At 44.0% G+C, this 144,179-nt stretch overlaps 1 long non-coding RNA gene across 1 annotated transcript; it reads right to left on the bottom strand.

The window, feature by feature from the left end:
- Nucleotides 1-2,113: 2,113 nt before the first annotated feature.
- LOC134911801 (uncharacterized) lies at nucleotides 2,114-87,884 on the bottom strand. The gene is made up of 3 exons (XR_010176851.1): nucleotides 87,716-87,884; nucleotides 2,511-2,633; nucleotides 2,114-2,200 (listed from the first exon to the last, which is right to left on the bottom strand). It is a non-coding gene; the product is annotated as an uncharacterized LOC134911801 (long non-coding RNA).
- Between the last annotated feature and the right edge of the window lie 56,295 nt (nucleotides 87,885-144,179).

Here is a 144,179-nt window from a genome sequence, read left to right on the forward strand (position 1 = left end):
CCTATTCTCCCGTTTTTTATGGAATTCTGGCAGGGGTATTTACCTCATATATAGCCCCTGGGGCCATATATTGAGGTATTTTAGCCAGCCAAGGTGTTTTTATTGCTGCCTCAGGGCGCCCCCCCCAGCGCCCTGCACCCTCAGTGACCGGAGTGTGAAGTGTGTGAGAGGAGCAATGGCGCACAGCTGCAGTGCTGTGCGCTACCTTGGTGAAGACAGAGTCTTCATGCCGCCGATTTTCCGGACCATCTTCTTGCTTCTGGCTCTGTAAGGGGGACGGCGGCGCGGCTCCGGGACCGAACATCAAGGCTGGGCCTGCGGTCGATCCCTCTGGAGCTAATGGTGTCCAGTAGCCTAAGAAGCCCAATCCGGCTGCAAGCAGGCGAGTTCGCTTCTTCTCCCCTTAGTCCCTCGCTGCAGTGAGCCTGTTGCCAGCAGGTCTCACTGAAAATAGCAAATTCTAAGACTATAACTTTCTAAGAGCTCAGGAGAGCCCCTAGTGTGCATCCAACCTCGGCCGGGCACGAAATCTAACTGAGGCTTGGAGGAGGGTCATGGTGGGAGGAGCCAGTGCACACCAGGTAGTCTAAGATCTTTCTAGAGTGCCCAGCCTCCTTCGGAGCCCGCTATTCCCCATGGTCCTTACGGAGTTCCCAGCATCCACTAGGACGTTAGAGAAAAAATAAAATAAAAAAAAGCTCTACTCATTTCACAAACTAATTAACGATGAATTAACTTTCTGTGAATGTTGTAATGAGCATTTTAGAATTTGAAAAAAAAGTGCAGTGTTGTTAGCCCTGTGTGATCTGTATTATCTTCCTAAAATGATGCTTTGCGTTTTCAGATCTTCTTTTACTACACAAGTTTAAACAGTTTTAAAGAGATCCCCTCAACTGCTTAAGTGTCTGGCCTGTTCGTGGTGGGTGGTAAGTCTGTTGTTAGGGGCAGATTTCATTTGCCTGGTAAACATCTGGATCATTTTGCGATGCATTTTTTTATTTTTTTTACAGGCAACTCGCATTTACAGCTCTGTGTACCAAGGGGGCTCGGGGAGGCAGTTATGGGGGGGGGGGGGGAGGGGGTAGACAGATCCGCAAGGAGTGATGGGGGGGAAAAGCGGATACTAATCACATGGGCCAGCCTTGACTTTTGGACCCAGCAAGGGCCAGGTCCGCTGACCAACACCTTTCTCCCCCCCCCTTCCCCCTCTTACCTCTCTACCCAGCCAAACACACACTGCTCTATGATGGGCTGCAGTGTGGCCAAGGGTCTCTCATTGATTGCTCCACCATTGGATTTGCCCCAGGCTGGAGGGGACACTGAAATACTTTTTTTCTGATTTTTCCTCATGGGCTGTGGCCACGATTAAGAAGTACCCAGGCCTTTACCAGCTCTCTACAGCCCTAGGTGTAGATACTAATATATGTTTGTAGGGATAGGACTTGCAGGTACTGTACACCCTGGTTACAGTTGACAGCTGCTGCTGATGATGATAAGGGCCACAGGCATCTACATCTTAGACACACCCATTAATGCATGTGAAGTTAAACTACAGACACTGTGCTTAAAAAGCTTAATTACACTGTACTGAATACACATTTTTTGAAAATAAAATATGTTCCCTACTCTGTTTATTTAAGATAACAGGGAGATAACAGGGAATCTATACAGACTTCAACATAAGCAAAACTACTCCTGTTTGCAGGCATGCCTTTTCTTTTCAGCTGACATTTTCTTCCTTAGCCTGTATTTATACTGCGTGTCGGCTGTACACAGAAACACAGTTCCTCATGTTCGTGAAAACTGGTGGCTCCTCTCACCCTAAATTTGATACCATCAAGTGGCTCTAAATTCGCTTACCAAAAAATTTAGCTTGGGTCGGCCCTGTGTGTATGTCATAAAATACATTCCCACCGTCTGGTGGGATATCTCACCACTGGAAGAAAGAAGTCCTAGTAGATATTTACCAGTGCAGATTGCACTAAATATATTATATTAAATAAGTGCAAGCATAGCAAGCAATGGGAAATGACAAATATAATATCACATCTTTCGATAATTTGGTTGTATAAGAATTGTCTTTTCTGTAGTTTTTCCTTAAACTTACCCCAGGTAGAACTGATGTAATGCCATTGTACTTCCTTTTTTTTTTTTTGCTGTATAGGTTTGCTCATTTATCTGGTACCTGCGAGGAACAAATCTGAAATAATTTGTTAATTGCAGCATCAAAGCAATACCCGCAACGTAAATCTCCGGTGGATTAAAATTCCCACTGACCCTGGGATGTGCTGAAGCCACAAGCCTACAATTCAGTGATTACCCGCTGACATATTGATAGATACTAAAGATTCTCTATTGAGCACTTTCATGTCATTAGAATGCAGAACATATCACTGGTATAATATATACAGCTCAATTCATATTGTGCAAGGACCTAAATAGGAATAAAAGCAGAATGGGTCACTTTACAATTATGGAAACATTAATACAATGGTTTAGCAATGACATACCTGCAACCTGTCTGGAGCGACCTACTGTAAGTTATTGGTTTGTCAATGGACTGGAGTCTTGTTTAGGTTACAACTGCATTGGACAGCTGAGTATGAAATACAGCAATCTTTATGGTGATGAACCTGTAAAGATAAGAGTCAGTTGCATATTACAGCTACAGTACATGATGATATACGACAATGCACTCTGTCGTACGCCGGACTGGCATGCCCCATTACTGTAACCGGCGCTTTATGGCGCAACTATCCCCCAGGCTGTCAGTATGTGTCCCATGAGGTATTGTTGACAAAGACTGTTTGCTTTCCACATGTGGAGCCAGCACCGCCGGAACATGGGCGTCACCTTCTTGCCTGCAATCTCTGAGCTGATGGCCTGTACATGACTCCTGTGACCTATCAGTAGCAATAAACAAGTTCCATCTCACCTATGAGGAGAAACCTCATTAAACCTCCATGTTTTTAACATGGCTTCCAGCCATATACAAACCTTGGGTCCTGCTTCGAGTCCAGAAAACTCACAGATCCTGACACATTCGTGATTAACTATCCAGAGGCTGCCTTGGAACTTGCAATGGGAGAGATAGTCCAACCATATGGCATAGAGTGTGTTACCAACAGAGGCTACAGAGGTTGCGCTACCATCACTAGACCACCCTCCAACCACCTATGTCTCTATGCACAAACCAGAAAACATGCTCTGCATCCACTTACAGACCAGGAATTGGCATCTTAAATGCATCCTTTTCACCTGTTAAATATCATTTTAATATAATTTTTTGCCCATGGACTTAAAATGATGTGAATGACTGTGCTCAGCTTACTGTACATTTAAAATATAACAAGTGATCTACCCAGTTCCACCCATTAGATCAACATAATTATATAATTATTAGAGATGAGCGGGTTTGGTTCTCCATGAACCGAACCCCCCTGAACTCCATGTGGTTTACACGGGTCCGAGGCAGGCTCAGTTGTTCCCGTCTGACTCAGAAAACCCGAACGAGGGAAAATATCATCCCGCTGTCGGATTCTCGCGAGATTCGCATTCCATATAAAGAGCCGCGTGTCGCCGCCATTTCCACTTGTGCATTGTAGAGAGAGCGGAGAGGACGTGGCTACGTTCTCTCAGTGGAAATCTCAATATCAGTGCTCAGTATCAGTGCTTACTTATTGCTGCTCAGTAATACTAGTAGTGTGTCTCTCCTGCTCAGTGTCAGTTCTCAGTTAGTATCCTCATCAGTGTTCAGGATCACTGCTCATTGGCTTGTGCTGCATTGTGGTGCTCAGTATACTACAGTACATTACTAATAGTCCAGTGCTGCATCTTGCTGTTCAGTGTCAGTTCTAGTATACTCATCAGTGCTCAGTATCACTGCTCATTGTCTTGTGCTGCATTGTGGTGCTCAGTATACTACAGTACATTACTAATAGTCCAGTGCTGCATCTTGCTGCTCAGTGTCAGTTCTAGTATCCTCATCAGTGCTCAGTATCACTGCTCATTGTCTTGTGCTGCATTGTTGTGCTCAGTATACTACAGAACATTACTAATAGTCCAGTGCTGCATCTTGCTGCTCAGTGTCAGTTCTAGTATACTCATCAGTGCTCAGTATCACTGCTCATTGTCTTGTGCTGCATTGTGGTGCTCAGTATACTACAGTACATTACTAATAGTCCAGTGCTGCATCTTGCTGCTCAGTGTCAGTTCTAGTATCCTCATCAGTGCTCAGTATCACTGCTCATTGTCTTGTGCTGCATTGTGGTGCTCAGTATACTACAGTACATTACTAATAGTCCAGTGCTGCATCTTGCTGCTCAGTGTCAGTTCTTCTCAGTATTATCCTCATCAGTGCTCAGTATCACTGCTCATTTTCTTGAGCTGCATTGTGGTGCTCAGTATACTACAGTACATTACTAATAGTCCAGTGCTGCATCTTGCTGCTCAGTGTCAGTTCTTCTCAGTATTATCCTCATCAGTGCTCAGTATCACTGCTCATTGTCTTGTGCTGCATTGTGGTGCTCAGTATACTACAGTACATTACTAATACAGGTTGAGTATCCCATATCCATATATTCCGAAATACGGAATATTCCGAAATACGGACTTTTTTGAGTGAGAGTGAGATAGTGAAACCATTGTTTTTTGATGGCTCAATGTACACAAACTCTGTTTAATACACAAAGTTATTAATAATATTGTATTAAATGACCTTCAGGCTGTGTATATAAGGTGTCTATGAAACATAAATGAATTGTGTGTATGTACACACACTTTGTTTAATGCACAAACTTATAAAAAATATTGGCTAAAATTACCTTCAGGCTGTGTGTATAAGGTGTATATGAAACATAAATGCATTCTGTGCTTAGATTTAGGTCCCATCACCATGATATCTCATTATGGCATCTAATTATTCCAAAATACGGAAAAATCCGATATCCAAAATACCTCTGGTCCCAAGCATTTTGGATAAGGGATACTCAACCTGTAGTCCAGTGCTGCATCTTGCTGCTCAGTGTCAGTTCTTCTCAGTATTATCCTCATCAGTGCTCAGTATCACTGCTCATTGTCTTGTGCTGCATTGTGGTGCTCAGTATACTACAGTACATTACTAATAGTCCAGTGCTGCATCTTGCTGCTGTAGGGTGCTGTGGTAGTGTCCTATCACTGTGCATAGGTCATCATTATTCCAGTCACAGTGGTATCTGGTATCTATCTAGTGGTATCTAATTCCAGACATTACCGCCGTCTAATTCCAGATATACTACTGGCATATAATTCAACACATTAGAAAAATGGAGAGCAAAAATGTGGAGGGTAAAATAGGGAAAGATCAAGCTCCACTTCCACCTAGTGCTGAAGCTGCTGCCACTAGTCATGGCAGAGATGATTCAATGCCATCAACGTCATCTGCCAAGGCCGATGCCCAATGTCATAGTAGAGAGCATGTAAAATCCAAAACGCAAAAGTTCAGAAAATTGACGCAAAAATCTAAATTAAAATCGTCTGAGGAGAAGCATAAACTTACCAATATGCCATTTACGACATGGAGTGGCAAGGAATGGCTGAGGCCCTGGCCTATGTTCATGGCTAGTGGTTCAGCTTCACATGAGGATGGAAGCACTCATCCTCCCGCTAGAAAAATGAAAAGAGTTAAGCTGGCAAAAGCACAGCAAAGAATTGTGTGTTCTAAATCACAAATCCCCAAGGAGAGTCCAAATGTGTCGGCGGGTGCGATGCCTGACCTTCCCAACACTGGATGGGAAGAGGTGGCGCCTTCCACCATTTGCACGCCCCCTGCAAGTGCTGGAAGGAGCACCCACAGTCCAGTTCCTGATATTCAAATTGAAGATGTCACCGTTGAAGTACACCAGGATGAGGATATGGGTGTAGCTGGCGCTGCGGAGGAAATTGACAAGGAGGATTCTGATGGTGAGGTGGTTTGTTTAAGTCAGGCACCCGGGGAGACACCTGTTGTCCATGGGATGAATGAGGCCATTGACATGCCTGGTCAAAATACAAAAAAAATCACCTCTTCGGAATAATTTCAACAGAAATGCGGACAATTGGTGTCAAGCCATGTGTTCTCTTTGTCAAGCCGTAATAAGTAGGGGTAAGGACGTTAACCACCTAGGAACATCATCCCTTATACGAAACCTGGAGCGCATTCATCAGAAGTCATTGACAAGTTCAAAAACTTTGGGTGACAGCGGAAGCAGTCCACTGACAACTAAATCCCTTCTTCCTCTTGTACTCAAGCTCCTGCAAACCACACCACCAACTCCCTCAATGTCAATTTCCTCCTTAGACAGGAACGCCAATAGTCCTGCAGGACACGTCATTGGCAAGTCTGACGAGTCCTCTCCTAACTGGGATTCCTCCGATGGATCCTTGAGTGGAACGCCTACTGCTGCTGGCGCTGCTGTTGTTGCTGCTGGGAGTCGATCGTCATCCCAGAGGGGAAGTCGGAAGACCACTTGTACTACTTCCAGTAAGCAATTGACGGTCCAACAGTCCTTTGCAAAGAAGATGAAATATCACAGCAGTCATCCTGTTGCAAAGCGGATAACTCAGGCCTTGACAACTATGTTGGTGTTAGACGTACGTTCGGTATCCGCCGTTAGTTCACAGGGACTTAGAGAATTGCTTGAGGTAGTGTGTCCCCGGTACCAAATCCCATCTAGGTTCCACTTCTCTAGGCAGGCGATACCGAGAATGTACACAGACATCAGAAAAAGAGTCACCAGTGTCCTAAAAAATGCAGTTGTAGCCACTGTCCACCAACCACGGACATGTGGCCAAGTGGAGCAGGGCAGACTAAGGACTATATGACTGTGACAGCCCACTGGGTAGATGTAGTGCCTCCCGCAGCAACAACAACGGTGGCACCAGTAGCAGCATCTCGCAAACAGCAAATCGTTCCTAGGCAGGCTACGCTTTGTATCACCGCTTTCCATAAGAGGCACACAGCTGACAACCTCTTACGGAAACTGAGGAACATCATCGCAGATTGGCTTACCCCAATTGGACTCTCCTGGGGATTTGTGATATCGGACACCGCCACCAATATTGTGCGTGCATTACACATGGGCAAATTCCAGCACGTCCCATGTTTACAATTAATTAGGTGGTGCAGAATTTTTTTAAAAATGACAGGGGCTTGCAGGAGATGCTGTCGATGGTCCGAAGAATTGCGGGACACTTTTGGAATTCAGCCACCGCATGCCGAAGACTGGAGCGCCAGCAAACACTCATGAACATGCCCTGCCATCAGCTGAAGGAAGAGGTGGTAACGAGGTGGAATTCAACCCTCTATTTGCTTCAGAGGATGGAGGAGCAGCAAAAGGCCATTCAAGCCTATACATCTGCCAACGATATAGGCAAAGGAGGGGGAATGCACCTGACTCATGCGCAGTGGAGAATGATTTCCATGTTGTGCTGAAAAAGTCGGCTTATACTCGAGTATATACCGTATTAAGATATTTCAGTTTTGAAATAACTAGGCCACCTATGTTTTCAATCTTCACTCCCCCTAATCTCAAAAACTGTCTATGGTCCTGCTCCTAAGTCCTGAGGTCAGAGGATGGCCCTTGAAAAAGAGCTGACACTTGCCCTCTGCTGCCCAGGTTAAGCTTTCACCAGGCAAGTTCACAAGGCCCTGCCAAGCAGCGAAGCTGTGCCCTGGAAGCCTTCTATGCCTGCCAAGATAAGCTGACACAGTGAGACACCTGTCTTGCTGGGATGCGGTCATGTGACCGGCGCCCGCTTACCAGCCCAACAGTCGGCATGTCTAAAAATAATAATGGGGGTAATTCCAAGTTGATTGCAGCCGGAATTTTTTTTGCAGTTGGGCAAAACCATGTACACTGCAGGGGAGGCAGATATAACATGTGCAGAGAGAGTTAGATTTGGGTGTGGTGTGTTTAATCTGCAATCTGAATTGCAGTGTAAAAATAAAGCAGCCAGTATTTACCCTGCACAGAAACAAAATAACCCACCCAAATCTAACTCTCTCTGCACATGTTATATCTGCCTCCCCTGCAGTGCACATGGTTTTGCCCAACTGCTAAAAATGTTCCTGCTGCGATCAACTTGGAATTACCCCCATTGTGAGGTGTGAGGTGTTCAGAATAGACTGGAAATGAGTGGAAATTATTATTATTGAGGTTAATAATACTATAGGATCAAAATTACCCCTAAATTCTATGATTTAAGCTGTTTTTGAGGGTTTTTTGAAAAAAAAAACCACCTGAATCCAAAACGCATCTGAATCCGACAAAAATTCGAAAGGGTGGTTTTGCCAAAATGCGTCAGAATCCAAAACACGACCGCGGAACCGAATCCAAAAACAAAACACAAAACCCGAAAAAATGCCCGCTGCACATCTCTAATAATGATATAAATTATGTTGCAAACATATTAATCATCCTGAAAGAAATAAAAGTGCAACCTACAAAAGCATTAAGCTCCAGGGTCGCAAATGCTCGAACATCTTCAGCTGCTGTGTGTACTGTATGGCGGTCACTGACTTCTGGCTGTGCTATTTTATACTGCTTCTGAGGTAGGTGCGTGTGTTTGTGTTTGTGTGTGTGTGTGTGTGTGTGTAATTTTGAGGGACATTATTGTTTTTTTGTAATGCAAATAATGTACCGTATATACTCGAGTATAAATCGACCCGAATATAAGCCGAGGCACCTAATTTTACCACAAAAACCTGGGAAAACTTATTGACTCGAGTATAAGCCTAGGGTGGGAAATGCAGCTCTATCCGTACACAGCCCTCAGTGCCAGATATGCCCTCATACTGCCATATATGCCCCACAGTGCCAGATATGCTCTCATACTGCCAGATATGCCCCACAGTGCCTGATGTGCCAGATATGCCCTCATGCTGCCAGATATGCCCCACAGTGCCAGATGTGCCAGATATGCCCTCATGCTGCCAGATATGCCCCATAGTGCCAGATATGCCCTCATACTGCCAGATATGCCCCACAGTGCCTGATGTACCAGATATGCCCTCATGTTGCCAGATATGCCCCACAGTGCCAGATGTGCCAGATATGCCCCCACAGTGCCAGATATGCCCCACAGTGCCTGATGTGCCAGATATGCCCTCATGCTGCCAAATATGCCCCACAGTGCCAGATGTGCCAGATATGCCCTCATGCTGCCAGATATGCCCCCTCATAGTGCCAGATATACCCCCTCATAGTGCCAGATAAGTCCCCTCAGTGACACATATGTCGCCCCCCCCAAGTGCCAAATATGCTCCCCCAGTGCCTGTTACTTACCCTCCGTCGCTCCCGCGCTGTCTTGTGAAGGAGGGACACGGAGCGCACAGCGCGCGCCTCTCCTGTGTCCCTCCTGCATCTCCAGCGGCCGCGGCGGGTCTATTAAAGGAAGTGCCGGTTCGTGAGCCAATCAGAGCTCACAAACGGGTACTTCCTTTAACAGACCCGCCGCTGCCGCCGGAGATGCAGGAGGGACACAGGAGAGGCACGTGCTGTGCGCTCCGTGTCCCTCCTTCACACTGCTCTCCCTGTCACACTGCTCTCCCTGCACTGACTCGAGTATAAGCCGAGGGGGCTTTTTTAACACAAAAAAAGTGCTGAAAAAGTCGGCTTATACTCGAGTATATACCGTATTTAGATATTTCAGTTTTGAAATAACTAGGCCACCTATGTTTTCAATCTTCACTCCCCCTAATCTCAAAAACTGTCTATGGTCCTGCTCCTAAGTCCTGAGGTCAGAGGATGGCCCTTGAAAAAGAGCTGACACTTGCCCTCTGCTGCCCAGGTTAAGCTTTCACCAGGCAAGTTCACAAGGCCCTGCCAAGCAGCGAAGCTGTGCCCTGGAAGCCTTCTATGCCTGCCAAGATAAGCTGACACAGTGAGACACCTGTCTTGCTGGGATGCGGTCATGTGACCGGCGCCCGCTTACCAGCCCAACAGTCGGCATGTCGACTGGCAGGGACTATTCACACTCGTGGTTGTCCACGACACCCATAGAGTGGGACTAGAACCTGTGGCAAGCGCAGAAAGCCCGCAAGGGGCTTTGTTGAGCTCGCCCCCCTACCTTCTTCACGCTGGCATTCTGCTGCCGGGATACCGGGGTCTGTATGCTGATCACCGGGATCCCTAGCGCCGGCCTCCCAGTCCCAACCCGTCTTGCTGGCTGCATTGTTTTCACCAAGACATGACAACTGCACAGGTTTTTTTTACTTTGCCCCCTATTAGCTGCCATGATTCTAGACCAGTATTTTATATCTATACATCATGTTATAGATGAGGGTGTCCTAAATCCAGTCTTAAATATGTAGCTAAGACAGAAAAAGAAAAGAAGACTGGTATCTTGATACAGTGTAAGTGATCAAACATCTAAGAGCTAACCTTTATTACTATATAAGAACTACTATTGCTTATTCTGTTACTGCAAGGAACCAATCTTGTATTTTTATTTCTTTCCTATTTTTTTCTATATAAAATCAGCCAAATAAAATTAAGAAAAAAGAAAGTAAAGTGTTTTTTTTTTATAAAAGAAAATTATTTGATTATTGATTTGCATTATTAATGTTTTATTATACAGTGCAAACTTTTCGTCTTATGCTTACATTCACCTCCTTTTCTGTAGGTCTCACTATTGATCCAGTGGAAGTATATCAGATCCTACAGCTAGATGGAATAGCAATTGGTTTCGTGGTAGCTTCTGCCATACTGTATCTCAGTGATTACGAATGAATCTAGTCCTAGGGGTATATTTACTAAAGTGCAGGTTTTTTAAAAGTGATGTTGACCATAGCAACCAATCAGATTCCAGTTATTATCTTCTAGAAGGTGCTAGATAAATATGTAGAACCTGATTGTTATGGGCAACAACACTTCTAAAAACCCGCACTTTAATAACTATACCCCTTATAATCTGATACACTTGTGATCACTTTGGTCCTCAACATGGCCTATGCATGACCCTCAAAAATGATAAGAAATCATGTTATAAGGAGAGAACCTAAAACATTCTAGTCCCTTAACTGATAACATGTCTTATGCGATAATGTTGTATTTATTTATATACAGGCTTGGACTTGCCCACAGGGGTACAGGGGAAACCACCGGTGGGCCCCACTGCCAGGGGGCCTACCTCCTGCTCTAAGGATCAGGTTCTAGATTGTGCACTTGAATTATATAGTACATATGTTACCTTATACTGGACTATGGTGTATTTTCTACAGTGCATTGCTGATATTAATCTGGTACATTATCATGCATGCAGCAGCTGAATTTTCTGTATATATTTATGAAGGGGCCCAGACGTTGCACTCTCTAATGGTTAGTCAAACCAGTGAGGTGGCAGGCCACACCCCCTCAGCAGACTGGCCACACCCCTAAACATGGGCCCCTACCATTACATCCCCCCAGTAGGCCCTATATGCCCCAGTCCGATACTGTTTATATACAATAGTATATGGTTTCAAGGTACAACTAATATTCTACTAAATGTAGCCATTTATATCCTCTATTAAACACGTGCTGTGCATATGTCTTTAGAACAAGAGATTTTCTGTGCAATGGTTAACAGCAGAACTTTTAATTTGCACAGAACACTGGATAAGTGAACGTGGAAACAATTAAACTTGCAATTTTGTCCCCTAAAGAAATATGATGTAAGAGTTGTGCGAATCGTGCACCAAATTTGTTACAGTTCCTGATTGATTCATTTTATTGGCTTGACTTCCATTGTGTAATGTATTTATTTATTTTGCAATCCAGTATAATTTGTAGAAAAATGTTTTTTTCCAGATCAATAAGCAAGGGGCAGACACAGGTCAGTATGCATTTTAACCCAGTAATAACTGTAGATAATAAAACAAGTACAAATTATTATACTTATTATTGTATTTAGTGGTGAATACGGGGTTGGTGCAAGTTGTTACTTTAATGAAAGATTATTTAAAAATCTTGTTTTTCTTGTTTGTCTTTCCTTGTGATATCTCAGTGGCCTCTATATTGGGAGAACTGGGATGGTAAAGTAGGTAGGTACCCCAGTTCTTGATCACCAACCCGATCAACCACGGAGTTTGCAAAATATCCGGTGCTTTTCTGGGCAGAGCAGGCAGTGTTTGATTTTGTGTTACCCCCGAAACTAAAAACTCCTACTCTTACCAACTTATGACTGATTATCTCTATGGCAGTGGGCACCATGCTAGTAGTCCCCTCCCCCTATTATATTGGAAGCCATCACAGGTGGTCTAGCAGTTGTGTTGGCTGTGAATATTGGGAGGGGACAGTATGTCATCTTTATTTATTATTTATAGTGTCATTTTTATAACCATTATAAAGTACCTGTCCTGTCAGCTATTGGGGTTTCCTACAAATATATTGTCCAATTTTATTTCTGTAACTAATATTGTAATATGTAGATTGTAGAAATACTGTAGAGTGGTAGATCGTCGCTGTCGGTAGGGCATGCATGCAGGATCTGGACTGTCGTCCATGACCTGCATGCAGGGCTGATGGAGGCGTGATGTCACTGAGCGATATGAGCAATCATATCGCTCAGTGTGTACAGTCGGACGCCGACCGGCCGGCCCGGGAGGGGAAACATTAGATGACGTCGCTCTAATGTGTACGGACCTTTACAAGGTATACGATTAGTAGAAATTAAGTCACACAGTATATTTAGACAATGTCTATAGATAGAACACAGGGCTTACAAAAAAGAAAAGGAAGACGTATTTCAACTGAAGATACAGTACCAGTCAAAAATTACACAGGTGGCGCCAGACAGGGATAAAACTTAGCACTTAACATACAAAATATGCACAGAAAAAAGAAAGAATTGGTCTTATAGTGGCACCACTATAAGACCAATTCTTTCTTTCTCTTTTCTGTGCATATTCAAGTATATTGGCAACAATAGTATATATAATAATAATAATAATAATAATAATAATAGTAGTTGTGGCAGCACCCCCAGAGGTTGATTTAATTTAAGTTACTGTCATATGGTTTTTTTTTAAATAATATACAGTACTAACACTAGTGCAGTAGTTTTCCCAATTCCTTTTTCCCTATACATTTCTAACAAAAGCCTTTGCATATTTGTGTCATCAATAAAATTATATATTTAAGATTTCTTTGGATGTTTTTTTATAGTGTTTTCTTATGAAAAAAAGTGGCGGTACTCAGGGACGCGCAGTGCGGTAAATGGCTGGGGAGGCACTGGCTAGTATCAGAGCCAGATTTACACACACATATATGAAATTATGAATCTGAGGGTTCATGTAGGCATTATGCAAAGGTACAGCAGTATATACAGTATTATTACCAGTTATTTATATAGCGCACACATATTCCGCAAAAAAAAATTCACCCTAGTGTGAATGTGTGTGCGTGTACATGTGGTAGGGAAAATAGATTGTAAGCTCCACTGGGGCAGGGACTGATGTGAATGGCCAAATATTCTCTGTAAAGCATTGCGGAATATATGTGTGCTATATAAATAACTGTGTGTATATATACAATATTTATATATATATATATATATATATATATATATATATTATCTTCTTTGTATTTTTCATATACTTTTTATAGTCAAAACTCTGGAGTGTACTGGTCTATGACAGGTGAGACAAAGCCTCACCTGACCGCACATAACTGGTACTCAGAAAAGAGAGGCATTGCTCATCTAAATTTATAAATTAATCCAAGAATTCATGATTTATAGTAGTGCAAATACTTATTGTATTCATTTCTGAAATAATTTAATTGCACACACTGAGAACCACCACAGAAAACAGCATAATATAGTATACTGTATACAGATATATAGATACAAGAAGTGTGCAATAAGTTTCTGAATATGCAGTGCATAGGCAGACACAATCTAGTTGTGAACTGTAATCTCTGACTAAAGGTCTTGTGAAATGTCAGAGCACAGGACTGTATATAAGCAGCACTGCACACTGAAGAAGTTAGCATCTTCACTTCCTTCACAAACTCATTATGGAGCTCAACAGAGGCCACTGGAGAGCCATGATCTTCTATGTCTACAAGAGTGGTCTGTGACAGCAGGAGTGTTTTGACCGACTGCCAGCTGCTTTTGGGGAGGAAGCACCCTCCTAAACCACTGTGTTTGAGTGGTTAGCAGAATTTCGGCACGAGACAGTACCAGGAAGACAAGGAGCACTGTGGCCGACCTGTGTCTGCCATCACCAAGGACAACGTTGCTGCCATGAGGACTATAGTTGAGGTAGACGCAGGGTTGACCATGGCCAAGATATAGAAGGAGACAGGGATTTAATCAGGATCCATTGATACTCCATGGAAACCTTGACCTGAGCAATGTTTCTGCACATTGGGTCCCCTATCAGTTGACTCAAGAGCAGAAGGAGGCTCTGATGATTTAGTGATGCAACATGCCGGCCAGGTTTGATGGCGGTCGCTCAAACTCTGTCAGTTCTAGAATCCTAGATGTACAGTTTTGACTCAAAGACCAAACAACAGTTCACCCAGTGGATTTCAGTTGATGGTACGCCACCACAGAAGTTCCAACGTGAGTGCAGCTTGGCAAAGCAGATGGTGGCTGTTTTGTGGCCAGGACTGGTCATTTAACTACCACACCACTTGTGCAGCAGCACACCATCACTGGCACGCCAACCAATGCCTGTCAAAAGTTCTGGAAGCCATTTCCAGGTGCCATCCAAGAACTCCTGCTTGTGGTGCCCTTCTCTATCATGACAATGCACCTGCCCACAAGTCATGGAAAGTGGTGGATTTTCTTGCCTATAAACGCATCCAGGAGCATGGCTATCCACTGTACAGTCCTGACCTAGCCTTCTGCAAATTCTTCAGGTTCCCATAAATCCAGCAAAAGATACTTGGGATTCATTTCGAGTCACTGGAAGCTGCAGTGGAGACCTTCATCCAGCATGCGAAAGACATACCTGCTTCGGACTGGTCCAGCTGCTTCACCAAGTGGTTAGAGTGGTTCAGCTTTGCATAGACTACTCTGCTGAATACTTCAAAAATAATGTAATGTTCACTTTGGAAATATAATACTTTTTGTGCATTTTATACTGAATGCTACGTCTAGCTCTGTTGCAATTTAAGTTTAACATTTTGTGTACTTGCAAAGCTATAAATTAACAGAGCAAGTTGTAATAGAACAGAGTTATTTTATTGGTGAGTAAAATGAAAACTGTACGAAGGCAGCAGAAAGAGTTACTAGTGAAACACGGGTTGAAATCATGGGAACTCCTATAGCAGGATTGCATTACCCTGTGCCATGATCAGATTCCTCCCTTTACTGTTTGTTGTAACCCTGCTAATTGAGATCAACCAAAATGTTACCATGAGCTCAAGTCAATCTCAATTAAAAACCTCATTTATATTCTATGCGAAAACACATGAGCTTCAAAAGGGTTTGCCTTTCATGGGACCTTTCTCATCTGTTTGTCATTTAAAGTTCAGGCCATTTTCCATATTTCTATCAAATGTTGCCTCACATGAAAGTCTGGCAGACGGCTTTGCAAAATAGGTTTTTGCAGTTATAAATAAGCTAATACTTGCCTCACGGTGACCTCACTGTACCGTAATACCCATTAAACACTGAATGAGAGTAATGCACAGTACTACATTTGTGCCGTAGAATCAAATTACACCGGACGTCTCAAGCAGCGAAAATTTCTTATACTGCATAATAGTAATTTACATATCTAGCGAGAATGCAAAATACACTCAAACTGATTTGTTTTATATCACCAATTATAACATATTGGCCCCAACAAAGCTTTTTAAAAAACCTAATAAAAGCCAAAAACTTAGAAGTGCCTTTGAGACCCCAACCTATGAGTACCAGTTGGACTGAAGCTTCACATAACTACTTTGGAGTGTTGTTGTTAACATTTACATACTCAGATGGACTATATATTGGCTACATGCTGGCCAAGCTTTTCCCACTCTCAGCCAAGTTGGAATACAGAAACTACTGTTAAAGGACCATTAGTGAAGCTGTTATTAATTAGATATGCCCGGACATATAGCAAACAGAGCTGTGGTGAGCTGGCTCATTGAAAATAGTGCTTGTTTTCTCTGGCAGGGTGAGCCAGCTGCGAAACTTTCTAATAGAGCTCTGCTGAGCAAACTTTAGTCTTCCAGCTTCAAGAGCTGTAGCATGAGCCAGCTATCGGAGTCTGATAACTTGGAGGGATGGTTCATTAACACAAAGAATGACATAAATGTCTATATCTAACACTGTAACGCTTCCATGTCTATCCACATATCTGCTAAGCCTTGGTCAAGGGTAGTGCCCTCTCCTGCGAGAATGGATTCAGGTTACCAAAGAACATCTCTACATATGCTGATTCTGGTCTAACCAGGTGACCTGAGTGGCAACGGTAGGCATGTGGAATTTATTGTGAGACCACCACCTCTGAACAAGCACTGAGTTTGGTCATGTCTGCAGATACTCAGATTAGCAGCCTTGGCACTGTATACAGTACAAATAATTTACTACAGAGTTTATGTTATGCTTCAGCTCTCAAAAAGTACAGATGCAGGGTCTGGTTCTGAGTTGGAAACAAAGCAAAAATGAGCAAGTAACTGTGAACTTTGGCAAAACCATTCTACACTGCAGGTGGGGCAGATGTAACACATACAGAGAGATTTAGATTTGGGAGGGGAGTGTTCAAACTCAAATCTAAATTGTAGTGTAAAAATACAACTGTCCAGCATTTGTGGGCAACATGCAAAAAAGAAATGTATTTGCACCGCTTGCATTCCAGACACAGGGCCTAATTCAGAGTTGATCGCAGCAGCAAACTTGTTAGCAGTTGGGCAAAACCACGTGCACTGCAGGGGGGGGCAGATATAATATGTGCAGAGAGAGTTAGATTTGGGTGGGGTGTGTTCAAACTGAAATCTAAATTGCAGTGTAAAAATAAAGCAGCAAAATAACCCACCCAAATCTAAAGGTGGGTACACACTAATAGATATATCTGCAGATCAATTGATCTGCAGATATATCTATGGATGGATCGGGCAGTGTGTTGAGCATACACACTGCCCGATCCATCGGGGACTGACGTCATGAACTGGGCGGGCGTGTACACACGCCCACCCAGTTCAGCTGTCAATCACCACCGGCCGTAGCAGCATGTGTACGGGCGGTCGGCCGACCGCCCCGTACACACACAGCGACGCGCCAATGTATCGGTAGATATATTGGCCATCGGCTGTGCTGCAGGGCCAATGCGATACATCTGTGAACGATGGAGTTCACAGGCATATCGGCCGTACACACTGGCCGACGGTCCCGCGATATATCGGCCATTCAATTGGTACGTCTAGCAAAGTTTGAGGATCCGGCAGCTGAGATTTGCCCGAGGAGGTAGCAGGCTGTGAATGAACCAGATGAGGGGGCTGGATATAGTTCCTTCGCATGGGACACGGAGCAATGAAGAATGTAGGTGGGGTTTGAGAGTCGATGGAAAGTATTTATTATGTACAGGGCTGAGGTAGAGAACCGAGGCTGGAGCACGATGGTTAAAGACGTGGCAGGGGGCGATGAACTGTTGACTGTGATTTGAAAGACGAGACTGTAAATGATGAACTGTGGATGGTGGTTGAAGACGTGGCTGGAAACAAGGACTGTGGACTGTGGTTTGTTAAACGAGGCTGAAGATAATAATCTGCAGGCTGTGGTCGGTGGTACAAAGGCGTGGCTGGTGAAGGAGATCTGTGGAGTGTGGCTTGAAAGACGAGGCAGAAGACCCGTGGCCGACTGTGCCCAAAGAGTCTTACTGTACCAGGTTTTCCAGGAGCGCTTCCACAGGCAGTAACAGGCTAGAAACGGCGGGCCTGCAGCAGCAACAGAGAACCGACCAAGCAGGATCAGGAGCAACCAGAATACAGCAGGAATCCTGGGAGCACAGGCTAAAGCACCTACAACAGGGTTGTAACTTGAAGCACTGGTGTCCCTGTCCTAAACCAGCCCCCTTTTATAGGGAGAGCTTCCCCTGGATTGGCTGGAAGAAACAGGAAACAGGAACTATGCTCAAAACTTGGTCTCCAACATGGCGGCGCTCAGTAATGCAGACCTTTTTGCAAAGCCACATTGCTCACTGCCCCTGGTCTCCAAGCAACGGCTCAGCAAGAGCGACCTGCTGTAGCGGCGTCCCGCCGACACGAGCGGATCGAGCGGTCCCCCTCACCGCCGCTACTGATACCCGCACATCGTCAAGGAAGCCAGCCCCGCTGCCCCAGCGTACCAGTAAGACTCCGGACGCTGACATCAATAGAACGGCCGATATATCGACCAGTGTGTACGGGCCTTAACTCTCTCTGCAAATGTTATATCTGCCACACGTGCACATGGTTTTGCCCAACTGCTAACAAATTTGCTGCTGCGATCAACTCTGAATTACCCCCACAAAGCTACTGTAATTGCTTATTTTTGCTTTGCTCTCAACCCAGAATTAGCCCCACTATTGGAAACCTAATAGGTAACTTCACAGATACTGTAAAGTACAAAAAAGGTGTTATAGCTACTGGACATACCCTCCAACATTTTCCACATAAAAATTGGTACACATTAGAAAAGGGGGTGTGACTACTGGCAAAAGGGGCATCCATTTCCTATACTTTCAATGGAAGTTTGGAGAGTCAAAAATCGGTACAGACCATAAAAAAAAGGTACTGTACCTGTCAAAAAGGTACTGTTGGAGGGTATGACTAGATAACAAGCTGAAAGTAATTAGAAGGGCGGACATTGATGATCGCCAATTCGTCAGGAAATCAAGAAAAAAATCCCTGATCCTAATAATTTTTTGGTCGGAATCAGTGAATCGAGTGATTTCCCTGATTCCCCAACCCAAGCATTGGAACAACAAGGATTGCCCCAATGCTCCACTGATGTATGGGCCCCATTAGTTACATACAGCAAGCAGTAAGCAAGAAAAAACCTCATGAACAAGGAAACGTTGCGACGCCAGGTGAGGAAGATGACACACACACAGGAATGTTTAGCTTAATTTACAGGCTGCTGTCCCCATTGGACATCTCTATTTCGGCTTCATCTGAAGATTAATAGATGAGGTATAAGTCATGTAACCAAATCAATTCACAGAACTAAAATCAATCTTTCAGTAATAGATATACTATAGGCTGAATATGGCACCTTTGCTGGAATACAGCACAATTGTAATGAATACATTACAGCAACACCTGTTAACAGATGCTGCTAACTTTTGGATTGCTGGTTAATAACCTGTATTTTGAAGTCTGATTTGGGCATTATAGAAGGGGGTGGTATATTATGTCGACATTTAACACTGATATAATATCAACACTGCCAGAATGTCAACATTGTGTAAGTCAACCGTTATAATGTTGACTGTGTTTTGCAATGTAATAAACTCCCTGGGCGGGATGTACTAAGGAAAAAATGCGGTAAAACCCTAGTTTTCGGGGTTTTTGCCATATTTTCAAATGTAATTCCCAGTCGCCCATATATCGGTGCGGGGGCTATCGCCATCTGTTTATGGGCTTCTTTCCACAACCCGCCACACTCGCCGCTCAGGGTACCGCCGTACTCCATGCTGCAGGAGGTCGGGGGGCGGTGGGCGCTGAGCTGCAGGGCTTCCCCGGTGCGGGCCACTAGGGAGTCCGCCTCCAGCGAGCCCACGGTGACCGACTGCTCCAGCAGCAGGAAGCTCTTCCTGTGGCAAAGCATGGCTGGCAGTCGTCCTCCCCCGCATCACAAACCCTATCTTCGGGAATATCACTGATCGCAGGGAACCCCTGGCCTCGCATTGCAATACTAATAGCATATGTTAGTACATATCTGATTAGCATCGTTGCGATGACCCGCCCCCTATCAGTTACCTTCTTCACTTACTGTTACTCTTAAATATTTGTTTTAACCAAAACATATATAATACATGAAGACACAGGGGGTGATTCAGACCTGATCGATGCTGTGCGTTTTCCACAGCGGGCGATCAGCAATAGACTACGCATGAGAGTGCCCCGCAATGCGAACGCACATCGGCCAACAACAACAGGCATCGCCAGTCAGTGACAAGATGGGGCGAAAATTCCAATTACACTGGCATTCGCATGGTGAATGATAGGAAGAGGCTGTTTGTGGGTGGTAAATGACCGTTTACTGGGAGTGTCAGAGAAAACACAGGTGTTCCCAAGCGTTTTCAGGGAGGATTCCTGACGTCAGCTCCGGCCCCGATCAGCCTGATGTGATTGCACTGGAGGAGTAAGTCCTGGGCTGCGCAGACACTGCACACAGTAGATTTTTGCAGCTAGGTGTACACATGCGATCGTACACTTGCACAATGAATTTACACTCCCCCTGGAGCGGCGACTATCTGAACGCAGGACAGCAAAGTTAGCAGCCCAGCGATCAGCTCAAAATCATCCCCACAGAGTTGTCTTTTAAAATTAAAAATCAAATTTATTTTGACAACTAAATAAAAATTCATATGTATTCATTAATATTATAGATTGCTGTTTAAAGTTAAGGCCCATACACACTAGAAGATATTGTCAACAATATCAGGGGCAAACGCAGGATTTTTTGAGGGGGGTTTCCTTATTTTAAATATATATATATATATATATATATATATATTGTGCAAAAAGATAGTATAGCGCCACTTGTGAGGTGAAAATCTCAGTAAAACTGTATAAACAGATTGTAAAATTTCAATTAAAAAGCAATAACAAAAGGTAAAAGCCCACGTAACCTTGTAAAAATGGTGTCAGCCCAACCCTAAAAATACAACACTGATACTGTATTGTTAAAGGTATAAGAAATGGGGGGATAGGGGTAAAAATACAAGGAACAATTTTCTCATATAAAATGAACGTGAGAAAAAAGGATAAGAATTCAGACTTAACTTTAAGAACAGTGGGTGGTCAGTACAGGCCCACTGTATTTTAAAAAATGTATTATTATTATACTATATTTTTTTGAAACAGTTTTTACTCTCGTATATATTAAAAACTTACTTTTATAAATTTTATAACATTTTTTTGGCCTTTCTTAAAGCATATAAAAACATTGTTTTTAGCCACACTTGTCGCCGGTACCCCTATCCCCCCATTTCTTATATATATATATATATATATATATATATATATATATATATATATATATATATAACGAAGGTAACAGGCGGCACTCCAAGGACTTCAAGATGTAGAAGACTTAATATCAACGTTTCGATTTTATTCAAATCGTCATCAGGATATACAAAGAAATAAAACAGACAGACATATATAGCTCACCATCACCAAGGACGCCAAACTCACTTCCTCCCGCCCTTCCGCACACAAGGCGCCGGCGGCTAACAATGACATCACACGCTACAACGTACGTCTGATGCGTGTTACCGTCATACAGCATCCTGTTGCTTGGTAACGGAGGAAGCGCGAGAACATATAATAAGGACTTTTATAAACAAAACAAAAACAGGGCAATGTGACTACTAAGTCAGTTCTAGCATTATCCATAAAGAATAAGAATAATATGCAGACACAGAAATACCGGGATCATAAACGTAAACCGGGGTGCTATAAGTGCACTGGTTGCACTACATGTAGTTTTTTAGAGACAGGGGATTCGTTTGCTCATCCCCACACAGGTAAACGTATCGCCATACGGCAGGTACTTACCTGTACTACCACCCATGTGGTTTACTTTATACGTTGTCCTTGTGGTCTTTTCTATATAGGAAAGACCACAAGGCAATTTAAAGAGCGCATGAATATGCACAGATCCTCCATTAGAAAAGCTGTGGAGGGTACAGTAGTGTCCCAAGAACAACCGGTAGCTCGTCATTTGAGAGAATACAACCATGGACTAGCTACCCTTAGGTACAAAATTATTGAACATGTTGAGAAGAAAATACGTGGAGGTGATAGGGATAGAATCCTTCTTCAGAAAGAGGCTAGATGGATACATCGCCTCAACACAGTTTCTCCATATGGTCTTAATGAAAATCTGGGGTTGAATTGTTTTTTATAAGATTCTAGGGGGTTATATGTAGTGTGATGTGATTAACAGCTCGTTATGTTATTTATATTGCACTATGATCCCGATCAACAGCTTATCATGTTATTTATATTGTACTATGATCCCGGTATTTCTGTGTCTGCATATTATTCTTATAATGCGGCTTTCTCTTTGACATAAAATCCTCTGTGCCGGGATGCTGGGCAGAGCAGAATCTCCCTCTCTCCTATTCCTTCTGGGAGAGCTGCGTACGTTTGCAGCACACTGCTTGTTCAGCAGTGAGCGCTTTTGTGGACTGATGCAGAAGCGCTGACAGCTAATCAGGCGGGCAGTGGCCGGGATCGCTGATCGCGGGTGTCCCGCGGGTGTTGCTGAGACGGAGATAAGGGTGTCTCCGTCTCTGTAAAAAAAAATTGTCAGTCAGGGGGGTTTCTGGGTACTCAGAAACCCCCCCTGCGTGCGCCACTGAATATCGTTAATTTTGGGCTTCATGAGCTATATCATTCACAATATTGTCCAGTATGTATGCACTGAACGATGAACGATGCGTGACCCCGCCCATCGTCAACGATGGTTTTTATCTTCTGAACATGCAGCTCAATTTTGCCTATATCTTTCATGTAAAAGTGTATCTCGTTCAGTGTGTACGCGGTGAACTATGAATGACGGACGAGATGAATGATATTCATCATAATAGTCACCCGCTTATTGCAATCCAACCTGAATTAGGCCTGGCCCTTTATACTGTATCATGTCAGGTTGCAGTGTTTGATGGGGAGGCCTGGAGCTGCAGCTCCATCTGCCCAATTATTAATCTGGCCTTGTACCTATTCCTACCAAAGGATCTGGTTAGCATACTGGCATTGTGGATGCCGGTAGTCAGAATACCGATGCTGGAATCCTGACACTGGTCACAAGACCGTCATCGGGATACCGACATCGATGACAATGATGGTGAAGGAATCCTGACTGCCAGCATCCCGATCGTAACAATGATGGGGAGGGTAAGGTTAGGCTGCGGGGGGGGCTTAGGTTTAGCAGAGGGGGGTTAGGGTTAGGCACGAAAAAGGAAGGGTTAGGATTAGGCATTAATGGGAGGGGTTAATCTGTGGAGAGGGAGGGTTAGAGTTTGGTACTAAGCAGGGAGAGGGCGAGGCTTAGAATACTTACCAGGTGTCGCTATTCTGTCTACTGGCATCTCAAGCGCCGGGATTCCGATACCATCCAGCTACCAGGGACAGAACAGGGCTCTATGCCTTCTTATACCGACCAAGCCCCCTAAACCTGCGATGTCAGGATATCCCACCTAGGAAGCGTGGCCTCAGGCTGTAGGCAGAGCATCCTAAGAATGCTCCAGGCAGCTCCACAGAGTGCAAGGTGCCTGCCCAGAGTGTTCCTTGGATGCTCCAGGCAGCTAGCAGCAGTGCTAGAAGGTACCCTGCAAGCCATATGCAGGTGCCATGGGGTACCGATGTTGCCATCCACAGGGCCATGCACCCTGTGCAAAGGCAACACTCGTACACTAATAGTTATGAACCTAGGGGGTAATTCAGACTGCGATCGCTGCAGCGGCAGCGTTCGCAGTCTGAATTACTTTGTGGAGTGTGCACACGCAGCGGCCATACTGCGCCTGCGCATCCCGGGAGCCCAGTGAGATGTTATCAGCATCAGACAGACAGAGGCAGTCGCGGGGCGGGAGGGGGCGTGCCAACGGCATTAGAACGCCGCTGATGGTGCGCTTTCCGGACAACAGAGGCATGTCTGGATCATTGGGGGGCGGTCTGTGGCAGCTGCTTGATGTCGCGTGCAGATGCTGGGGGCCCCCGGGACGTGGCGGGTAGCTCCCTGCCAGAGCGCATAAGCTGCACAGGTAGGGAGCTACTCGCCAGGGTACAAAAGGCCACCGTGCGATGCTTTTGTACCAGTGCAGGGGAGGGGTTTTGGGCCAGACATACGGGGAGGGCTAGCCCTGTGCTGGGCATCCCCCGCATGTTTGTGAAAGTAATCGTAGATGTGCTAAATTTAGCACATCTACGATCAGCTCTGAATTAGGCCCATAATTCCTACACAGGGTAAAATGTACTAAGCCTTGGAGAGAGATAAAGTACCCGCAAATCAGCTCATAGTTGCCATGTTACAGGCTCTGTTTGGAAAAAGACAGAAGCTGATTGGCTGGTGCATTATCTCTCTCCGCTTTCTCTCTCTCTCCGTGGCTTAGTACATCTTACCCTTGATTTGATACCTGTAATCAGTGCAGACTTGCAGCAGCCAGCAGGGCCGGCTCGAGGCATGTTCGACTCGAGCGGCCGCGCAGGGCGCCACCCTTAATGGGCGCCGTGCGCTGGCGCCGCCATGTCGGAGCCTGGAGCCAGCCCTGATCTCCCCTGCTGTCCAGGCTGACACTGCTGTGTGCGCCGCCGCTGTATGCGCTATGCGGCGCCGGCGTCTGATGTCAGACACCGGCGCCGCTCAGCGCGCGCAGACAGCACAGACAGCGGGCGCGCACAGCAGCACTCCCCCTCCCTCGGCACAGCAGGTACTGGGGGCATATGTGGCACTGTGGGGGGCATTTATCTGGCACTGTGGGTGGCATTTATCTGGCACTGTGGGGGCATTTATCTGGCACTGTGGGGGGCATTTATCTGGCACTGTGGGTGGCATTTATCTGGCACTGTGGGGGCATTTATCTGGCACTGTGGGGGGCATTCATTTATCTGGCACTGTGGGGGGCATTCATTTATCTGGCACTGTGGGGGGCATTCATTTATCTGGCACTGCGGGGGGACGGGACATTTATCTGTGCACTGTGAGGGGGCATTAATGTATCTGGCACTGGGGGCATTTCTGGCACTGTGGGGGCATATCTGCGCTGTGGGGGCATTTATGTATCTGCACTGTGGGGGCATGTATGTATCTGGCACTGTGGGGGTATATCTGCACTGTGGGGGCACTTATTTATCTGGCACTGGGGGCATTTATTTATCTGGCACTGTGGGGGCATTTATTTATCTGGCACTGTGGGGGGCATTTATTTATCTGGCACTGTGGGGGGCATTTATTTATCTGGCACTGAGGGGGCATATCTGGCACTGGGGGCATTAATGTATCTGGCACTGTGGGGGCATTAATGTATCTGACACTGTGGGGGGCAATAATGCATCTGGCACTGTGTGGGCACTTATGCATCTGGCACTGGGGGCATTTATGCATCTGGCAATGTGTGGGCATTTATGTATCTGGCACTGGGGGCATTTATGTATCTGGCCCTGTGGGGGCATTCTTATATATGGCACTGTGGGGACATATCTGGCACTGTGTGGGCATTTTTATATCTGGCACTGTGGGGGCACTTATGTATCTGGCACTGTGTGGGCACTTATGTATCTGGCACTGTGGGGGGCATATCTGCACTGTGGAGGCATTTATGTATCTGGCACTTTGGGGGCATTTATGTATCTGAACTGTGGGTGCATATCTGGCACTGTGTGGCCATTTATGTAGCTGGCACTGCTGGGGGGGGCATGTCACGTGTAGCTGGCACTGCTGGGGGGGGCATGTCGCGTGTAGCTGGCACTGCTGGGGAGCATGTCGTGTGTAGCTGGCACTGCTGGGGGGCATGTCGCGTGTAGCTGGCACTGCTGGGGGGCATGCTGCGTGTAGCTGGCACTGCTGGGGGGCATGTCACGTGTAGCTGGCACTGCTGGGGGGCATGTCACGTGTAGCTGGCACTGCTGGGGGGCATGTCACGTGTAGCTGGCACTGCTGGGGAGCATGTTATGTAGTGTTCCCGCTAGGCGTCTGTGGCTAGGCAATGTGTCTCAGTTATCTCCCTGGTGCAATGTGTCTCAGTGCTGTGCCTGGCGCAAAGTGTATAGGAGGTTCTACCTGGTGCAGTGTGTATTAGCTGCACTACTGTGTGGTGTAATGCAAATTGCCACTATTATGTGGCCACGTACCTTCCCCACGAAGTAACTCCCCTTAATTTTTGCTGCGCGCCTTCGGCGCGCACTGTCCATGCTTTGACGTATAGGTATGGGAACAACAAGCATTATGTACATCATTTTGCCCTCCTAACTTAAAAATGTGCCCTCCCTGTGATCAGCACCATGCCCTAAAAAGTGAACACTATCATGTGTAGCTGGCACTGCTGGGGGGCATGTCATGTGTAGCTGGCACTGCTGCGGGGCATGTCATGTGTAGCTGGCACTGCTGCGGGGCATGTCATGTGTAGCTGGCACTGCTGCGGGGCATGTCATGTGTAGATGGCACTGCTGCGGGGCATGTCATGTGTAGCTGGCACTGCACATTATGTGTATCTGGCACTATACTGGAGACATTGTGTGTAAGGAACACTACTGTGGCTATGTGTAAGGCTGCTAATTGTGTGAAAATATGTTTATAGTTTGATGATATGAAGTTACGAGGCCACGCCCACTTTTCCAGAGGCCACACCCACTTTTCCGGGAGCGCATGGGGGGGAGGGCGCTTTTACATTTTCTCGCTCAGGGTGCTAGTAGGCCTGGAGCCGGCCCTGGCAGCCAGCAAATGTAATGCCTGAAAACAGGCGTATTTACACTAAACATCATAAGGCTGATGGATAACTCTGTGCATTCGATAAACCCTTAACTCTTAACTCTAAAATAAAGACTCGAAGGCTTAGATTTGGCAGAAATTGTTAGCTGATTTATTCAATAACTTATAACTAAAAATTTCTGAATGAAGATTAACTAGTGGTGGCCAAGAAAGAACGGCTATCTTCTACCCCCAACCCATATGACTGTACATAACTCAAAAACTCAGCCTAAAACAACAAACGGTATCCACTTCACCTTATACCTTGACTACCCACCCGTCCGGGTGGTGTCGCTATCCCGGTTGATCCAGCAGATGTCTATAGTCAACGAAAGTGAGCGCACCAACCAAACCTGCAATAATCATTAAAAACATCTAGATAATCCCAAAAACAATGAAGCTGACGTTCTTTCCAGCCAATCAGCCACCGCAACTATCCATCCCCAACTACCACAAAAAGTGGAGGGAGGCCGGGAAACACCAGAAAAAGAGGAAACTCGTCCTCTTCCCCAGCAATATGAACCAGCTAGATCCTGTCAGCCTGCATCCCTATTGGATGTCTAATCACATGTCCCGAGAGAGTCATCCTCAGCCCATGGATGTTTAACCCTCTCCATTCCTATTTCAGTCATTCCGTTCTTCTTACGTCCAATGCTGCAATTGTATCAACATACCCACACTTAGCTTTGCCCCAGTAGGAATGCCCCCTTACAGCACAGTGACTCCTTCTCAGTTGCAAGTGCAGATGTTGCCCATACTTCTGTGCGCTCAGTTCTAGACTATGCGGAGTGTGATGGCACATAAGATATGCTCTGCGCATAGTAAGGGGTTGAATTTACTATTCTTGCATGATCACCACCCATGTACTGTACTTATCTGTAGCTAATCACACACTAAAACCAACTCATACTACTTTAATATTTACTCCAGATCAATTTTGAGTAGAGATGTGCACCGGACATTTTTCGGCTTTTGTGTTTTAGTTTTGGATTCGGTTCCGTGGCCGTGTTTTGGATTCGGACGCGTTTTGGCAAAACCTCCCTTAAGAATTTTTGTCGGATTCGGGTGTTTTTTTTTTTAAAAACCCTCAAAAACAGCTTAGATCATAGAATTTGGGGGTAATTTTGATGCTATAACAGAGGTTCCCAAACACGGTCCTCAAGGCACCCCAACAGTCCAGGATTTAGGTATGTCCATGGCTCAGCACAAATGGTTAAATATAATTGACTGAGGTGCTAATTAAGTCACCTGTGGCCAAGCATGGATACATTTTAAACCTGGACCGTTGGGGTGCCTTGAGGACCGCGTTTGGGAACCTCTGTCCTATAGTATTATTAACCTCAATAACCATAATTTCCACTCATTCCAGTCTATTCTGAACACCTCACAATATTATTTTAAGTCCTAAAATTTGCACCAAGGCCACCGGAAGACTAAGCTAAGCGATCCAAGTGGCCGGCACAAACACCTGGCCCATCTAGGAGTGGCACTGCAGTGTCAGACAGGATGGCACTTAAAAAAATTGACCCCAAACATCACATGATGCAAAGATAAATAATAAAAAAAAAGAGGTGCAAGATGGAATTGTCCTTGGTTCCTGTGTACTTTCTGGAGGCAATTGCTTGTAAATGTCTCCGCGGAGGAATTGATTATAATTCATTTTGATGAACATCATCTCTTCCACATTTTCTGGAAGTAACCTCCTACACCGATCACTGACAAGGTGACCGGCTGCACTAAACACTCTTTCGGAGTACAACTTAGGTAAAATAAAGCCAGTTTGTGCAAGGGCCTCCAAATTGCCTCTTTTTCCTGCCAGTATACGTACGGACTGTCTGACATGCCTACAGTGATGCTGTCACTCATATAATCCTCCACCATTCTTTCAATAATGACAGAATCATATGCAATGACAGTAGACGACATGTCAGTAATCGTTGGCAGGTCCTTCAGTCCGGACCAGATGTCAGCTATCGCTCCAGACTGCCCTGCATCACCGCCAGCGGGTGGTTTTGGAAATGTTATCCTTTTCCTCGCAGCTCCAGTGGCACGAGAAAATGAAGGAGGAGCTGTTGGCGGGTCACGTTCCGCTTGACTTGACAACTGTCTCACCAGCAGGTCTTTGAACATCTGCAGACTTGTGTCTGCCGGAAAGAGAGATACAACGTAGGCTTTAAATCTAGGATCGAGCACGGTGGCCAAAATGTAGTGCTCTGATTTCAACAGATTGACCACCCGTGAATCCTCGTTAAACGAATGAAGGGCTCCATCCACAAGTCCCACATGCCTAGCGGAATCGCTCCGTTTTAGCTCCTTCAATCTCTCCAGCTGCTTCAGCAAAAGCCTGATGAGGGGAATGACCTGACTTAGGCTGGCAGTGTCTGAACTGACTTCAAGTGTGGCAAGTTCAAAGGGTTGCAGAACCTTGCACAACGTTGAAATCATTCTCCACTGCGCTTGAGTCAGGTGCATTCCCCCTCCTTTGCCTATATCATAGGCAGATGTATAGGCGTGAATGGCCTTTTGCTGCTCCTCCATCCTCTGAAGCATACAGAGGGTTGAATTCCACCTCGTTACCACCTCTTGCTTCAGCTGATGGCAGGGCATGTTCATGAGTGTTTGCTGGTGCTCCAGTTTTCGGCACGTGGTGGCTGAATGCCGAAAGTGGCCCGCAATTCTTCGGGCCACCGACAGCATCTCTTGCACCACTCTGTCATTTTTAGAAAAAAACTGCACCACCAAATTCATTGTATGTGCAAAACATGGGACGTGCTGGAATTTGCCCACATGTAATGCACGCACAATATTGGTGGCGTTGTCCGATGTCACAAATCCCCAGGAGAGTCCAATTGGTGTAAGCTAATCTGCGATGATGTTCCTCAGTTTCCGTAAGAGGTTGTCAGCTGTGTGCCTTTTATGGAAAGCGGTGATACAAAGTGTAGCCTGCCTAGGAACGAGTTGCCGTTTGCGAGATGCTGCTACTGGTGCCGCCGCTGCTGTTGTTGCTGCGGGAGGCAATACATCTACCCAATGGGCTGTCACAGTCATATAGTCCTTAGTCTGCCCTGCTCCACTTGTCCACATGTCCGTGGTTAAGTGGACATTGGGTACAACTGTATTTTTTAGGACACTGGTGACTCTTTTTCTGACGTCTGTGTACATTCTCGGTATCGCCTGCCTAGGGAAGTGGAACCTAGATGGTATTTGGTACCGGGGACACATTACCTCAAGAAATTCTCTAAGTCCCTGTGAACTAACGGCGGATACCGGACGTACCTCTAACACCAACATAGTTGTCAAGGCCTGAGTTATCCGCTTTGCAACAGGATGACTGCTGTGATATTTCATTTTCCTTGCAATGGACTGTTGGACAGTCAATTGCTTACTGGAAGTAGTACAAGTGGTCTTCTGACTTCCCCTCTGGGATGACGATCGACTCCCAGCAGCAAGAACAGTAGCGCCAGCAGCAGTAGGCATTACACTCAAGGATCCATCGGAAGAATCCCAGTTAGGAGAGGACTCATCAGACTTGCCAGTGACATGGCCTGCAGGACTATTGGCGTTCCTGTCTAAGGAGGAAATTGACACTGAGGTGGTGTGGTTTGCAGGAGCTTGGGTACAAGAGGAAGAAGGGATTTAGTTGTCAGTGGACTGCTTCCGCTGTCACCCAAAGTTTTTGAACTTGTCAATCACTTCTGATGAATGCGCTCCAGGTGACGTATAAGGGAAGATGTTCCTAGGTGGTTAACGTCCTTACCCCTACTTATTAAAGCTTGACAAAGGCAACACACGGCTTGACACCAGTTGTCCGCATTTCTGTTGAAAGAATTCCACACTGAAGAGGTGATTTTTTTTGTATTTTGACCAGGCATGTCAATGGCCATATTCATCCCACGGACAACAGGTGTCTCCCCGAGTGCCTGACTTAAACAAACCACCTCTCCATCAGAATCCTCCTTGTCAATTTCCTCCTCAGTGCCAGAAACACCCATATCCTCATCCTGGTGTACTTCAACAGTGACATCTTCAATTTGAATATCAGGAACTGGACTGTGGGTGTTCCTTCCAGCACTTGCAGGGGGCATGCAAATGGTGGAAGGAGCCACCTCTTCCCGTCCAGTGTTGGGAAGGTCAGGCATCGCAACTGACACAATTGGACTCTCCTTGGGGATTTGTGATTTAGAAGAACAGTTCTTTGCTGGGCTTTTGCCAGCTTAACTCTTTTAATTTTTCTAGCGGGAGGATGAGTGCTTCCATCCTCATGTGAAGCTGAACCACTAGCCATGAACATATGCCAGGGCCTCAGCCGTTCCTTGCCACTCCGTGTCGTAAATGGCATATTGGCAAGTTTACGCTTCTCTTTAGACGCTTTTAATTTAGATTTTTGGGTCATTTTACTGAACATATGTTTTTATTTTATTTTACATGCTCTCTACTATAACATTGGGCATCGGCCTTGGCAGACAACGTTAATGGCATTTCATCATCTCTGCCATGACTAGTGGCAACAGCTTCAGCACTAGGTGGTAGTGGATCTTGATCTTTCCCTATTTTACCCTCCATATTTTTGTTCTCCATTTTTTAATGTGTGGAATTATATGCCAGTAATATATCTGGAATTAGACGGTAGTAATTTCTGGAATTAAATACCACTAGATAGATACCAGATACCACTGTGACTGGAATGATGATGACCTATGCACAGTGACAGGACACTACCACAGCACCCTACAGTAGCAAGATGCAGCACAAGACACTGGACTTTTAGTCATCACAATGCAGCACTGATACTGAGCACAGATATTGAGCATTCTTCAGGATAATAGAACTGACACTGGGCAGCAAAATACAGCAATGGACTACTGTACTGTACTACTACTGTATATACTGATTAGTGGTCACCACAATGCAGCAATGATAATAATGAGCACAGATACTGAGCACTATTCAGGATAATAGAACTGACACTGGGCAGCAAAATACAGCAATTGACTACTGTACTGTACTACTATATACTGGTAAATCTATTTCTCGTAGTCCGTAGTGGATGCTGGGACTCCGTAAGGACCATGGGGAATAGCGGCTCAGCAGGAGACTGGGCACAACTAAAGAAAGCTTTAGGACTACCTGGTGTGCACTGGCTCCTCCCACTATGACCCTCCTCCAGACCTCAGTTAGGATACTGTGCCCGGAAGAGCTGACACAATAAGGAAGGATTTTGAATCCCGGGTAAGACTCATACCAGCCACACCAATCACACAGTATAACTCGTGATACTATACCCAGTTAACTGTATGAAATATAACTGAGCCTCTCAACAGATGGCTCAACAATAACCCTTTAGTTAAACAATAACTATATACAAGTATTGCAGACAATCCGCACTTGGGATGGGCGCCCAGCATCCACTACGGACTACGAGAAATAGATTTACCGGTGAGTAAAATCTTATTTTCTCTGACGTCCTAAGTGGATGCTGGGTCTCCGTAAGGACCATGGGGTTTATACCAAAGCTCCCAAACGGGCGGGAGAGTGCGGATGACTCTGCAGCACCGAATGAGCAAACTCTAGGTCCTCCTCAGCCAGGGTATCAAACTTGTAGACTCTTGCAAATGTGTTTGAACCCGACCAAGTAACAGCTCGGCAAAGTTGTAAAGCCGAGACCCCTCGGGCAGCCGCCCAAGAAGAGACCACTTTCCTCGTGGAATGGGCTTTTACAGATTTAGGGTGCGGCAGTCCAGCCGCAGAATGTGCAAGTTGAATCGTGCTACAGATCCAGCGAGCAATAGTCTGCTTAGAAGCAGGAGCACCCAGCTTGTTGGGTGCATACAGGATAAATAGCGAGTCAGTTTTCCTGACTCCAGCCGTCCTGGAAACATATATTTTCAGGGCCCTGACTACGTCCAGTAACTTGGAGTCCTCCAAGTCCCAAGTAGCCGCAGGCACCACAATAGGTTGGTTCACATGAAAAGCTGATACCACCTTAGGAAGGAATTGGGAACGAGTCCTCAATTTCGCCCTATCCATATAAAAAATCAGATAAGGGCTTTTGCATGACAAAGCCGCCAATTCTGATACACGCCTGGCCGACGCCAAGGCCAACAGCATGACCACTTTCCACGTAAGGTATTTTAGCTCCACGGATTTAAGTAGCTCAACCCAATGCGACTTCAGGAAATCCAACACCACGTTGAGATCCCACGGTGCCACTGGAGGCACAAACGGGGGCTGAATATGCAGCACTCCCTTAACAAAAGTCTGAACTTCAGGCAGTGAAGCCAGTTCTTTTTTGGAAGAAATTGTACAGAGCCGAAATCTGGACCTTAATGGAACCCAATTTTAGGCCCATAGTCACTCCTGACTGTAGGAAGTGCAGAAATCGACCCAGTTGAAATTCCTCCGTTGGGGCCGTCCTGGCCTCACACCAAGCAACATATTTTCGCCATATGCGGTGATAATGTTTTGCGATCACATCTTTCCTAGCCTTAATCAGCGTAGGAATGACTTCCTCCGGAATGCCTTTTTCCTTTAGGATCCGGTGTTCAACCGCCATGCCGTCAAACGCAGCCGCGGTAAGTCTTGGAACAGACAGGGCCCCTGCTGCAGCAGGTCCTGTCTGAGCGGCAGAGGCCATGGGTCCTCTGAGATCATTTCTTGAAGTTCTGGGTACCAGGCTCTTCTTGGCCAATCCGGAACCACGAGTATAGTTCGTACTCCTCTCCTTATTATTCTCAGTACCTTGGGTATGAGAGGCAGAGGAGGGAACACATACACCGACTGGTACACCCACGGTGTTACCAGAGCGTCCACAGCTATCGCCTGAGGGTAGCTTGACCTGGCGCAATATCTTTGTAGCTTTTTGTTGAGGCGGGACGCCGACATGTCCACCTGTGGCCTTTCCCAATGGTGTACAATCATTTGGAAGACTTCTGGATGAAGTCCCCACTCTCCCGGGTGGAGGTCGTGCCTGCTGAGAAAGTCTGTTTCCCAGTTGTCCACTCCGGGAATGAACACTGCTGACAGTGCTAACACATGATTTTCCGCCCATCGGAAAATCCTTGTGGCTTCTGCCATCGCCATCCTGCTTCTTGTGCCGCCCTGTTGGTTTACATGGGCGACCGCCGTGATGTTGTCTGACTGGATCAGCACCGGCTGGTGTTGAAGCAGGGTCTAGCCTGACTTAGGGCATTGTAAATGGCCCTTAGTTCCCGAATATTTATGTGTAGGGAAGTCTCCTGACTCGACCATAGTCCTTGGAAGTTTCTTCCCTGTGTGACTGCCCCCCAGCCTCGAAGGCTGGCATCCGTGGTCACCAGGACCCAGTCCTGTATGCCGAATCTGCGGCCCTCTAGAAGATGAGCACTGTGCAGCCACCACAACAGCGACACCCTGGCCCTTGGAGACAGGGTTATCAGCCGATGCATCTGAAGATGCGACCCGGACCACTTGTCCAACAGATCCCACTGGAAGATCCTTGCATGGAACCTGCCGAATGGATTTTCTTCGTAAGAAGCTACCATCTTTCCCAGGACTCGCGTGCATTGATGCACCGACACCTGTATTTGTTTTAGGAGGTCTCTGACTAGAGATGACAACTCCTTGGCCTTCTCCTCCGGGAGAAACACTTTTTCCTGTTCTGTGTCCAGAACCATACCCAGGAACAGTAGACGCGTCGTAGGAACCAGCTGCGACTTTGGAATATTCAGAATCCAGCCGTGCTGTTGTAGCACTTCCCGAGATAGTGCTACTCCGACCAACAACTGCTCCCTGGACCTCGCCTTTATAAGGAGATCGTCCAAGTACGGGATAATTATTTCGGCCATTACCTTGGTAAATACCCTTGGTGCCGGGGACAGACCAACGGCAATGTCTGGAATTGGTAATGACAATCCTGTACCACAATTTTGAGGTACTCCTGGTGAGGAGGGTAAATAGGGACATGCAGGTAAGCATCCTTGATGTCCAGTGATACCATGAAATTCCCTTCGTCCAGGCTTGCAATAATCGCCCTGAGCGATTCCATTTTGAACTTGAACCTTCGTATATAAGTGTTCAAGGATTTCAATTTTAGAATGGGTCTCACCGAACCGTCTGGTTTCGGTACCACAAACATTTTGGAATAGTAACCCCGGCCTTGTTGAAGGAGGGGTACCTTGATTTCACCTGCTGGAAGTACAGCTTGTGAATTGCCGCCAGTACTACCTCCCTTTCTCCGAGGGCAGCAGGCAAGGCTGATGTGAGGTAACGGCGAGGGGGAGTCGCCTCGAACTCCAGCTTGTATCCTTGTGATACTACTTGCAGAACCTAGGGATCCACCTGTGGGCAAGCCCACTGGTCCCTGAAGTTCCCGAGACGCGCCCCCACCGCACCTGTCTCCACCTGTGGAGCCCCAGCGTCATGCGGTGGACTCAGAGGAAGCGGGGGGAAGATTTTTGATCCTGGGAACTGGCTGTCTGGTGCAGCTTTTTCCTTCTTCCCTTGTCTCTGTGCAGAAAGGAAGCGCCTTTGACCCGCTTGCTTTTCTGAAGCCGAAAGGACTGTACCTGAAAAAATTACGGTGCTTTCTTAGGCTGTGAGGAAACCTGAGGTAAATTTTTTTCTTCCCAGCTGTTGCTGTGGATACGAGGTCCCAGAGACCATCCCCAAACAATTCCTCACCCTTATAAGGCAGAATCTCCATGTGCCTTTTAAAGTCAGCATCACCTGTCCACTGCCGGGTCTCTAATACCCTCCTGGCAGAATGGACATTGCATTAATTCTGGATGCCAGCCGGCAAATATCCCTCTGTGCATCCCTCATATATAAGACGACGTCTTTAATATGCTCTATGTTAGCAAAATATTATCCCTGTCTAGGGTATTAATATTATCTGACAGGGTATCAGACCACGCTGCAGCAGCACTATTCATGCTGAGGCAATTGCAGGTCTCAGTATAGTACCTGAGTGTGTATATACAGACTTCAGGATAGCCTCCTGCTTTTTATCAGCAGGCTCCTTCAAAGTGGCCGTATCCTAAGACGGCAGTGCCACCTTTTTTGACAAACGTGTGAGCGCCTTATCCACCCTAGGGGATATCTCCCAACGTGACCTATCCTCTGGCGGGAAAGGGTACGCCATCAGTAACTTTTTAGAAATTACCAGTTTCTTATCGGGGGAACCCACGCTTCTTTACACACTTCATTCACTCATCTGATGGGGGATCAAAACACTGGCTGCTTTTTCTCCCCAAACATAAAACCCCTTTTATGTGGTACTTGGGTTAATGTCAGAAATGTGTAACACATTTTTCATTGCCGAGATCATGCAACGGATGTTCCTAGTGGATTGTGTATATGTCTCAACCTCGTCGACACTGGAGTCAGACTCCGTGTCGACATCTGTGTCTGCCATCTGAGGTAACGGGCGTTTTTTGAGCCCCTGATGGCCTTTGAGACGCCTGGGCAGGCGCGGGCTGAGAAGCCGGCTGTCCCACAGCTGTTACGTCATCCAGCCTTTTATGTAAGGAGTTGACATTGTCGGTTAATACCTTCCACCTATCCATCCACTCTGGTGTCGGCCCCACAGGGGGCGACATCCCATTTATCGGCCTCTGCTCCGCCTCCACGTAACCTTCCTCATCCAACATGTCGACACAGCCGTACCGACACACCGCACACACACAGGGAATGCTCTGACTGAGGACAGGACCCCACAAAGTCCTTTGGGGAGATAGAGAGAGAGTATGCCAGCACACACCAGAGCGCTATATAATGCAGGGATTAACACTATAACTGAGTGATTTTCCCCCCAATAGCTGCTTGTATACACATATTGCGCCTAAATTTAGTGCCCCCCCCCCTCTTTTTAACCCTTTGAGCCTGAAAACTACAGGGGAGAGCCTGGGGAGCTGTCTTCCAGCTGCACTGTGAAGAAAAAATGGCGCCAGTGTGCTGAGGAAGATAGCCCCGCCCCTTTTTCGGCTGACTTTTCTCCCGCTTTTTTCATGGATTCTGGCAGGGGTAATTTATCACATATATAGCCCTGGGACTATATATTGTGATGATTTGCCAGCCAAGGTGTTTATATTGCTGCTCAGAGCGCCCCCCCCCAGCGCCCTGCACCCATCAGTGACCGGAGTGTGAGGTGTGCATGAGGAGCAATGGCGCACAGCTGCAGTGCTGTGCGCTACCTTGTTGAAGACCGAGGTCTTCTGCCGCCGATTTTCTGGACCACTTCTTACTTCTGGCTCTGTAAGGGGGACGGCGGCGCGGCTCCGGGACCGAACGATCGAGGTCGGGTCCTGTGTTCGATCCCTCTGGAGCTAATGGTGTCCAGTAGCCTAAGAAGCCCAAACTACCACCAGTTAGGTAGGTTCGCTTCTTCTCCCCTTAGTCCCTCGCTGCAGTGAGTCTGTTGCCAGCAGATCTCACTGTAAAATAAAAAACCTAAAATATACTTTCTTTCTAGGAGCTCAGGAGAGCCCCTAGTGTGCATCCAGCTCAGCCGGGCACAAGATTCTAACTGAGGTCTGGAGGAGGGTCATAGTGGGAGGAGCCAGTGCACACCAGGTAGTCCTAAAGCTTTCTTTAGTTGTGCCCAGTCTCCTGCGGAGCCGCTATTCCCCATGGTCCTTACGGAGTCCCAGCATCCACTTAGGACGTCAGAGAAATACAGCAATGGACTACTGTACTGTACTACTATATATATACTGGTCACCACAATGCAGCACTGATACTGAGCACAGATATTGAGCTGAGATTTAGCTGATATTGGGCTATTCAGGCAGAGAACGTAGCCATGTCCTCTCGCTATCTCGACAATGCACGAGTGAAAATGGCGGCGACGCGCGGCTCTTTATATGGAATCCGAATCTCGCGAGAATCCGACAGCGGGATGATGACGTTTTCCCCCATTCGGGTTTTGCGTGTAAGGCGGGAAGAACCGAGGCTGCCTCGGACCCGTGTAAACAAAGTAAAGTTCGGGGGGGTTCGGATCTCGACGAACAGAACCCGCTCATCTCTAATTTTGAGTATATATGTTTATTAAATGACATACAACTGTATTAGTAATGTAAACCTTACATTCCAAATATTGAGCAATAAACAGAAAAAGGCATCTGCAAAATTCACAGGAAAACCCATTAGGCTCTTTACCCTGAGTTCACTGTATTCATTGTCATTTTATACTTCTCACGGACCATACATGCAGGGCCATAACTGGTGCCAGGGGCCACCCGCGGCCTCACACTCTAGTGCCCAGTGTACCGAAACTGGTGCCAATGGCGACCGGCGGCTCCACACTCTAGTGCCCAGTGTGTCGAAACTGGTTCCAGGGTCGACCAGCGGCCACTCAATCTAGTGCCCAGTGTGCCAAAACTGGTGCCATTGGCGACCAGCGTCCCCACACTCTACTGCCCAGTGTGCCAAAACTGGTGCCGGGGTGACAGGCGGCCCCACACTCTAGTGCTCAATGTGCCCAAAACTGGTGTTAGGGGTGACCGGCGGCCCTACACTCTAGTACTTTACGGAGAAAACGACACCAAAAAACATAAATAACTCATGTCGACTTTTTCCCATGTCGACCTTGTTCAAGTCAAACTAATGGCTGTGTCGACCCATTTCCTGTGTCGACCTAGTCACTGTCGACTAATAGGTGTCCAGCTAATGTGTGTTGTCCTAGACACTGTCGACCTTGAGTCCCATACCCAACTAAAGAAGTATTCCTGAAACCTTCTACAATGAACTGGAGAGCCCATATTCAGGTAAGTACAGTGTAAGGTATCTGTTCATTTCTTTTAGGTATATTATTTACCTCATAAATAAAAGTATTTGACATATGAATGCAAAATAGTGACTTATTTTATAATCATTGATCACCATTTACTGTGTTATTTCTACCGTCTGCTATAAGCTCCAATTTCTTCATTGCATGTTTGAGTATTGCTGCAATATTTTATTTTCAAAGCCTATTCAGCAAAACTAAGTCTGTGTATACAGATTTTCAGTCATATTTGTTCATTTTATACTCCACATTTTAAAAAAAAATGAACAGATCTGTCTGTAGAGAGTTTTATATTGTTAGCAACTTATTAGCAGTCATATTTCAAATTGTCTCAACAAATCATTCAAAGAATATATTTGTCTGCAATATGAATACAGACAGGAGATTTCAATCTGCTTTATGTACATTTTTACAGTGTAAATTACAAGTGCAAGATTTAGTGAAATGTCAAGTTTGATTATTAAATCCAAGCCATGAGTGCGCACCAAGCTCTCAGGCACCAAGCAATACAAGTACAGCTCCTAGAAATGTTGTAGGTTTCATTTTTGTAATGCGAAATGGTGCACAATTCTGTAACCAGCAAATGCTACTGCTTTTCCATTTTTTCCCCTCTTTATTTTTTTATTGCAACCTTCGTATGTTATATAATGAAGTTGTATATGTAATAGCGCTTCAGATAGAGGTACATGTGGCAGTGGTACATTAAGGTAACTATAGTGGGTATATGGGGTACCATTGCTATGGGACCCAGAGGCTTAGGAGAGCATGGACCCAGGTTATGAAGTTGCATACCAATTTCCCAGATTTGCCTGGTAAGCAATTGGGTCTGACCCACTGCCCAGCCTGAGTTGCATGACATTACATTTTCAGTGTGAGGAGTGTGTAGGTGATGTTATAATGGTATGGCGGCACTGTAATATGGTATAATTTGAATGGTAGGGCACTGTAATGTGGCACAATATGAACTGGAGGGCACTGTAATGTGTCATAATCTGATCTGCTTATTGTTATGTGGAGGGCACTATTATGTTACATAGGAAGAACTGGTGCACTTTAATGTGGCACAATATGAAATTAAGGCACTATGGTGTGGCATAATGTGAATGGGGCACTGTAACATGAGATAATTTTAACTGGAGGGCAATCTAATGTGGCACAGTATGAACAGAGGGCGCTGTAAAGAGACATAATATGAATTGGGGACACTATGTTGTAATGTGAATTGGGGATACTGGGCCTAATTCAGCAGCAGTTGCAAAACTCATAAAATCGCAGACAGATGCTTTTCAGCCGTCTGCGCATGTGTGAAGTCCGTAGCGTGTGTGCGCTGGCTTTCACTTTGTGATCACATCCTTCAAGGAGTGAGTGACAGGAGGGCGTTCGGGGGTGGCGACACGGCATTGCGGGGGTGGGAAGCAGGAAACGCAGGCGTGTCATGGGCATTTTCGGGGCAGCACGATGACATCTCCTGTGTTTCCTGCGATTGGAAACATAGCGGTGGTGCGCCTGCGTATGCAGCCTGGCTGCATGTGTATGGGGCTTCCACTAAGGGCCGATTTCTGTGATGCAGTCGCAATTGGATTGCGATTGCATCACTGCGTGGCCTTGCCCTGTGCAGGGCGGCCCCCAGCATATGATTGTAAACAGTAGCAGTTTTGCTATTTTAGCAGTAGTAACAGTTTTGCTATTTTGGCCCTGGCAGCATTATTTGGCCGGACATCCTGAGCTACCTGAGGGTTACTCAGATGTCTGATGCAATACTGCAGGTCAGAGAAGCCTTTTTACTTAAGAAAACATGCCCTGTGCTGCATACAAAGCGTCCACCTCTGAATCCGCCCCATAGCAATATATGCAAACAGTTATTTGTGCTGCTGTTCTGATTATGGGGTCTATTCATGAAGCAGTGAAAAGAGTGGAGAAGTGAGACAGTGGAGAAGTTGCCTATGGCAACCAATCAATGTTAAGGTAACATTTATAAAGTACATTCTATAAAATTATATGTAGAAGCTGATTGGTTGTCATAGGCAACTTCTCCACTGACTCACTTTTACGCTCTTTTCATTGCTTCATGAATAGACCACTATGTCATTAACTATAGGTTGGGTAGAAAACCAAAAAGACAAACTACTCCAAACAATATATACCAGCAGTTGGAGTAAACGCTTGTGAAACTCAATTTTTCTGTAACCCTAACTGTATACTACACCTCTTCCATCTGCACACCCTGTCAGCAGCAATATACTTAGTGCGCCTCAGATAGTTGCTCCATGGGCAGGATGTACTATTTGTTGATCTATTCATATGGAGAATATCATATTACACACGTGTGGCTTATCTCCCACAGTGTAACCTTCATAGTGCATCCAACATGGCTGCCTCACCTGTCACGCTCATGAATGGGATGAAAAATACATGGCTCTGATGGTTATGTTAAGACTCTACTATGAGCATTAGGACTCTGCAGTCACCACATTTTGTATAATCTAAGCGCAACCTAGTCCATGTACGGTAATCCTATGTAGTGTGCCCAAGATGGCTGCCTCGCTTTGTACCTTTCATGGGTGGAATAAATAATGTAATCGTGGCTAATATTATCGCACTTACAGTATCTACCAAAAATCAGTTTATAGCAGCCTGCGCGCTCCCGTTTATCTCACCTATCCTATTGCAAAACGGCGATAATGGGATTTGCGTGATAATTCTAGGATAAGTATAGGAGAAAGTGGGGGAATCTGCTTGTACCTCCCAAAAAGCCAAACTAACATAGGAAAACATTATAGAAGTCTATTAGTGACCATAATAAAACTATTTGGTGTCATTAAATTGGGTCAAATGGCTGTTATACTGTATGCAGTATTTTCAAAATGTGGAAAAATAATAGAAAACATTTTTTTTCAGCAAAATAAGTGCTCTCATTAAATTTGGTATACATGAAAATGGTATATATTTGGGTCATTTTAGGGGTCTTTAAAAAAAGACACTCATAAAGCACCCCCATACCTTGTACCCCAGTTTCCATCAGTTTGCATTTTTGTCCCCAAAAATGACATCATTGTTGGCTAATTAAAATTAATTAAAAACTTTTAAGTGCTGGCTTTTTTACCTTAAAATAGGTATTTTGCACTACTTATCACCAGCTCAAAGACGGTGAAGAGAAATCCACAATAAACCCTATGGAGACTTATCTCCGATAACTTATCGCCACCAATATGATACCGAACTATCTCATTTGCGAAAAATTATAGCAAAACTGCCATGCTGTGGCTAATTAAATACCCCTGTTTCAATTATACTACTGTATGTAACAAAATTTGTGTCCTTATTTGCTTACTGTAGCCCAAATCTATTAAGCCTTAACAAGAGAAAATGTGGAGACAGATGAAGAAGAGTGATAAATGACCAGCCAAACAGCTCTTAAATTTCATTTTTCAAACACAGCCTGGTAAATGGTAGTTAGGAGGTGATTGGCTGGTAATTTATGACTCTTTGGGGGGGGGGGAATTAAAATTTTTGAAAAGTTGGTTGGGTGTCTGTTTTTTCCTGTCTATTAGATAGGAAAAAACAGACACCCAACTGACTTTTCAAACAATTGAATATCCCCCTTTGTCCGTCTCCACTTTATCACTTATTAATGCTTAATACATTTGGGCCAGGGCCGGCGCCACCACTAGGCAGCTTTAAGCAGCTGCCTATGAGAATCAGCACTTGAAGGGCGGTCCTGAGTGGAACGGCATGAGGGATGTGAAGCACCCACTCCATGCTCACCCTCTCACCCGCTATCGGATTTGCCTGGGGCTTGAGCTGCATGTCCAGTGCCTGTTACCGTCTACCCCTCCTGTGTCACTCACTTCCTCTCCGCCTGCTGCAAGTGCCGATATTACTGGTACCGGCATCGCAGCGTGGAGGAGATTAATGCGGGGCTATCAGATCTGGATCTTAGCCAGGAGGAATTGATAAGGGGACATGTGCTAAGCAGTGATAAAAGTGGAGAAGTGATCCAGTGGAGAAGATGCCCATGGCAACCAATCAGCATTGATGTAACATTTATAATTTGCATATTATAAACATATACAGAGCAGCTGATTGGTTGTCGTGGGCAACTTCTCCACTTTTATCACTGCTTAGTACTAGAGATGAGCGGGTTCGGTTCCCTGAGAACCGAACCCCCAACGAACTTTACTACCCAAGCCCGCATCCGAGTCAGGCTCGGGTTTTCCGGCCTGACTCGGACACCAGAACGAGGCAAAACGTCTTCATCCCGCTGTCGGATTCTCGCGGGGTTTGGGTTCCATATAAGGAGCCGTGCGTCACCGCTATTTTCACTCCGGCATTGGAGAGTGTAGCGAGAGGACGTGTCTCCGTCCTCAGTGTCCTTCAGTGTCCTGCATCAGTACAGTGGTAGTGTCTTGTGCTGCATTAGTCCAGTCACAGTTATGGTGTCCTCTGCTGCCATATGTCCAGTGCTGCTGTATAAGTCCAATCCAGTGGTGCTTTGTTGTGCTACCTCAGTACAGTGGTAGTGTCTTGTGCTGCATCAGTCCAGTCACAGTGGTGGTGTCCTCTGCTGCCATATGTCCAGTGCTGCTCTATAAGTCCAGTCCATTGCAGTGGTGCTGTGTTGACCTGCATCAGTACAGTGGTAGTGTCTTGTGCTGCATCAGTGTAGTCACAATGGTGGTGTCCTCTGCTGCCATATGTCCAATGCTGCTGTATAAGTCCAGTCCATTGCAGTGGTGCTGTGTTGTCCTGCATCAGTCCAGTGGTGGTGTCCCTGTGCTGCTGTATATCTCCAGTGGTACTGCCAGATATGTCCAGTGATACTGCCAGATATGTCCAGTGATACTGCCATATATGTCCATCGGTCCTGCTGTATAAATCCAGGGATACTGCCGTATATGTCCAGTGGTACTGCCATATAATTCCAGTGATACTGCCGTATATGTCCAGTGGTACTACCGTATAAATCCAGGGATACTGCCGTATATGTCCAGTGGTACTGCCATATAAATCCAGTGATACTGCCGTATAATTCCAGTGATACTGCCGTATAAGTCCACTCCACTGGTGCTGCCATATAAGTTCAGTGGTGCTGTCCTGTGCTGTATATTATTTACTCCAAATAAAAGGGTTATATACATCACTTACATTATTTATCCAAATAATTTTTACAGGGTTTGCCCTGTGTGGTGTAGGGGTACGCTCACCTGTGCTGCATATTATTATAATAGCTCCAAATAAAAGGGTTATTATTATCCAAATTAATTTTACAGGCTTTGCCGTGTGTGTGTGTGTGTGTGTGTGTGTGTGGTTTAGGGGTACGCTCTCCTGTGCCACCAATATTGTGCGTATATTACATCTGGACAAATTACAGCATGTCCCATATTGTTTGTGCCGCACACTTGTGTCACTTAGCTTAGTCATACAGCTACCTCATTGCACCTCTTTTTCTTCTTTGCATGATGTGCTGTTTGGGGCCTAATTTTTTAAGTGCCATCCTGTCTGCAACTGCAGTGCCACTCCTAGATGGGCCAGGTGTTTGTGCCGCACGCCTGTGTCGCTTAGCTTAGTCATACAGCTACCTCATTGCACCTCTTTTACTTCTTTGCATGATGTGCTGTTTGGGGCCTATTTTTTAAATCTGCCATCCTGTCTGCCACTGCAGTGCCACTCCTAGATGGGCCAGGTGTTTGTGCCGCATACATGTGTCGCTTAGCTTAGTCATACAGTCACCTTGGTGCAACCTTTTGGCCTAAAAACAATATTGTGAGGTGTGAGGTGTAGAATAGACTGGAAATGAGTGAAAAAGAATCTTATTGAGGTTAATAATACCGTACGGTCAAATTACCCCCAAATTCTGTGATTTTAGCTGTTTTTATGGTTTTTTTTTTTCAAAAATCACCCAGATCCAAAACCAAAACACGAAAGGATGGTTTTGGCAAAACCAATCCAGATCCAAAACACGAGCATGGAACCAGAACCAAAACACATAAAGTGCCCTCCGCACATCACTACTTAGTACATGTCCCCCATAGTCCTGTTCCCTATGCCCTCCCCCCCCTTCCGCCTAGCTCCTCAACTTGTGCTGCATGATGATAATGATCTCTGTAGAGACAAACCCAGTCTCTGCCCTGCCAAGCACCCGAGGCTGGTGCCTCCCCCAAGATCAGCCAAAAATAAGCAGCATCTATTCTCACAGACCCGCCCCTCCTCCTCAACCTTCTTCCTCCTATCCATGGCCGTAGCGTCAACCCCAAAATATCACCAACCCCGAGATGGAAAATGAGGATAATCTGATGCTGGTCCTAACAGTGCCGCGGGTCACCTGTTCACTGGCCTCATTCAGGTTAGTGATATGGCTGCGCTACTCCTCTCATACTGTCATCAGGACAAGGTTGAAGCCCACTTGCTGCAGCCTGACCCAGGAAGCAGATTAGTAATATAATAGTGCTAGTGGGCGAGTGGGCTTCTCTCCTTCCTCACACTGTCCTGCATTGACATTCTCACTGCATTTCTCCCCCCTCCAAGTGCATTCTAGCACATGAATTTCTGAGGGTAACGTTGGTGCAGGATTGTAACTCCCTCTCCAGCACTGGAACTGGAGGGGGGCTGGAAGGGGAAGGGGGGAGAGACATAAGGGAGTTGATGTTATGAAGGGAGATGAATGGGGCAGTATGTCGAGCTGTGAGATTGACATTATTTGTGTATCTCTCCCCCATGTCTCTCTCTCTATTTCTTTCCGCCATGTCTCTCTTTCCCTCATGTCTCTATCTCTCCCTCCCCATGTCACTCTTGGCTCTGACACCTACAGCACCATTTTTTTTATTTGCTCTGAGCGCCATCAACCCTAGTTACGCCTCTGCCGGCATTCACTGCCCTGTACATGAGTACATCTTTAAGGGCAACATCAGCCAGCTGTCCTCTGGCTATCTATCTATATTTATAGCAGGCTATCTCCCTCATAACCCCTTAACCCAAACTGATAAACCAACCCTACTATCCTATCCCTAATACCCTATCCTCATCCCCCACACTAAACTTAATACCCTAACCCAAAGCACTAAAACAAAACTAATACCCTATCCCTAATATCCTAACCCAATCTAGTAAACTAACTCTAATGCCCTAACCTGACCCTAATACTCTAACCCAAAACCCTAAAGGGCAGACTGGATGGGCCAAGCTGTTCTTATCTGCCGTTAAATTCTATGTGAAGAAAATATTCTCTGGTGCAGTACAACCTCACAATTGTAAGACAGTGGCTGTTGAACTTATAAGATGTGCCTTTGCATTTTGTCACCTGAATGGCTGGGTATTGTGAGGAGGGGGGCTGAAGATTTGCCTAGGGTGCTGTGAAACCTTGCACTGGCCCTGATTTGGGCTATGGAAGTTATTCAGGTTTGTTAGCAAACTATAAAAGTTAGCTATTGGGCAAAACCATGTTGCACTGCAGATGGGGCAGAATGTAAAATGTGAAGAGAGATTTAGATTTCGGTGGATTATATTGTTTCTGTGGAGGGTAAATACTGGCTGAGTAATTTCTACACTCCAATTTAGATTTCAGTTTGAACACACCCCACCCAAATCTAACTCTCTGTGCACATGATACATCTGCCCCACCTGCAGTGCAACATGGTTTTTGCCCATTTGCTAACTTTTCTGGTTTGCTAACACCTCTGAATAAACCCCTCTGTCTTAAAAGTACAGAAAATGGTATATATTCCCCTCAAACTTTGCTTTTGTCACTAGATTATTTTGTAATTTGAAATTAACCTATTTCAGATGAGAAAAGGGCACATTTTTATTCACAATACCACAACCTAAAAAGTGAATCTACACACTATTTTATACTTATCATACACTTGGTAATTAAGGTTTGGTACACATTATTACTCTTTCCAGTTTTCAGTTGCTTTCACTCAGCATTTAACCCATTTTAGGATTTGATGGTATCCTCTAGCTTTTTCAACCAGTGTGCCGTGGCACACTAGTGTGCCGCGACCAGTTGCAAGGTGTGCCACGGAGCCAGAGCAGCTTCCTGTACCTTCAGAGTGAACTGTTGGCTTGGGCTCATCTTAGAGGATCAGTCATGCTCCGGCTGTGACCTATGCCTTGATGACGCGGCAGTGTGATATCATAGGTCACGGCCGCTGCCTCTCACCACCCAGCCAGCCCATCCGCCTGTATACACATTTTCCAGTTCCCGCCTGCATCCACAGCTTTCCCTGCCCACCCACATCCACACCTGCCCGCTGCTCAGTATTCGCAGCACTCCACTATGAACAACCCCTGCCACTGAGGGACAGCTAACCAGTAGGGGCTAATATTTGTTATGTTACTTCTCCTGTGGGGAGCAATAGGATTTATGGATTTATGGGGGGAACAATGAGAATAATTCATGTGGGGAGCAATATAATTTATGTGGGAAGAAATGTGATTGATTTATGTGTGAGCAACATGATTTATGTGGAGGAGCAATGTAATTGTTTTTCCTGTGTAGGCCAATGTATGTGTGGATTCTTTTTTACTGTGAGGGCCAATGTGTGTTTTGTTTTTTGTTTTCTGTGGGAAACTGATGGTGTGCCTTGGCAATTTTAAAATATTGTTCGGTGTGCCGCGAGTAAAAAAAAGGTTGAAAATCACTGCTCTAGACAAACGTATAACATAACATTTCTAAAAAATGACAATGTGTTCTCAAACTAAGCGAAAATAATGCTACATTTTTCATTAAAGAGTTACACATTTCCACATTCTCCCTATTAGATAAAAATGTCAGCTTCCTAGCTAAATACTTTTTACGGGATTGTGAATGACTGGATTAAATCACGTTGCTGTAAAAATGATAAAGTATTTTAATCAAATGAATGAAATCTGAAATGTATGAAGTCATTTTACCACACTCATAAGCTCATGTTGAAACGGAATACACCAAATTCTCCATTCAGGTCTATCAATTCCCTCATCAGTAGCATATAAATGTGTTCTGGGTCATATTAAATGTCTTCTTTTTCGGGAGCGTCTTACGTATCTCAGTTGACCCCTTCACTGATGGAGAAAATTAGTAAACCCAACTATTTTCATTAGTATCACTTTTGTCTAAATCAGAACAACCTGACCTGTCAAGCACACTAAATATACAAATTACTTATTTTGTGTCCTAAGAAGAAACATCTGTTTTTTTTTTCTCTACCTTCCTTTAATGCAGTTTCGGCCTGGGGCACAGATTGTGAAATATGCATGCACAGAATGGGTTTGCCTGGCCTGAAATTCTGCCAATTGCACTAGCAGTAAATATTCAGCAAACTAAACAACTACCAGCATCTAAAACCACAGCAATATCTCTGCATAGCAGCAATCTCTATTGGGTCATGTACAAACAAAGGCCCTCATTCCGAGTTGTTCGCTCGGTATTTTTCATCGCATCGCAATGAAAATCCGCTTAGTACGCATGCGCAATGTTCGCACTGCGACTGCGCCAAGTAACTTTGCTATGTAGAAAGTAATTTTACTCACGGCTTTTTCATCGCTCCGGCGATCGTAATGTGATTGACAGGAAATGGGTGTTACTGGGCGGAAACACGGCGTTTCAGGGGCGTGTGGCTGAAAACGCTACCGTTTCCGGAAAAAACGCAGGAGTGGCCGGAGAAACGGTGGGAGTGCCTGGGCGAACGCTGGGTGTGTTTGTGACGTCAAACAGGAACGACAAGCACTGAACTGATCGCACAGGCAGAGTAAGTCTGGAGCTACTCTGAAACTGCTAAGTAGTTAGTAATCGCATTATTGCGAATACATCGTTCGCAATTTTAAGAAGCTAAGATTCACTCCCAGTAGGCGGCGGCTTAGCGTGTGTAACTCTGCTAAACTCGCCTTGCGACCGATCAACTCGGAATGAGGGCCAAAGAGTAATGTCCTATGTTTACTAAAAGCCAGTAAAAAAACAACAATGTGACAATGTGCTTCCAATTTTTGTGTATTAAATATTTTTTATTTATTTATTAATTACAACATAAAAACATATTTTACATTTTAATTATTTTTAAGCCCACTATCTGGTATGCCAACTTCCCATTTGCAGCCTATAGATGGAAAACGTGCTAGCAGGATGCTCTCACCTTTTTCTCTGTTTGTTAATAACTAGTCATATTTTATTACTGTCTGTGGTAAATTGTAATTTGCAGTAGAATATGCTGCAGCTGTTTAAATAAATGTGAATAATAATAATCTGATGATTTACTAGGTCAAATGTTATGCAAGTTAGTCGGTTATTCATTTTCAAGCACAAACATATTTTTTAGATAACTATTTACTTTTATGTTACTATTTTTGTATTTGTAGCTTTGTTACCAAATGTGTCTTTGCATTGCTGACAGGTAAGAGATTTCGAAGGGCTCGAGTCTGCAAGGCCCCTCCCCCCCCCCTTTCGGAATCTCTTACCTGTTGGCAACGGCGTCTCCTACTTTTGTATAGTAGAAGGGCTGCCACTACCCCCGTACCAGGGAGAGGAATTAGCCAGCCGCCAGCACCAGGTCCCTACACCTGTGCAATTGATCCGGGACTGGTGCATGTGGTGCGCAACAGTGTGACTGTGCATGCGCGAATCCCCATCTTCTACGGACTGCATCGACTGCAGCCCATAGAAGCAGGATTGGGCTCACTAAAGGCAGGTAGTGGCTTCCAGGTTATCACAGCTCGGTCTGGCAGTCCCAGAAGGAGGAAACACCTCCCAATGGAAAAGCCTTATGTATCTGTGACTGATAGGTAGGACTTCCAATGCAAAGTCACTGCCAGTCACAGTGAAGCCAGTGCAGTCACGGACTGCATCTGGCTCACTGACACTGAGCTGAGTGGCAGATTTTAACTGGGGGGCTGCAGCCCATAGGTAAAATTCGCCACCACCTGTCAGCAATGCAAAGACATTTTCTTTGGGCACAAAGCTACAAAGTTCCCCGGTCAGTAAGTAGTTAACCTAAAAAAATATATTTAAACTGTTTGCAAATAACGGTAAATTTTCTGTCTGATATACTAAAGAGGTATGAGTGATGGAGAATACCTATTATCAGATGAAAAATTATGTGAAAAAATATTTTCTATTCATCAGTTATCCCACTGGAACTCACACTGAGGATGAATGATTTTCCAGGAGTTTAGTTTGTTAAACTGTTTTGGCGGCTCCATGAACATGGATTTCAGACAACCATTTGTCTGACTAAATAGAGCCTATAGCACTTGTAACCTTCTTAAACTTGGGCTAAACATATAAAACAATTTCTGAATTTGCTGCAAGGGACAGAAAAGAAGCATTCCCAGTTGACATACTGTAGTTCATCCCGCATATGCAAGAAAGTGACGACGTTTCCTGTTGAAACAACAGTTACTTAGTGCTCTCTGGACTGAATAACTTCTATGTCATTGCTTCACATCAGTGCTCCTATGTCAGACATTCATAATAAAGCAACTTCTGCTAAACAAAATATATCTATATATTATATACTACACTAAACTAAAAGAGATATAGGGCGGGATTCAATTCTTTTCACCCCTTTCCACACCCGTTCTGTTTCTGCCCTCAGGGATGTTGTATCATTATTTCAGCTCGCTACCCCCGAAGTAGCGAGGCACCCAACCCTTTACACACCTAAACCTGATTACTATGGGCGCAATATGCGTGATAATGGAGATCATTTTAGAAAGGAAATTGGGCGTGATATATCATTTGAATCTCACCTATAGAGGTAGAGGCGTTTCTAGAAAGGAGGAGACCTGTGTGCACGCTCTGTCTGGGCCCCCTCCTCTCTATCCAGCGGCAGCGCTTAGTTCTGGGCACTAGGATCCCTAGCAATGTCCGAGAGTCTACAGCGCATGCGAAGATCTCCGGGAAAATGGCGCAGCAACCATTTTCCCAGTGATATTTCTACTGCACATGCACGAAACACCAGGAAAATGGCGCTGCACCATTTTCCCAGTGATTTCGGCAGCGCAGCTGCAGCATCACGGGATTCCGAAGGGTAAGTATGAAAAATAATGGATGCAGGGTGTGCACCCATTGCTCCCATTATAAATACGCCAGTGTATAGAGGCCATCTCTTCTGACATGGAGTATTGAAGTACCTTCTCTGTTTTCTGGTAACTTCTCTCACCTTCCTCTCTCCTTGCAAGAGGACGCTCCTTGACAGTACCTCTTCTGGAATTACTGGATTCAAAGTTTGTAACAACCAGGGCCGGTGTTATGGTGTTTAGTGCCCCCATGTAAACAATAAATTTGCACCCTCCCAATTGTATAAAAGGGACAGCGTGCGTTGAAGGTTTATGCTGCATAATATAGTGTTATCTTACAAGGGAGGGACATGGCCACACAATAGTACCCCAAATTCAAGTTATGCCACACATAGTAATGCCCCTTATTCAAATTACATCACACAGTAGTGCTCCTTAATCACATTATATCACACAGTAGTTCCACTTATACACGTTATGCTACACAGTAGTACTTCTTATACATAATGCCCACAGTAGTGCCCCTTACACATAATGATCAAGTAGTAGTGACACACATAATGCCCATTGTAGTAGTGCCACTTACACATAATGATCAAGTAGTAGTGACACACATAATGCCCATTGTAGTAGTGCCACTTACACATAATGATCAAGTAGTAGTGACACACATAATGCCCACAGTAGTGCCCCTTACACATAATGATCAAGTAGTAGTGACACACATAATGCCCACAGTAGTGCCCCTTACACATAATGAGCAAGTAGTAGTGACACACATAATGCCCATTGTAGTAGTGCCACTTACACATAATGCCTACAGTAGTAGTGTCACACATAATCCCACAGCAGTAGTGCCCCTTAAACATAATGCCCACAGTAATAGTGCCACACATATTGCCCACAGTAGTAGTGCCCCTTAAACATAATGCCCACAGTAGTAGTGCCCCTTACACATACAGTAACACATCCACAGGAGGGGAAGGGGGAGTGTGGTACTTACACAGCAAAAGCTGCCGCTTCAAGCAGCCGGCCCCACTTCCACAGGTGCAGCTGGGAGGAATGGGGAGGAAAGAGGGAGCTGGAGGGACCTGACGCAGGGAGCCGCGCTACACACTGCAAGCACCGCTGCCTGTCATCCAGTTTGACAGCAGCAACAACAGGGTAGCAGAGTGGGGAGAGCGCCTCTTCAGTCCGCCACTTCCCTGCTGTGCATACCCATGCTGAGTGGGTAGCGACGGCTGTTTGTAACCTCTGCTCACTAGTAATCCAGCTGGGGAAAATTTTCCATTAATTGATTTATTTTTGCAGTTCCTAAATTCTATCCCCATGCCTTGTCCCAGGTCTCACTTTGGGCCAGATGTATCAAGCCTTCTAAAGAGGACAGATGGAGAAGTTGCCCACAACTACTAATAAACTTCTAGCTATCAATTTATAAAATGTACAGTACTAAATAAGGAATGTAGTTAAAAGGTTGCTTATAATAATGTTGGCATTCATAATGTCAACACCACAATGTTGACAGTTTTGATGTCGACACTGTTAAAATGTCTAAAAGAAGGGTGTGATTCCGCACAGTGTTTGTCTAAGTATACTGGATAGATTTTGTATGAGAGAATATGCTAAGACCAATGTGTTTTAAATTGAAACCTTATATAACATGTGAGTGTAATCAGTTTGGTGGTACTCCCTAGAGTCAAAGATACAGTATCAAACTTACAAGAACAAAGAGGGACTGTTGGGACACACTTAGAAAAAAATATAGATTTGTATATGTTTTAAACATATTTGCTTTATTGGTATATATTAAAATCGGGTAATTACAATCACAGGAAAACTAGTACATTACAGTACATATATGTAATGTATGCAAACAAAATTGGTAGAAATACAAAAACATTGAGTAAAGAAACAGTGTAACAGAAAAATAAGAGAAAAATAAAGATTTGTCACAGCCAAACATTTTGTGGTTGCAATGGTACTGGCTAAGGCTGTTTTAATAAAAATGAACATTATAATTTAAAAGACAAAAAAGTCATATATGTGATGATCACACTTGGTGATATATAGGAAGATAGGTGACCTGGTGACCCATTGTATGTGGAGATTTTTTTTTAATGATTGAAATAGTCACTGTTTTCAAATGTTGACATGCAACACTTTGATATTCTCAGAATGTGAAATGTCATCATTGTCAGGCATAAGGTTTAGTCTGTGATCGGGAGGGTTAGTGTTAGGGTGGGGGTGGGGGGGGTAGTGTTAGCCTGTAGGTGGGGGGTTAGTGTTAGATTGTGGCTGGAGGGCTGGCTGGCATTAGTCTGTGGGTGGGGGGTTAGAGTTATTCTGCGTATGGGAGGGTTAGGCTGGGAGGGTTAAGACTGTCAACATATTCAAAATATTATTCCCAACCCTAGATAAATGCTAGCTAGAAGCTGACTGGTTGCAAATTCTCCATTTGACCACTTTAGCTGGTTTAATACCCCCTCCCTCATTGGAAGGATGATCTTGACAATGCCTGCATATTTTTTATTTTTAGTTTAGGAAAGTATGCCACGTCCTCTTTCCTTGAGACCATGCCACCTTTTGGCTTTTCACCACAGTGAAGCCTCTGCATGCGCAGGATCTGTACTACGCATGTGCAGATCTGTGTCTGCAATGACAGTCGCAGTGACCCCTCAGAAGCAGCATGATTGACATACTGTGTATATTTGGGGGCGGGGAATGGATGGCAATGGCCAGTGTTCCAGAAGACGGGGGCATGTCAGCCCTTTTTCTGAGGCCAGTGGATGCGTCCTTGGATGCAGGATCACTGGTTTCAGCAGTATGAAAACCGTAACTGGATGGTTACTCAGATAACTGGTGTTCATTCAGATGATATAATCGATGCTGCATCTTCGGATGCAGCAGCAGATCAGAGAAGCTGGCAGTTGGGTCTATTTACACAAGACACCTCCTGCAGTATTAGCATTCAGTGTTTGTGTCAGTATGGACTGCCTCCAGCTCTGAATCCAACCCATAACCAATACATTGAACCCCTAGTACGTTGAAGCAGTTTACAGACTACAGAAGCTGTGGTATAGAGGAGACGAGTTGTGGTAAAACTTCAAGCAAATCGCATTAAGCGGCGGAGCAGGACCTTTCACGGACAAGCAACATTTTGGCAATACAATTGTTGAATTTCACTTTTCCTTTGTCATTTCACAAAATGCTATTTTTCACAATACTTGTGAATTTGTAGTCTATGAATTGAGCGGAGACAATAATTCATCATGCTATGATGTAGGACTGGGAATTCTGACAAATTCTGTAAAACTGGCAACATTTTGTGTCCAGAAGAAGAAAGAGGTGAAAGTTGCAAGGCATCATTCTGAGAATTTAGTTTGCCTTTACTTTAACGGGACAATGTTAGCAATAAAACTTGTATTGATCTGCAATCAAATATATTAAAAAGGAAGGGGAAGTGTTTTTTCTCCTGGTGTCTCCTTTTAACCACTGGACAGGTGCTGATCATACACAAGGAAGAGTCTGAATCTGAAGTGCTCAGTTCCTTACATTCAATCTGGTGTTATTATGGTTAGAGTTATGGAACGCGGTTAGGGATGCCGGTGGTCAGATGACTGACGCCAGAAAACCGACACCACTCAGAATCACGGCGCCGGAACAGCGACTGCAATATCCCGCAGGTAAGTATCGGGCCTGATCTTAGGGTTAATACCAGGAGGGGATAGTGTTAGGCAGTAGATGGAGGGGGGGGAGGGGTAGCTGGGTAGCTGTAGCCACCCCCCCCCCCCCCCCCCCCGAGTCTTAGCCCTAGCCGCCACCCCTCGGAGTCTTAGCTCTTGCCGCAGGTTAGGAAAGGGTGCAAGGGAGGGCTAAAACAGTTACCCCGTGCCCCGTTGGCATTCTAATTGTCGTCAGGATGCCGGGGTCGGTCATGTAACAGCCGGCATCCCAACCGCCGGGATGGGGTATCACAGCCAGAGTTACAGCTGCAGAGATATCTTCAGAATCACAACTTTTGCCCTGTTTGCAACATTTATCATTTTCAAAGCCAAAAACAGCTGTTTCTAAAAAAATACTGAATATCTCAATCTTATTTTTAAAATGTTGCTGCAGTGAGGCTGTCTCCATAATACTCAAAATTAAATGTATTGTCCTACACTAATGAGCTTCAATAATAGCAAAAGTAAGTCAGTCTATCTTTAATTCTCTCTCAGATCTATCCCAGTCTCACTCAGAGCATCAAGTGCATGAAGCAATGACTTGTAGGATTGCCACAAAAATAATATTTCCTTGGACCCTGTTCCAATATTAAAATAATGAAATATGTTTTACAAAATTACCATCAAAGAATGGCATGGAATGAATTGTGTGAACCTTACTCTCCCAAGGGGATCCGATCCGAACCAAGTCCCAGTCTGGATATTCTCACAGTTTGGAATTCGGATTTTAAATCAGAATTTTTTGTTTTTAATTGCAAAATGTACATGATTTTAGCTGTTTTTATAGATTTTTGAAATACATTTTTATCATGATTATCGATTTTTTTCATTGATTTTTAACCAAACCAAAAACTGAATCCAAACCAATACACTTGTGGGTGGTTTTGCCAAAATCTACACCGTACTTGCCTATCCGCCTGGAAGAGCTAGGAGGCTCCCAAAAATCAGGTGGCCCTTCCGGCCTCCCGGAAAGGCTGGCAAGTCTTCCGCTTTCCCTGCTCACCCCTCCACACTCCCCCTCAGCTGCCCACAGCAGAGAACAAGTGGGCGGTCAGAGGGGATCTGATGACGCGATTAACGCTGAATTGTATCATCGTAGCTCCGCCCCCGCTATACAGTGCCTAATTTCTCAGCACTGTATAGCGGGGGGCGGAGCCACTATGAAGCGATTGTGATGCTATGCCCCTGGACTGCCCACTTCCCCACTGGCCACACCCCCAGGCAGCCCACTTTGCCTCCTGGCCACACCCCCGGACAGCCCATCTTGCCTCCAGCCACGTCCCCATACACCTACAACGCTGCCTCCTCCCGGAGGAGGGTGCAGCAATGTAGGCAAGTGTGACCTACACACAATGATAAATTAGAACCAAAACAGGGGGGAGGTCTGCACAGGGGCGTTTCTACTGAAGTGGGGGCCTGTGTGCACCTCCGGGTGGGCCCCCTCCTCTGAACAGTGCTGTAGACTCCGACATTGTGCTGGAGTCCTCCAGAAACATGGCGCCTGCCATGATCGGGAGACCAATTTGGCTACCGCGCATGTGCGGTGGCCATTTTGGCAGCGATTTCCGCTGTGAACGTTGTGCCCGCCACTGGACTCCGGTAAGGTAAGTATTTAAATGGGTGCGGTGTGGGCCCCCCTGGACCCAGGGGCCCGTGTGCACCACACACATTGCACCCATTATAGAAACGCCAATGGGTCTGCGCACATCTCTCGGTACAGTATGTATAGTAAATATAGAAAAAGGGCACTCATCCAGAGCATTGAGATATGCTTACTGTACATATCCATTCCAAGTTAGTGTTGATGTCAGCTTGCTGTTCTTTCTGGATTTGATGCTGTTGGTGATTGTCTTGACAAAGGTCTATACTGACCAAAATGTTAACACTTTGTAATGGATATGTAAGCATTAAATAACTGTCAGTGTTCTGGTGATGAGTGCCCCTTTTCTATGCTTACTGTATGACTCTGGAACTCATTGGAAGTCACAGTAGGGAGGTCCCCAGCTGATGGATGTCTGTGGAGTTGAAGATGTGAGTGCATCATGTATGTATGTATATATATATATATATATATATATACACACACACACACACACACACACACACACACACACACACACACACACACACACACACACACACACACTGTATATTTTTTTTTTAATCAAGAGTGAAGTTGTGATGAAGTTGCTTTTAGTTTACATCACTCGGCAGACTACATGTAATTTAAGGTGGTTTTAGTATAAAATATACGTAGACAGGATACTTAAGTCAGGATGATTTGTATTCACACTGAGCATCCACTCATCTTCCGCAGACGTGTTCTTGGCAAAACCCTTGGAAAAGGAAATAGATTCTCCATTTTCCCTGTTATGTCACAATTTAAATACAGTACGCTGTGAACTTTGGATAACTTAAGCAAAAACCTTCAGAACACACTCTTTGTACCTGATAGTTTTCATCTAAACAGTTTTTTTTGTTTTTTTGGAATAACAAAGCCAGTTATAAAATGAAGTTAGGGAGATTCCAAATTGCTCCTAATTGCATTTGGCTCTGCCTGTACAATCATTCTTTAGACTCCAATGATGAATCTACATAGTACATCTGCTCTTAGAAGCGTAATGCTATCTCGTGAACCTACATTCATAATTAAATGCGTTATTTACAAGAAGATTGTTTATAGGAAAATGTGAATTGTGTACTTTTGGTCAGCACTGTTTATGCACCCAAAATAGGTCTGCTCAGACATTACATAATGTATTTGTTCATGTTGGCTTGCTTCTTCTGGCTTCTCTAATAAACATATATTACATTGCCAGAGCAGGCAGATAATTTCATTAAATATATTTTACTGAATGTCTGCATGCAAAAGATCTAAAAATATGACATTGCTCCAGTCATGTTAAATGAAACAAACCTAATTAAGGTGACCAGAAAGTTATGTTTATTTGTTTTCAGTATTGTTTTTTCCCTAAGGAAGATATTTGCATCATTTTTTTTACTATGTATTAAACCATATTTACAATAGCTGATTTAGAAAGATACACAAAACAGATTTTCCGCAGCACTTCCATTTTATGTTTTAATACCTAATTTATCAACCAATTTCTGATTCCTTTGTGTGTATATATATATATAAATACATACACAGTATATAATAAAAACAAATGTCCAGTATATTCCTATGCTTCCCTTATGACGTAAGCACCCATTAAGTAGGTTTTTTTTTCCGAAATTCAGCTCCTGAGGGGGGTCAAGAGGGGTAAAATGTTTCCTCTCGTCAGAGGTGATTGGGTGACAAAGCAACATGTCCCAGGTTCTGCGGGACTGTAAGTTCATTGGATGGGATGAGTGGTGGCTCAAGAGGTGTGGCTGCAGTGCAGTCCAATATTCAAAAAGGGGAGGCACACCAACTGCCAGTGATGTTTGGTAGCATTTGTGGTGGCAGTTGGTGTGTCAGTAGGTGTGGCTCCCCTATTTGAATATTATTTAACAGTGATAAAAAAATGGGTAATAACAGACAGTCATAGAGGTAGAAAGGACCTGCTTGCAAGCTTACACTCTATGGGGAAATAGGCATTGATACACAAGGATAGGTGCTATCTATTGCATAATAGTCCACCAGATTGCAAAGGTTCTTGGCGGGCTTATGATATGGTCACACAGCAATGTTGACCTGGGTCAGGAGGATGGGGATGTAAATGAATAGGAAAATTTGTGAAGGTTATGTAGGAGGTTCCAGAATTTGATAAGCTTGCATGAAGAGGTGAGTTTTCAGGGAACACTTGAAGGTTTGGAGACTAGAGGAGAGTCATATTGTGCATTGGAGAGCATCCCACAGAGTGGTGCAGCCCAAAGAAAGTCCTGCAGTTGGGAATGGGGGCAAATATTGAGTGGATGAGAGACATAGATCTTGTGAAGAATAAAGAGGTCGGGTTGGGTGATATTTTGAGGGAGGATAAGAGATGTCTATTGGTGTAATTTGGTTAATAGCCTTGTTTGTGAGTAAAAGTATATTATATTTAATATGGTAGAATACAAGTAACCAATGGAGGGATTGACAGAGTGGATCCGCTGACGATGAACATCTAGTGAGGAAGATTAGCCTTGCAGCTGCATTCAGAATGGATTGTAGTGGTGAGAGTCTCTGTTTGGTAAGACCAGTAAGAAGACTATTGCTATAACTGGGAGATAATGGATTAGAGGTTTTGCAGTATCTTGTGTAAGATACTGTATGGTTGTATTTTGGATATGTTTTTTAGATGCATGTAACATGATTTTGAGACAGATTGAATGGGGAGAACAAAGGACAGTTTGTTCAACAGATTGTAGAGAGATGGGATGGTACTGTAGTTTGAGAGAGAGTTTGGGTCAGAATTTAGTTTTTTCAGAAATTACAGATTTTAGTTAAGGTTGGGATGAGCACAAGAGACAGAGCTTTGCTTATTTGTGAGTTATAGGATCAAGAGGAAAGGTAGTAGAATAGGAATACCACTTTGGAAAACTACATTTAACTACGAGCAGCAGGAGCACACCTTACCACTGCCAGTGCTCATACTGTGCTGATGACCCCCCCACACACACTATGCAGGGCTACGGGAGCATCTTACTCCCACTGTCTGTGAATGCAAGCCAGTTCCCTGCATTCATTCGTGGTTGTGTGCATGCATGTTGTTAGATGTTTCTCTTTCAGCTGCACCTACCTCCCCATTGCTATGGTCTTAACACTTTGACTAAATTTTTTCACTTCACTTGTAGTTGTATTTTTCATTTTCTTGAAAACAGCAATTGAATTTTTGAATGTTTAAGAAGAGATGATGCCTCACAGCATTGTCCCCATCCAGGAAATGAAGCCTGCCTGTTCCAATCTCTCCTCTATCTAATGTACGACATTTAGCTAATGGAAGCCGCCGATCCCAAAAGGAGGTGGGGAAACGCATCAAGTGTCATTTGCCTACTTGTTGAACTTCTGCACTATCAGACCGGTATTCATTCACCGAGCTGTGCACACTTACGGAGATGGTGTAACCGGAGGATACTTCAGAGACGACTGCACCATAAGGCTAATGCGCCAGCGGCCGGGAGGATCATCTTTAGCAGAACAGACTAATATAGTGGTGAGATTATCCACAACTTTTAAATATCTGGCCAGATTTAAACAAAACTACACGCTGAAGTGAGACCATATATTTACAGTTAAAATAGCTGCTGCAAACGGTGTCACACTGCAAAATAACTTTTGAGCAGCTGATGTGGTTTCTAAATTGACACTAACTGGATACATTGGATACATTGTTATCAGTGAACTGCATAAATCTGTGGTATCTGCATTCTCACAGTGGAAAGGCTATTGTTGCCAATTTTTATCCATACAAGAAACTGTATCTGATGAACTGTCACAAATTAAATACAGTGTCTCTTCAATTATTAAACGGAGAGCAAGTTAATACTTTTTGTGAGAGAAAAAAGATATTACTATTTAATAAATGCTGCTACATTTGTAAAGTGTTTATGGATTGATATTGCCAATCTCTGTTTTTTATAGTATACTTTTTAATAGTACTGTGTGTGTAAGCAAAGGTGATACTAATCTGATATAATAGTTTTCAATAGTTGGATGTGGTGTAATTGATTGAATACACCTCTGTGCAGAGGGGCTAGATATATTTTACACCTATATCCAACTAAATTTATCTATGTTGCTTTTAACTATTTAATTGTGATACCGGCTGGTGGTTATATATGGATTAATTGCTAGAAATTTTATGCAGATGTTTATTGTTTATACATTTTAAATAAATATAAAAAAAACAATTCCTGTGCGCTGTAATATCCCCTTTTTTATTTAAATGGCAAGGGAGGTGCGTGAGCTAATCGTGAGGACAAACTGGGAGGACCATCATGTCCCATGACAGGGAGGTGCACAACTACACCTCCTTAATATGTCCCAACCCTCTACTTATAGTGATTTAAGCAATCTGGTGGTGGTTGGGAAACTGTTCAAGTTCGCCTTTGAGGTTTACTGCAATGGTGATCTCTATGAGAGTTTCAGTGCTGAACATTTTTCCCATCATGAGGCTAAGGAAAAAGTAAATATCAAAGGACTACCCAGGTGAAATTGAGGGCATAAACTAGTGTGTTTGTATATATATATATATATATATATATATATACTGTCTACGTAAAACTACAAGATATTATATCATGGTTTACATTAAGGGAGACATGAAACAAATAAAACACAATAACATGAAACAGAAGGTAACCATTGCAGCTGCTGGTAGGTCATGTAAGACTAAAGCCACAAATACTAAACCAATATTGAAGCAAATATTGGCATTATTTTATGTGCAGCTACTAGTACAGGTTGAGTATCCCATATCCCGAAATACGGAATATTTCGAGTGAGTCTGAGATAGTGAAACCTTTGTTTTCTGATGGCTCAATGTACACAAACTTTGTTTAATACACAAAGTTATCAAAAATATTGTATTAAATGACCTTCAGGCTGTGTGTATAAAGTGTATATGAATCAGAAATGCACTTAGGTCCCATCGCCATGATATAAAAAAATATTGTATTAAATGACCTTCAGGTGTGTGTATAAAGTTGTATATGAAACATAAATAAAATTGCGTGTATGTACACAAACTTTGTTTAATGCACAAAGTTATTAAACATATTGGCTAAAACGACCTTCAGGCTGTGTGTATAAGGTGTATATGAATCATAAATGCATTCTGTGCTTAGACTTGGGTCCCATCGTCATGATATCTCATTATGGTATGCAATGATTCCAAAATATGGAAAAATCCGATATCCAAAATACTTCTGGTCCCAAGCATTTTGGATATGGAATACTCAACCTCTACCAACAGTCTTGTGTGATTGAAACTAGAAGACGGTAAAAAATTGTTGGGCAGTCTGCATGTCCTCAGGTATTTATCTCTTTTTGGTTTATATGAGATTTGATGATATCAAACTAAGGAAATCATTGATGTCACCATAGTTGAAGAACTGCTTGATGGGCCTTTCAATTACTCAATTTCAGTAACAGCATTTTATTTATGGTCTCCAAAGGTGTTGGCTGTATAGTTGTATAAGATTATTCTGATTAAAAAAAAATTTCAAATACCCATTGTGAGAAATATCTCACAAGAATATCAGTAGCCACTCTGCGCTCATAAGTAATATCCACCTTTGTCTCATTTAGGGGGTATTTAATTAGTGAAGTTTTTTTGCCTACGTGAAATAACATCAGTTTTCGCTATTTTTAAGGGCTAATGGTGATTAGTTTTTTCGCCTAGGCGAAACATTTGGCAGGAGCGAAAAACATGTGGATCAGTGAATCCACATGTCTTTGCACCTGCGCCGGTGAAAACGCGGGCTGCTTTCATAGATTTTGAGGCATTTTTTCACTAATGCCTTTTCACAAAAAAAAAAAGAAGTGAAAAGGCATTAGCGAAAATGCCCTAAAAACAAACGAAAACATCACACAATTGAATACTCAGGGGGGTAAAATTTGATAGCACCGAAACTTCCTGAGCTAATGGAATACCCCCCATAGTGGTATTAAAGACCTGTCTCCATTATTACATTTTATGTAGACAGACACATTTCTTCAAATATCTTTGATTATATTGCAGGGTCTTCCCATTTTTCCTGTTCCTCAAAAATATACTGTATGTGTCATATTTTTTATTGCCTCTGCACCAGCTAAATTAGGCATGGTGCACATGTAAACATAGAATGTGATGGCAGATAAGAACCTCTTGGCCCATCTAGTCCCATCGAGTCTGCCCAAAACACATGTACATACATGCACACGTCTACACAATAGGGTTAATTTTTTTGTAGGGAACTGGTTAACCTACCATTATGTTTTTGGATTGTGGGAGGAAACCATAGTACCCAGAGGAAACACACGCAAGCATGGGAACAATATACAAACTCCACACAGTTAGGACCATGGTGGATGTCAAACCTATGTGCTGTGATGCAGTAATGCTAACCATTACATCATCTGGACGCCTGCGGAACCAACAGTGCAGTATGCAGAGGCCCGCCATCAAGGGGGGATGGTGGGGACTCCAATACCAGGCTCGGACTGAGATGGGGCCCGGGTGGCTGCAATCAGGATCAGGTCCATGCCAGCTGCCTGCATGCGCACAGAGCCATGGCGCTATTCTTACTACAGAGCCGGCTGTGAGCCAAACTCTGATTGGCTCACGGCCGGCTCCGTAGTAAGAATACTGCTGCGGCTCTTTCTCTCCGTGCTGTGGCTGTCTGCCAGTGCACAGGCAACTGACCCTGTTACCGATCTTCACTGCTGCCCCCCAGTCCCCCTCAAAATGCTGCACCCAGCCCTCTCAAAATGTAAGTTTGGAGAATGCAGGGGGGAGCAATGGGGCAGAGTGTGTGGTGGAGGTGGTGGTGGGGGCTGCCTCATTTGTCAGTCCTGGACCCAATCATTTCTGATGGCAGCCCTGAGTTTGCATAACACTCTTATTTGAATTTATGGCAGTTGTCAGCAATGTTCTCATCAAACTCCAGAGGATGAATGCTCCAAAGACCACGTGCCATGTCTGCCAACTTCTGACACCATGTAAATGTGTGAAACAGGCCTTACTACACAGGACTGTACTTAAGATGAACTTTCTTGCAATCTCTGCATGCTGCTTGTGTAGGTTACAATGACTGAGTATATAAATACATGTAAATTCCTGCTTACAGTGAGGGAAGTGTATCAAGCCTTGGAGAGAGATGAAGTGAAGAAGTAATCTAAAGCAGCTATTCAGCATCTGTCATTTCAAAGACTGGGGCATACTGTATGTATAAAGGAGGTAATTCAGACTGGATCGCTAATGCGGCAGAGATCGCAGTCTGAATTACTGTGTGGAGTGCGCACGTGCAGTGGCCGCACTGCACGTGCGCACCCTGGGAGCCCAGTGAGATGCTATCAGCTATCAGCATCTCACTGGCTGCAATTGCCTCTGCCTGATTGACAGACAGAGGCAGTTGTGGGGGGCAGGAGGGGGCGTGCCAACAGCATTAGAACACTGTTGGCGAGATGCGGTCCGGACAACAGAGGCATGTCCGGACCATTGGGTGGACAGGCCGCAGCAGCTGCGTGATGTCACATGCATCTGCTACGACCCGGGACGTGGCCAGTAGCTCCCTGCCAGCGCGCAGGAGCTTCACTGGCAGGGAGTTACTCATCAGGTACAAAAGCATTGCTGCCGTGCAGTGCTTTTGTACCTGTACGGGGGGAGGGATAGTTGCCTGATGTGCGGGGCGGACTAGCTATGTGCTGGGCGTCCCCCCGCATGTCAGAGTAAATGATCGTAGATATGCTAGATTTAGCACATCTACGATCAACTCTGAATTACCCCCACAGCCTGGTGATAATGCAGTGATAAGTGGAATGTGATAACGCACCAGCCAATCAACTCCTAACTGTCAATTTACATATTGGAGCTGATAGGCTGGTGCGTTATCACCTTGCACTTATCACTGCTTTATCACTTCTCCAGGCTTAATACATCTGTCCCAGTCTGCTAGATTACTAACAGAGGGGAGTTTATTGATTGCTTTGCACAACGTTTCCACTTTATCTAAAGGCCAGTACTCACTGGCCGATGTGGGAGAGATGTGTGCTGAGGGAACCGCTCAGCACACATCTCTCCCACCGCTCAGCACAGCGCGATGTGTGCTGAGCGTGCAGGGGGAGACGGGGGGGGGGGCTCATTTCACCCAGCGGGTGAAATGAGCGACCTGCTAGATTGGCCTGCATGCAGGCCAATCTAGCGGCAGCGATAGCGATACGTGGGGGCTACACACGGAGCGATCCTGCTTAAAATCTAAGCAATCTAGTCAGATTGCTTAGATTTTAAGCAGCAATCGCTCCGTGAGTACCCCCCTTAACTCCGAGGCTTGATACATCTTTCCCCAAATGTTATGGCTCCCAGAGATGCTTCTAAAAATATTTGTTTTGGGTGGAATAAGCCTTTACAGTGAAAATAAAAATTATATTTTAAAAGTAACATTTTCAATCTTGCATACTTATTTTCAATAAAATTGTTACTATTTGTGATGCTATTCGTTTAACTTTACATTTTAAATTGACTTTTTTTATCTGTTTTTCTATGATGAAATCTGCTACAATCTTTATTCTGTCTTCTATTAGTAGTATCAGAAATATAGAATACAGGTAAATACCATCATTTCATGACCCTTCAATATATAGGTAATACACCACTGTGTGTATATATATATATATATATATATATATACACAGTGGTGTATTACATATATATATATATATATATATATATATATATATGTGTGTGTGTGTATATATATATATATATATATATATATATATAGATAGATATAGATAGATAGATAGATATAGATATATATGACTTATACTAAAAATAACTAAATTAAAAGTTTACATTTTCTTCTCTGTATCCATTTCTGGAACTTCACCTCTAATGAAGGTCATAAACTGTAGATTGGAAAATCCTATTGCAAAGTATTAACCTGTTTGCTGATTAGCATGATTAAAATTTAAGCCAACGCTTTCATGAACGAAGAGGACATCTGGGGTAGGTTGAAACAGCTGCCAATGTTTTTAAATAGAGTACTGTTAATCCATAAATCCATTTGAGATGAATAGGATTTACTGGAGTGGTTTTCAGAGTAAGGCCTACATCTTTTAGGATGGGCCACTGTGATTGTGGATGGGTGAACACATTTAATGGCAATTATCTGTAGATGTACTAAAGAGAAACATGTGTTAACTACAAATAGTAAGATACAAGCAACCAATGTCGCAAATTAGGAGTCTTGTGATGAGAGAACGTTTAGTGTATAATGTTCCGCAATGTCTGGAGGACTGTGCCAAGGACATGTGAATTTAATTTTTAGTAACAGTAGGCAAGGACACTACAAGCTACCGGACAGCATTAATAAATACAAAGGAACATTTTCTGAGTATACATACAGTGATACCCACAGTTTATGTTGTTCATGGAACTTATTAAAATCTTTCTAAAGCGTCCTGTAAATAGAAATTACTATCATGCAAGTCAACTTTCTATCAGTCATTCATGGTGGTTCATTGTAGTTCATTGTGTTAGGCAGTTTCTTCCAGTAAGGAAGGATTGAAAGCACATTTGTAAAATAAAACAAAAAAATAATTGGTTAACTTGAGCAGGAATGTAGAGAGCCATGACAGGACCTGGTAAAGGGGGGGGGGCATGGCTTAAAAAAGGGGGCGTAATGATGACTGTTACTATAAAAATATTTATATAGTAAAATAATAATTTTAACAACCTTACTTGAACAAGAAATGGGTCTCTCCTCCCCAGCCAGCACCATCCTCCCAGTGATATTTGGGAAGATGACGCTGACCACTATTATTATTATCCTTTATTTATATGGCGCCACAAGGGTTCCGCAGCGCCCAATTACAGAGAACATATGCACATAATCAAAACAGGAAAACAGTGACTTACAGTTGAAGACAATATAGGACAAGTACAGGGCAACTAAGCATAACTACACCAGTAAACATAGAGATAAGTTCCAGGTGGCCAAAAAACTGCGGGATCTGGGCAGTTGAGGATTATTAAAGTAAGAAAAGTACAAGCACATGAGGGAAGAGGGCCCTACTCGTGAGAGCTTACATTCTAAGGAGAGCAATCTTCCCGAAGATATCACCAGGAAGATGGTGCCCCTAGCGCCGGCCACAGGTATACTGGGGAGGGGGGGGGTGTAGGGGTACTTTGTACGTCCGTCCCCCCCTCCACCTCTGCGCCACTGAACTTGGGTCAAAAGGACATCCGTCTTTACTTGCTTTGGCTGACCATACATGACAGCTTAAGGCCAAATTCAATTAGCACAAAAAGCTGTTATCATGGTAATAATTTTTATATTACTACGTATCATGAAAAGTGCTTATACAATTATCCATGAAAACTGATTTGTAGTAATTTTACCACTAATTTCAAATCACCACCTCTGAGCAAATGTTGGGAAAAATTCCTAGTTTAAGTAAAAATTTTGGGATTTGGTTTGGAGCCCTTGGGACACCCCCCTGAATGGCTAATTAGGCACTTACAAATTTTTTATTACTTTTAATTGCCCAATAATGACATGTCATTTTGGGGTGAAAAAGTGCAAAATGATGGAAATTGGGGTACAAGTTATGGGACAGGTATATTGGGGTGTTTTATGAGTGGGACAAGTGTTTTTAGACTTGCAGGTGGGAGTAATCGGTTTGTTTCCACTTTTTAAAAAAGTCCCCTTAAATGACTTAAATATATATTTATCAGTGGCGGATTTTACCTATGAGCTGCAGGACTGCAGTCATCCAAGTAAAATCCGCCACTGCAGTGAGCCAGTTGCAGTCTATGACTGCAGTGGCTACACTATGACTGACAGTGACTTCCTATTGGAAGTCCTACCTACCAGTCACTCTCAGGGCAGGCAGTCCCATTGGGAGGTGTTTCCTCCATCTAGAACTGCCAGATCAGGCTTCGATGAGCAGAGAGATGGCTTTCTGTGGGAAACCACTCCCTGCCTGATCGTCAGTTCTGGCTGGCCTCTATGAGCTGCAGCCGATGCAGTCCATAGAAGCTGGGGGTTTGCATGTGCACAGTCAAGCCATCACTTGTGCACATGCGCCTGTCAGCTCCATTGTCCAGGCACTGGGACCCAGCTTCCCGGGGGTGACTCTCTCCTCCGGACCAGGCAGCATGGCCAACGGCAGCCCCCCTCCTCCAAAAAGATAGGAGCCGCCGCTGCTTACATCCATAATTATTAGTATTGGGACTTAAGTTACACCAGCCTCAGTATGAGTGCAAAAGATTCCATCTCCTTCCACACGAGCCAGGAGGTCTACTTAAATGACATTCACACGAGTTAGAAGAGTTCCATTCAATCACGTGGTTGCAGCCTAGTTACTGCCCTGAAAGTGCCACTTCATGGAAAGTGTGGTCCATCTATAGATCAATAAATCTTTATGCACTAGCAATCTCTGTGCATGTGAGGATACCTGATTCATGCATGTGGATAAACTGATCTCTTTCTTTGGCACATGTGCGGTATGCTGAGATCCAGGAAATCTGTGCGCATTGCGATTTGAATGTGACTCTGACTCTGCCCCTTAGCCTGGTCCTCATTAGTACTAATGACACGTAGGATTCATATCTGGAGTCCACTACCACAAGGCTCACATCACATACTGAGCTCAATAACATCTTCAACAAGTTGTCAGTAAGAGAACAAGGGCTTCGGTTAGGGTTAGCTACTGCTGGCTGGCCTTTTGTTGTGTGTCCTCATGTCCCACTATTACCTGGTGTCTATAGTTACTCCTGCTTCAGAGGTGGAACTGTACTGCTAAACTAAGCATTCTTTAGCCCTGCTGAGACAGATATGATCTAGTTGATGTAATGAACTTTAAATATGACTTTACTATGTGCACTCTCAGCTGTATTCCTTTGCTTGTGTGTGTATGTGTTTAACCGCCGTGCTATTATTCTTTTGAAGTCTAAAAATAAACACTGTAAAGTTTTATAGACATAACTTTTCAATGACGATTTTTTTTAGCTCACGCAGGAACTTCCATAACCTTTGCATGTGATGGAGATAAGCTTTCAATGTTAAAGTTAATGATCTTTGATTCAAATAAACTGTGCTCTAGGAAATTCCAGAAAGAACCAACACTTTCATATTCCCAATTTCCTCTCTATGACTGGCTTTGTTCAATTAATGTAGAGGATATCACGCTTTAACTTGGACCTCATTTTACACATACAGTACTAACTAGCTTCAATGACAACAAGTCTTAGATGTGGATTTATGAACCCCTTGTTAACAGTTGGCAACTAAGCACTTCAAATTGTAATTAATAATACCCCTTTCCCACTGCAAATGCCGGATCCCACCTGGGAATTGGAAATGGGTCCTTCTCGGTGGGATTCGGCATTGGACTCTGACAGGTGGATTCCCGACCCTTCAATATGCCTGGCGTTAACAAAGGGACCTAAGGTCCCAAAACGTTGGCATTTGATGTGACTTTTGTGTACAATACACATTTTCACTATAAGACTCTGAGTGCCGCTGCTTTATTCTTTTTTGTATTGTGCCCACACTGACGGCACTGGGCATCTATCATCATGTAAGCGGAGTGCCGGACTAGCAACCACTATATATATATATATATATATATATATATATATGCTTGGGACCAGAAGTATTTTGGATATCGGAATTTTCCGTATTTTGGAATAATTGCATACCAGTCCATAATGAGATAGCAAGGCGATGCGAACCAAGTCTAAGCACAGAATGCATTTATGTTTCATATACACCTTATACACACAGCCTGAAGGTAATTTTAGGCAATATTTTTAATAACTTTGTGCATTAAACAAAGTTTGTGTACATACACACAATACATTTGTTTCATATACACCTTAGACACACAGCTTGAAGGTCATATAAATCGATATGTTTAATAACATTGTGTATTAAACAAAGTTTGTATACATTGAGCCATCGGAAAACAAACGTTTCACTATCTCAGTCTCACTTAAAAAATTCTGTATTTTGGAATATTTCATATTTCTGAATATTTGGATATGGGATACTCAACCTGCACATATACTGTGTGTGTGTATATATATATATATATATATATATATATATATGTTGTGCATCCAGAAAGTATTCACAGCGCTTCACTTTTTCCACATTGTGTTGTGTTACAGCCTTATTCCTAAATGGAATGAATAAATTTCCCCTCAAAATTCTACACACAATACCCCATAATGACACTGTGAAATAAGTTTTTTTGAGAATTTTGCAAATTTATTAGAAGTAAAAAAACTAAGAAATCACGTGTACATAAGTATTCACAGCCTTTGCTATGAAGCTCAAAATTGGTCTCAGGTGCATCCTGTTTCCACTGATCATCCATGAGCTGTTCCTACAGCTTAATTGGAGTTCACCTGTGGTAAAGTCAGTTGATTGGACATGATTTGGAAAGGCACACACCTGTCTACATTGACAGTGCATGTCTGAGCACAAACCAATCATGAAGTCAAAGGAATTGTCTGTACACCTCTGAGACAGGATTGTCTCGAGGCACAAATCTGGGGAAGGGTACAGAAAAATATCTGCTGCTTTGAAGGTCCCAATGAGCACAGTGGCCTCCATCACCCATACATGGAAGAAGTTCGGAACCTCCAAGACTCTTCCTAGAACTGCCTGGCTGTCTAACCTGAGCGATCGGGGGAGAAGGGCCCTAGTCAGGGAGGTGACCAAGAATCCGATGGTCACTCTGTCAGAGCTACAGCATTCCTCTGTGGAAAGAGGAGAACCTTCCAGAAGGACAACTATCTCTGCAGCAATCCACCAATCAGGCCTGTATGGTAGAGTGGCCAGATGGAAACCACTCCTTAGTAAAAAGCACATGGCAGCCCACCTGGAGTTTGCCAAAATGCACCTGAAGGACTCTCAGACCATGTTCTGATGAGACAAAGATTGAACTCTTTGGCGTGAATGCCAGGCGTCATATTTGGAGGAAACCAGGCACTGCTCATCACCATGTCAATACCATCCCTACAGTGAAGAATGGTGGTGGCAACATCATGGTGTGGGGATGTTTTTGCAGCGGCAGGAACTGGGAGACTAGTCAGGATAGAGTGAAAGATGAATGCAGCAATGTACAGACACATCCTTGATGAAAACCTGCTCCAGAGCGCTCTTGACCTCAGACTGAGGTGACGGTTCATCTTTCAGCAGGACAACGACCCTAAGCACACAGCCAATATATCAAAGGAGTGGCTTTCTGACAACTCTGTGAATGTCCTTGAGTGGCCCAGTCAGAGCCCAGACATGAATCCTATTGAACATCTCTGGAGAGATCTGAAAATGGCTGCGCGCCGACGCTTTCCATCCAACCTGATGGAGCTTGAGAGGTGCTGCAAAGAGAATTGGGCAAAACTACCCAAAGATAAGTGTGCCAAGCTTATGGCATCATATTCAAAAAGATTTGAGGCTGTAATTGCTGCCAAAGGTGCATCAACAAAGTATTGAGCAAAGGCTGTGAATACTTATATACATGTGATTTCTTAGTTTTTTATTTTTTAATAAATTTGCAAAAATCTCAAATATCTTTTTTCACATTGTCATTATGGGGTGATAGAGTCAAACTTCTACCTTTTAACATTAGCTATATACTGATACCGTGTAGCCGTAGTGGCCGCTAAACCTCGTGCACGTGCTACGCACTTCATACGCTATTTGCGTATGGAGGCCTCACACGTGGTACGCAAGTAACGTACACACACTGCGCTGGGTGTATGGAATACACACTGCGAGCGCGCACACAGACAGTACTTTTATAAACTTTAAACACAGAATATACTTACACTGTAAATCTTAGAATTGTAACACTGTAATGATATACAACTGGTTAACCTGGATATATAAGCAAGCTGTTTGAGTGATTTGAAATACTCAGAAACCCTTTGTACTAGCTAGAAACACACAGACACCTTGCTGAGGTTCCAACACCTTTAATAACAATGTCTAGCTGATGTAAAAAGGGGAAAACAGTTAACAGTTCATACACTACAGTCTAACATCAATATCTAAGCAGAATAACTACACATAAATATACAATAGCGTCACAATCTTATACAATAACAGAGAGAGAGAGAGAATATGGCAAATACAAACAGGGAACAAGTTGGTTACAGAGAATAACTTACACACACTGGGGAATGATCGCTGCGCAGCTCTGGTACCATCTCCGAGTTAGTCAAGATGAAAACCGTTTGTGGAGAGAGAGAGAGACTGAGCTGGCCAGGCTGGCTGTTCTTACATACACTGCATACAGTACACTACAAAGGGACCTATAATCTCATTGTTCATTGGACACAGGAATCTGTCTTCATATTACAACAAAAGGTCATAGGTTTGTTTGAACAGGTGGGCTGTGACTATTTCAGACTGCTCAGGTGGGAGGGAAACTCAGGATTTCCAACACATGGACAATGAATAAATGTCCAGGAACTAATTATAGACATAACTATACGCAGGAGCGATTAATCTTTACCTAACCAGCACCGGATTGTTTCTAATAAAATGTTCTTTAGTTAGGTACCAAACACCACTGCTCAAATCCTATCTGACCCTTCGTATCATGCAAAGAGGAATACCTCTGTCCAGGGACCAGTCACAATAAACAAACTTACAGTTATTATTAAGGGGAACATTATCTATAAAACATACTATTTGATTTACTATGTAACGATTGAGTCGCCCGCTAGACGCACACAAACTCTACCGTAAATGCACATACCATGCGCTCGAGCGCATGGCTGAGGAGGCGCCGTCACGCAACTGCGAGTATGCGCACGCATGGGAGAGAATGTGCATGTGCAGCGGGCAAGCGCATGGGGAATATATGGCAACGTGTAGCATGATATTTTTCCGACTTTGACAGGGGTATTGTGTGTAGAATTTTGAGGGAAAAAATGAATTTATTCCCGTTTGTAATAAAGCTGTAACATATCAACATGTTGAAAAAGTAAAGCACTGTGAATACTTTCTGGATGCATTCTGTATATATATATATAAAAATATATATATTGTATATCTTACATATGAAGCTCTGTTATTGTACCCAGGGGCAATTTACGAGAGGGGTAGGCCTGTATGTGATCTCCGTGTGGGTCCCCTCCTTTCCTGTAGTGCAGTACGTCTTGGCTTTGTTCCAACGTCTACTGCACTTGTGCAGGGCACCAGTAACATGGAGCCCATGCCTTGTTCCCAGGTACTGATGTGTGATCAGAGCAGTGGCGTAACTACTGCCCCCGCAGTCCTCGCGGTGGCTTGGGGGCGAGGGGCTGCGGGGGCGCCACTGATTTACAGCAGACTGACATGCGGACGAGCGTCCGCATGTCAGTCTGCAGTCTCCTTCCCTCCGCCGCTTGTTGGAGGGACACGGAGGGCACACAGCGCGCCTCCCTGTGTCCCTCCTGCTGCATCATCTCCGGCGGCCGCGGGTCTAATAGGGGGAAGTGCCGTCCGTGAGCTCTAATTGGCTCACGAACCGGCACTTCCCCCTATTAGACCCGCGGCCGCCGGAGATGATGCAGCAGGAGGGACACAGGAGAGACGAGCTGTGCCCTCCGTGTCCCTCCAAAAAGCGACGGGGGAGTAAATATCTGGCACTGGGGGCATATATGGCACGGGGGGGGGGAGGAATATCTGGCACTGGGGCATTTCTGGCACTGGGGGGAATATCTGGCACTGGGGGGGGATATCTGGCACTGGGGCATATATGGCACTGGGGGGAATATCTGGCACTGGGGGCATATATGGCACTGGGGGGGCATATCTGGCACTGGGGGCATATATGGCACGGGGGGCATATATGGCACTGGGGGCATATATGGCACTGGGGGGGGATATCTGGCACTGGGGCATATATGGCACTGGGGGAATATCTGGCACTGGGGGGGGATATCTGGCACTGGGGCATATTTGGCACTGGGGGGGAATATCTGGCACTGGGGGGGAATATCTGGCACTGGGGGCATATATGGCACTGGGGGGGATATCTGGCACTGGGGGCATATCTGGCACGGGGGGGATATCTGGCACTGGGGGGGAATATCTGGCACTGGGGGCATATATGGCACGGGGGGAATATCTGGCACTGGGGGGGAATATCTGGCACTGGGGGCATATATGGCACTGGGGGCATATTTGGCACTGGGGGGGAATATATGGCACTGGGGGCATATGTGGCACTGGGGGGGGAATATCTGGCACTGGGGGCATATGTGGCACTGGGGGGGTATATGTGTACCTGGCACATGGGGACGACGACTATATTTGGCACTGGGGCATGTAAGTACCTGGCACCGTGGGGGAATATCTGGCACTGGGGACATATGTGGCACTGGGAGCACAGCCCTAGCAACAAGGACTACCTCCTAGCAACGAGCATGACACCCAGTGCATGAAACACCTGGCAACGAGCATGACACCCAGTGCATGAAACACCTGGCAACGAGCATGACACCCAGTGCATGAAACACCTGGCAACGAGCATGACACCCAGTGCATGAAACCCCTGGCAACGAGCATGACACCCTGAGCATGAAAACCCCTGGCACCGTGCATGGAACCAAGAGCATGAAACCCCTGGCAACGAGCATGACACCCAGTGCATGAAACCCCTGACAACGAGCAGGTAATTGAAAAGTAATTAGAAGCCTCACTGTAGGACTTAATGTGTAATGGGCATTACGGTGTGTGGCATAATGTATCACGGACATTGCGGTGTGTGTCATAATGTGTCACAGGCATTACGGTGTATGGTATACTATATCGCGGGCATTGTGATATGTGGTATAATGTCTCAGGGTCATTGCAGTGTGTGGCATAATGTATCACGGACATTGCGGTGTGTGTCATAATGTGTCAGGCATTACGGTGTGTGGTATACTATATCACGGGCATTGTGGTATGTGGTATAATGTCTCAGGGTCATTGCAGTGTGGCATAATACATAACGGGCATTGCGATGTGTGGCATAGGGTATAACGGGCAGGGCATTGCGGTATGTGTCACAGGCATTACGGTGTATGGTATACTATATCACGGGCATTGTGGTATAATGTCTCAAGGTCATTGCAGTGTGTGGCATAATGTGTCACAGGCATTGTATGTGCTATAATGTATCGGGCATTGCAGTGTGTGGCATAATGTATCACGGACATTGCGGTGTGTGTCATAATGTGTCACAGACATTGTATGTGCTATAATGTATCAGGGGCATTGCAGTGTGTAGCATAATGTATAACGGGCATTGCGATTCCTGTCATAATGTGTCACAGGCATTACGGTGTGTGGCATAATGTGTCACAGACATTACGGTGTGTGGCATAATGTGTCGGGGGCATTACAGTGTGTGCATATTGTGTCGTGCATTATTGTGTGCGGCATAATGTCTAAGGGCCATTGCAGTATGTGGCATAATGTATACTGGGCATTACTATAAGGAGGAAAAATGACAAATAATGTAAGGGGCATGAATCAGGATTATTTTTCTTTCCTGTGGTGGCCAACGTATGGGCGTGCAGGTTGCAAAACTGGGGTATAAGGTAGTCTTTTCCTGCAATGCCACGCCCCTTTATACGAAACCACGCCCACTCCAACAAAACCACGCCCCTTTTTTGGCGCGCGCGCCTTCGGCGCACGCATATTTATCCCTTTCTTGCTCCCAATTATGGAGCATGAAGGGGGGGGGGCGCCGAAGAATTTTTTGGCTTGGGGGAGAAAAATTTCTAGTTACGCCACTGGATCAGAGAGGTAAGTATATCTATGTGGGTGCAGGGTATGTGGTGTGGGCCCCATGTGCACCTCACACCCTGCACACAATATAGATAGGCCAGTGGTACTGCCCTATCATGTTAGCACAAACCAACAAGATAGCAATGGCTTGTACAGGATTTGTATGGGAAAGGTAGTCTGGCATGTTTATATTTCTTGAAAATATAGCCAAAACTATTTTACATAGTTTATTACAGTTTTACCAATATAATTCACAGCGCCAGGCAAGGAGTATAAAATTGTTCACAATAGACCCTGCTACAGTGGAACTCACAATGTAAATGAAGCACCAGACAAAGTGAGCAGCCGCGGAAGCCTGATGTGAGAATCCATAAGGTTAATACTGTGGTTTGGTGCATCTGCAAGTGGATACCTGTGTAGCCCATTGATTTTATGCCAGCCACCGCAAACCGCCATAATTAGCATCGGCAATTGCTTCAGTCCCATACTAGTTGCAAGATATACGTCAGATTTAGGATTTCCTCCCACATATACATGGAGCTTTAAATGCATGTCCATGACACACCCATACGTCAGGGTGGAGCAGTGTGTGCTTGCATTATTGCCGCACAGATGCCATCCTTCGAAACTTCCAATGTTATGGGAAGACAGATCCATCCGCATTCGGTCCAACTCAGAATAGAACAGAAAAATGCAAAAATGAGTAAATTCACATCTGCACACGATGTATGGAAAACCTCACTATTTCCATCCATACACAGAGGTTGGTCCAACAAGGAATCAGACCCTTTATGCAGTGATAACAAGTCTAATGGTGTGTACACACGGTGAGATATTTTCTTACGATTTTGACTGTATAGTCAAAATTGTAAGAAAAGTTAGTGCAGATCGAAAGGTGAAAGTCACCATGCGATCCCGATTCGATGCCGATGCGCGGTCCCGCGTGGTCGGCATCGCAAGCCTAGATAGACTGTGCAGGCAAGTCAATTTTGACAATCTCTATAGAAGAGATAGTCAAGATTGACACTTAGCCAAAATTGCAGAGTCAGTATCACAAGCACACTCGTGTTTGCGATGCCGACCTAGCCCCTGTCGCATAGTGAGAATCGGGCATAGCCCGAATCTCACCTTGTGTATGGGCCATAACTTAGATATTTTTTTATCCCAAAGTCTTAACATTATGTTTATATTTGCAAAACTATCAATTCTGCAAAAATGGATTAGTAAAGAAAGTAAGTAACTACTGCAACAGGAAAAACAAAGTTCTTGTACAGTTGGAGTTTTCTTGTACAGGAAACAGCACAGTGTGCCTAACTGAAGTGCAGGTTGGTTGAGTACTCAATGTACTCTATCTCAGGGATCACTTCATGTAATGAAGATCTGTGAAAGTGTCATGTAAATTTTATTAAACGATTGCTCTGAAATAAGTATTACAATTTGCTTCAAAGAAACATTGGTAAGGAGGTTTCTTAGAATAATTTTTAACACAAAGTAGTGTAGATTAAGTGGCACTTATTAAGTAGTTATCTATAATCGGAGGCTATCATATATTCCTATGTGATTGCAAAGAGAGAAAAAATCTTGACAAGAGAATATGTTATTTTCAGTTTAATTTGACAATGTGGTCGCACTCTACAGCCATTGAAATAAAAAATGTGCCCCTCCCACTCCTTCCCAACCTTCTGATCATTAAGATTCTTGTAAATCTCCATGGAGGTACATAGCAACCAGATTTAATGACCAACTTGCTTGAGTGTTTACAACCTGTTAGCTAACAAACTGCTCATTACATTAGCTGGTAATAAAAATCCACTTTCTCATGTGTTTCTTTCATATCACCATTAGTTGTACTGGGCAACTCATTAAATAATTCAGACTGTTTAAGTCAAGGGTAAGATGTTTTTTAGCTTATCATTCCATATTGTTTTATATTGTTTACAGGCTTTCTGTAGTTACTAGGGCAGGCATGGGTTTCATAATATAAATAAGGCAACATATGGAATCTAAAAAGACCATATACTGTACTGTCGGTATCGTTGTTTTGGGGAATATGTACTATTTACTGGTGGATGGGATGCCGGCTGTCAATATCCTGACAGTGGCATCCCGTCCGTCAGAATGCCAGCAGCGAGGCGAGCGCTAAGAGTACCCTTGCGGGTTTGCTGCGCTCGCCATGCTGTGGGCTTGGAGGCTTGCTGCACTCGCCACAGGCAGGGCCGGATTAAGCCTTGGGGGTGCCCATGGCACTTAAGACAGGGGGGCCACGATGGAATGTAGGTGGGGGATATATATTAAATTGTGCATACCTCCCAACATGTCTCATTCCAGGAAGGACAAGATGCTCTATACCTGGACTTCCCAGAGTATTATTGGCGTCACCTGTGTTGAACTATTTAAGTGATAAGAAAGGTGTTTCAACACAGGTGATGGCAATCATAAATTAATAAGGAAGTCCAGGTAAAGAGCATTTTGTCCCTCCTGAAATGGGTCATGGTGGGAGGTATAGATTGTGTATATTAAACTTAAACCAATGGTGTATATTAGTTTTAACTAATAGTTTCATAATGCCTGGGTACTGTTTATAGCTCCACCCAATTGAAAGACAACTATTTTATAAACCTTTCTTGTAGTGGAACAAAGACAATTTAACCTCAAAATACACATAGAAAAATAAAATAATTTATCTTGTCACATGCAAGAATAGCAGCAGCCTCTGTACTACTTACACACTGGGACAGAACTCAGGAGGACTCTCTGTGTGTCTCTCTGTCTCTTGACCCACATGGTTTAGTTGCATAACAGTTTACACAGGACTCAGACACCCAGACAGGGAGGAGGTGAAGCCGGGATCCCTGTGTCACTTACAGCTCTCTCCACCCTCCTATCTGTCCTCTGGTCAAAGAGCTACATAATATCTAAGGTTGAAAAAAAGACAATTGTCCATCGAGTTCAACCTATTTGTGGTCTCCTATGCACGATTATTTTGTAGAAAATTTTGACTGAAGTTGATGACTGCCGTTACGTTTTACCCCTCTTTTTTATAATAACCATAGTGCGTGACTATGCCCCGTAACACTGGATATCCTTATCCATTAGGAATTTATCTAACCCATTCTTAAAGGTGTTGACTGAGTCCGCCATTACAACTCCCTCAGGCAGGGAATTCCAAACACGTATCGTCCTTACCGTAAAAAAGCCTTTACGCCGTATTGTGTGGAATCTCCTCTCCTCTAACCTGAGCGAGTGTCCACAAGTTCTCTGCGTTGATCTAACCAAAAACAGGTCCTGCGCAAGATCTGTATAATGTCCCCTTATATATTTGTAAATGTTGATCATGTCCCCTCTTAATCTCCTCTTTTCCAGTGTAAACATGCCTAGTCTTGCAAGCCTTTCCTTGTATTCCAGCGTCTCCATACCCTTAATTAGTTTGGTCGCCCGCCTTTGAACCTTTTCTAGCTCCAGGATATCCTTTTTGTAGTAAGGTGCCCAGAATTATACACAGTATTCAAGGTGTGGCCTCACAAGTGATTTATATAATGGGAGTATAATACCCTAATCCCTAGCATCAATTCCCCGTTTTATGCATGCTAATATCTTATTAGCCTTCTTTGCTGCAGTCCTACTTTGGGTACTACTGCTTAGTTTGCTATCTATGAGGACACCTAAGTCCTTTTCCAGTACAGAATCCCCTAATTTTACCCCATTTAGTAGGTAAAATATTTTCCTGCTCGCATTCTGGCTGCTGGTTTTGCTGCTGCTTAAGAGGGAAAGCTAATGATGTCAGTGTGCTCTGACCGGGGGGGCCCCTGACAAAGAGGGGTCCGGGTGCAGTATGCCCTGCATCCCCCCCCTTAATCTGGCTATGGCCACAGGATCTATTTACCACTGTATAGGTGTCATGGACACCAACCAGTGGGAATACCGGCTGTTGGGATTTCGGCATCAGTATCCTGAACGCTGGGATCCTGACAGCCGGCATTATAACTGCAATTCCATCCAAACACATACAACATATACAATAGAGCGATAATAGGTATACTAACATAAATTAGATATAAACATGTATCTTTACTTAGACGTTTAAAACAAATGTAACTTTTGTAGAAACTGAGGAACTTTTGTAGAAACTGAAGTCGGTAGACCATGTTTTTTGTTTGGAACCAAAAGATTGTTGTAATGTATGTATTAGTATTAATATTTTAGTAGGTAAAGTATTTTTGTTCTCGTTACCACAGTGCATTACCTTACACTTGTCTGTATTGAAGCGCATTCTCCATTTCGCTGCCCAAGCTTCTAATTTAACTAAGTCATTCTGAAGCGACTCAGCATCCCCCTCCGCATTTATAACTTTACACAATTTGGTATCATCTGCAAAAATTGACACCATGCTCTCTAGACCTTCTGTTAGGTCGTTAATGAAAATATTGAACAATAGCGGTCCTAATACTGAGCCTTGCGGCACACCACTTAGCACTTCAGTCCAAGTTGAAAAAGATCCATTAACCACAACGCGCTGCTCCCTATTATCTAACCAGATTTTGACCCAAGTGCATATTGTGCTTACTAGCCCTGATTCTTGTAGCTTGTAGATAAGTCTCATGTGTGGTACAGTGTCGAATGCTTTGGCAAAATCTAAAAAGATTACATCCACCTCTTTACCCTGATCTAGGTTTGCGCTTACTGTTTCATAAAAGCCAAGTAAATTGGTTTGACAGTATATGTCCTTCATAAACCCATGTTGATTCCTTTTAATTACCTTATTGACTTCAAGGAACTTCTGAATACTATCTCTTAGAATACCTTCCTATGTCGATAGCTTATGAAACATGATATTCCTGTGTCTCTGCCTGCACTGCATACTGTCCTGCTCGCATTCTGGCTGCTGGTTTTGCTGCTGCTTAAGAGGGAAAGCTAATGATGTCAGTGTGCTCTGACCGGGGGGGCCCCTGACAAAGAGGGGCCCGGGTGCAGTATGCCCTGCATCCCCCCCCTTAATCTGGCTATGGCCACAGGATCTATTTACCACTGTATAGGTGTCATGGACACCAACCAGTGGGAATACCGGCTGTTGGGATTTCGGCATCAGTATCCTGAACGCTGGGATCCTGACAGCCGGCATTATAACTGCAATTCCATCCAAACACATACAACATATACAATAGAGCGATAATAGGTATACTAACATAAATTAGATATAAACATGTATCTTTACTTAGACGTTTAAAACAAATGTAACTTTTGTAGAAACTGAGGAACTTTTGTAGAAACTGAAGTCGGTAGACCATGTTTTTTGTTTGGAACCAAAAGATTGTTGTAATGTATGTATTAGTATTAATATTATTTTTCTTATTACTATTATTATTAAGTAGGTGAGACAGCAAAGAGGAAGGGAGGGAGGGAATATTTGAGGAAATTATGTTGGAGATGTAGATTAGAGTGGTGAGACTGGGAGTTTTGTAGGTGAGAAAGAGAAGCTTGAATTTAATTATGTATATATAATTGTATAGGGAGCCTGTGGAGTGACTGGCAGAGAGGGGCGGCAGAGGTTGAGCGATGGGAGAGGAAAATAAAGCGGGCAACGGAGTTGAGGTTAAACTGTAGTGGGGTGAGGTGGGCATGAGTAAAGTCAAAGAGGAGCCGATTACAGTAATCAAGACGGAAAAGGATAAGGCCATGAGTTATAGGGGGTCATGCCGAGTTGATCGCTAGATGCCGTTGTTCGCAGCGCAGCGATCAGGATAAAAAATGGCATTTCTGCGCATGCGTATGCCCCGCAATGCGCATGCGGGACGTACGTGTACAAAGCTCTTTTTGGTTGTGCTCAGGTTCTAGCAAAGTTTTCAGTCGCACTGACGGCTGCAAGAAGATTGACAGGAAGAGGGCGTTTCTTGGTGTCAACTGACTGTTTTCAGGGAGTGTTTGCAAAAATGCAGGCGTGGCTGGGCGTTCGCTGGGCGGTTGTATGACGTCAAATCCGCACACGAATAGGCTGAAGTGATCGCAAGCGCTGAGTAGGTTCAGAGCTACTCTGAAACTGCACAAACTGTTTTTGCAGATCTCGCCTGCACATGCGTTCGCACTTCTGCTAAGCTAAAATACACTCTTCAGTGGGCGGCGGCATAGCATTTGCACGGCTGCTAAAACTAGCTAGCGAGCGATCAACTCGGAATGACCCCCATAGTTTTAGTAGGGCAAGATAATAATGAAGGCTGTTTTTTTAGACCACACCTATGGTAACTGGCATGATGGACAGCAGCTTTTACAACTCAGCCTCCTTACATGAGAGGAGCTGTAATGAGTTTTGTGAGCTTAAATGTTTTGATGCAAACACGAACTAATACCTTATAATGTACTTTCAATTTGCTAGATGTGTAGATTTATATTAATGAGGATAGGTGCTGTCAACAACTGCTTAAAATTAAAGAGAGACTGACATCATTCATAAAATCCCATGACTAATGGCAGTACTAATTGTACATAGAGGGCCTGATCCGGAGGTGGATGCTCGTAGAATGCACTGACCCTATGAAGGCACCGTATCTCCATCTGAACATGAGTGTTGGTGTACAGTGCAACTTTATAGCAACAAAGTGTCACTGTGGAAACTAGGTGCTACAATAAATACAAATACACCACATTCCTTAAAATGATGGTACATCTAGATGAAATGGAACCACATTTTCATTGCCTCGAAAGACTGTCCTCCTTTCTTATATGTAGATAGTTCTCGTGGGTATCCTGCCAAGTAGTGACAAGTAATTTGGTAATTACAAATGAATCAGGGGCAATGAGAGATATGATAGATGGCAAATTAGGTAAATGTGTTATTCACTTAAGTGTAAAAACTGTACCTTCCACTGGATGTTCACGTCCTTTCCATATGACAGAGACAAACCCCTCTAGTATAAAGTATGTAGAAAGACCCATTTGGAAACCTTATGTTTCCCCTGCTATTGCAGCAGTTTCTCATTAACTTTTTCATATTTGTTTTTACTTATTCTACTAAATAACTACCGGTACTTAGCTTGCTGGCACAGTGCATAATAGCACATCTAGAACACCTATAACCCATATACTGTACAAGGATGGTCACATAGGGGATAATCGCCTCTGTAATTATTTCAACTTATTTTGCCTTCATATATAAGTGTGAGTCAGAATAAATTCTAGCACGTATAGTCTTATGCTTGATAAAAAAAATGTTATGTGAATTATTTATATGATTTCTGAAATTTTTATTTTTGTCATATTGACAGCAAGGCAGAAAAACCCTGAGTTCTATAAAAATTTAGAACTCTGATCATAAAATGTTAAAATTCACAGTATTTAATCTAAAAATCTTCACTTTCAAAGTCAGAATAATATATAGAATTGTTTTTTTTTAGGTAAAACACTCTTTTATGCAGATGTGACTTTAGTTCAATATATACTGTATGCACTCATTGAAAGTGGTATGTATTGTACATTAAGAAGGTAATGTGGGCGCTCATGAACGTGTATTGTACATTCCATAAATTTACTTACACGTAGAAATGGCGATGTGAATTTCAGAGTCAGAGACTTTTTTTTGTATGTGATATCAGTGATCTACTGAATTATGTAATGCTATTTGACAAATTATCTGTGATATCATCAGTGACATTAATGATCTAATTTGTGATTTCAGAGTTATGCAGGGAAAAATATGGTTAAAGTTGAGTGATAGTTGAACAAAAAATGTATACATAATATATATCTGTCAATAGAACATATATAGGGGGCGCTCCATAGTGCATAAACTTTTTTTATTTCAAAAACACACAAAGTGCTTAAAACAACTGTTTTATATTCGTACCAGACGGCAACCAGTGTGGGCTGGTTACCACGTGATTCCAAACAATGATCAATAAATAAAGCTGGAACAAGTGTCAGTCAGTCGCAACGGAAACCTCCACCCGCCAGCAGCTGATTTCCCTGGGACTCACGGGCAGGGATCACATACGTCCGCGACTCATCGTTCGGCAATGACAATGATCCTCAACGTCACTAGACTCCGCCCCAACGCGTTTCGTCATCGACTTCGTCAGAGGGCTGGAGTCTGTGACGTTCTGGTCCATTTTAAAGAGTCAATTGTCTAATTTACATGAATGTCTAATTTAATACACCCGAGCGGCAGGCTAGAGTCACATACAAGTGTACGGATAATTGGCCGCTATGTGTGAAATGCCTAATAGTAACTATCTTTCATTTACTGCATACTTGAAGAATGGTATTAAAAACTATATAGTTAGAATACTACAGACCGCCGAAAATATATCAAATAAAAGCGGGAGATAAAACAAAAGGCTATCTCATATATTCAATAATTGTATATATATATATATATATATATATATATATATATATATTTAAAAAACCAGGCCTTAGATATAACTAAATCAATAAACTGACAGATGAACCTTAATGGCCTCCATACTCTACATCATTCCCACCTGTTGAAAGCCACAGTCCACCGCTCGGTTTACAATATATCAAATAATAAAAATACAATGACCACTACTTTATATAATTAATTACCATGGTCCAGGAGCTCAAAAGGTACAATTTCATACTGGAAGAAATACAGGCATGATTTCATAGATATTATATAATCACATCAAAACTTCCATATAGAAAAGGAAATAGACCAATGGGCACAACAATTCTTAAACGAACCATCAGTGGATGTTAGTTCAAAAAACCTCATTTTAAAAAAGTAGTTATATGTGGTGTACTACAGATGTGCAGTCTTTATATACTGCCATTCCCCATTTGAAGGATATTAATAGTGTGAGGAATGTACTATCACACGATCCGGAATTAAACAGTCCGTTAGTGGACTTCATCTGTGACTGTCTCCACTTTGTACTGGTGCGCAATTATTTCACGTTCCTGGATGACTGGTACATCCAGTCATGCGGGACGGCGATGGGCACGATTTGCGCACCGAGTCTGGCGAATATTTACATGGGTGAGTGGGAAAGTTCGTCACTGGGGCAATTTGCGGATCATATCGTCTTGTTTAAAAGATTTATTGACGATATTCTGATAGTATGGAAGGGGGGTGAGGAAATGCTGCAAACATTCATTAATACCATTAACATCAATGAATATAACTTGAAATTTACACACAAAGCAGATAAACTTAAAATAGAACTTCTAGATTTAATTCTTGATAGCTCAGAGTCTGTGACCACTGGAAAAATCAATACATATACATTCTTTAAAAAAGTCGATTGTAATAGTTATCTTGATTTCTCCAGCTGTCATCTACCAAGCTGGAAAAGAAACATTCCTTTTTATCAGTTTACCAGGCTTAGACGAAATTGTGCCAGCCTGGATAAATTTGATGAACAGGCCTCAATATATACAGAGAGATTTCTTGATCGTGGCTATCCAGTAAGTTTAATTGAACAATCTAGAAATCGAGCGACGGGAAAGGATAGGAAAGATCTATTAATTTATAAGGAAAAAGCTGGAAATATGGGGCATGAGACAAACAAAGGTCTGTGTCCGTTTGTCACAGACTATAATAATGAAGCAGCAGCTATAAAAAAGATTCTCAAAAAGCATTGGCACATTTGACAGTTAGATCCTGTATTGGGGGAACATCTTCCCAATCATCCCTGTGTTTTCTATAGGAAAGCAAAAAATATCAAAACAATGGTATCACGAAGTAGGTTGGAACCCCTCAGAGAGAGGAAGGATAAACATTTTTTGGAAGATATCAAAGGTAGCTATGCATGTGGAAGTTGTAAGGTGTGTAAATTATTAGACAAGGAGAAAACTGTTTTTTATGATAAAAATAAAACCAGAACATATCAGATTAACAGCTTTATCAATTGCAATTCCAATCATGTGGTGTACATGATTACATGCCCTTGTGGATACAGATATATAGGAAAAACTAAGAGAATGTTAAAAATCCGTATCCTTGAGCATACCCGAAATATAAAAAACCAAGTTACAAATCATAGTGTTCCACGGCATTTTAAGGAACATCACTGCAGTGATCCTATGAGGCTACGTTTTAAAGGTATTGAACACATAAGTGTGAATAAGAATGGTGGAGATAGGGATTTAGAATTAGAACGAAGAGAAACGTTTTGGATACTTACTCTCAAAACACTCAAACCAGAGGGATTAAATGAGGGATTTGAAGTTACCCCTTTTTTAAAATGAGGTTTTTTGAACTAACATCCACTGATGGTTCGTTTAAGAATTGTTGTGCCCATTGTTCTATTTCCTTTTCTATATGGAAGTTTTGATGTGATTATATAATATCTATGAAATCATGCCTGTATTTCTTCCAGTATGAAATTGTACTTTTTGAGCTCCTGGACCATGGTAATTAATTATATAAAGTAGTGGTCATTGTATTTTTATTATTTGATATATTGTAAACCGAGCGGTGGACTGTGGCTTTCAACAGGTGGGAATGATGTAGAGTATGGAGGCCATTAAGGTTCATCTGTCAGTTTATTGATTTAGTTATATCTAAGGCCTGTTTTTTTAAAAAAAAAATATATATATATATATATATATATATACAATTATTGAATATATGAGATAGCCTTTTGTTTTATCTCCCGTTTTTATTTGATATATTTTCGGCGGTCTGTAGTATTCTAACTATATAGTTTTTAATACCATTCTTCAAGTATGCAGTAAATGAAAGATAGTTACTATTAGGCATTTCACACATAGCGGCCAATTATCCGTACACTTGTATGTGACTCTAGCCTGCCGCTCGGTTGTATTAAATTAGACATTCATGTAAATTAGACACTTGACTCTTTAAAATGGACCAGAACGTCACAGACTCCAGCCCTCTGACGAAGTCGATGACGAAACGCGTTGGGGCGGAGTCTAGTGACGTTGAGGATCATTGTCATTGCCGAACGAGGAGTCGCGGACGTATGTGATTCCTGCCCGTGAGTCCCAGGGAAATCAGCTGCCGGCGGGTGGAGGTTTCCGTTGCGACTGACTGACACTTGTTCCAGCTTTATTCATTGATCATTGTTTGGAATCACGTGGTAACCAGCCCACACTGGTTGCCGTCTGGTACGAATATAAAACAGTTGTTTTAAGCACTTTGTGTGTTTTTAAAATAAAAAAAGTTTATGCACTATGGAGCGCCCCCTATATATGTTCTATTGACAGATATCTTTTCTCCGGAGGAGTTCGGATTGTTTGGAGGGGAGCAGCGGTCCTGAAAGTTACTAGAAGGATCTAGTGCTTATTCGAGCATCAATTGAAGTTGCTGTGATTCCATTTTTAGAGACACACGTGTATAAGTATATATATATATATATATATATATATATTCTAGCGCTAATACTCCGGACTGCATTAATCAGCGCTATATCATACATGTTTATATAATATATATATATATAAGCTTTATAGGGAATCTTAATCATAATTTTAGTTTAGCTCAGAAGGCCTTAATTTGGCTGGGTATTACAGTGCATCCGGAAAGTATTCACAGCGCTTCACATTTTCTGCATTTTGTTATGTTACAGCCTTATTCCAAAGTGGAACAAATTAATTTTTCCCTCAAAACTCTACACACAATACCCCATAATGAGAACGTGAAAAAGTTTTTTTGAGATTTTTGCAAATTTATTAAAAATAAAATACTCAGAAATCACATGTACATAAGTATTCACAGCCTTTGTCATGAAGCTCAAAACTGAGCTCAGGTGCATCCTGTTTCCACGGTTCATCCTTGAGATGTTTCTACAGCTTAATTGGATTCCACCTGTGGTAAATTCAGTTGCTTGGACATGATTTGGAAAGGCATTCATCTGTCTATATAAGGTCCCACACTTGACAGTGCATGTCTGAGCACAAACCAAGCATGAAGTCAAAGGAATTGTCTGTAGACCTCTGAGACAGGATTGTCTCGAGGTAAAAATCTGGGGAAGGGTACAGAAAAATATCTGCTGCTTTGAAGGTCCCAATGAGCACAGTGGCCTCCATCATCCGTAAATGGAAGAAGTTCGGAACCAAAAGGACTCTTCCTAGAGCTGGCCAGCCGTCTAAACTGAGCGATCGGGAGAGAAGGGCCCTAGTCAGGGAGGTGACCAAGAACCTGATGGTCTCTCTGTCAGAGCTACAGCATTCCTCTGTGGAGAGAGCAGAACTTTCCAGAAGGACAACCATCTCTGCAGCAATCCACCAATCAGGCCTGTATGGTAGAGTGGCCAGATGGAAGCCACTCCTTAGTAAAAAGCACATGGCAGCCCATCTGGAGTTTGCCAAAATGCACCTGAAGGACTCTCAGACCATGAGAAACAAAATGCTCTGGTCTGATAAGAAAAAGGGGTATATTTACTAAGCTCCCGATTTTGACCGAGATGGTGTTTTTTCTTCAAAGTGTCATCTCGGGAATTTACTAAACTGAAATCACGGCAGTGATGAGGGCATTCGTATTTTTATTACGGCTGTGTAGTAAAATTACGAATGAATACACCATCGGTCAAATGCGGCTGTTTAGGTATTGAACACGGTCATTTACTAACCATTCGTATTTGAAATCTCTTCCGTGAAAATGCATGTGCGGCCGTGAAAAAATATTAATCGTACAAAAAGCCTAAAAAAAAATAGACCTGCTTTTGAGAAGCGTGTTTACATGTGTTGCCAATTCTACATTACTCACATCTGACTTTTTGGACCTTTAAAAGGGGCCCCAACACATTTTTCTCCTCTCTCACTCTGAAATGGCTGCTACTGTGTGTAGTACTGCTGTCTTGTTTGCTGGGGGATACCTGACACTGCTCCATGAGACTACAATAAACCCAGGCCAGGAAAATCAACATGGTCAGCAGGTTGTACAGGTTCCGCGTAGGCTAGGCATGGCTTGTTTTTTTAGTGGGCGTTTAAACGATGACAAATTGGCTGATGACCATGTTATACAGATGGTCCGACTAAATGTAAATAACATTTTCCGTCTGTATGACCTTGACAAACTGAACCTAGACCCTGAGACAGCACACTCTCGCTCTGTCTCAGGCCTGCACAAACTCCTGGCTGTGTTGCACTTTATGTCTACTGGCAGCTTCCAGCCTGTGACTGGTGATGTCATTAGTATCTCACAGGCCACCTTTTCTAAATATTTAATTCAGGTGAGTTAAAACATACATACACGTCTATGTCTAAGTGGTGCTTCTGTAATGTAATATAACACAGTATTGTATTGATTACAGGTCATGACACTCACCTTTAATTTAGGAATGTCCACTCAGGTTTTGGATGTCTTGGATGGCCACATAGATGCCTCTCTCAGCTTCCCTTCCCAGGAGTCGCAGTGGCATGCAGTCAGGGTAGCTTTATCTGATCTTGCGGCCATGCCCAATGTACTGGGTGCCATAGATTACACATACGTTGAGCTGAGGCCACCTAGGAGCAGGCAATATATTTATACCAATAGACATCTGGCCCAAGACACTAATGTGCAGATGGTTTGTGTAGCTAATTAAACAATACACATATTCCGTGTTAACAATTTATTAAGTTGAACACAAGCATTTTTGTTCAAACAAATAAACATAATTTTTTAATGTACAAACTATTATCAGCAGGCATGATTAATTGATTATTATTATTTTTTTGTGTGTGCTGGGTGCCGAGGATTGGCGTGGCTGCGGAGAAACAACACCATCACTCTCACTATTACTGGAGGCCACAGCAGCAACCTCCCCCTCCACCTCACTAACCTCCTCCACCTCACTAACCTCCTCCACCTCACTCACCTCCTCCACCTCACTCACCTCCTCCCTCTCACTCACCTCCTCCACCACACTCACCTCCTCCACCACACTCACCTCTGACTGGGACATAATCAGGACAAACAACAAATAACACTGAGGAAAAAAAACAGTAAACACACTCCTCCGCTACCACTACACACCACACACCAAACACACACACACACACACACACACACACACACACACACACACACACACACACACACACTCACTCACAAACAATGACAATAGACGTTAAAAAAAAACAATGACAAAAAACTAGACAGACTTTTAAATAACTACACAACAAGTATGACAATACTACTTACACACACAGTACAGCACTCAACAATTGAAAATAACCTCCTCAAATCCTCCACAAACTCCAAAAAACTCACCAACTCCTAACACACCTTCCTCTCACCTCTCCACTAGCTAAACCCACGAGGTTCGGACGGTTTGGGGCGTTTTTATAGTAATGTGCACAGACACTCCTCCATCACGAATCAAACCAATCACGGACGAGTGACAAAAACGAAACTTAGAAAAAAACGCGTCCGGGAACGGATAAACACTGCCGTAACAGAAATGTGACGCAGTCGTAAAAAAACCTGAGAACACGGCAGCAAAACCACAAAATCGGCCGCATTCTAGCTTACAAAACCACGAATGACATCGACATCAGAAAACAAGAAAAATACAAATACGTCAGCTTAGTAAATTAGGCGTAACATTTTCAAAAAGTTGCAAAATCACACATTCGATGTCATTCGTGATGATTCTCCCTCCAAATTGGCACAAATACGAATTTTAGTAAATTTACCCCAAAGATTGAACTCTTTGGCGTCATGTTTGGAGGAAACCAGGCACCGCTTATCACCAGGCCAATACCATCCCTACAGTGAAGCATGGTGGTGGCAGCATCATGCTGTGGGGATGTTTTTCAGCGGCAGGAACTGAGAGACTAGTCAGGATAGAGTGAAAGATGAATGCAGCAATGTACAGAGACATCCTGGATGAAAACCTGCTCCAAAGCGCTCTTAACCTCAGACTGGGGTGACGGTTCATCTTTCAGCAGGACAATAATCCTAAACACACAGCCAAAATATCAAAGGAGTGGCTTCAAGACAACTCTGTGAATGTCCTTGAGTGGCCCAGCCAGAGCCCAGACTTGAATCTGATCTCTGGAGAGGTCTGAAAATGGCTGTGCACCGACGCTTCCCATCCAACCTAATGGAGCTTGAGAGGTCCTGCAAAGAGGAATGGCCGAAATTGCCCAAAGATAGGTGTGCCAAGCTTCTGGCATCATAATCAAAAAGACTTGAGGTGCAAAGGTGCATCAACAAAGTATTGAGCAAAGGCTGTGAATACTTACTTACGTAAATGTGATTTTTTATTTATTTTTATTTTTTTTAATTTGCAAAAATCTCAAGAAAACTTTTTCACGTTGTCATTATGGGGTATTGGGTGTAGAATTTTGAGGGAAAAAATTAATTTGTTCCATTTTTGGAAAAAGGCTGTAACATTACAAAATGCGGAAAAAGTGAAGCGCTGTGAATACTTTCTGAATGCACTGTATCTTAAGACATAGAGATACATTTGCTAAAGCTTCTAAGGGGTATATTCAATTGAAGTCAGATCCTCTCCGACGGAGAGTATCCGGTACGGCATTATTCAATGCCGGCCATATCTGGCCAGCATTCCGACAATGCAGATTTGACTTGATTACTAGTCGAATTTGCATCAGCGGCAAGCTGTGGAAAACAGCCACGTTTTCGTCAAAAACACGTGGATCGGAAAGTAACTCGCCGATCTACGTGTTTCCCGACAAGTGCCATTTTTTTTGACAGTCGAGAAAACTGCACTTTCATTGAATGGGTCGAATGCATATTCGACCTAAAAACTGTTGATAAGTGCAGTTTTTCCGAATGTCTGACAAACCGGCACCAATTGAATACCCTCCTTTAACAGAGATTTGGTGATCAGATGCTATCATTTTCTAAAAGGCAATAGAGAAATGATATACTGCATCTGATTGGTTGCTATGGGCAACATCAATAATTGTCTGTTTTAGAAGCTTTAGTAAATTTACCCCATAGCCCCTGATTTTTTTTAAGCTCATTCCGTTGCTGGGGCTATTTGGAGTAAGTCGCGTCAGGATATCTGTTTTATTTTTGTTTCAATTTCGTAATAGACTATGTACACATTTATTTGTTTTTTTATGAAAGAGGGAGCACTATTTTAAAATGTAATATATACTGTATGGAGGCACTTTTATTTGTATATTATTCTAAAGGAGGCACATTTATATTATTCATTTTAATAGGAGCACTGTTTAAAAATTTTTATGGGGACATTTTTTTTTAATACATATGGCACAGTAAACATTAATTTATTTATAAAGAGGCAACTATTACTATTATTACTCTGGTACCCAAAGCCCAAGAGGTACTAGCAAAAGCCCAATGCTATTTAGTATGGAGGACCTGACTCGGTTGAATAGTCTGGGCCTAAAGTACAGGGGATGGGGTGGGGGATAGGCACATATATTTGTTGTTGTCTGATAAACACTCACTACAATATTGAAGTTGCCAGCAATGTATGGGATTATAGATCATCTCACATTGCTGGCAGCTTGGTATTGTGCCCTCCAAATCGCTGGCAAATACATTTTTGGGGTATATGTAATATGTTTCGATTTGCTGGTTGGTTTGACCTTAAAACTCATAGCTGCTTTAAGTTTAGAGGCTGTATCTGTTGAAAGAGGAGAGCACTACTGCGCAGACTCCTGTGTTCCAGTTCTCCAAGGAGGCTTCATGCTCTATCCCAAGATGGCCACCGAGAACTCTACTGAGCATGCGTGAGAGCCACCTTGAGACTGTGAAAAACTGTGTTAGAGCATGACAGTGGAAGACACATCTTCCACTTAGCTTCAGAGGGACCTGTAATTACCTGCAATCCACAATGATTCCAGTGTTCCTGTACCACTACCTAGTGCCTATATACACTTATCGGCTGATGAGCTCTATAACGTCCTGCTCTGCTGAAGCTCCTCCCCATAGGAACCAGTGTGTAACTGTGAGTACGGCTGTACCTGCTATCTAGCCATAAACCAATACATTGGTTAAGCAACTGGGCTGTTCATAATTTGAGTAATCCAATGGTGTGTGTCTATATAACTCTGCAACATCAACATCTGCACACACATCATTTAAAACAATATCACCAAAATAATGCAGGTTCCAGCAAATCAGATCCTATTACAAATACCCCTTGCAGTCCAAAATGGCCAGAAAATCTCTGCAACTTGAGGCAATTTGTATATCTAGAGTCTATTACAATCTGGCCTTTGTACTGTACATTAAAAAATCATCCTGCATTCATTAGATGTTTTGTCTGCATTGGGTTATTGTACGACACTAAGGGCGGGATGTACAAAAGGGAAAATGCGATAAACCCCCCGTTTTCGGGGTTTTTATTGCATTTTCGTATGTACTAACCCCGTTTTCACCCATGAGGGTATCGCCATCTTTGGATGGTGATACCCTATAGAAGCCTATGGGCTTCTTAATGCCGGCCTCTGCAACCCACCGCAGCCACCCACCGCAGACGCCAACTCCCCCCCCCCCCCCCGGCATACCTTCTTCCAGGAAGCCCTGGTCCCGGAAGCTAAACTCCTCCTCCCCCTAGCAACACAACAGGAGGTCTTTCCAGCTGCAGGGAGGAGGAGGTGCCCAGGACAGCCTGCTGTCTGCTTCCCGGTAGGTGAGCAGGTGGAGACCCCAGGGAGGTGAAGGAGACCCCCCGCACACCAACTCCCAGGTATCGCGGGGTGGGCCTCCGTCACCGCCTTGCGATGTTAATTGCATATGTTAGTACATACAGTATGTGATTAACATCGCTGTGATGTATATTAATATAGCAGAAAATAAATAGAGCCTAATTTATAATTGAAAGCAAAGAGTCTGCAATTGTGTCCGCATTACCTGTTCGTAATTTCCACGAGGAGCTACGCCTGAGTTGGATGCAACTATGCGACCATGCCATTCTCTGGTGAAGCACTTGTCATCACCATGGCAACGCATTTGCACCAGCCCAAACCTTAATGCATGAATTCCAACTTAAGCGGACTGATCTCTGTGTTATCTACAACAAGCGCTTGGAACACTTATCCTACATACAGTATGAATGCACCATTGCCTCCCAGAAACACCCACCCGGCCACAAGTGGAGATCTGACTGAAATCTGCATGACTCTGTATCTACCACAAATGCTATAATTTGTGTATGCAGGCCATGAGGCATGAACAGTCTGCTAAACATCATGAGACATGTACGGAGCCACCGTGCTTTCATTCTCTTAGCTTCACCTTTACATTCCTAAGACAGTTTCAGTGGCATAGGCAGTGCCAAATCAGGGTGATCTTGTGCCCTGTGTCGGTCATGCCCCCCCACCAACACTTGACATCATGATGTCACATCAAGGGGACAGGGCTGACAGCACCAGGAAGAATAGCCCTGAGATCCGGGCTCCATGTGGCTGTATAGGCTGCAGGATTTGTCCCTGGAGCGTCCTGCAGCTTTGCAGCAGTGCTACCATACTGCAGGGTGCCTGGGGCGGGCCCTGGGCAACAGCACCTCTCACACATCCCAAGTTACAGCCATGGGTCTAGTTAAGGTCTGCCAAATAGTATTATCAAAAGTATGTCAACCAGACACGTTTTCTGTACGTCATAGTTTTAGGCTCTGTATACGTTGCATGTATGCACTGACGTATCTATAATGGGTACAGTGTGTGCGGTGCACATGGGCCCCTGAGTTCAGAGGGGGCCCTCACCGCACACACTTCACCCATTTCTTCTATACTTACCTTTCCGGCGTCCATTGGCAACTGTGTGTAGGCCCCCTCCTCTCCCGTAGCCGTCACAGCTGCTGCTAGCGCACTGAGCGCTAGAGACTCTAGCACGGTGCCAGAGTCTACAGTGCATGACCAGGACTCCGGTAAATATTAGCTTTATTTTTACACTTCAATTTATATTTCAGATAAATACAAAAAGGAGTGGAATATCACAGTTGCGCAAGCGGCTGCTAATGTATTGATGGATGGAGTACCACCCAGTCACTCCAGGCAATAAAAAATACAGAACGGTCCCACCACACAAAAGCGCACACAATACTTATGAGTCTAAATGTAAAAGTCCTCAACTGGATGTCACAGGGATTTCTGTTGTTGGTTCTTGGTGCTCCTCAGTACCTCAAAAATGAAACATACATAGACATAGTGGTTTGTTCCAAATACAAAGTTACTTGATTTTTTTTTTGCTTTACTTACAACTCTGAATCAGGCCCATACTGTAGTAATGCAATAGTTTCTCTTCTGGGATAAATGTAAATATTGACCCCATATTGGAAAACAAAACAAAACTTAAAAAAAAACAGAATCAAACAGTAAGCTAGCCATACACCTGGATGACTCGCATTAGATGCCGCCCCATGCCCCCCCCCCCCAGCTGCATCACATTCGCCCCAAAACATGCACGATGGGTCAAATGACAAGTCGATATCATGTATTCGTACTCGATATCGACGTAGTGTATGGTCAGCTTAAGCCTTGGGCTATCAGTCCACTGCAGTGACACTTGCAAAGAAACCGGTTTACTCCTCTACAACAACACTTAAAAGATTCTGATCTGAGTCACTCTCATTGCATTCATTTAACAAATGTGAGATTATGGGGGACATGTACTAAGCAGTGATAAAAGTGGTGAAGTGAGCCACTGAAGAAGTGCCCATGGCAACCAATCAGCTGCTCTGTATACTTTTATAGTATGCAAATTAGAAATGCTACGTCAATGCTGATTGGTTGTCATGGGCAACTTCTACACTGGCTCACTTCTCCACTTTTATCACTGCTTAATACCATACTTGCCGACTTCTGGGCTGCTCTCTCCGGGAGAGAGCAGCCGGTCGGCTCATCAGGGCAGGCGGGAAGTGAGGTGACGTCCAGAGGGGGGGGGGGCAGAGGTGGAACGGGGTGGGCCAGAGGCGGAACAGGGCGGGCCAGAGGCGGAACGGGGGTGTGGCTGATTGATCGCGTCATGTAAGCCACGCCCGCTGCTGTGTAATGCTGCTATTACCGGCATTATACAGCAGGGGGCGTGGCTATGATGATGCGATTCAACAAGAATCGCGTCATCGCCTGCTTGGACCGCCCACTTACTCGCTAAGTGGGCGGCCGGGCAGGGGGTGACCGCTGAAATCGGGAGACTTGTCTGCCCTACCGGGGGGCCGGGAGGGTCACCCGATTTTCGGGAGCCTCCCGCCCATTCCGGGAGGGTAGGCAAGTATGCTTAATACATGTCCCCCTATAATACAAAATGTCCATATGTCACACATGGATAATATACATGTGCTGTGCTCTTAGGGGGTAATTCCAAGTTGATCGCAGCAGGATTTTTGATAGCAATTGGGCAAAACCATGTGCACTGCAGGGGGGAGGGGGCAGATATAACATTTGCAGAGAGAGTTAGATTTGGATGGGTTATTTTATTTCTGTGCAGGGTAAATACTGGCTGCTTTATTTTTACACTGCAATTTAGATTGCAGATTGAACTCACCACACCCAAATCTATCTCTCTCTGCACGTTATATCTGCCTCCCCTGCAGTGCACATGGTTTTGCCCAACTGCTAAAAAATTTCCTGCTGCGATCAACTTGGAATTAGGCCCATGGTTTTGCCCAATTGCTAACAAAAATCCTGCTGCGATCAACTTGAAATTACCCCCTTAATGCTGGACAAAAACTCATAAAGCTTTACAGATGCCTTTGAGCCTCTGAGTCATTAGTGAATTTCCTTTTATGCTCTGAGAGGGCTCCAGGGATTCATTCATTTTTTTTTACCTGCTCCATTTAAAGCATGTTTTCTTTTTGGAAGTGTTTTTGAAAGATTTCAAATTATTTTAAGTTTATTGCTTTGGTTGTAGTATTTTATAATGTTTCTACAGGGTTCATGCCTGCCGTGTATGTGCATTTACTAATAACACATACAGTACATGAGCATCACTGACCTGCAAATGTAAACAGTAGACTACGGCGCCCAAGGCCAAGGGTGACAAGTCAACACCATAGTTCTGAGAGAGGTTCAAATAGAATCACAGCACTAGTAAGGAGTCTTTATCTCGGTCTAGAAATCCTAGACTGAGAGCGGGATGTACTAACCTCCCCCGCTGCGTTATTTGGCTTTTCTCAGTGCTCTTGTATTATCTTTGCGTCTACTGGTCACCGCACCGCTACTCGGTGCTAGCCGTTGCTCCCCCACGTTCCCCGATTTCATTCTCCTCTCTGCCATCCTCATCATCACCACCGCTGCCACTGATTCCTCTACTCTCTGTAGAGCTTGGTCAGCGCGCACTGTGCTCATCCATGTCAGCTGCCTGCCAGGAAGCTGTGACAAGTGCGCATGCGCAGCTGACAGGGGGAGCACAGCGCTGAACAAGTTTTACGGAGAGCGGAGGAATCAGTGGCCGCGGCGGTGATGATGCGGATGGCAGAGAGGAGAATGAAGACGGGGAGCAACGGTTAGTGCCGGGCAGCAGAGCGGTGACCAGTAGCGTGAAGATAATACAAATTCATTATGGTTTGCAGGCTTTCAGTCATGAATCGAACTGTATCCCGCCGCCTTGACCAGTACAGATAAACTGTATTAATAAATAAAGCCACAATGGGCCCAGTTCGATTCATGACTGAAAGCCCGCAAACCATAATGAATGGAGTATGACCAGAACATATATTATTTTTTAGTAATATAAATTTTGCAAAGCATTGTAGCACATTATTTACAAATACCAATTTAGTGGTGTGAAACTTCATTGAGATTTTGTTTTCATTTTCATGCATCTACCAACTTATTTAATTTTGTACATTTAGATAGCTCAGATAACATCTCTAACTAGAGGTAGTGAGACACACATTATCTTAATGGCATTTCTATTAAAAGTTATGTTTTAGTATTCTCATTTAACATATGGTATTTACCGATTGTGAAGAGTGCACCCACAAAAAGAGTCTTCTTTTCTCTCTCTGTATGTGCTTGTTTGCTCAGGGGGTACACGGGTTCTGTGACTGATTAAAACCAGGTAAAATGCAGGCTTGAGGTCAGCCATCCACAGAACGTGTGTAATTCGTGAGTGTTTGGGTTTAAAGGGATGGTATGGTAAGACTACCTATGGAACAACTTCCTAAGGTCATCCTAACTAGCATTTCTGTATACTCACATCTTAAAATGTGCATATGATAAAGCGGAACAAACACAGTAGACCTGACTCTGTTCATGAAACAAATTCCGCTTCAGCAGCTTATTCAATCCTTGGATCTATTTCAATCTTTTAACTTTCCTGTCTAAAGTCACATATTAACCATTATTGTTATTTAATGAGATACATCCAATATTTGTTCTGCACAGTACAATCAATGGGCTCATAACCCACATTTATAATTTACCGCTGCAGTAAATTAATATTTAAGAGTAGCTTGCACTGAATGAGGCTGAAACAATTTGCACCGGCTTTACACAATAGTAATCTGCTTTATAGGGGAAAAAATGAATATACCCTGCACAAGCTGATGAGAAAGTATTGTGTCTGCCATGCCTAATTGATTGTGGCAGGATAACCTTACGTGCATATCTGCTACAGTTGCATTTTATTTGCTGTTCCCAATGAGCAGATGTGTCGGCTATTGTGGTCACTCCTCACCTTTGTCTACATGCAACATCAATCACTTTCATTATACTGGAACAAGGAACCATATACTGAAGAAGAAAAAACGACATAAACCCAAGAACATTCATTCCTAATAGATTCTCCCCTAAATCGAAACAATTCACTAGGTAACCCAGCTGGGGTTCATATGCTGTTGATTACTGTGGGCAATTTAGTTCCACAAGATGACATGCTGCTTAATGGAGTTTTAATGGTTATAGGTTCCTTTCTCTCTCTCCCTCTCTGTTTTAATGAGCTTCACCAGTTTGTTGCTAATGCCCTGTAGATATCTGGCAACTGTCCAGATGAGATGTTACAAATTTTCTTCTTTCCAATCCTTTGCAATACAAATGCACCCAGGCAAGCCAGTGGCAGGATAGTATGTTGCCAATCATGATAATATGCAGGAGGTAAAGATAAAACAAACAAACCAAGAAAAAAACCCTCCCACTTACAATTATTTAATCTATAAATTCAACAAGTCGTTAACATTGTGCAGATGAGATCCTGCTGTGAATCATTTTTTTTGTTTCTTAAGAAATGTAGAAGTAATGCAAAACTGAAGTGTATCTTATTTTAAACAGAAAAAAGTAAAAGTCTGTTATCATATCAATTAAAACGCAAAGGGTGGAATAATTGATTAAGTATGCAGGCTGTCATTGATGGAGCAATTGTTGCTCCATTTGGGAGCGAACAGTTGCCAGCCCCTGGAGGTGGCGAGCAGAGCCGGCCATAGGCATAGGCAACTAGGCAATTGCCTAGGGCATTTGATATGCCTAGGGGCATCATCAGCTTTTGCTGATTAAAATGATATGTGGCATGCCTATATTCTGTGTGTAGCATTTCTTATTCAGATACAGCCACAGTCTCACACAGTATATAGGCATGCTGCATATCATTTTAATCAGCAGAATCTGCTTGTGCATCCTAGCAACATAGCAATGCAAATAAGATGCATTTTCATAAAAAAGGTTTCAGGCGTTAGCATTGAGGCAAGATTTATGAGGACACATCTGTATCCAAGCAGAGGCAGAGGTCACAGTGTTAGTGGCAGTGTGAGTGGGTTGGTTGTGCAGTAGTGTTCGGAATATGTGTAAGGAGCATTATGTGTGTCATGTAAAAATGCATTAATAATGTGCAACATATGTATAAGGGGCACAATTGTGTGTCATGTGTATAAGGGCATTAATAATGTGTGGCATATGTGTAACAGGGTACTACTGTATGTGTATCATTATGTGTATAGGGGCACTAATAATGTTCATAAAATGTGTAGGGGGCACTATGTGTGTCATTATGTGTATAAGGGCATTAATAATGTGCGGCATATATGTAAGGGACATTATGTGTAAAAGCACATTAATAAAGGTTGTCATAATGTGTAAGGCACATTATGTTTATTAGGACATTAATAATTTGTAAGGGGCATTACTGTGTGGAATTATGTGTATAAATGCATTACTAATGTCTGGCATTATGTGTATAAGGTGCTCTATTATGTGGCGTTGCGTATAGAAAGGGCATTACTGTGTCATCTAATATGAATAAAGAGCAATAGGGTTTGGTGTAATGTGAATAAGGAGCAATTCAGTGTGATGTAATGTGAATAAGGGGCTCTACTGTGAGGAGTAATGTTTATAAGGTAAAGTAATATTACTGTGGGATGTAATATGAATTAAGGACAGTATCGCATGATCAAATGTGAATAAAGTTGCAGTACTGTGTGGCGTAATTGGAATTGGGGTTACTATTGTGTGGCCATGCCCCTTGCTAGCAAAAACACACCCTTTTTGGGCTGTGCGCCAAATGTGCGAACTGTTCCTATTTAAAATATAGGGGGTACAAACACCAAAATAAGGACTGCTATGGGTGAGGGGTGATGGTGCTGGGAAAGAGGTGCAAGGTCAGAGGCGGAACCAGCGGTGGTGCTAGGGGGCACCAGCCAAAATCTTGCCTAGGGCATCATATTGGTTAGGGCCGGCTCTTGTGGCGAGCTGAAACTAGTAAAAAGTGACCTGTTTGGGTGCCCAAACTGCACTTTTCGCACTGCGGCCAGCAATTTGGTTGGGGTTAGCCGTTTTAAGCAAGGAAACTGGGCTGTCTGTTCATGATCCCTTGTTGGGATGTCGGCGCTGGCATTTTGACCACCTTTGGGATTCCGGCATCAGTATTTTGACCAAATCCTATAGGGAGAGACAGGGGCAGCAGGGACGTAGGGACAGAGAGAGAGAGAGATGCAGCAGGGACGTAGGGATAGAGAGAGAGAGAGAGGGGCAGCAGGGACAGAGAGAGAGATGGCACCAGGGATGTAGGGAGAGAAAGAGAGACAGCGGGAACGTAGGGACAGAGAGAGGGGAAGCAGGGACTTAGGGACAGAGAGAGAATCAGCATGGATGTAGGGACAGAGAAAGAGAAGCAGCAGGGACGTAGGGACAGAGAGAGAAGCAGCAGGGATGTAGGGACAGAGAGAGAAGCAGCATGGATGTAGGGACAGAGAGAGAAGCAGCATGGACGTAGGGACGGAGAGAGAAGCAGCATGGATGTAGGAACAGAGAGAGAAGCAGCATGGATGTAGGGACAGAGAGAGAAGCAGCATGGATGTAGGGACAGAGAGAGAAAAGCAGCAGGGACATAGGGACAGAGAGAGAAGCAGCAGGGATGTAGGGACAGAGAGAGAAGCAGCATGGATGTAGGGACAGAGAGAGAAGCAGCATGGATGTAGGGACAGAGAGGGGGAAGCAGGGACGTAGGAACAGAGAGAGGGGACAGATGCAGGTACTGAGAGGGGGGCAGCAGGGAGTGTATATATCTATTTTATAATTATAGATATGCTCCAGACAATAATTTAAAATACAACCCCCCCCCCTCCCCCGCATTCTTGCATAGGGAGCACACAGCCCCCCCTCCCATCCCCATGGACCTAATAATAATACTTTATTGTCATTGATGCATTTTAGCCAGACATCTCATTGAATTATTTGAAAAGGTTCATGTATGATATAAATTATTCTACAGTACATGTGTGTTTGTTTGTTTTTTTGTCTTTTTTAAATGGAGGGGGGCGGAGTAGTACTGGAAAGTACTGCTAGCTATCCTAAAAAGATCTATGTTTACAACAGTGGTTCTTGAGATTTTAAGATCAATACCCAGTTTCTTGCTCCTGTAGTCCAACATGGAACTCCTTATCTGCAGGGAAATGTGTTTTTGATTAGACCTTCTTGAGGGAGAGGTGGATAGCCGCTGCTACCAGGACCATAGTGGGGGTGTTCGTGACCAGTGCCATTACTCAGGATGCAAGCACAAAGGGGTGGGAGGGTGTTTTCCCTGTGTGCTTGCTTTTCTAGCCAGCAGGGCGCCTGGTACCCATCTTTCTATACCTGGTGCTTGTATCATTGCCGGGACTGGGCTGTAGGACAGTATCGACTCTGCACCATGCTACTGCCTGGTACGCTAACAGGAGGTAGTAATACGTATCTTTGATCTTAAATATTATAAGTGGGAAGTGGCTGACTTTCTTTTTCTTTGTTCTGTGTTGTCTGTGCCAAACGTCACTTTGTTTAGATGAATTTAGATGAATTAACCAGCAGGAGTGTGTTGTAGTCTTGAACCCTTGCTAATGTTACTATTAATGGTCAACCCTGAAAATTCTATGGGGATGGTTCAATTGACACAGCCCTGAGTTATTCAATTATTGATGCTATCCCATGAGGTAAACTCCAGAGGGTGCATATAATGCATCCTTAGTAGCTGCAAGGAAAGAATTGCATTAAATACACTCTCTGGGACTTACCGCATGGGGAAACCCAAGATTCTGGCCACATAACACACAATCTATGGGCTAACTCTAGCGGGTCTGGTTCTCAGAAAACTGGACCCACCCTAATTTGACATTTCTGAGTGGATCCATGTCCAGGATCAGGATTTCCTGCCTGGAAATTGAGGCAAAATGTCATGTTCCTGGTGCGTTTTGGATTGCATATTAAAATCTCCCCCCTAATTGTTCGGGCACCATTTAACACTGGAGATCCGGCATATAGGGTGTACTGTAGGTAGGCCGGGCTCTTAGTGAAAGCAAGTTTAGTCAGTTAGCAGCAACTAAACTACTGCACAGTCTGACACAGAGAGGCAGATGTATTAAACCTGGTGAAGTGATAGTGTAAAGGGACGCATACACTACAACGATAATGACCGATTTCATTGGATTTTGACCTTTCAGGCCGATAAATTGGATGAAAAGTGGCAAATTGGATGTGTTTTACATCCGATCCGATGCGTGGTACTGTGAGCATCAGATCAGAGCCCCTAGATCATTAGTGCTGCACTCGTGATACAGTCTCTCGGATTACGCAGGCATGGCTGGGATCGCATAAGATGCATTGTATGCAAAAGGCCCGCATACGATGTATCTTATGTGATCCTGACGCCCGGGAGGCTGCCGGTTGGTTCAAGGGAAATCTTATGTGACATGAGGGTCAGACATGTTGCTGTAGTGTATGGGGCCCTTAAGGTGATAATGCACCAGCCAATCAGTTCCTAACTGTCAAGTTACAGGCTGGATTTGAAAAATGATAGTTAGGATCTGACTGGCTGGTGCATTATCACCTTCCACTTTATACTTCTCCAGGCTTAATACATCTGCCCCTGTCCCTTACAGTCTTTAAAAAATGCAGGGGTGCTAGAGCACTATGTGTTCAAGGGTGTGTCACACTGTAAAAGAAAATGCCATTAGGAGGCTGGAGCACATTGTGTGACTGTATACTGTGTACCCCTAAAAAAGAAATATTTGGACAGTGATCTACTGTTTGTGGTCAGTCACTGGTCACATATTTAAAAATAAAAATAAAAAAAAAATATATATATATATATATATATATATGATGATGACGTTTTGCCTCGTTCTGGTTTCCTAGTCAGGCGGGAAAACTCGAGCCTGACTCGGATCCGGGCTCGTGATGTGAAGTCCAAGGGGGTTTGGTTCTCTGAGTACCGAACCCGCTCATCTCTAGTTTACAGGTTATACATTTTGAGCGACCACATCTAAAGCAGCCATTTTTCAAAGGGATAGCACTAAGCCAAGTCTTTTTTGTATTCGTAGCTGGAGCTGGTCTTCTATAATGGCTAGGCATTAGGAAACTCTGTAGGTTCCTAGCCTTCTGAAAAATAATCTGAGGTTCTTTCTCCAATATGGGTGCCAATAGTTTGTCCGCCTTCACAATACATATATTCTTTTTTATCAGATGCTTAATCTCTCTCGAGCTAGAATTGAACTTGGTTATAAACCTAAATTCAGTATGTTCCATAGGGCAGGTGGACTTAGGCTATGTCTGCTACAATGTGTTCTGTGGTGAATTACATCCACTTGTCTCCCATACGTGTTTAGCTATTAGTCTCTCCTCTACACACGTGTTGCCATTTTTGATCTAAGATTAAATTATAGTATAGATCTATCTATACTTAAGTGATATATTGAGTTTATATTTTTATTCTTATAAGGAACATGGTTTCCATGGTTTAATATTTTAACTGGTTACTGAGCTGGTCACGATACTTTATATGCATCTGTTACCTGTAGCACACCTGTCTCTTCTGATGAGAGAGAGAAACCGATTGGAGGAGACTCTGGTTAAATACGGGGACTGTTTAGCTCAGGGAAATAATATCTTCTGATGAAACCGCTAGAACGCTATTACGGAGAAACGCGTTAAGGACCCCTGCACTGGTGCTTTGAAACACTCTTCTGCTCTATAGCTGTTTTCTGTGCTCCCCACCTGCAACAGCTCACTCCACTCTGGCCCTGGATAGGAGAAGCTAAGCGGCAAGCTGACACAGCCGGACCTTGGTGAATGCACACATCAGGCTTGGATCCTGGACAAAATAAACTTGATTCAGGGGCGCAAATGCCGCAGAAATAAGTCTCCATCTCCGGTCTCAGGAACTGTGGTTTATACTACAAAGACGCTGCCCTCACCCTTCTGTCCGTGCACGGACAGGGTAATATGGTTCTGAGCAGCTGGACACTATTAACACTGACCACAGAGGCTAGGAGAAAGAAAAGGAGTCTGAGATTAATTCCGGCAAATGAGTGGCAGTTGGTAAGAGCAACACAGCTATATAACTGCAGGCTGATATGCCTATATATATATATATATATATATATATGAACCTATTAATAACCTTGGAGCAATATATTGTTTAACATCGGACTGAAGTGTCTCTAGTGCCCCAGTGCTAAGATGCATTTATGTGAATAGTGATTGGGTATAATTTTTTTTATTTTTTATTGTGTAATAAATATTTTGAATACTTACGCGCTCTCTTATCTATTATTTTCCTTTTACCATTGTAGTGCAATTTCAGGCTATAAAGTGGGAGCAGCATTTGATAGTCTAATTGCACAGTGACCAGCACATTAGCCAAGGTGTTTTTTGGTAAAAACTGTATTTGTTTTTGCGCCTGAATATTTATATATATACAATATATTGTCTCAGTATACCTGGACATTAGTTTTATGTGTCTAATTTTAATATTCAAATACCAAAAAAGCCTCCTGTTCTGTGTTGAATTATTTCTCCACAAATCTGGACAACAGGTGTCAAGCCATGTGTTGCCTTTGTCAATCCGTAAAAAGTAGGGGTAAGGATGTAAACCACCTAGGAACATCCTCTCTTATACGTCACCTGCAGTGCATTCATAAGAAGTCACTGTCAAGTTCAGAACTTTGGGTAAGAGCGTAAGCAGTCCAGTGACACCTAAATCCCTTCTTCCTCCTATACCCAAGCTCCTGCAAGCCACACCACCAACTCCCTCAACGTCAATTTCCTCCTCAGTCAGGAACATCAGTAGTCCTGCAGGCCATGTCACTGGCATGACTGACGAGTCCTCTCCTAACCGGGATTCCTCCGTAAGATCTTGAGTGGTACGCCTACTACTACTGCTGCTGCCACTGCTGTTGTTGCTGCTGGGAGTCGATCTTCATCCCAGAGGGGAAGTCGGAAGACCACTTGTACTACTTCAACTATGCAACTGACTGTCCAACAGTCCTTTGCGAGGAAGATGAAATATGACAGCAGTCATCCTGTTACAAAGCGAATAACTGAGCCTGGTATCTGCTATTAGTGCAGTGGGATTTAGACAATTGATGGAGGTAGTGTGTCCCTGGTGCCAAATCCCATCTAGATTCCGCTTCACTAGGAAAGCGATTCCCAGACTGTACAGGGACATTAAGAAAAGTGTCCTCAGTGTCCTGAAAAATGCGGTTGTACCCAGTGTTCACTTAACCACGGACATGTGGACAAGTGGAGCAAGGCAAACTAAGGACTACATGACAGTGACAGCCTACTGGGTAGATGTATTGCCTCCCGCAGCAACGACAGCAGCTGCACCAGTAGCAGCATCTCACAAATGCCAGCTCGTTCCTAGGCAGGCTACGTTGTATATCACCGGTTTCTGTAAGAGGCACACCGCTGACAACCTCTTATGGAAACTGAGGGATATCATCGCACAATGGCTTAACCCACTTAGAATCTCGTGGGGATTTGTGATATCGGACAACGCCACCAATATTGTGCGTGCATTACATCTGGGCAAATTTCAGCATGTCCCATATTTTGCACATACAATTAATTTGGTGGTGCAGAACTTTTTAAAAAATGACAGGGGCGTGCAGGAGATGCTGTCGGTGGCCCGAAAAATTGCGGGCCACCTTCGGCATGCAGCTACTGTGTGCCGAAGACTGGAGTGCCAGCAAACACTCCTAAACCTGCCCTGCAATCATCTGTAGCAAGAGGTGGTAATGAGGTGGAATTCAACCCTCTATATGCTTCAGAGGATGAAGGACTAGCAAAGGCCATTCAAGCCTGTACATCCACCTACGATAAAGGCAAAGGAGGGGGGGTGAACCTGACTCAAGTGCAGTGGAGAATGATTTCCGTCTTGTGCAAGGTTCTCCAACCCTTCGAACATGCCACACGTGAAGTCAGTTCAGACACTTGAGTTAGGTCATTTCCCTCATCAGGATTTTGCAGAAACAGCTGGAGACATTGAAGGAGGAGTTAAGATGGAACGATTCTGCTAAGTATGTGGGACTTGTGGATGGAGCCCTTCATTCGCTTTCCCAGAATTCAAGGGTGGTCAATCTGTTGAAATCAGAGCACTACATTTTGGCCACCATGCTCGATCCTAGGTTTAAAGCCTACATTGTATCTCTCTTTCCAGCAGACAAAAGTCTGCAGAGGTTCAATGGCTTGCTGGTGAAGCAATTGTCAACTCAAGCAGAACGTGATCCGGCAACAGCTCCTCCTTCATTTTCTCCCACAACTGGGGCTGCGAGGAAATAGATAAAGTTTCTGAGCCCACCCGCAGGCGGTGATGCAGGGCAGTCAGGAGAAAATCTGGTCCAGACTGAAGGAGCTGCCAACGATTACTGACATGTCTACAGTCACTGCATAAGATGCATTGAAAGAATGGTGGAGGATTATATGGGTGACAGCATACAAGTAGGAGGTTACTTCCACAAAATGTGGAGAAGATGATGTTCATCAAAATGAATTATAAATTCCTCCAGGAAGACCTTTACCAGCAATTGCCTCCAGGAAGTATACAGGGACCTGTGATAGTGGATTCCAGTGGGGACGAATTAATACTCTGTGAGGAGGAAGATGTACACACTGAAAGTGGTGAGGAATTGGAGGATAAGGATGAGGACGACATCTTGCCTCCCTAGAGCCAGTTTGTGCAAGGATAGATGAATTGCTTATTTTTTGGTGGGGGAATTAATTACTTCTTTTTTTCTGGGCGCCCAAACAAACCAATCATTTCAGCCACAGTCGTGTGGCAGACCCTATCGCTGAAATGATTGGTTTGTTAAAGTGTGCATGTCCTGTTTATACAACATAAGGGTGGGTGGGAGGGCCCAAGGTCAATTCCTTCTTGCATCTCTTTGTTTTCTTTGCATTATGTGCTATTTGGGGCCTAGTTTTTAAAAGTGCCTTCCTGTCTGGCACTACAATGCCACTCCTAGATGGGCCAGGTGTTTGTGCTGCGCACTTGTGTCGCTTAGCTAAGTCATCCAGTGACCTTGTTGCACCGCTTTTTCTTCTTTGTAATGGGGGTCATTCCGAGTTGTTCGCTCGTTGCCAATTTTCGCTATGCTGCGATTAGACGCTAACTGCGCATGCGCTTAGTTATTTTACACAAAACTTAGCTGTTTTGCTGTAGCGTCTGGGGGCACTTTTCAGTCGCTCTGGTGTTCGGTAAATGATTGAAAGGAAAGGGGCGTTTCTGGGCAGCAACTCAGTGTTTTCCCGGCGTTTGCTAAAAAACGCAGGTGTGTCAGGGAAAAACGCGGGAATGTCTGGAGAAACGGGGGAGTGGCTGGCCGAACGCAGGGCGTGTTTGTGACGTCAAACCAGCAACGAAACGGACTGAGCTGATCGCAGTGTAGGAGTAAGTCTCGAGCTACTCAGAGACTGCTAAGAATTATTTATTCGCAATTCTGCTAATCTTTCGTTCGCAATTCTGCTATGCTAAGATACACTCCCAGAGGACGGCGGCCTAGCGTGTGCACTGCTGCTAAAAGCAGCTAGCGAGCGAACAACTCGGAATGAGGGCCATTATGTGCTCTTTGGGAACTAGTTTTTAAAAGTGACATCCTGTCTGACACTGCAGTGCCACTCCTAGATGGGCCAGGTGTTTGTGCCGCCCACTTGGGTCGATTAGCTTAGTCATCCAGCAACCTCCGTGCAACCTTTTGGCCTTAAAACAATATTGTGAGGTTTGAGGTGTTCAGAATAGACTGGAAATTAGTGGAAATTAATGTTATTGAGGTTAATAATACCTTAGGATCAAAATTACTCCCAAATTCGGTGATTTTAGCCATTTTTATGTGGGTTTTTTTTTTAAATAATCCAGATCCAAAACCAAAACCTGAAAAGGTGGTTTTGGCAAAACCAATTCAGATCCAAAACACGAGCGAGGATTCATATCCAAAACATAAACACAAAACACATCTTTAAACAATTCCATCTTGCACTATATTTCTTTTTATAATGGGATGCATTTTGGGGGGACATTGTGGATGGTCTTTTTTGCATAGACACTTACTGGTTATAGCTCTAAAACATTACTAATTTGCAACACATTTTTGAACAGCTATACATGCCGTGTGTTTGTGTCTCTGCTCTGTTGCTTAGTTTAGCCTTTGGCCAATATTGGTGAACAATATTGTGAGCTGTGAGGTTATCAAAATTACCTGGAAATGACTGGACATTAATGTTGTTGAGGTTGATAATACCGTAGGAACAAAATAGTCCCAAGTTACATTATTTTAGCTGTTCTTAGCATTTAAAAAAAAAAAAATACATATCGAAGACCAAAACATTTGAGGGTGGATTTGCAAATCCAGAACCAAAGCCAAAACATGAAAATTAATCCAGATCCAAAACCAAAACACGGGGTCAGCGCACGTCTCTAGTTAACGTGCACTAACTGTGGATTAACCATATAGGTAAATGGCCTAATAATTGTATAGCTCAAAGCATTAACCTTGGAGCTTTATGCAACACTACCTGTGGATTAACCATATAGGGAAATGGCCTAATAATTGTATAGCTCCAGGCATTAACCTTGGAGCTTTATGCAACAATACAATCTGCCACTACAGTATGTTTCATTTTAATATTCATTTTATTTTAATATGGCATTAAGTCATCATCTGTGTGTCCCTAGGTTTGGGCGTTTTGGGTGCCAGAGGCTGTGAGCAAAAATTTGACCACCGCGGCTAATGGGCGCCTGACCAGAGTATCAATTGAATTGCTCTGATAGAAGCAGTGGCGTCACAAGGCGAGTGCGGGGGGTGTGGCCCGCACCCGGGTTTGACGCCTAGAAAGGGGTGACACCAATCTGGGGGAGCCAGGTGCTGCAGTGTGAAGGAGCCGACAGCGCTGCAGACTATCTCCGGGGGCAGCCCAGTACAGCCCTGCATCTCCGGAGATGCTGAGCACACCTTCGGAGTGACGACCCGTGAGGTCACGCACCCTTTCGTTGTGGCCAAGACCCCTTTTCCTCGCGAGTGCGCCTCCGGCTTGCTGGCATATCAAGGGTGTCACCACACACGATGACTCCTCTGGATAGAAGGCAAAGCCAATTACTATAGACGGCCAGCAGAGGGCGCATGGCACTATTGCATGCCCCCCCCAGTGTGCTGGTTAAAATCTAGAGAAGCTCAGTGTGCCAATTAATATTAAAGAACAAATAATACACATTTATTTTTCAATATAATGTAATACTCAAGGGAATTTGCTATGCTATATAAGAAACTGTTAATAAATAAATAAAAATAAATAAATAAATAATACATTTCAAACCACAACTTTAAAGTGCAGGATGTAGTGTGTGCAGTAGAATAAAAGTGTTGGTAGCAGTCAGAAAGGCCAATACACCGAACGATCTTGTAAGTAAATAGACCGGATTAGGCTTATTTGAATTGTTTGATCTCTGTAACTGAATAAATAAACAAATTGCTCTTTTAAATGAAGTAATATTGAGGCCTTAATGTAAGTCTGAAACATACATATTGCTGTTCCGATTGCCACGTCTGGCACATGTGCTGGGGGTTGCTGACCCCTGATATAGAATAGAATTAATTATAATTACATTTTCTCTTTAAAGAACCACATGGTAATATTATTTTCACTTGCAGTGCAAATATAAATATAAATAAAGTAATGCGAACAGGCATCTGCAACTTCACATAATACAGTCACAACTCAAATTTGATGCTATCATCTGGCCATGAATGCGCATAGAGACCAACGGTGTGAATTCTGTGCATGCGTATTTGCAATCCTGCGCATGGGCCATGGTGGTCCTGCAACGGCAGTCACAGTGCAGCTTTAGTCGCAGTTTTATTTAGGTTTAGGGTGGGAATGGGGAATAGGGTCTATGTCATAGAGATTTTGGGAACATGTTTCAGCCAGTGTCTTCGGATTCAGGTACAATGCTTCTGGCCCCGACATCACAGTTGCGAAGTACATTCTGAGCAACTATAGGGTTGATCAAAGATCCGATGGTGAGACCAATGTTCCCGATATGCAACCGATACTGCATCTTTGGATGCAAGCAGCAGATCAAAGAAGCCGCCATTTGGCATCTCTTTACAACAGCCGGCTCCTTTGGCATCTGAATACCTTCTCTGATCCACAGCACCCACCACCGCTGAGGGGAGGGGAGCACTAATTACCCGGGCTCGGGCCTGATGGAGGGGTCCGGGTCTGCTGCTGCTGTCTCCCCCACCCCCTTACCTGCCGGTGGCAGCAGGAGCTCCTTTGTTCCCCAGCCAGCACACGGTGCTGTGTGCTGGCTGGGCTGTGGTGGGTGCAGGAAGGCCGCTGTCACTTAGTAGCAGCAGCAGTCTCTTCTGCTTGTGCTGGGGGGCAAAGGGGGGAGGGGGAGAGATCACACTGATCATGCCCCCTCTGGATTTGCTCCCCCAAAATCTGTGGCAGCAACAATAATTTGCATAAGGGGCATGGCCTAATCACGGGAAGGTGTGGCCATGCCCCCAAATCTGGTACCTAGGCCCGCCACAGCTGTCTACACCCCTGGCTGCAACCAAAGATGCAGCACTTTTCTCTGTGTCCACTTCTGAATGAGGACCCATATAATAATACTAATGCGTGTCACAGGCGGCACTCACTGGTCTTCTAATAAAGAACTCACATCACAGTCTGTGTAGACAGTTCAACGTTTCAGTCTTGGGACTTTTACCAAGAACATACAGTTCATGTTTTCCAGGTCACCTCGCAGGTGCACAGGTGTAGTCATTACTCACTGACACATTTTAAAAGATCCACAGGTGAAGCTAATTATTTCACTTGTGATTTTGTGAGGAGACCTGCAAAATGTGAAATATTGGGGGTCTTTGAGGACCGAGTTTTGTAACCACTGTGTCGAGCATGTAAACACATGTTCTAATAATAGGGGTATTGCGAGGAAGGGTTTATTTCTAATATTTATTTATTACCAGTTACTTATATAGCGCACACATATTCCGCAGTGCTTTACAGAGAATATTTTTGCCATTCATATCAGTCCCTGCCCCAGTGGAGCTTACAATCTATATTCTCTACCACATGACCTCAGTGCTGTGTGGCAGTAATGCTAACCATTACACCATCCGTACTGCCAATAATAATATGAACCATTTGCTCTCATTGCAACTGCAAGACATTGGTATTGATGTCGCCAAAGTCTCCATGTGAATATGAAACTGATTGGAGATGCCTGGATTGTAAATGACAGCTCTTTCAGTTGATGCAGAGAACTAATAATAGTGTTGCAGATGCCCCAATTCAGGTGGGCAGAATGGGCGGCACACTAAATGCATAAAGTTAGACTGAAGATTTATTCATGGTGGGTTGAAAGAAGTCACTCATTTTATAGCTATAGATGGTACATTTGCAGTTAGTTAAACTATGTTTGTTCTAGCACAATCAAGGTGCTAGAATATAGGCCCTCATTCCGAGTTGTTCGCTCGCAAGCGGATTTTAGCAGATTTGCTCATGCTAAGCCTCCGCCTACTGGGAGTGAATCTTAGCATCTTAAAATTGCGAACGATGTATTCGCAATATTGCGATTACACACCTCGTAGCAGTTTCTGAGTAGCTTCAGACTTACTCGGCATCTGCGATCAGTTCAGTGCTTGTCGTTCCTGGTTTGACGTCGCAAACACACCCAGCGTTCGCCCAGACACTCCTCCGTTTCTCCGGCCACTCCTGCGTTTTTTCCGGACACGGTAGCGTTTTTTCCCACACGCCCATAAAACGGCCTGTTTCCGCCCAGTAACACCCATTTCCTGTCAATCACATTACGATCGCCAGAACGATGAAAAAGCCGTGAGTAAAATTCCTAACTGCATAGCAAATTTACTTGGCGCAGTTGCAGTGCGAACATTGCGCATGCGCATTAAGCGGAAAATCGCTGCGATGCGAAGATTTTTACCGAGCGAACAACTCGGAATGAGGGCCATTGTTAATATTTGCTTTTAAATAAAATGCATACTGCATTATATTGAATTTAGTTGATTAAAAAAATGACATACCATACTAGAAATGTACTTCAGAAGTCAGTGCTTACTAGAGAAACCGTCATGATTTAATTTCAAAACATTTTAGCTATATTTTTACATTTTTAAACAAAACAACCTAAAAAATGCTGCTAAAATAGACTTGCCTAAGCTCCCCATTCATTACAATTCCCATGTAGTCTTCTAAATGTTAAACAAAAGTCTTTTGTACAATATTAATAAGCTTTCAGCACTCTGTGGCCAAGCTCCTTGTCATCGGAATAAGTCATGTGTGGCAAAAGCCCTTATATGTGAAAGTTTGTTTTCTTAAATGATTTGCCCAGCTTGCTATCCAAAGCTTTGTCTTGTTATAAAAGGAAATGTTTGTTTGTTTTGCGCAGCCAAAGGTTCATGATACAAGAATAGGGCAGATGAATGAAACTTTGTTTCTCTAAGAATATTGGCTGAATACATCGGTCCTGAGTGCTTATCCTTTTTATTAGTATTTTTGGACACTATTTGGGACTATGGAGTTTTTTTTAATATAAAAATAAATAAATTAAAACAAAATAAAGTTGAATAAAAATGTTCATTAACTTGGGTGTAAACAAGTGCTTATAGGTTAGAAGGAGTTTGTTGGTGTAATTTCATTTCTTGCTGAAACCCATGAATTTATGGGCATACTGTATTTAGCAATTACTGTTTATGGAAGCGTGGCAAATGAAAAGACAGCTGACAAAAACACAGACATATTCATATTTATTCATTTTGGGTTTTTGTTTGTTTTGTTCAATTTCAGGCAGTTGTGATTGCCAATTACCACAAGGCCTTGTTTGGTCTTTTGTTCTCTTTTCTGTCATTCGGATCACATGATTAAAGCATAGTTGCCTAGCCTCCCGAATTCTGCAGGAGACTCCCTGAAATAGAAGCAATCTCCCTGACTCCCTGAATAAACCAGCAATCTCCCTGATTGCACATTACCTCCATTATGTAGCTGTTACATTCTTGGGGGGAAAAAGAGAAATCAGAGCTACATGCATTCAAATGGGATCATCAGCCCAATTTCCCTGTAGTGGTTACAAGGCACAATGATAACTATGGCTACATGCATTTTAAATAAGGTTTTTCTGGCCATTTACAGTATATGGAACCTCTCTAGAACACAATACACAAACAATTCCTGCAAAGTGCAAACTATCAGTGTCTTTTCTTCAGCAAGTAGATTTTACTAACTTTGGGGTTCATTTTCATTTGGATGTAAGTAATTTTTATGACACGCCTCTCAGATGTAGCAGTACATGTCCATGCTGATAGTTGTTACTTTCACAATCTCCCTGACATGCTTTTTTAAAAGTAGGCGAGTATGGATTAAAGCTCCCATATACATGCAGGGCTGTAAGGAGAGGTGTGCAGTGGTCGGGACATCCTGAAAGCAGTACCAGCTGTACCTTCCTTCGGCAGCAGCCCGTCTCCTCCTCCGGCTCATGGCTCCAGCATTGGCCCTCATTCCGAGTTGTTCACTCGCTAGCTGCTTTTAGCAGCATTGCAAACGCTAGGCCGCCGCCCCCTGGGAGTGTATCTTAGCTTAGCAGAATAGCGAACGAAAGATTAGCAGAACTGCTACTAAATAATTCCTTGCAGTTTCTGAGTAGCTCCAGACCTACTCCTAGATTGCGATCAGCTCGGTCCATTTAGTTCCTGGTTTGACGTCACAAACACGCCCTGCGTTTGGCCAGCCACTCCCCCGTTTCTCCAGCCACTCCTGCATTTTTACCTGGCACGCCTGCGTTTTTTAGCACACTCCCTGAAAATGCCATGTTGCCGCCCAGAAACACCCACTTCCTGTCAATCACACTACGATCACTCGAGCGTTGAAAAAACGTTGCTCGAGCTTGTGTAAATCTACTAAGTTTTGTGTAAATTAACTAAGCGCATGCGTGCTGCGTACCATATGCATGCGCATTTTCTACCTAATCGCTCCATTGCGAAAAACGGCAATGAGCGAACAACTCGGAATGACCACCATTGTGTGGGGAGAGACGCTATGACTTCTCTCCTAGTGCCGTAGGAGCTGTTCTGCTGCTTGGAGCATCTGTAAACTAATGATCCGAACAATGGATCCCTCTGCCCGCATCCTGGGTTGTTAGGTATGACGGCATGAGTGTTGCACAGGGGGCGGGTGAAGCACAGGGCGGTGCTGTACATGTGTCCACAAACATACACCTATCCTCAAATCATGCCAAATAGCCCAGTTTTGTGAATTAGCCATGTTATCCATCCTGTTATGCCTGCTGTGCAGTATTTTTACTAAATTTGCTTCTTTTCCCACTGCTAATGCTGTTAAAGCACAAAGCACATGTACCCTGTACACCACTAGTGGATTTGCATGCTATAGCAATGCGACAGAGACGCTAATCTGAAAGAAAAGCCAAGAGACTGGGAATCGATATGACTGAGGTGCATCATGCAACGCTCTACGTCCAACTTGGACTTCATTACGTACGGCCCATTGTGTGATAAGAAAAATGGGCGGAAGGTTGAAAGTCCGAAACTAGCAATTCACGGTGCAGCGTCTAAGCCATATGGTACAAAAACTCTAGGTGAATGAGGATACATCTATATGGTGTATCTATACATACATCTATACATCTATATGGTATATGGTATATATCTATATATATACAGTCAAAGCAGGAGGGCTTCAAGAAAAGGATAGCAATATCCAGAGGAAAGTATATCAAAAGTTAACTTACTGTAACTAGACATTGATAATTCAGTTATAATTAGAGATGAGCGCCTGAAATTTTTCGGGTTTTGTGTTTTGGTTTTGGGTTCGGTTCCGCGGCCGTGTTTTGGGTTCGACCGCGTTTTGGCAAAACCTCACCGAATTTTTTTTGTCGGATTCGGGTGTGTTTTGGATTCGGGTGTTTTTTTCAAAAAACACTAAAAAACAGCTTAAATCATAGAATTTGGGGGTCATTTTGATCCCATATTATTATTAACCTCAAAAACCATAATTTCCACTCATTTTCAGTCTATTCTGAATACCTCACACCTCACAATATTATTTTTAGTCCTAAAATTTGCACCAAGGTCGCTGGATGACTAAGCTAAGCGACACTAGTGGCCGACACAAACACCTGGCCCATCTAGGAGTGGCACTGCAGTGTCACGCAGGATGTCCCTTCCAAAAAACCCTCCCCAATCAGCACATGACGCAAAGAAAAAAAGAGGCGCAATGAGGTAGCTGACTGTGTGAGTAAGATAAGCGACCCTAGTGGCCGACACAAACACCGGTATTTCATCGGTATTTATTGCTGGCATTTCATCGTCTCGGCCATGACTAGTGGCAGCAGCTTCAGCACGAGGTGGAAGTGGATCTTGATCTTTCCCTAATTTTGGAACCTCAACATTTTTGTTCTCCATATTTAAATAGGCACAACTAAAAGGCACCTCAGGTAAACAATGGAGATGGATGGATACTAGTATACAATTATGGACGGACTGCCGAGTGCCGACACAGAGGTAGCCACAGCCGTGAACTACCGTACTGTACTGTGTCTGCTGCTAATATAGACTGGTTGATAAAGAGATGTCGTAGTATGTATGTATAAAGAAGAAAGAAAAAAAAACCACGGTTAGGTGGTATACAATTATGGACGGACTGCCGAGTGCCGACACAGAGGTAGCCACAGCCGTAAACTACCGTACTGTACTGTGTCTGCTGCTAATATAGACTGGTTGATAAAGAGATGTAGTAGTATGTATGTATAAAGAAGAAAGAAAAAAAAACCACGGGTAGGTGGTATACAATTATGGATGGACTGCCGAGTGCCGACACAGAGGTAGCTACAGCCGTGAACTACCGTACTGTGTCTGCTGCGACTGGATGATAAATAATGATATAAAAAATATATATATATCACTACTGCAGCCGGACAGGTATATATATTATATAATGACGGACCTGCTGGACACTGTCTGTCAGCAGAATGAGTTTTTTATAGAATAAAAAAAAAAACACCACACAAGTGAAGTCACACGACGAGTGTTTAACTTTTTCAGGCAATCACAATATAGTATACTACTAACTATACTGGTGGTCAGTGTGGTCAGGTCACTGGTCAGTCACACTGGCAGTGGCACTCCTGCAGCAAAAGTGTGCACTGTTTAATTTTAATATAATATGTACTCCTGGCTCCTGCTATAACCTATAACTGGCACTGCAGTGCTCCCCAGTCTCCCCCACAATTATAAGCTGTGTGAGCTGAGCACAGTCAGATATATAATATATACATAGATGATGCAGCACACTGGGCTGAGCAGTGCACACAGATATGGTATGTGACTGTCTTGTACTCCTGGCTCCTGCTATAACCTATAACTGGCACTGCAGTGCTCCCCAGTCTCCCCCACAATTATAAGCTGTGTGAGCTGAGCACAGTCAGATATATAATATATACATAGATGATGCAGGCATGCAGCACACTGGGCTGAGCAGTGCACACAGATATGGTATGTGACTGAGTCACTGTGTGTACCGTTTTTTTCAGGCAGAGAACGGATACATTAAATAAAACAACTGCACTGCTGGTGGTCACTGTGGTCAGTCACTAAACTCTGCACTCTCTTCTACAGTATCAGCCTCAGGTCAATCTCTCTCTCTCTCTCCTAATCTAAATGGAGAGGACGCCAGCCACGTCCTCTCCCTATCAATCTCAATGCACGTGTGAAAATGGCGGCGACGCGCGGCTCCTTATATAGAATCCGAGTCTCGCGAGAATCCGACAGCGTCATGATGACGTTCGGGCGCGCTCGGGTTAACCGAGCAAGGCGGGAAGATCCGAGTCGCTCGGACCCGTGAAAAAAAACATGAAGTTCGTGCGGGTTCGGATTCAGAGAAACCGAACCCGCTCATCTCTAGTTATAATGGGACTTTTATGATCCATTGGTTCTCTGCAAATATGATACTATGTGTGGTCCAGTTGAGAGATCAAATAGATTGTTAAATGGTGTTGGATTTTTAATAGCTACACATACATGTGTCCCACTTTTAATGATATTTTCCATTGTTCCCCATGCACATTTGTACCTATATGGTTTGTCTAGGGCCAGATTAACAATGGAGTGGATGGAGTGGATGGAGCTCCAGCTACAGACCTCCACATAACATTTGGCCCATCATCATGACAGGCTGATGACCAGCTGTCTAGCTTGCCACACAGTGAACCATAAATCATAAGTGCTCACAAAGCACTGATCAAACGTCATCCCCTTCTCACAATAGGTCCTTGGGATCGTTTTCAGTTCCAGGCCCATGTTGTCCTTATTCTAGCCCTAGGCTTGTTTTACAATTGCCTTCGCACCTACGGACTCACGGCCACAAGTCACTGTATGGTGTTTATATGAGACAGTCATCAGCATGAATATTGCTAATACACTGATGTATATATGGGTGTTGATCACCTAAGTGTGGGAAGAATGTTTCCACAAATATTGATCTTTTGAATATATCCATTGAGGTCTTACAATTTAAGGTTCACTAGGTGGGAAAAAAATAGTTACAAATACATTAAAGATGTTCACAACAAAAAAACACCTGTATTTAAATAAAAAACACAATTTCTTCTATAATACTTTTGCTCTATTATCACTATCCTGCGATAACAGAACAAGGATTGTGGTGGTATATGTACCACCGCAATATTTGTTAATTAGGCTTCCTATACTTAGCAGCAAAGACATGTGGAAGCTTATACTCACCAGACAAAATTACCCTTTGATGGGCAAGTGACCCTTTGATGGTGAAAACACAAATATTCACTGGAGGTCATAAGTGTAGGTAAGATGGGGGGGGGGGGGGGGTGCAAGGGGCTCCTCGCAACCCCCCTACTTTTGAGAGGCGCCAGTCAGTGTATTGGGCTGTGTGGTGCCGCCTCGGGTTACTGTAGCAAGTGTGTCTGTACTCTCTGGATTAAGATAATCCCCTTTCTGGCTGCGCAACTCCCTCCTTCCCCACAGACCTTCTCTGCCTGCCTCCTGGGCCCTCCTTCCCAGTACACCCTACACCTAGCTGTAACCCCTACAGTGTGTGGCTTGTTACTCTGGGCTGTCTCCTCCTGCAGACTAGCCCTGCGCCCTTCTCACCTCCCACTTCAAATGATCCTTCCTCCACTCTTCCCCCTCAACTCCTCTTTCACCCTTTTTCTCTGCTTGCCTTGCAACCAACTCCCCTTCCCTCACTGAACACATTAACCCCCACAAGGTGAAAATTTACCCTTCATGCAAGAAGAGCTAAGTCTCATTACCCTACATGCACATCCTTAGACAGGGTGGAAGCTACTGTATGAGTGGATGCTCCGAATTCCTCCCCAATAACAGCCACTCACTGTTTGATGCCTGAGCACATACTGTCTAATAACTGGGCATGCGCTGTAGGTCGGCATCATAAAGTAAAACAATCACTGATGAGATCACTTTACTTTATACATTGCAGAGTCAGGCTCTGTCTGTCACTGGATTTGATTTTAATACATCCGTGTGGAAATACACACACACATATATATATATATATATACACACACACACACACACACACACACACACACACACACACACACACACAGTATATACACACACACACATACACACACACACACACACACACACACAAACAAACAGTATATATATATATATATATATATATATATATATATATATTTATAGAAACCAAATAGCCGGCACTCGCAGAGACTTAATGAAAGACAAAAAATGCAGTTGCTTTAAATCAACGTTTTAGGGCTATGCCCTTTTATCAAGACCAACTGTAGACAAATACAAACATACATATATACATTACCGATAACACCTCGTGTGCAGACGACCGCCGCTCTCCGGGAGACCCGATGACGTCATGGGCACGCGCCAGCGCCGGCGACCCGGCGTCTCCAAGGGGCGTGGTGCAGGGAAAGTGTAATCCATCACCATGGTAACAAGTACAGGGGAGCTGGAAACATAGAGCAGGATGAGATAAAATGATCGTGGACTAGGCACACAGCGTTACACATAGCTTAATCAAAGGCATGCTGAGTAACACAAAAATACGTGCAATGATAAATGGATAATGAGAAAACCAAATCTAAGCATCAGCGCACTAATGACCCAAAACTTGATGTAATAAAGCATAATATGGCCCTACAAGTAAAACTTTGTTGATATGTCCCCAGATAACTATACAAGGGCAGATTGGGAATGGCACCTAACGGAACCAGACAACAATGTACTCTTGTACATGGTGATGGATTACACTGTCCCTGCACCACGCCCCCTGGAGACGCCGGGTCGCCGGCGCGCGCCCATGACATCATCGGGTCTCATGGAGAGTGGCGGTCGTCTGCACACGAGGTGTTATCGGTAATGTATATATGTATGTGTGTATTTGTCTACAGTTGGTCTTGATAAAAGGGCATAGCCCTGAAACGTTGATTTAAAGCAACTGCATTTTTTGTCTTTCATTAAGTCTCTGCGAGTGCCGGCTATTTGGTTTCTATTTTACTGCTTGGGCTTAAGAAGGGCACCGGAGCAAGTTGCATGCATATCTTTGGGAGTGCCAAACCTTGTTGTCCATTATATATATTTATATATATGTACAATAGAGGTGTATAGTAAGCGCTTAAAACCTAAAACGTTTACAATAAATATATAAAAATTCGTGCATAACTTATTCACGTTAAATTCCAAACAGCACTCCCACGTGTAGGGGCTGCAGTATAGACTCTCTTATTGACTCATATTTCGTTGAGTCACAATTAAAAATGTTCAAATAGGGATAAAGTCTCTGCGCCTTCAGTGCTTGGGTGTAGACACTTCCATCTGTGTATAACCAGAAAATGACATATATATATGCGTACCGGAAATATGATCAAATAGTGCCTGTAGTGGTATCTTTAATAGGTCATCTCCCCTTGTCTTCTTACTCCATGTATAAACGCCCTCAGCGGGGTGTTAGAACACAATTTACATAGGCAGAAGGAGAAGATGTGTCAGTAAGAATTCTCTTACTATTTATAAAGTGACTTGTGCCGTATTTGTGCAAAATAATGTATTTTATATATGAAGTGCTCTGTGCCTATAGTGTTTCTATAAACCACTATATTTCTTGTGATTTCTAATATAGATAATCAAAATCACACCTCAGTGGTTAAAAAGAATAATAAAATAATAAAAAGAAGATAATGACTCACTCCTTTTTGTAAATGCTGCTCATATGAGGCGATCAATGACCTAATCTGGTACCTCTATAGAGAAAGTTTTTTTCTCATGAAAAAAACACAGAAGGAAAAAAAAGGGGAAGCTAATAGTGTGATATAGTTTTTTCAAAATTTTAATCACACACATACATAAAAAATGGAATCGTACAATTTAAAAATCAATAATAGGCTTATCTGTTATACAGGTAGTTGGAGAGGTAGCGGAAGCTGGCCCAACGCGTTTCGTCCCTTTAACAGCTTTCTTGGGACTTCCCAAGAAAGTCACTTTATAAATAGTAAGAGCATTCTTACTGACACATCTTCTCCTTCTGCCTATGTAAATTGTGTTCTAACACCCCGCTGAGGGCGTTTATACATGGAGTAAGAAGACAAGGGGAGATGACCTATTAAAGATACCACTACAGGCACTATTTGATCATATTTCCGGTACGCATATATATATGTCATTTTCTGGTTATACACAGATGGAAGTGTCTACACCCAAGCACTGAAGGCGCAGAGACTTTATCCCTATTTGAATATTTATATATATATATATATATATACATATACAGAGATGTGCGGCGGACACTTTTCGGGTTTTGTGTTTTGGTTTTTGGATTTGGATCTGGATCCCCGCTCATGTTTTGGATCTGGATTGGTTTTGCCAAAACCACCCTTTCAGGTTTTGGTTTTGGTTTTGGATAGTGATGAGCGGGTTCGGTTCCTCGGAAACCGAACCCCCCGAACTTCACCCATTTTACACGGGTCCGAGGCATACTCGGATTCTCCCGTATGGCTCGGTTAATCTGAGCGCGCCCGAACGTCATCATCCCGCTGTCGGATTCTCGCGAGATTCGGATTCTATATAAGGAGCCGCGCGTTGCCGCCATTTTCACTCGTGCATTGGAAATGTTAGGGTGAGGACGTGGCTGGCGTCCTCTCCATTTATTAATGTTGCTGCAAATATTTGTGCTTATTGCTTAATTGTGGGGACTGGGGAGCAGCTGTATTATATAGGAGGAGTACAGTGCAGAGTTTTGCTGACCAGTGACCACCAGTATACGTTGTCTGCCTGAAAAACGCTCCTTATCTGTGCTCAGTGTGCTGCATATATCTGTGCTCACACTGCTTTATTGTGGGGACTGGGGACCAGCAGTATTATATAGGAGGAGTACAGTGCAGAGTTTTGATGACAGTGACCACCAGTATATACAGCAGTACGGTACGGAAGGCCACTGCTCTACCTACCTCTGTGTCGTCAAGTATACTATCCATCTAGATTCTATACCTGTGGTGCATTTTAGTTTTGCAGTTTGCTGACAGTGACCACCAGTATATATAGCAGTACGGTACGGAAGGCCACTGCTCTACCTACCTCTGTGTCGTCAAGTATACTATCCATCTAGATTCTATACCTGTGGTGCATTTTAGTTTTGCAGTTTGCTGACAGTGACCACCAGTATATATAGCAGTACGGTACGGAAGGCCACTGCTCTACCTACCTCTGTGTCGTCAAGTATACTATCCATCTAGATTCTATACCTGTGGTGCATTTTAGTTTTGCAGTTTGCTGACAGTGACCACCAGTATATATAGCAGTACGGTACGGAAGGCAACTGCTCTACCTACCTCTGTGTCGTCAAGTATACTATCCATCCATACCTGTGGTGCATTTCAGTTGTGCGCAGTATATATAGTAGTAGGCCATTGCTATTGATACTGGCATTTAATTCCACACATTAAAAAATGGAGAACAAAATGTGGAGGTTAAAATAGGGAAAGATCAAGATCCACTTCCACCTTGTGCTGAAGCTGCTGCCACTAGTCATGGCCAAGACGATGAAATGCCATCAACGTCGTCTGCCAAGGCCGATGCCCAATGTCATAGTAGAGAGCATGTAAAATCCAAAAAAACAAAAGTTCAGTAAAATGACCCAAAAATCAAAATTGAAAGCGTCTGATGAGAAGCGTAAACTTGCCAATATGCCATTTACGACATGGAGTGGCAAGGAACGGCTGAGGCCCTGGCCTATGTTCATGGCTAGTGGTTCAGATTCACATGAGGATGGAAGCACTCATCCTCTCGCTAGAAAAATGAAAAGACTTAAGCTGGCAAAAGCACAGCAAAGAACTGTGCGTTCTTCTAAATCACAAATCCCCAAGGAGAGTCCAATTGTGTCGGTTGCGATGCCTGACCTTCCCAAAACTGGACGGGAAGAGCTTGCACCTTCCACCATTTGCACGCCCCCTGCAAGTGCTGGAAGGAGCACCCGCAGTCCAGTTCCTGATAGTCAAATTGAAGATGTCACTGTTGAAGTACACCAGGATGAGGATATGGGTGTTGCTGGCGCTGGGGAGGAAATTGACAAGGAGGATTCTGATGGTGAGGTGGTTTGTTTAAGTCAGGCACCCGGGGAGACACCTGTTGTCCGTGGGACGAATATGGCCATTGACATGCCTGGACAAAATACAAAAAAAATCACCTCTTCGGTGTGGAATTATTTCAACACAAATGCGGACAACAGGTGTCAAGCCGTGTGTTGCCTTTGTCAAGCTGTAATAAGTAGGGGTAAGGACGTTAACCACCTCGGAACATCCTCCCTTATATGTCACCTGGACCGCATTCATCAGAAGTCAGTGACAAGTTCAAAAACTTTGGATGACAGTAGAAGCAGTCCACTGACCACTAAATCCCTTCCTCTTGTAACCAAGCTCCTGCAAACCACACCACCAACTCCCTCAGTGTCAATTTCCACCTTACACAGGAAAGCTAGTAGTCCTGCAGGCCATGTCACTGGCAAGTCTGACGATTCCTCTCCTGCCTGGGATTCCTCCGATGCATCCTTGAGTGTAACGCCTACTGCTGCTGGCGCTGCTGGTGTTGCTGCTGGGAGTCGATCGTCATCCCAGAGGGGAAGTCGAAAGACCACTTGTACTACTTACAGTAAGCAATTGACTGTCCAACAGTCCTTTGCGAGGAAGATGAAATATCACAGCAGTCATCCTGCTGCAAAGCAGATAACTCAGGTCTTGTCAGCCTGGGTGGTGAGAAACGTGTTTCCGGTATCCACCGTTAATTCACAGGCAATTAGAGACTTGATTGAGGTACTGTGTCCCCGGTACCAAATACCATCTAGGTTCCATTTCTCTAGGCAGGCGATACCGAAAATGTACACAGACGTCAGAAAAAGAGTCAACAGTGTCCTAAAAAATGCAGTTGTACCCAATGTCCACTTAACCACGGACATGTGGACAAGTGGAGCAGGGCAGACTCAGGACTATATGACTGTGACAGCCCTCTGGGTAGATGTATTTCATCCCGCAGCAAGAACAGCAGCGGCGGCACCAGTAGCAGCATCTCGCAAACGCCAACTCGTTCCTAGGCAGGCTACGCTTTGTATCACCGCTTTCCATAAGAGGCACACAGCTGACAACCTCTTACGGAAACTGAGGAACATCATCGCAGAATGGATTACCCCAATTGTACTCTCCTGGGGATTTGTGACATCGGACAACGCCACCAATATTGTGCGTGCATTACATCTGGGCAAATTCCAGCACGTCCCATGTTTTGCACATACATTGAATTTGGTGGTGCAGAATTATTTAAAAAACGACAGGGCGTGCAGGAGATGCTGTCGGTGGCCTGAAGAATTGCGGGCCACTTTCGGCATTCAGCCACCGCGTGCCGAAGACTGGAGCACCAGCAAACAGTCCTGAACCTGCCCTGCCATCATCTGAAGCAAGAGGTGGTAACGAGGTGGAATTCAACCCTCTATATGCTTCAGAGGATGGAGGAGCAGCAAAAGGCCATTCAAGCCTATACATCTGCCCACGATATAGGCAAAGGAGGGGGAATGCACCTGACTCAAGCGCAGTGGAGAATGATTTCAACGTTGTGCAAGGTTCTGCAACCCTTTGAACTTGCCACACGTGAAGTTAGTTCAGACACTGCCAGCCTGAGTCAGGTCATTCCCCTCATCAGGCTTTTGCAGAAGAAGCTGGAGACATTGAAGGAGGAGCAAAAACAGAGCGATTCCGCAAGGCATGTGGGACTTGTGAATGGAGCCCTTAATTCGCTTAACCAGGATTCACGGGTGGTCAATCTGTTGAAATCAGAGCACTACATTTTGGCCACAGTGCTCGATCCTAGATTTAAAACCTACGTTGTATCTCTCTTTCCAGCAGACACAAGCCTGCAGAGGTTCAAAGTAGAGATGAGCGGGTTCGGTTTCTCTGAATCCGAACCCGCCAGAACTTCATGTTTTTTTTCACGGGTCCGAGCGACTCGGATCTTCCCGCCTTGCTCGGTTAACCCGAGCGCGCCCGAACGTCATCATGACGCTGTCGGATTCTCGCGAGGCTCGGATTCTATCGCGAGACTCGGATTCTATATAAGGAGCCGCGCGTCGCCGCCATTTTCACACGTGCATTGAGATTGATAGGGAGAGGACGTGGCTGGCGTCCTCTCCGTTTAGAATTAGAATAGATTAGAGAGACACTTGATTTACTAATTTTGGGGAGCATTAGGAGTACTCAGTAGTGTACAGTGCAGAGTTTTGCTGATAGTGACCAGTGACCACCACTTTTATTTATAATCCGTTCTCTGCCTGAAAAAAGCGATACACAGCACACAGTGACTCAGTCACATACCATATCTGTGTGCACTGCTCAGGCTCAGGCCAGTGTGCTGCATCATCTATTATCTATATATAATATTATATATATCTGTCTGACTGCTCAGCTCACACAGCTTATAATTGTGGGGGAGACTGGGGAGCACTACTGCAGTGCCAGTTATAGGTTATAGCAGGAGCCAGGAGTACATAATATAATCCGTTCTCTGCCTGAAAAAAGCGATACACAGCACACAGTGACTCAGTCACATACCATATCTGTGTGCACTGCTCAGGCTCAGGCCAGTGTGCTGCATCATCTATTATCTATATATAATATTATATATATCTGTCTGACTGCTCAGCTCACACAGCTTATAATTGTGGGGGAGACTGGGGAGCACTACTGCAGTGCCAGTTATAGGTTATAGCAGGAGCCAGGAGTACATAATATATTATATAGTGAGTGACCACCAGACACACAGTGCAGTTTATTTAATATATCCGTTCTCTGCCTGAAAAAAGCGATACACACAGTGACTCAGTCAGTCACATACCATATCTGTGTGCACTGCTCAGGCTCAGGCCAGTGTGCTGCATCATCTATATATATTATATATCTGTCTGACTGCTCAGCTCACACAGCTTATAATTGTGGGGGAGACTGGGGAGCACTACTGCAGTGCCAGTTATAGGTTATAGCAGGAGCCAGGAGTACATAATATTATATTAAAATTAAACAGTGCACACTTTTGCTGCAGGAGTGCCACTGCCAGTGTGACTAGTGACCAGTGACCTGACCACCAGTATATAATATTAGTAGTATACTATCTCTTTATCAACCAGTCTATATTAGCAGCAGACACAGTACAGTGCGGTAGTTCACGGCTGTGGCTACCTCTGTGTCGGCACTCGGCAGCCCGTCCATAATTGTATATACCAGTGACCTAACCGTGGTTTTTTTTTCTTTCTTTATACATACATACTAGTTACGAGTATACTATCTCTTTATCAACCAGTCTATATATTAGCAGCAGACACAGTACAGTGCGGTAGTTCACGGCTGTGGCTACCTCTGTGTCGGCACTCGGCAGCCCGTCCATAATTGTATATACCACCTAACCGTGGTTTTTTTTTCTTTCTTTATACATACATACTAGTTACGAGTATACTATCTCTTTATCAACCAGTCTATATATTAGCAGCAGACACAGTACAGTGCGGTAGTTCACGGCTGTGGCTACCTCTGTGTCGGCACTCGGCAGCCCGTCCATAATTGTATATACCACCTAACCGTGGTTTTTTTTTCTTTCTTTATACATACATACTAGTTACGAGTATACTATCTCTTTATCAACCAGTCTATATATTAGCAGCAGACACAGTACAGTGCGGTAGTTCACGGCTGTGGCTACCTCTGTGTCGGCACTCGGCAGCCCGTCCATAATTGTATATACCACCTAACCGTGGTTTTTTTTTCTTTCTTTATACATACATACTAGTTACGAGTATACTATCTCTTTATCAACCAGTCTATATATTAGCAGCAGACACAGTACAGTGCGGTAGTTCACGGCTGTGGCTACCTCTGTGTCGGCACTCGGCAGCCCGTCCATAATTGTATATACCACCTAACCGTGGTTTTTTTTTCTTTCTTTATACATACATACTAGTTACGAGTATACTATCTCTTTATCAACCAGTCTATATATTAGCAGCAGACACAGTACAGTGCGGTAGTTCACGGCTGTGGCTACCTCTGTGTCGGCACTCGGCAGCCCGTCCATAATTGTATATACCACCTAACCGTGGTTTTTTTTTCTTTCTTTATACATACATACTAGTTACGAGTATACTATCTCTTTATCAACCAGTCTATATATTAGCAGCAGACACAGTACAGTGCGGTAGTTCACGGCTGTGGCTACCTCTGTGTCGGCACTCGGCAGCCCGTCCATAATTGTATATACCACCTAACCGTGGTTTTTTTTTCTTTCTTTATACATACATACTAGTTACGAGTATACTATCTCTTTATCAACCAGTCTATATATTAGCAGCAGACACAGTACAGTGCGGTAGTTCACGGCTGTGGCTACCTCTGTGTCGGCACTCGGCAGCCCGTCCATAATTGTATATACCACCTAACCGTGGTTTTTTTTTCTTTCTTTATACATACATACTAGTTACGAGTATACTATCTCTTTATCAACCAGTCTATATATTAGCAGCAGACACAGTACAGTAGTTCACGGCTGTGGCTACCTCTGTGTCGGCACTCGGCAGCCCGTCCATAATTGTATATACCACCTAACCGTGGTTTTTTTTCTTTCTTTATACATACATACTAGTTACGAGTATACTATCTCTTTATCAACCAGTCTATATATTAGCAGCAGACACAGTACAGTGCGGTAGTTCACGGCTGTGGCTACCTCTGTGTCGGCACTCGGCAGCCCGTCCATAATTGTATACTAGTATCCAATCCATCCATCTCCATTGTTTACCTGAGGTGCCTTTTAGTTGTGCCTATTAAAATATGGAGAACAAAAATGTTGAGGTTCCAAAATTAGGGAAAGATCAAGATCCACTTCCACCTCGTGCTGAAGCTGCTGCCACTAGTCATGGCCGAGACGATGAAATGCCAGCAACGTCGTCTGCCAAGGCCGATGCCCAATGGCATAGTACAGAGCATGTCAAAACCAAAACACCAAATATCAGTAAAAAAAGGACTCCAAAACCTAAAATAAAATTGTCGGAGGAGAAGCGTAAACTTGCCAATATGCCATTTACCACACGGAGTGGCAAGGAACGGCTGAGGCCCTGGCCTATGTTCATGGCTTGTGGTTCAGCTTCACATGAGGATGGAAGCACTCAGCCTCTCGCTAGAAAACTGAAAAGACTCAAGCTGGCAAAAGCACCGCAAAGAACTGTGCGTTCTTTGAAATCCCAAATCCACAAGGAGAGTCCAATTGTGTCGGTTGCGATGCCTGACCTTCCCAACACTGGACGTGAAGAGCATGCGCCTTCCACCATTTGCACACCCCCTGCAAGTGCTGGAAGGAGCACCCGCAGTCCAGTTCCTGATAGTCAGATTGAAGATGTCAGTGTTGAAGTACACCAGGATGAGGAGGATATGGGTGTTGCTGGCGCTGGGGAGGAAATTGACCAGGAGGATTCTGATGGTGAGGTGGTTTGTTTAAGTCAGGCACCCGGGGAGACACCTGTTGTCCGTGGGAGGAATATGGCCGTTGACATGCCAGGTGAAAATACCAAAAAAATCAGCTCTTCGGTGTGGAGGTATTTCACCAGAAATGCGGACAACAGGTGTCAAGCCGTGTGTTCCCTTTGTCAAGCTGTAATAAGTAGGGGTAAGGACGTTAACCACCTCGGAACATCCTCCCTTATACGTCACCTGCAGCGCATTCATAATAAGTCAGTGACAAGTTCAAAAACTTTGGGTGACAGCGGAAGCAGTCCACTGACCAGTAAATCCCTTCCTCTTGTAACCAAGCTCACGCAAACCACCCCACCAACTCCCTCAGTGTCAATTTCCTCCTTCCCCAGGAATGCCAATAGTCCTGCAGGCCATGTCACTGGCAATTCTGACGAGTCCTCTCCTGCCTGGGATTCCTCCGATGCATCCTTGCGTGTAACGCCTACTGCTGCTGGCGCTGCTGTTGTTGCTGCTGGGAGTCGATGGTCATCCCAGAGGGGAAGTCGTAAGCCCACTTGTACTACTTCCAGTAAGCAATTGACTGTTCAACAGTCCTTTGCGAGGAAGATGAAATATCACAGCAGTCATCCTACTGCAAAGCGGATAACTGAGTCCTTGACAACTATGTTGGTGTTAGACGTGCGTCCGGTATCCGCCGTTAGTTCACAGGGAACTAGACAATTTATTGAGGCAGTGTGCCCCCGTTACCAAATACCATCTAGGTTCCACTTCTCTAGGCAGGCGATACCGAGAATGTACACGGACGTCAGAAAAAGACTCACCAGTGTCCTAAAAAATGCAGTTGTACCCAATGTCCACTTAACCACGGACATGTGGACAAGTGGAGCAGGGCAGACTCAGGACTATATGACTGTGACAGCCCACTGGGCAGATGTATTGACTCCCGCCGCAAGAACAGCAGCGGCGGCACCAGTAGCAGCATCTCGCAAACGCCAACTCTTTCCTAGGCAGGCTACGCTTTGTATCACCGCTTTCCAGAATACGCACACAGCTGAAAACCTCTTACGGCAACTGAGGAAGATCATCGCGGAATGGCTTACCCCAATTGGACTCTCCTGTGGATTTGTGGCATCGGACAACGCCAGCAATATTGTGTGTGCATTAAATATGGGCAAATTCCAGCACGTCCCATGTTTTGCACATACCTTGAATTTGGTGGTGCAGAATTTTTTAAAAAACGACAGGGGCGTGCAAGAGATGCTGTCGGTGGCCAGAAAAATTGCGGGACACTTTCGGCGTACAGGCACCACGTACAGAAGACTGGAGCACCACCAAAAACTACTGAACCTGCCCTGCCATCATCTGAAGCAAGAAGTGGTAACGAGGTGGAATTCAACCCTCTATATGCTTCAGAGGTTGGAGGAGCAGCAAAAGGCCATTCAAGCCTATACAATTGAGCACGATATAGTAGGTGGAATGCACCTGTCTCAAGTGCAGTGGAGAATGATTTCAACGTTGTGCAAGGTTCTGATGCCCTTTGAACTTGCCACACGTGAAGTCAGTTCAGACACTGCCAGCCTGAGTCAGGTCATTCCCCTCATCAGGCTTTTGCAGAAGAAGCTGGAGGCATTGAAGAAGGAGCTAAAAGGGAGCGATTCCGCTAGGCATGTGGGACTTGTGGATGCAGCCCTTAATTCGCTTAACAAGGATTCACGGGTGGTCAATCTGTTGAAATCAGAGCACTACATTTTGGCCACCGTGCTCGATCCTAGATTTAAAGCCTACCTTGGATCTCTCTTTCCGGCAGACACAGGTCTGCTGGGGTTGAAAGACCTGCTGGTGACAAAATTGTCAAGTCAAGCGGAACGCGACCTGTCAACATCTCCTCCTTCACATTCTCCCGCAACTGGGGGTGCGAGGAAAAGGCTCAGAATTCCGAGCCCACCCACTGGCGGTGATGCAGGGCAGTCTGGAGCGACTGCTGATGCTGACATCTGGTCCGGACTGAAGGACCTGACAACGATTACGGACATGTCGTCTACTGTCACTGCATATGATTCTCTCAACATTGATAGAATGGTGGAGGATTATATGAGTGACCGCATCCAAGTAGGCACGTCACACAGTCCGTACTTATACTGGCAGGAAAAAGAGGCAATTTGGAGGCCCTTGCACAAACTGGCTTTATTCTACCTAAGTTGCCCTCCCACAAGTGTGTACTCCGAAAGAGTGTTTAGTGCCGCCGCTCACCTTGTCAGCAATCGGCGTACGAGGTTACATCCAGAAAATGTGGAGAAGATGATGTTCATTAAAATGAATTATAATCAATTCCTCCGCGGAGACATTGACCAGCAGCAATTGCCTCCACAAAGTACACAGGGAGCTGAGATGGTGGATTCCAGTGGGGACGAATTGATAATCTGTGAGGAGGGGGATGTACACGGTGATATATCGGAGGGTGAAGAAGAGGTGGACATCTTGCCTCTGTAGAGCCAGTTTGTGCAAGGAGAGATTAATTGCTTCTTTTTTGGGGGGGGTCCAAACCAACCCGTCATATCAGTCACAGTCGTGTGGCAGACCCTGTCACTGAAATGATGGGTTGGTTAAAGTGTGCATGTCCTGTTTTGTTTATACAACATAAGGGTGGGTGGGAGGGCCCAAGGACAATTCCATCTTGCACCTCTTTTTTCTTTTCTTTTTCTTTGCATCATGTGCTGATTGGGGAGGGTTTTTTGGAAGGGACATCCTGCGTGACACTGCAGTGCCACTCCTAGATGGGCCCGGTGTTTGTGTCGGCCACTAGGGTCGCTAATCTTACTCACACAGTCAGCTACCTCATTGCGCCTCTTTTTTTCTTTGCGTCATGTGCTGTTTGGGGAGGGTTTTTTGGAAGGGACATCCTGCGTGACACTGCAGTGCCACTCCTAGATGGGCCCGGTGTTTGTGTCGACCACTAGGGTCGCTAATCTTACTCACACAGTCAGCTACCTCATTGCGCCTCTTTTTTTCTTTGCGTCATGTGCTGTTTGGGGAGGGTTTTTTGGAAGGGACATCCTGCGTGACACTGCAGTGCCACTCCTAGATGGGCCCGGTGTTTGTGTCGGCCACTAGGGTCGCTAATCTTACTCACACAGTCAGCTACCTCATTGCGCCTCTTTTTTTCTTTGCGTCATGTGCTGTTTGGGGAGGGTTTTTTGGAAGGGACATCCTGCGTGACACTGCAGTGCCACTCCTAGATGTGCCCGGTGTTTGTGTCGGCCACTAGGGTCGCTAATCTTACTCACACAGCTACCTCATTGCGCCTCTTTTTTTCTTTGCGTCATGTGCTGTTTGGGGAGGGTTTTTTGGAAGGGCCATCCTGCGTGACACTGCAGTGCCACTCCTAGATGGGCCCGGTGTTTGTGTCGGCCACTAGGGTCGCTAATCTTACTCACACAGCTACCTCATTGCGCCTCTTTTTTTCTTTGCGTCATGTGCTGTTTGGGGAGGTTTTTTTGGAAGGGACATCCTGCGTGACACTGCAGTGCCACTCCTAGATGGGCCCGGTGTTTGTGTCGGCCACTAGGGTCGCTAATCTTACTCACACAGTCAGCTACCTCATTGCGCCTCTTTTTTTCTTTGCGTCATGTGCTGTTTGGGGAGGGTTTTTTGGAAGGGCCATCCTGCGTGACACTGCAGTGCCACTCCTAGATGGGCCCGGTGTTTGTGTCGGCCACTAGGGTCGCTAATCTTACTCACACAGCTACCTCATTGCGCCTCTTTTTTTCTTTGCGTCATGTGCTGTTTGGGGAGGGTTTTTTGGAAGGGCCATCCTGCGTGACACTGCAGTGCCACTCCTAGATGGGCCCGGTGTTTGTGTCGGCCACTAGGGTCGCTAATCTTACTCACACAGCTACCTCATTGCGCCTCTTTTTTTCTTTGCGTCATGTGCTGTTTGGGGAGGGTTTTTTGGAAGGGACATCCTGCGTGACACTGCAGTGCCACTCCTAGATGGGCCCGGTGTTTGTGTCGGCCACTAGGGTCGCTTATCTTACTCACACAGTGACCTCGGTGCAAATTTTAGGACTAAAAATAATATTGTGAGGTGTGAGGTATTCAGAATAGACTGAAAATGAGTGTAAATTATGGTTTTTGAGGTTAATAATACTTTGGGATCAAAATGACCCCCAAATTCTATGATTTAAGCTGTTTTTTAGTGTTTTTGGAAAAAAACACCCGAATCCAAAACACACCCGAATCCGACAAAAAAAATTCGGTGAGGTTTTGCCAAAACGCGTTCGAACCCAAAACACGGCCGCGGAACCGAACCCAAAACCAAAACACAAAACCCGAAAAATTTCAGGCGCTCATCTCTAGTTCAAAGACCTGCTGGTGAGAAAATTGTCAAGTCAAGCGGAACGTGACTCGTCAACAGCTCCTCCTTCACATTCTCCCGCAACTGGGGGTGCGAGGAAAAGGCTAAGAATTCCGAGCCCACCCGCTGACGGTGATGCAGAGCAGTCTGGAGCGAGTGCTGACATCTGGTCCGGACTGAAGGACCTGCCAACGATTACTGACATGTCGTCTACTGTCACTGCATATGATTCTGTCATCATTGAAAGAATGGTGGAGGATTATAAGAGTGACCGCATCCAAGTAGGCACGTCAGACAGTCCGTACGTATACTGGCAGGAAAAAGAGGCAATTTGGGGGCCCTTGCACAAACTGGCTTTATTCTAACTAAGTTGCCCTCCCTCCAGTGTGTACTCCGAAAGAGTCTTTAGTGCAGCCGCTCACCTTGTCAGCAATTGGCGTACGAGGTTACTTCCAGAAAATGTGGAGAAGATGATGTTCATCAAAATTAATTATAATCAATTCCTCCGTGGAGACATTCACCAGCAATTGCCTCCAGAAAGTACACAGGGATCTGAGATGGTGGATTCCAGTGGGGACGAATTAATAATCTGTGAGGAGGGGGATGTACGCAGTGAAAGGGTTGAGGAATGGGAGGATGATGATGAGGTGGACATCTTGGCTCTGTAGAGCCAGTTTGTGCAAGGAGAGATTGATTGCTTCTTTTTTGGTGGGGGCCCAAAACCAACCAGTCATTTCAGTCACAGTCATGTGGCAGACCCTGTCGCTGAAATGATGGGTTCGTTAAAGTGTGCATGTTCTGTTTATACAACATAAGGGTGGGTGGGAGGGCCCAAGGACAATTCCTTCTTGCACCTCTTTTTTCTTTCATTTTTCTTTGCATCATGTGCTGTTTGGGGACTATTTTTTTAAGTGCCATCCTGTCTGACACTGCAGTGCCACTCCTAGATGGGCCAGGTGTTTGTGTCGGCCACTTGTGTCGCTTAGCTTAGTCACACAGCGACCTTGGTGCGCCTCTTTTTTTCTTTGCGTCATGTGCTGTTTGGGGACAATTTTTTTGAAGTGCCATCCTGTCTGACACTGCAGTGCCACTCCTAGATGGGCCAGGTGTTTGTGTCGGCCACTTGTGTTGCTTAGCTTAGTCACACAGCGACCTTGGAGCGCCTCTTTTTTTCTTTGCATCATGTGCTGTTTGGGGACTATTTTTTTGAAGTGCCATCCTGTCTGACACTCTGTGCAAATTTTAGTACTAAAAATAATATTGTGAGGTGTGAGATGTTCAGAATAGACTGAAAATGAGTGTAAATTATGGTTATTGAGGTTAATAATACTATGGGATCAAAATGACCCCCAAATTATATGATTTAAGCTGTTTTTGAGGTTTTTTTTGTAAAAAAACACCCGAATCCAAAACACACCCGAATCCGACAAAAAATTTTCAGGGAGGTTTTGGCAAAACACATCCGAATCCAAAACACGGCCGCGGAACCGAATCCAAAACCAAAACACAAAACCCGAAAAATTTCCGGTGCACATCTCTAGTTTTGGATCTGGATGATTTTTGAAAAAAACATAAAAACAGCTAAAATCACATAATTTTGGGGTAATTTTGATCCTATGGTATTATTAACCTCAAAACATTATAACATTCATTTCCACTCATTTCCAGTCTATTATGAACACCTCGCAAATCACAATATTGTTTTTAGGCCAAAAGGTTGCACCGAGGTAGCTGGATGACTTAGCTAGGTGACACAAGTGGGCGGCAAAAACACCTGGCCTATCTCGGAGTGGCACTGCAGTGGTGGACCTGATAGCAGTTTTAAAAACTAGGCCCCAAAGAGCACATAATGCAAAAAAAAAAAAAAAGAGGTGCAACCTGGAATTGTCCTTGGGCCCTCCCACCCACCCTTATGTTGTATAAACAGGACATGCACACTTTAACAAAGCAATAATTTAATTGGCAGGGTCTGCCACACGACTGTGGCTGAAATAATTGGCTTGTTAGGGCCCCCACAAAAAAAGAAGCAATTAATCCCCCCACCAAAAAAGAAGCAATTCATTTCTCCTTGCACAAACTGGCCACACAGATGCAAGATATCGTCCTCATCCTCATCCTCCAATTCCTCACCCCTTTCAGTGTGTACATCCTCCTCCTCACAGAGTATTAATTCGTCCCCACTGGAATCCACCATCACAGGTCCCAGTGTACTTTCTGGTGGCAATTGCTGGTAAAGGTTTTCCTGGAGGAATTTATAATTCATTTTGATAAACATCATCTTGTCCACATTTTGTGGAAGTAACCTCCTATGCCGATCGCTGACAAGGAGTACACACTGGAGAGGGGACAACTTAGGTATAATAAAGCCAGTTTGTGCAAGAGCCTCCAATTTGCCTGTTTTTCCTGCCAGTATACATACGGACTGTCTGACATGCCTACTTGGATGCTGTCACCCATGGTGACAGCATCATATGCAGTGACAGTAGACATGTCAGTAATCGTTTGCAGCTCCTTCAGTCTGGACCCGATGTCAACATTTGCTCCTGAGTGCATTGCATCACCGCCAGCGGGTGGGTTCAGAAATTTTATCCTTTTCCTCGCAGCCCGAGTTGCGGGAGAAAATGAAGGAGGAGCTGTTGCCGGGTCACGTTCTACTTGAGTTGACAATTTTCTCACCAGCAGGTCTTTGAACCTCTGCAGACTTGTGTCTGCCGGAACGAGAGATACAATGTAGGCTATAAACCTAGGTTCGAACACGGTGGCCAAAATGTAGTGCTCTGATTTCAACAGATTGACCACCCTTGAATCCTGGCAAAGCGAATGAAGGGCTCCATCTATAAGTCCCATATACTTAGCGCAATCACTCCGTCTTAGCACCTCCTTCAATTTCTCCAGCTGCTTCTGCAAAAGCCAGATGAGGGGAATGACCTGACTCAAGCTGGCAGTGTCTGAACTGACTTCACATGTGGCAAATTTCAAAGGGTTGGAGAAACTTGCACAACATGGAAATCATTCTCCACTGCGCTTGAGTCAAGTGCATTCCCCCTCCTTTGCCTATATCGCAGGTGGATGCATAGGCTTGAATGGCCTTTTGCTGCTCCTCCATCCTCTGAAGCATATAGAGTGTTGAATTCCACCTCATTACCACCTCTTGATTCAGATGATGGCAGGGCAGGTTCAGGAGTGTTTGCTGGTGCTCCAGTCTTCGGCACGCAGTGGCTGAATGTCGAAAGTGACCTGCAATTTTTCGGTCCACCGACAGCATCTCCTGCACGCCTCTGTAATTTTTTTCAAATTCTGCACCACCAAATTAATTGTATGTGAAAAACATGGGACCTGCTGGAATTTGCCCAGATGTAATGCACGCACAATATTGGTGGCATTGTCCAATATCACAAATCCCCAGGAGAGTCTAAGTGGGGTAAGTCATTGTGCGATGATATCCCTCAGTTTCCGTAAGAGGTTGTCAGCGGTGTGCCTCTTACGGAAACCAGTGATACGCAGCGTAGCCTGCCTAGAAACGAGTTGGCGTTTGTGAGATGCTGCTACTGGTGCCGCTGCTGTTGTTGCTGCAGGAGGTAATACATCTACCCAGTGGGCTGTCACAGTCATGTAGTCCTTAGTTTGCCCTGCTCCACTTGTCCACATGTCCGTGGCTAAGTGGACACTGGGTACAACCAAATTTTTCAGGACGCTGAGGACACTTTTCTTAATGTCCCTGTACAGTCCGGGAATAGCTTTCCTAGTGAAGTGGAATCTAGATGGGATTTGGTACTGGGGACACAGTACATCCATCAACTGTCTAAATACCACTGCACTAATGGTGGATACTGGACGCACGTCTAACACCAGCATAGTTGTTTTGGCCTCAGTAATCCGCTTTGCAACAGGGTGACTGTTGTTATATTTCATCTTCCTCGCAAAGGACTGTTGGACAGTCAATTGCTTAGTTGAAGTAGTACAAGTAGTCTTCCGACTTCCCCCTGGGTTGATGATCGACTTCCAGCAGCAACAACAGCAGTGGCAGCAGCAGCAGTTGTAGGCGTACCACTCAAGGATCCTCCGGAGGAATCCTGGTTAGGAGAGAAAATTTGTAAGTCATGCCAGTGACATGGCCTACAGGACTACTTACATTCCTGACTGAGGAGGATATTGACATTGAGGGAGTTGGTGGTGTGTCTTGCAGGAGCTTGGGTACAACAGGGAGAAGGGATTTAGGTGTCACTGGACTGCTTACGCTCTTACCCAACGTTTCTGAACTTGACAATGACTTCTGATGAATGCGCTTCAGGTGACGTATAAGGGAGGATGTTCCTAGGTGGTTAACGTCCTTACCCCTACTTATTACGGATTGACAAAGGCAACACATGGCTTGACACCTGTTGTCTGGATTTGTGGAGAAATAATTCCACACCGAATAGGTGGCTTTTTTGGTATTTTGCACAGGCATGACAATGGGCTTTCTCATCCCACGGACAACAACTTTCTCCACTGGTGCCTTATTCCAACAAACCACATCACCATCAGAATCCTTATCGTTAACTTCCTCCTCAGCACCAGCTACACCTATATCTGCCTCATCCTGGTGTACGTTTACAGTGACATCCTCAATCTCAATATCAGCAACTGGACTGGCAGTGCTCTTCCCTGCACTTGCAAGGGGCGTGCAAATGGTGGTAGGAGCCTCCTCTTTCCATACAGTCTTGGGAAGGTCAGGCCTAGACATCGCAACTGCGGACAAACTTGGACTCTCCTTGGGGATTTCTGATATCTCTGAACACACAGTTGTATTTTATTGTGCTTTAAAAAGCTTAACTTTTTTTATTTTTTGAGAGGGAGGAGGGCTTCTATCCTCATGAGAAGCGGAGCCACCAGTCATGAACATATGCCAAGGCCCTAGCCTTTCCTTGCCACTTTGTATCGTGAATGGCATATTGCCAATTTTACGTTTCTCGTCAGATAATTTCTTTTTTTTCCTGATTATTAATTTTTGCTTCTTGGGTTTTACATGCTCTCTATGACATTGGGTATTGGCCTTAGCAGACAATGTTGATGGAATTGCATCGTCAATGTCATGACTGGTGGCAGCAGCAGCTACAGCACTAGTACTAGGAACTGGAAGAGGTTCCTGATCTTCCACTATTTTTTTCCTCCAAATTTTTGTTCTCCATTTCACAGGACAGCACCCCTTTATTATTACAGCACATAGAACAATGCCACTTTATTTTCACAGCACCCCTGTATTCTTACAGCATACAGGACCAGTGTAATTATATTTTAACAGCAGCAGCACCCCTGAATTTTTCTAGCATACTGGGCCAGTGTAATGTTATTTGAACAGCAGCACAACATACAGGGCCAGTGTAATGTTATTTAAAGAGCAGCACCCCAATATTTTATAGAACACAGGAGCAGTGTGCTTTTAATTTTTAACAACTGCACCCCTGAATTTTTACACCATACTGAGCCAGTAGAACCCCTATATTTTACAGCATACAGGAGCAATGTGCTTTTAATTTTTAACAACTGCACCCCTGAATTTTTACCTATATATATTGCATACCTATATATATTGCAGGCCCCAAGAAAAAAGTTTGAAAGACCCCTATGTACCACCCAATGGCGAAAAATGTATATAACACATTTATTCATTAATTAATTAATTTATTTACAGTTTCTTATATAGCGCGTTGCACTTTACAATTGGAAACAAAAATGATAAGACAAACTGGGTAATAACAGACAGACATAGAGGTAGGAAGGCCCTGCTTGCAAGCTTACAATCTATAGACATGTAATATTGACAGGGAAGGTGGGCCCCTTCACCTCTGGGCCCCATAGCAGCTGCACTGCCGGCGCCTATGGTAGATACGCCCTTGGCCACCACCAACAGAGAGAGACTGAGGTCTGTACCTCACTCTTCAACTTCGGAGTGAAAATGGTTGCGATGCGCGGCTGTTTATATGGAATCCAAATCTCACGAGAATCCAACAGCGGAATGATGGACTCACAACGTGAATTTCGGGGCAGTTAGGCTCTCAGGGAACATAACCCACTCATCTCTAATAAATATATATTTACATATATATACACGCACACACACACACACACACACAGGTCCACTTTACTAAATCCAATTTTGTAAAGACGTGGCACTCCAGGATTTGGTAATCAAGTGTGCAACTTTTTATATATGATGAATAATGTGGTTACATACCACTATGCTGCAAAAGTCCTCATAAAAAGTCTCAACACATGTTTCCGGCCCACGGCGGACCCCTTCATCAGGACAGAGGAACAGAATAGCTGGCTAAGAGTGGCAAATTAGCAGTAAAGGATATATAAGTACACTGCTCAAAATAATAAAGGGAACACTAAAATAACACATCCTAGATCTGAATGAATGAAATATTCTTATTAAATATTTTGTTCTTTACATAGTTGAATGTGCTGACAACAAAATCACACAAAAATTATCAATGGAAATCAAATTTATTAACCCATGGAGGTCTGGATTTGGAGTCACACTCAAAATTAAAGTGGAAAAACACACTACAGGCTGATCCAACTTTGATGTAATGTCCTTAAAACAAGTAAAAATGAGGCTCAGTAGTGTGTGTGGCCTCCACGTGCCTGTATGACCTCCCTACAACGCCTGGGCATGCTCCTGATGAGGTGGCGGATGGTCTCCTGAGGGATCTCCTCCAAGACCTGGACTAAAGCATCCGCCAACTCCTGGACAGTCTGTGGTGCAACGTGGCGTTGGTGGATGGAGCGAGACATGATGTTCCAGATGTGCTCAATTGGATTCAGGTCTAGGGAACGGGCGGGCCAGTCCATAGCATCAATGCCTTCATCTTGCAGGCACTGCTGACACACTCCAGCCACATGAGGTCTAGCATTGTCTTGCATTAGGTGGAACCCAGGGCCAACCGCACCAGCATATGGTCTCACAAGGGGTCTGAGGATCTCATCTCGGTACCTAATGGCAGTCAGGCTACCTCCGGCGAGCACATGGAGGGCTGTGCGGCCCCCCCAAAGAAATGCCACCCCACACCATTACTGACCCACTGCCAAACCGGTCATGTTGGAGGATGTTGCAGGCAGCAGAATGTTCTCCTTGGCGTCTCCAGACTCTGTCACGTCTGTCACATGTGCTCAGTGAGAACCTGCATTCATCTGTGAAGAGCACAGGGCACCAGTGGCGAATTTGCCAATCTTGGTGTTCTCTGGCAAATGCCAAACGTCCTGCACGGTGTTGGGCTGTAAGCACAACCCCCACCTGTGGACGTTGGGCCCTCATACCACCCTCACGGAGTCTATTTCTGATCGTTTGAGTAGACACATGCACATTTGTGGCTTGCTGGAGGTCATTTTGCAGGGCTCTGGCAGTGCTCCTCCTGTTCCTCCTTGCACAAAGGCGGAGGTTGCGGTCCTGCTGCTGGGTTGTTGCCCTCCTACGGCCTCCTCCACGTCTCCTGATGTACTGGCCTGTCTCCTGGTAGCGCCTCCATGCTCTGGACACTACGCTGACAGACACAGCAAACCTTCTTGCCACAGCTCGTATTGATGTGCCATCCTGGATGAGCTGCACTACCTGAGCCATTTGTGTGGGTTGTAGACTCCGTCTCATGCTACCACTAGAGTGAAAGCACCGCCAGCTTTCAAAAGTGACCAAAACATCAGCCAGAAAGCATAGGAGCTGAGAAGTGGTCTGTGGTCACCACCTGCAGAACAACTACTTTATTGGGGGTGTCTTGCTAATTGCCTATAATTTCCACCTGTTGTCTATTCCATTTGCACAACAGCATGTGAAATTGATTGTCAATCAGTGTTGCTTCCTAAGTGGACAGTTTGATTTCACAGAAGTGTGATTGACTTGGAGTTACATTGTGTTTTTTAAGTGTTCCCTTTATTTTTTTGAGCAGTGTATATATATATATATATATATATATATATGAGCCAATTAATTTGCCGGCTGTCGAGATCCCGGTGATCAGGATCCCGATGCTGGAATCCCGACAGCCGAGAAAGCAGACAGCCGGAATACCGGCTGTCAAGGGCTATTCTCACTTGTGGGTGTCAATGACATCCATAGTGTGGGAATAGATCCTGTGGCGAGCGCAGCGAGCCACCAAGCCCGCATGGGGACTCGTAGTGCTTGCCTCGCCGCCGGCATTCTGGTGGGCGGGATGCTGCTGTCGGGATACTGGAACAACTACTGTGCAATAGAGGACTGTACATTATAGCACAAACACAGGGTCTTTATATAATTTATAAGAGGAGTGGATTTGTGGATTTCACTGTTTTATATATATATATATATATATATATATATATACATATACGCACCAACATTTTATTTTATTTTGGGCCCCCCAAACTGAAAACGTTCTGGCACCACTGCCGGAGGCAAGGTTTTTCATCCTTCTTCAAATAAAAATGCTAAGAAGAGGGAAGATTTTATTTGGAATATAATTGAACATTGTTAGTCTCTAAGTACTAGAAACCAAGAGTTTGTTTGCTTAGTATTATTTACTTAGAAGATACAATATGTTTACTTTGAAATTTACTGGATTGCTAGAATGTTTGTGCTGACAAGCTTTGAATCAGTTGCATAAGATCCTATAATTTTCTATTGTTCAGCATACTGTAACATGGCTTTCTACATTGTTTTCTTATCGCTAGCACATACAGTGACATAGACAATGCTGAAACAGGCTTTTACAGTGGCATTGATACATTTGCACGTTAAGGTTTTGGCGACAGTGTACGTTATATAGGAGATAAGGCAGAGGAAGTCAGCAGTTTTAGATGGGAATGAAAGGGAGAATTGTAGTATGGGAAGAGTAGACACTGGTGCCAGATAAAATCCCCAGCTACATGAATGGAGAACCGAGCATCGGGAAATCCCAGCACACAATGGAAGAGGGAAATTGATCACCACTTGCTACACTGGGATGGGATAATTGGCATAAAGAATGGAGAGTAAAATCTGCTCTTGATATAGATGAAATCAGTCACTTTATTCCTACAGAGATATTGTACATACAGTAGGTATAAACAGCAGTGTTGCAGCATTTGACAGAATCAGAACAGGAAGACAAGAAAAAAAAAAGGAAAAACATGAATAAACAGTTTCACAGTAATCAAAAATGTAACCAAAATTCTAATCTAATGTATTTAATCTAATTTCTAGATTCCAATATTTGATTTTGCAATGGAAATACATGGCAGACAAAAAGCGAAACAGCCACAAATAGACACAAGAGCAGGTCTAACCATCCTATTTGTAGTAATGTATGGCTACCCGTAGTGTATCAGCTATTGACATCACATGCAGCAAAATACATACATCTGTTCATTTCACACATATCTGTAGTTTGGAATATGTGGTGGCTGATACCCTACATTCAGTATAATTTAGCACACGGATCAGGAGAGAGAGGGAGAGAGAGAGAGAGAGAGAGAGAGAGAGAGAGAGACTGAAGAAAAAATAATCAAATGATTCAGAAGTTGGAAAACTATGTAGGTTTATAGCTTAAAATAGAGATTTAAAGGTAGAAGATTTATTTTCAAATGTATTTTGTAAACTGTGCCTCCTAGATCTCTCTGCGTAGGGGACTACATTGAAATTGGGTGCACCCTACATTTCCCTAGTTATACACCCAACCACTTTTTTAACCCTGATTTTAGTTGTCCACTTTCCCTAATACTAGACTTTATAAATATCTGAAAGCCTGTGTAAAATCAATGCCGTTTCTAGGACTATGCGAGCTGTGCAATTGCATGGGGCACTGCGGCCACGGCAACTGCATGTTACAGTACTCCATTTGGAATATTATTGAAAATGTCTCTCCTAAAATGGGCGCCACCTCATAGTTATTAAGGATTCTAGAGGAGGTGGCGGCCATTTTGAGAAGGTTAATTTGCAATATTTTGAACTGGAGGCAAGTGCATACAGTGGTCCCCACCAGGACTGCAGGGGCCAGGGGGATTCCCTGACAATGATCAGTACCCCTTGACAATGAGCATGTACTGTGGCATACTGTATTGCAGTAGGGGCATAATATGGTGGCATATGGGGACATAATATGGTGACATAGGCATAACTGTGAGAGCTTAATATGGTGACAATGGTATTACTGTGTGGGGCATAATATGCAAATGCTTGCAAAAGCTAAGTATTTATATGTATATGGGGGAGATTTTTTAGAGTTGACACTGGGAGCCAAATGGTCTAGAAACGGCCCTGTGTAAAACTGTGCATTGTACATTTTGAAATTGTCTTCAACATTTTCACTAGCAACTGGATTCTCATGTACAGTAAATTTCAAACCAGTCTGAAGTATTTGGAAGCATGGGGCATATATAATAGGGTTCAATTTTGCCAGAAGTGTGGGATGCCGGCCGATCTTGGCGTTTTTTTTAAAGGGGCAAACATTAACAAGGCAAAGCCATGCCTTGTAAATGATTGCTGCTTTAAATACAAGTCTAAGATTATCTACATCCCGCACCTGCGGCAAACTTGGACCCAATTACATATGCCCCCATGTATCATTGATTATTTTTGTGATTTGCAGTATAATGGGAACATGAGCACATTATATTCAAATTCATCAAGTTCTCCAGTTAGACACAATTTCTATAGATGAGACGGATACGGTACATGGGTCTAAACATCATCTACTGTCCTACTGATTTGTGAGAGCAGCTTTGCAAATGCGATCTATACTGAATGAGGGCCACTATGAGTAAATTTTTTGGGGCTAATTCTAAGTTGATCACACGTAGCAACTTTTTGCTGCCCGTGTGATCAACTAGATGCCCCCTATGGGGGAGGGCTTTTTTGCATAGCAAGACTGCGAACGCTTGTGTAGCCCTGCTATGCAAAAAATTTTTTGTGTAGAAGTAGACCAGGGTAAGAGTTACTTACCCTGTGTGATCGATCCAGCGATGCAGATCCTGGAATTGACGTCAGACATCAGCCCTCCAAATGCCTGGACATGCCTGCGTTCGCCACACCACTCCCAGAAAAAGGTCAGTTGACGCCCCGGAACACCTTCCTCCTGTCAATCTTCTTGTGGTCGCCGCTGCGACCGCTTTCTTCATTCGTGGCGTAGCTGCCTGGCGATGGCTGTCGCGGGCTACGACGCACCTGTGCAATGCGGCCGTCGCACATTCGCATTTCCGACCCGTTCACATGGCTGCGAAGAAGTTCAGCATGCAATTGGAATGACCCCCATTGTTGTGGTTCACAACTATCATTTTACAAGTGGCATTGCCTATTCTTCCCAGTGTAATCTATCAAGATGGCTGCCTCACTTGGTACTTTCATTTGTAAGGTGATCCATCCTTGTAACTGATGTCCACCCCAAAATGGCTGCCTCAGTTCTGCATTATGGGGGTAATTCCAAGTTGATCGCAGCAGGACATTTTTTAGCAGTTGGGCAAAACCATGTGCACTGCAGGGAAGGCAGATATAACATGTGCAGAGAGAGTTAGATTTGGGTGTGTTATTTTGTTTCTGTGCAGGGTAAATACTGGCTGCTTTAGTTTTACACTGCAATTTAGATTGCAGATTGAATACACCACACCCAAATCTAACTCTCTCTGCACATGTTATATCTGCCTCCCCTGCAGTGCACATGGTTTTGCCCAACTGCTAAAAAATTTCCTGCTGCGATCAACTTGGAATTACCCCCTATGTTCATTGTTTTTGACTTTATGCAAACATAAACCTCTCTATTTTGTTTGTGGTTTCTGTATGGTGCCCTTAGTACTATTGGAGAAAGGTGCTACAAATTATTAATAATAATAATAATAATAATAATAATAAATAATAATAATCATTGTTGTTGTTATTATTATTATTATTATTATTATTATTATTATCTTACTTCTGCTTTGCAACATAAATCTACTAATTCTGAAACAATACTTAATGTTAACCAAATCTTTGTATCGTTCCTTCTTTTGTGTCTCGCTCTGAAAGGAAGAACTGCAGGGGGCAGTATGAGACCATAAACCTCCTTCAGCCAAAGAGGTGTAAAGTGTACTGTTTTTAATATTTGCCACCTGTAAAGTGAAAAGAAATTGCACAGTGGAAACCGTCCTCTCCTCTTGAAAAGAAAAAAAAAAGCAGAGGAGAATTTCGGCATTCTGGCTTCCCTTTAAAGAAATTCTTTGCACAGGATTTTTATGTTTGAAGTTGAAATTAACTACTAGTGAGTGAACAGCACATTTTCACACTAAAATTACCCATTGACACAGAGGGGGAAAGAGGAAAGAGTTTAGCCTTTGCGCTGACAGCAGAGACAGCAGTTTGTTCTCTGCTTTTTGTTTTGTTCTGTAAGTAGCTACAAAATATTCCTGAGGGGTAGAGTGCAAGCATCGCTTGCAACAAGTCAGGCCAAGTTCTCCAAACATTGTCATTTTATTATTGCTAAAGTAAATACAATCTTGGGGATGATAGCATGCATGAGTAAAGCTGAGGCATGCCCGGAGTTTAACACTTGCTTTGAGCAATCCTAGCCTTATACCACACCAAGGCTAATTTTCCTTACTGAGAGTCTTGGGAATTCATTGTGTAGCCTCTAGGCCCCCAAATAAGCTGAGCCACCAGAGATTACTATCTGCCTAAACAGGTTTACTCCTTTCTGTATTCTCTCTCCTTTCACAGACACAGGTAAAAGCACATACATTTATTTTACT

The sequence above is a fragment of the Pseudophryne corroboree genome, chromosome 4 (assembly GCF_028390025.1).
Source record: "Pseudophryne corroboree isolate aPseCor3 chromosome 4, aPseCor3.hap2, whole genome shotgun sequence".
NCBI classification, from domain to species: Eukaryota; Metazoa; Chordata; class Amphibia; order Anura; family Myobatrachidae; genus Pseudophryne; species Pseudophryne corroboree.